The sequence below is a fragment of the Lepidochelys olivacea genome, assembly GCF_965140295.1.
Source record: "Lepidochelys olivacea isolate rLepOli2 genome assembly, chromosome: 8".
Lineage (NCBI taxonomy): Eukaryota > Metazoa > Chordata > Testudines > Cheloniidae > Lepidochelys > Lepidochelys olivacea.
In genome coordinates this window covers 106,918,721-107,039,018 of record NC_140418.1, presented here as the reverse complement: position 1 = coordinate 107,039,018, position 120,298 = coordinate 106,918,721, and the positions used below count along the sequence as shown (strand labels likewise).

General features: G+C 66.3%; 6 protein-coding genes across 10 annotated transcripts; 3 read left to right on the top strand and 3 right to left on the bottom strand.

The window, feature by feature from the left end:
- Positions 1–293: 293 nt before the first annotated feature.
- DPH2 (diphthamide biosynthesis 2) lies at positions 294–10,767 on the bottom strand. The gene is made up of 7 exons (XM_084636894.1): positions 10,712–10,767; positions 7,583–7,752; positions 7,001–7,113; positions 6,036–6,256; positions 3,893–4,534; positions 3,355–3,534; positions 294–2,730 (listed from the first exon to the last, which is right to left on the bottom strand). Exons 2-7 carry the CDS (start codon positions 7,733–7,735, stop codon positions 2,606–2,608), a joined length of 1,434 nt encoding a protein of 477 aa, XP_084493020.1. The 5' UTR covers positions 7,736–7,752; positions 10,712–10,767; the 3' UTR covers positions 294–2,605.
- Positions 10,768–11,024: 257 nt separating this feature from the next.
- ATP6V0B (ATPase H+ transporting V0 subunit b) lies at positions 11,025–24,064 on the top strand. Its single transcript, XM_084636610.1, has 8 exons — positions 11,025–11,168; positions 18,820–18,868; positions 19,700–19,783; positions 20,322–20,399; positions 21,091–21,160; positions 22,115–22,166; positions 23,071–23,261; positions 23,729–24,064. The coding sequence occupies exons 1-8, from the start codon at positions 11,102–11,104 to the stop codon at positions 23,753–23,755; spliced, it is 618 nt and encodes a 205-aa protein (XP_084492736.1). The 5' UTR covers positions 11,025–11,101; the 3' UTR covers positions 23,756–24,064.
- Positions 24,065–28,385: 4,321 nt separating this feature from the next.
- B4GALT2 (beta-1,4-galactosyltransferase 2) lies at positions 28,386–46,497 on the top strand. The gene is made up of 7 exons (XM_084636166.1): positions 28,386–28,606; positions 36,786–37,152; positions 39,511–39,746; positions 40,268–40,458; positions 40,912–41,034; positions 43,728–43,832; positions 44,449–46,497. Exons 2-7 carry the CDS (start codon positions 36,831–36,833, stop codon positions 44,597–44,599), a joined length of 1,128 nt encoding a protein of 375 aa, XP_084492292.1. The 5' UTR covers positions 28,386–28,606; positions 36,786–36,830; the 3' UTR covers positions 44,600–46,497.
- A 1,383-nt stretch (positions 46,498–47,880) lies between these two features.
- Positions 47,881–51,755, bottom strand: LOC311524822 (von Willebrand factor C domain-containing protein 2-like). Its single transcript, XM_084636350.1, has 3 exons — positions 51,374–51,755; positions 48,518–48,647; positions 47,881–48,134 (listed from the first exon to the last, which is right to left on the bottom strand). The coding sequence occupies exons 1-3, from the start codon at positions 51,677–51,679 to the stop codon at positions 47,950–47,952; spliced, it is 621 nt and encodes a 206-aa protein (XP_084492476.1). The 5' UTR covers positions 51,680–51,755; the 3' UTR covers positions 47,881–47,949.
- Positions 51,756–52,702: 947 nt separating this feature from the next.
- On the top strand, positions 52,703–71,491 carry CCDC24 (coiled-coil domain containing 24). Of its 5 annotated transcripts, none has more exons than XM_084637220.1 (9): positions 52,703–52,757; positions 54,953–55,104; positions 56,414–56,598; positions 58,284–58,403; positions 59,226–59,312; positions 61,990–62,044; positions 63,748–63,808; positions 64,128–64,245; positions 71,217–71,491. In XM_084637220.1, the coding sequence occupies exons 2-9, from the start codon at positions 54,967–54,969 to the stop codon at positions 71,305–71,307; spliced, it is 855 nt and encodes a 284-aa protein (XP_084493346.1). In that variant the 5' UTR covers positions 52,703–52,757; positions 54,953–54,966; the 3' UTR covers positions 71,308–71,491. The 5 variants fall into 5 exon arrangements, with proteins under 5 accessions (XP_084493346.1, XP_084493342.1, XP_084493345.1 ...); XM_084637216.1 differs by lacking the exon at positions 71,217–71,491 and adding an exon at positions 64,766–65,522; XM_084637218.1 differs by lacking the exon at positions 71,217–71,491 and adding an exon at positions 64,766–65,522 and having other exon boundaries at positions 52,726–52,762.
- On the bottom strand, positions 66,000–118,462 carry SLC6A9 (solute carrier family 6 member 9). The gene is made up of 14 exons (XM_084637215.1): positions 118,284–118,462; positions 112,881–113,048; positions 84,631–84,787; positions 83,401–83,532; positions 80,964–81,219; positions 80,230–80,362; positions 79,049–79,183; positions 78,449–78,552; positions 75,066–75,303; positions 74,006–74,140; positions 73,459–73,558; positions 72,281–72,381; positions 68,925–69,095; positions 66,000–68,620 (listed from the first exon to the last, which is right to left on the bottom strand). Exons 2-14 carry the CDS (start codon positions 112,926–112,928, stop codon positions 68,423–68,425), a joined length of 1,908 nt encoding a protein of 635 aa, XP_084493341.1. The 5' UTR covers positions 112,929–113,048; positions 118,284–118,462; the 3' UTR covers positions 66,000–68,422.
- Between the last annotated feature and the right edge of the window lie 1,836 nt (positions 118,463–120,298).

Genomic DNA, 120,298 nt, shown 5'->3' with positions numbered 1-120,298 from the left:
AGCGCTTCCCTGACTCCAGCAGCCCACACTTACCCCCCCGCCCACCCTTTGTCCTTGTTCCTGGGGAACCTGCGTCACCGCCTCAGGCCTCTGCTCTACAAAGGGCTGCCTTCCAGAGGGGGCAGGCCCCAGGCGTTAGTTGGTAGGTATCCACCGCCTGGGCAATTGGACTCTATGGAATGGGGGCCAGGCCCAACTAGGCATTAGTCACGCGCTGCAGAGTAAACAATCTCCCCAGCCCTAATTAACCATGCAGCTCCTAGGGGAAACTGAGGCACACACCATAGTCATCCCACAGGAAAAAGCCCCCCCTCACAAAGGGTGAGAGTTCATGTTTGGGTGGCGCAGTCATTCCAGGCAGCACGTTAAACACAAACACGAGGCAGGATTTCCTCACACACCACACAGTCAACCTGTGGAACTGGGTGTTAGGGGACGTTGTGAAGCCACGACTATAACGGGGTTCAAAAAAGAACCAGAGAAATTCATGGAGGACAGGTCCATCGATGGCTGTTAGCCAGGATGGGCAGGGATGGTGTCCCTAGCCTCTGTTTGCCAGGAGCTGGGAATGGGCGACAGATCACTGGGCGATGCCCTGTTCTGTTCATTCCCTCTGGGGCCCTGCCAGTGGCCACTGTTGGCAGACAGGACATGGGGCTGGATGGACCTTTGGTTTGACCCAGTCTGGCCCTTCTTAGGGCCAGCACCCTGGCGCCCCGCCCTGTAATGTGCTGTGCCAGCGGCCGGCAGGGCCCCTCGTGACCAGCGAGTGTGACACACCCAGGCCAGGCCAGGGAACAGCCCCCCAGCAGAGCTGGGGCTGTCAGTGTTGGGGGGACGTGTCCCTGGAGGTTTCATATCATGACATGTGCTTTCCCAAGATTACGCTTTAATTCCTGGTGACCCCAGGGCACTCCTGGAGGGCTGGCCCCCCTCTGCAGCCCCTCTCCCCATGTAAGGGGGCACACGGGTTTCCACCCCAGGCAAGAAGGGGTTAATGGACCACCTGAAGGCCCTGTTGGAGCAGGGGGCAGGCGGCTGGGCAGGGAGGAGGAGAGCGGGCAGTGCGTGTGGGTGGCAGGGGAGGTAGGCCAAGGGCAGGCTGGGGAGGCCGGTCTGCTGGAGAGAAGTGAAGCGTTCAGGTCATTTCCTACATGTTTTGGACAGGGAGGGGCAGAGCTGGGTCACCACGGCAGGGAAACCGAGGCTCAGTGGTTCCACAGACGGCCAGCAACACCTCATCCAGCAGGCCTGGGGGCAGGGATGGAGCCGGGGGGCTGCCAGGCAGGCTGGAGGAGCAGGCGAGCAAGGGGTGGTGCGGTGCTGGGTGGGAGCGTGACAGGGGCAGCCGGGGCCCAGGGCTGGGCGCTGGGGAGACCCGGGCTGTTACTGGTTCTGCCACTCATCCTGTGAACGTGGGCAGGTCATGCCAGGCCTGGACCCCACCCGAGAGGCCCGGCAACGCACCAGATGGAAGCAGGGCCTCCCCCTCACTCGGCTGGTCTGGCCGGTGCTGCTAAACCAGGGCCAAGGCCACACCGGGAGCAAACTGCAGCAGCGGGCTTGTGGCGGGCGTCAGCTCCACTCCCCCGCCCCCTCAGCGCTGGCCTGGCTTTGCCTTCACAAACCTTTAGCCCACAGACTGTGAGGAGCTCAGAGCCACGGGCACAGCCAGGGAGGGCAGGTGGCTGGCAGGAGAGGTGCCCATGCCTGCTCAGGAGCGGGCCTGGGTGTAGCTTCCCCCTGCCCCGGGGCACCCCTGTGGAGGCGGAGAGTGAGGGACACAGCGCTCCCCCTGGTGGGGTAAGGGGCGGAGCTGGGGCACGTAGCAAGGTGCCCCTCTACCCGCGGGCCGCCCGTGAGCCAGGCTGCGGCAGTCAGGACACAAACCGACTGCTAGGGCTACGGCCCAGCACCCCTGCGAGCAGCCAGCAAACACCCTGTGGGGCGCGAACATGCCAGCTGCACCCGGGCTCCCTCAGCCAGAGCAGGGGGGCGGGGAACACACAGGCCCCCCAGGGCACGTCCCGTGGAGCCTCTGGCAGCAGCCCCAGGCCTGTCCCGGCTTGGATGAGCTCCCTGGCGCTGCTGCTCCGGGCCAGGCCTGCCTGGGCGCCACCTCCCGCCTTCAGCCACGGCTGCCTTGGCCTCGCTGTCCTCAGGCTAGCGCTGCCAGGGGAGCCGGGGGGATGCCGAGCTCCTCTACCTGCCCCCCGGCGCTGGGCAGGGGACCCAGGGTCAGGGCGGAGGCCAGGCCTTGCCCCTGGGAGCTGCCAGCTGGGGTAGTGAGGAGGGGAGGTCACTCCCCTGTGCCCTCTGTCCAAGGTGGCCATGGAGGCTCGTGGGGGAGTGGGCCGGGGGTGTCCGCCTGCCCTGCGGAGTCGCACGCCGAACGCCATCGGGTTCTCTAAGGCACAGCTGTATCCAGGCCAGCGTCACCAGCAGCCCCAAGGATCCTGCACTCCCAAGTCTCCAATGCCAGGCCCCAGCGGGAGAGGGCCACTGTTGGCACCGGCCCCAGGACTGAGCTGCAGACAGGCCCAGGGCAGGAGGCTGGAGCCCCACAGGGCCCGTCTCCCAGCAGTGGCGTCCCGCAGGGTCACAGTCACCCACAAGCCTCGTCTTCGTAGGCGATCGCGATCCCCCTCCGGCCCGGCACGGCCTTTGTCACGGGCGTCTGGCCCAGCTGCTGCTCCAAGCCCCGCCAACTGCGCGACTCCAGGAAGGAAGCTGGGAGCACGGGAGGGGGAGAGTGGTTAGTGGGAACCGGGCACAGGCCTGTGGGGGAGCTCCCGGCTGCTCCAGCCTGGGCTTCTCCCAGCAGGGGGCGCTGCAGGGACAGGAGCATTGGCTGGGGTTGGGGGTCCCGGCTATTCCAATCCAAGCAGGGGGCACTGTGGGGAGTGGGGCAGGCTGGGTGGGGTTCCGGATACTCCAGCCCCAGCAGGAGGCGCTGTGGGACGGGGAGGGCTGGCTGGGTCGGGTTCCGGATACCCCAGCAAGGGGCGCTGTGGCAGGCTGGGTGGGGTTCCGGATACTCCAGCCCCAGCAAGGGGCGCTGTGGGATGGGGGGGCAGGCTGGGTCGGGTTCCGGATACCCCAGCAAGGGGTGCTGTGGCAGGCTGGGTGGGGTTCCGGATACTCCAGCCCCAGCAGGAGGCGCTGTGGGACGGGGAGGGCTGGCTGGGTCGGGTTCCGGATACCCCAGCAAGGGGCGCTGTGGCAGGCTGGGTGGGGTTCCGGATACTCCAGCCCCAGCTAGGGGCGCTCTGGGCAGAGGTTTGGCATCACTTTATGGGGTGGAGAGGGTGGACAGGGGAGACACAGGGAGGGCAAATAAAGCGAAGTTCAAACCTGCCGGGCTGATCTCGGCCAGTGCGAGCGCCGGGTTCCTGCAGGCCAGGGCAGAGCTGGAGGATGGGGCCGGGGAGCTGGAGAGCCCAGCCGCGCGCAGCTCCCCAGTGATCAGCGACACGTCGGGAACGTCGCCTTCTCCGGGGACCGTGTCTGGGAAGCCGACATGTGCACAGCCACCTGCCCGGGTGAGAGACATCAGAGAGCAGCCTCTGGGGGCAGCCAGCCCCAAATCCACCCTACCAGGCTGGGGCCCACACCCACAGCTACCCACCCTGGGGTTACCCTGCATCTGGAGCCTCACACGGTCCAGCTCACCCAGTGAGTCAGGGTGGGAGCCGCGTGGCCACATAACGTGAGAACTGGGTATGGCAGGGCTCCCGGCTACTCCAGCCCCGGCCTCTCCCAGCAGGAGGCGCTGTGGGGAGCAGGGCAGAGTGCGGGCTTGGGGGGAGCCCCAGCCCCGGCCAGCAGGGGGCGCTGCAATAGCTCCCGGTGGCTCTGGTGCTGTCCCCTTGGCACGGAGCCGGCCGGGTACCTGGCAGCAGGTCTCTGAAGTCGGTGACGTAGAGGTTGCTCCATTCCCGGGCTGGGTTGCAGGCCAGCTCCAGCTCGTAGGGTGTCACCACGGGCCGGTAGAAGTCCCTGGAGTCCAGCAGGGAGTTCTGGGGACAGGCCACCAGCACGAAGACGTCCACCTCCAGGAAGTTGGCCAGCTTGGCGGGGCTCAGCTTGCCCATGGCCAGGGTGTAGCTGCGCTTGCCGGCCCGGCTCAGGATGCCCCGCAAGTGTTCCAGGATGGAGAGGTAGCCGGCCACGCCCAGCGTGCCCACCAGGATGCCCACCACGCGGGCGTCCCGCGCCCGCTCCACCAGGTAGAGGCGCCTCAGCAGCGCCCGGTTGCCGTCGAGGCTCTCGCGCCGGCCATGGCCCGTGGCCGGGTTGAAGGAGCTGAAGGGGCAGCGGTTCCAGCTCAGCATGAAGTTGGTGAGGGCCAGGCCCTCGGCGCCCACGTAGAACATGGCGTAGTCCTTCAGCCCGCTCTGCGCCTCCACTGCAAAGAGGCGCCCGAACTGCCGCACCAGCCCCGGGCCCTGCGGGCAGTCGGGGGCCTCATCACTCGCCAGGCGGGAGAAGACGACATGGGGGTACTCCGGGCCCAGCAGCTGCTCCAGCTCACCTGGGGGGAAGGGGATGACAGGCTGAGCAGGCCCCACGCAGGCCAGCCCCATGCAGAGAGCCCGCCGGGCAGGGACAGCAGAGGGCTGCCAGGCAGAGGCATCGGTAGGCCTGTGTATGGGGGACCCAGGCCGGGGCAGCAGGGGCCCGTGGAGCTCAGGGGATCGGACAGGCTAGCCAGCCTGGTTTGGTTCCTGCTGCTGCTCTGACCCATCCCCCCCGGCGAGGAGCAGTGTTGCAGCCAGCGCGCGACCCCCCCTGCACGCTGTGACAATGTACCCCAAACTCCCCACAGTGATAGGATGATGATGATGCATCTGGTACAAGATCAGTCATGTGAGGGGTCTCCGGAAAAGTGATGATTTGCTGGATAGGATCACCCGATCCGTGGGCATGTGTCATTTTTGTATCTGGAGTTACAAATATTGACTGGGGAACTGCACTTCAAATGGGCTCACCCTGGGCGACACCCACAGCCAGCCTGTCAGGTACAGCAAAGAAGAAGCTTGACTGTGCCGATGGCCTATCAGCAAAGCCAATGGACCATGGAAAAGCTTGGCCTTCTGGTGAACGTTTCAGCCAGCCAATGAGTAATGGCTGCTATGACCCAGCAAGGACATGTGACCAGACCACGTGACCCTGAACTCCATTTTGGTACCTGTATTTTTCCACAGACTGGGCTGGGAACTTAGCTGGGAACAAAGGGTTCCGGCCAAAGGGAGAGACTATATAAGGTGTGGAGTGAGATCATGATTGGTCTTCACTTCCCCACAACTCAACACTTGGAAGCAGCTTCAAAAGACAAAGGACTTGGAAGGGGGGAGGGGAACCCAGGTTGCCCAGCAATTGCAGTCTGTGCCTTAACAATCTGCAAGCCGGCTTGTCCCATCAGTCAGGGTGAGAAGCAGCTAATTCAAATGCCATCTGTCTAGTATGTCAGGCTTAGTTGCGGTTTTGTTTATTTGCTAGGTAATCTGCTTTGATCTGTTTGCTATCCCTTATAATCACTTACAATCTCTTTCTGCAGTTAATACACTTGTTTTAAGTTTTATCTTAACCAGTGTGACTTTAAGTGAAGCACCTGGAAAATCTCAGCTTGGTTAACACAGGCTTGTTGCGCATCTCTCACCCTCATTGAGGGAACTATATTAACGAGCTTGCCCTGTATAGATCCCTGTGCAGTGCAAGATGCTATAATACTGGGTTTATACTCCAGTAGGGGTGCAAGGAGGGGGAGCTGGGAAATTGGCTGGTGTCTCCTGTTTGTCCTTGAGTGGCTTAGGTAAAGCACTCAGGTAGCTCAGCTGGGTGCGTGGCGCCACCTGCTGTTGTGTTGGGTGCTAACAGGGCCTGGAGAGGTTGGCTGAATCACCAGCACAGCAGCGTGAGAAGGGCCAGCCCAGCTGGGTGATTTAGGGGGCACAGTGGTTCACACGACCCCCAGACCGCACCCCGGGGGTGACAACCCATCACACATGGCCCACCCCGGACGCAGCTCTTACCTAGCGCGTGGGCGTAGACCACGTCACTCAGCACCACCACGTGGCTCTGGCGGTCAGGGTAGAGCTCCCGGAAGGCCCCGGCGCAGCGCTCCGTGTCCAGGGGCTGCTGGCCAAACACGTGCAGCACCAGCAACTTCCTGCAAGGGCTGAGACACGCTGGGCCGTAGTGCACCACGGCCTCTGCCCCCACGTGCTCCGCAGCCACCTCGTCCACACAGCAGCTACCGGGGGAAGGGAAAGCGTCAGCCGGAGACACGGCGACCTCGGGGTCCCGCAGGCAATGCAGCACAGGAGGCTGCTCTCCTCTGCCCCCACCTCCTCCCGCTGGGCCCTGCGCTCCGACACCGGGGTGCCCGGCCGCTCTAGCCACAGTCGCAGCGGGCCCAGCATCGCTTTGGGCAACCTCCCCGGAGCCTGCACTGGCCACAGCGGGAGAGGGGGGGCCCGACAGCCCAGCAGTGAGCAATGCGCCCTGCTCCTCACGGAACCTCCCAGGGGAGGGCAGAGGAGCGGGGATTCACAGGAGCCCCTCAAACCGACGGGGATGGCACGGGCGACCCATCAGTCAAATCAAGCCCAAAGCTGCCATTGCTTACGGGGTGGGGTACAAGTCACGCCCCTCTCCGGAGGGGAGCAGCCAGTTGCTCACTGTAGTGGGACTTGGCACAGAGTGATCAGACGGGCGTGTTGACAGGACCCAGGGGGAGCAGCGAGAACGCCAGAGAGGCCGCAGGACAGGAGGAAAAATTGAGGGGGAGCCCTCTGAGCCCCAAGAGGAGGCAGGGGCCCAATCGGAGGGGGATGGGCCGTGCCACCTGGCAGCCCAAGGCTGGGCGCACAGCGGCTCCTGTCCTGGGGGGCAGCTTCTCACCTCTCACGGATCCAGCATGGGGGAAGGGCTGAGGCTGGAGCCCAACCTGAGCCCAGGTGTGGGGGGCCCCACGCCGCCCCTCCGCGGCACCTACCTGCCGTACGACGTGTCCCCCAGGATGTACATTTTGCTGCCGGTCGCCTCCTCCATCTTGGCTGCGACGGCGACTGAATCTGCCAGGAGCTCGTCGGGGAACTGCAGGGCAACCTGCCGGCAGGGCCAGCGCAGGGAGACGTGGGTACATGCAAGGCCCAGCCCCCCCATATGGAGCCCCTGCCCAGCCACGCTTAGGGCAGCCCCACCAAGCAGAACAGGGATCTCTGCAGCCAGCTGTGGCCCCATCGTGGGCTGCCTGGGTCAGGGAGCCGAAGAGCCATTCAGTTCTCCGTGACACCCCCTCAGCCCCGGGGTGCTGCTGCCCGCTCCACCGGCAGGCCGGGGCGCCAGGACAATCCCCAGCTCCCCAGGGAACCTGCCCCAGCTATCGGGAGAGGCGCAGCCAGGCTGAAGGGCGCGTGCGGCCAATCTCTGTGGGAGGGTCACTGGCAGCGCCAGCCGGTGTGGGCCTGCACCTGGGGGTGGGAGGTGGGTCTGACACCAGCGTGCTACCCAGGGAGCTAAGGGACCACGGACAGGCCTGGGGGGGAGAACGTCCGAGCTCTCGACACCGACTCACCCTGCGAAACCCGCTTGCTGTGACGAAGGCCGCGGCTCGCTCCAGCTCGTAGAACGCATCGAGGGCCTGGGCAGGGGTCCTGCCGCTCGACTCCTTGACAGCCAGGGCCCTCTGGACCACCTCGGCCCCATCGTGACTGAAGAGGGTCGCCATGGTCACCCCAGCATCACCTGCACCCACAGGCCGTGGGGAAGGAAGCTGGAGCATTTATCAGGGTTTGGCCGCGCTCCGGAGGCTGCAGTGGCGTGGCTGTGACGGGTCAGTGCAGCCGTAACAGTGCCGGGGAACCCCCCGGGTCGGTGTAGGTCCCCCGCCTCCCTCCCCCAGCCTAGCGCCGGCCACGGGGGGCTTAGGTCACTTTCCTCACGGCCCCGAGCGACACCGCGCCGAGCGCAGCCTGGCCTCAGTCTCTGTACCTGAGCGGCCGCTCGGCGAGGGTGTCGCCGGGCCCCACCCGGCCCCCGGGAAAGGAGAGGGGCAGGAAAGCACTGGGCAGAGCTCCCCAGCTGGGACCAGCGCACAGGGGCCCCTGCACCGACCTGGCTCCCGAGCCTGGGGCAGGGGACTCAGGGCCTTTCGCCGCTAGGGGGCGCCGACCCCGATCCAGCTCCAGGGGGGCGGTCTGGCTGGCTCGGGGTGGGGGGGTGTTGGAGGGACTGGCTGGCTCAAGGGGGCCAGGTCGGGGGTGGGAGCTGGGGTGGGCTGGCTCGGGGAGCGTCATGGGGGCGGGACTGGGGGGCAGAGTGAGGGGCAGGGGAAGCTGGCGCGGGCTGGCTTGGGGAGAGCCGTGGGGGGAGGGACTGGGGGGCAGAGTGGGGGGCGGGGGGGGAGCTGGGGCGGGCTGGCTCGGGGAGAGCCGTGGGGGGAGGGACTGGGGGGCAGAGTGGGGGGGGGAGCTGGGGCAGGCTGGCTCGGGGAGAGCCGTGGGGGGAGGGACTGGGGGGCAGAGTGTGGGGGGGAGCTGGGGCGGGCTGGCTCGGGGAGAGCCGTGGGGGGAGGGACTGGGGGGCAGAGTGGGGGGCAGGGGAAGCTGGGGAGAGCCGTGGGGGAGGGACTGGGGGGCAGAGTGAGGGGGGGAGCTGGGGCAGGCTGGCTCGGGGAGAGCCGTGGGGGGAGGGACTGGGGGGCAGAGTGGGGGGCAGGGGAAGCTGGGGAGAGCCGTGGGGGGAGGGACTGGGGGGCAGAGTGTGTGGGGGAGCTGGCGCGGGCTGGCTTGGGGAGAGCCGTGGGGGGAGGGACTGGGGGGCAGAGTGGGGGGCGGGGGGGGAGCTGGGGTGGGCTGGCTCAGGGAGAGCCGTGGGGGGAGGGACTGGGGGGGGGGGGAGCTGGGGCAGGCTGGCTCGGGGAGAGCCATGGGGGGAGGGACTGGGGGGCAGAGTGTGGGGGGGAGCTGGGGCGGGCTGGCTCGGGGAGAGCCGTGGGGGGAGGGACTGGGGGGCAGAGTGGGGGGCAGGGGAAGCTGGGGAGAGCCGTGGGGGAGGGACTGGGGGGCAGAGTGAGGGGGGGAGCTGGGGCAGGCTGGCTCGGGGAGAGCCGTGGGGGGAGGGACTGGGGGGCAGAGTGTGGGGGGGAGCTGGCGCGGGCTGGCTCGGGGAGAGCCGTGGGGGGAGGGACTGGGGGGCAGAGTGAGGGGGCAGGGGAAGCTGGGGAGAGCCGTGGGGGCGGGACTGGGGGGCAGAGTGGGGGGCAGGGGGGAGCTGGGGCAGGCTGGCTCGGGGAGAGCCGTGGGGGAGGGCCTGGGGGGGCAGAGTGGGGGCGGGGGGGAGCTGGGGAGAGCCGTGGGGGGAGGGACTGGGGGGCAGAGTGGGGGCGGGGGGGAGCTGGGGAGAGCCGTGGGGGGAGGGACTGGGGGGCAGAGTGGGGGCGGGGGGGAGCTGGGTAGAGCCGTGGGGGGAGGGACTGGGGGGCAGAGTGGGGGGCAGGGGAAGCTGGGGCAGGCTGGCTCGGGGAGAGCCGTGGGGGAGGGCCTGGGGGGCAGAGTGGGGGGCAGGGGAAGCTGGGGAGAGCCGTGGGGGGAGGGACTGGGGGGCAGAGTGTGGGGGGGAGCTGGCGCGGGCTGGCTCGGGGAGAGCCGTGGGGGGAGGGACTGGGGGGCAGAGTGGGGGCGGGGGGGAGCTGGGGAGAGCCGTGGGGGAGGGCCTGGGGGGCAGAGTGGGGGGCAGGGGAAGCTGGGGCAGGCTGGCTCGGGGAGAGCCGTGGGGGAGGGCCTGGGGGGCAGAGTGGGGGGCAGGGGAAGCTGGGGAGAGCCGTGGGGGGAGGGACTGGGGGGCAGAGTGTGGGGGGGAGCTGGCGCGGGCTGGCTCGGGGAGAGCCGTGGGGGGAGGGACTGGGGGGCAGAGTGGGGGCGGGGGGGAGCTGGGGAGAGCCGTGGGGGGAGGGACTGGGGGGCAGAGTGGGGGCGGGGGGGAGCTGGGGAGAGCCGTGGGGGAGGGCCTGGGGGGGCAGAGTGGGGGGCGGGGGGGAGCTGGGGAGAGCCGTGGGGGGAGGGACTGGGGGGCAGAGTGGGGGCGGGGGGGAGCTGGGGAGAGCCGTGGGGGGAGGGACTGGGGGGCAGAGTGGGGGGCAGGGGAAGCTGGGGCAGGCTGGCTCGGGGAGAGCCGTGGGGGAGGGCCTGGGGGGGCAGAGTGGGGGCGGGGGGGAGCTGGGGAGAGCCGTGGGGGGAGGGACTGGGGGGCAGAGTGGGGGCGGGGGGGAGCTGGGGAGAGCCGTGGGGGGAGGGACTGGGGGGCAGAGTGGGGGCGGGGGGGAGCTGGGGAGAGCCGTGGGGGGAGGGACTGGGGGGCAGAGTGGGGGGCAGGGGAAGCTGGGGCAGGCTGGCTCGGGGAGAGCCTGGGGGGCAGAGTGGGGGGCAGGGGAAGCTGGGGAGAGCCGTGGGGGGAGGGACTGGGGGGCAGAGTGGGGGCGGGGGGGAGCTGGGGAGAGCCGTGGGGGAGGGCCTGGGGGGGCGGGGGTCTGGCTGCCGTGGGGGGCGGGACGGGGGGCTGGAGGGGGTTGTGGGGGGCGGGGCTCTGGCTGCCTGGGGGGTCCCAGCGGGCTCCCATAAGGAGCCCGGCGCCCAGGTCTAGCCGTCACTAGGGCCCAGAGTGAACAGCCCCCGTCCCACGCGGGGTCCCAGCCTCCCCCACTCACCGGCCTCCCCGGCAGAAACCACATGGACTCGCCCGGGACTTGCTCCCAGGGCAAGGACAGAGCCAACCAATGACGAGCCGGCGCTGTCCCCGCCCGGAAATCCCGCCCCCAGAGCTCGGAGCCAATCGCAACACGTGTGGGAGAGAGGCTGCGGCCGCAGCCAATGGGAGGAGTCGGCACAGACGTGCGGTGAGGAAGGGGCTGGCGCGGAGCACTCTGGGCTTTGTAGTTTGGCCCCCTGGTACCGCCCGCCCGCCCGGGAGCCAATCGCCAGCCTCGCCTCGGTCACGTGCCGGGGCCCCGGCCCGCCCGGTCACATGGTGTGAGTCAGGTGACCTGCCCCCGTCCCGGCCGGTCCTTCCCCGCAGTCCGCGCTGAGGAGCCGCCGCCATGTCCGGGCCCCTCCTGCTGTACGCGGGCCTCGGCCTCGCCTTCTGGAGCGCGCTGGCCGGCGTGGGTGAGCGGCGGGGGCCGGGGAAGGGGGGTTAGTTGGGGGGCGCGGAGATGGAGGGGGGCTGGGGAAAGGGGGGGTTAGTTGGGGGGCGCGGAGATGGAGGGGGGCTGGGGAAAGGGGGGTTAGTTGGGGGGCTGGGGGAGATGGAGGGGGGCCGGGGAAAGGGGGGGTTAGTTGGGGGGCTGGGGGAGATGGAGGGGGGCCGGGGAAAGGGGGGGTTAGTTGGGGGGCTGGGGGAGATGGAGGGGGGCCGGGGAAAGGGGGGGTTAGTTGGGGGGCTGGGGGAGATGGAGGGGGGCCGGGGAAAGGGGGGGTTAGTTGGGGGGCTGGGGGAGATGGAGGGGGGCCGGGGAAAGGGGGGGTTAGTTGGGGGGCTGGGGGAGATGGAGGGGGGCCGGGGAAAGGGGGGGTTAGTTGGGGGACTGGGGGAGATGGAGGGGGGCTGGGGAAAGGGGGGGTTAGTTGGGGGGCGCGGAGATGGAGGGGGGCTGGGGAAAGGGGGGGTTAGTTGGGGGGCGCGGAGATGGAGGGGGGCTGGGGAAAGGGGGGGTTAGTTGGGGGGCGCGGAGATGGAGGGGGGCTGGGGAAAGGGGGGGTTAGTTGGGTGGCTGGGGGAGATGGAGGGGGGCCGGGGAAAGGGGGGGTTAGTTGGGGGGCTGATGGAGGGGGGCCGGGGGGGTTAGTTGGGGGGCCGGGGAAAGGGGGGGTTAGTTGGGGGGCCGGGGGAGATGGTCAGTTGCGGGAGGCGGAAGGGGTCAGAGTTGGGGGGAAGGGGACGGGCTGGGGGGGCAGTGGCAGGAGTCCCGGTGTGTGAAGTCCCTTCTGTCTGGGCAGGGATCTGCCTCGCACCCCCTGCCCCAGGGCAGCGCCCTCCTGCCTTCGTTGGCACCTGCTGGAGCAGGAGAGTCGGACGGGGCTGGCTCCAGGCAGGAGCTTGGGGCTTCTTGCTCCTGTCGCCCATTTCGCCGAGCCCAGGCCAGTGGCGACCCACAGACCGTGGCAATGGGACGGGGGCCCCTGCCTCTCCTGCTGCGGGGTGCTCCCAGTCTCCTCTTTGATCACAGGCAGCTAAGGTTGGCCGGCTGCCTGGTGGGCTCTGAGTGCTCCTCCTGTCCGGTTTGGCTCTGGCTGTGGTGCGTGGGCTGAGCTGCAGTTTGTACCAGTGTGCTCTGCCCTAGGCTGCGTTCCTTAGCTGGGCATTCGCTTGCAAGTGTCTGCCACAGTGGGGTAGAGCTGTCCGGTTCATAGTGAGTCCAGAGCCCTTATCTGTCCTCTTTGGCAGCCCCTGCAAAGGCCAGGAATGAATGACCCCTGGAGACTGAGCCCCCTTGTGCCCGAGCATGAAAGGACCTGCAGTGTGGGGGGCTCTTCCGGACAGGGTTCAGAGGCATCAGTGGGGGGCTGTGGCAGGTTTGCGTCGCTGCTGTCTGCTGGACAGGTCCTGTGGACAAGCTGGGGGGAGGCTGGACTGGTCCTGTGGACCAGCGAGGGCCCAGTCTCCTTTCGCTGCAAGGATTCTCCTGCTAAGACTTCCCTCGGGTAGGAGTTTCTCTTCCCTGCTGCTCCCGCAGGACTCTTACTCTAATCTGTAGTAGTTCTTGGTCAGCATCCCCCGGGAGTGTCTTCAGCTGGATCTAGATAGTCACTTTTTGGGGGGTATTTCATCCCCTCATGTTGAAGGGGACAGGTCTACCAGGCAGAGCACAGAACTGGGAGCCAGGCCTCCTGGGTTCTATTCCTGGCTCTCTGACCCACCCTGCTTCACCTCTTCCCCGTTGATAAACAGGGGTGACCGGTGGTGTTGTGGGGGCTAGTCTGTGTCTATCAAGTGCCAGGCAAGTTGTCATTTGGCTCCAAAAGGGAGGAGGGGCAGCAGCAGGACTGCAGGAAAGCAAGTAACTGTGGCTTTCCGGATGGAGGAACCCAGCCTCTTCCAGGCTGAGAAGCTGGCTCTCCTTCGTGATTGTCAGGACCATGTTGTTTTGAGTAGGTGCATGAGTTTTTCCAAGCTTTGGCTTGAAGCCGGTGGCGTAACAATTCTCCAGCGCAAAGGAAATGCCCCATGGAAGGGCAGCCCTCCTGGCAGTGGCGTCAAACTGTCTGGTATCCTCGTGGTGACCATGGTTTTGAAGGTCGGAGCGTCCCTGAGGACTAGTCAGGCTGTACTTCGATGGAGTTGCAGGTTAGCGCCTGCTCTCACAGCCGAGTGAGGTGGGCACGAACAGCCTGGCTCCTCTGAGAGACAACTCCAGACTCGGTGCTCAGCTGAAGGGGCAACTGAATAACAAGGTGACTATGCTGCTGGCACGGCCAGGATCTCCCTGGAGGTCCTATGGGCCTGCACCGCTCTAATCCACCCCCTGCTGAAGTGAACACCACATCCAGAGTCGGCTTAATGAGATCCACGAATCAGGCAGCTCTCGGGGACGTGCTGAGTGCAGCATCTGTGACGTGGGCTTGCCGAGCCATCAGGGAATGGTTTCTAGTTGAGGCCAGGCATTGACTGCCCATGTCCGGTGTAATCCTGGCTCCAGTAAAGAGCAGGCAGGGACCGATCTGTGCCTTTGTTTCGTCATTCTTGCGTGGTCAGCAAAGTGCCAGAGAACTACCACCGGGAACGCGCCAGGGCTCGCTGGCAGCACCACTGCAGCCTGCAGTGACCCCCGCCTCTGGCCTCGCACCTGCGCTGTGCGGTCTGGGAGCTGGCACGCAATGGAAACCGTGTCTGTCACCCGGCCTGTTTTGTCAATAAAACCCAGGGCCGAATATGTTCTGAGCCAGTGAGAAGGTGCTGTAGGAACCTGCTTTGGGTTTGGCCCTGTGCTAGTCAGTGGCAGCTGTGACTGGCTGGGCCTGGTGGCAGGACCCCAGTCTGTAGAGCAGGAACTGTAGAACCCAAAACAGTAAACAGCCCCAGTGCAGACAACTCTGCCCTGGCAGAGACAGTCAGGCATCTGGGCACACGCGGGAGTGGGGAGAAGGGAAAGGGGCCTGCAACGCTTCTGCCCATGCTATAGGAGTGGACCCTGCCAGAAACAGCCTCCCTCCCCTGCGGGAGCAGTGCCGTTCCTTGTGCGGGTTGCTCAACTGCCAAGAGTGACTCGTTCCTTCCTCCTTTCGTGGCGGGGCCTTCTGGGAACAGCTTTGCTTCCTCTCTTGTGTTCCTCACCCCGTGGCAACTCCAGCCAGAGCTTGGGGTGTTGATTCACCCTCCCCCAGGTAGTGAGGGGCCCCCGCTTGGCATGTTGCAGTCAGGCTGGCCGTAACTGACCGGTGTGTGGTGATCCCAGTCTTCCAGCTCCTAGCATGGGGAAAACACGAGCCACTGAGGCCCTGGGGCTATTGTTGGGCATGTCTCCAATGGGTCCAGGATAGATCTCGGCAAACTGCCCTGGAGAGGCCTGCACTTTGTCCCAGATCACAGGGTGTGGGGGCAGGAGTGGGCAGGGCCGGGGTGGTGGATCCTGGGCATCGCAGACACCTGTTTCTCAACAGAAGCGAGACCCAGCAGGCTGGAATAATCTCCCAGCAGGCACACGGCTCGTCTGGAGCAGGGCAGGGCTAGATACCTCCCTTGCCCAGCTTCCCTGCCCCAGTCCTTGCTGGCTAAAGGCTGGGAGGCAAGCAGGGTGTAGTGGGTTCTGAGCTGCTTTTAATGCCATTTGAGCACTGTCAGTTGAAGAGCCAGCACGACGTGAGCTGCTAACCCCAGTGATTCACGGGCTAGAGGCTGGGGGTCCCTGGGTGACTGGCTGCATAGCGCTTGCTGTCGTCAGTGGTCAAACGGCGGGGCCGAGCCTGGCTCCCCTGCATGCAGCCAGGACTGGCCCCTCTGCTGGCTGGCTGGAGCATTGAGCAAGCGCCCCAGCCGGCCTGGTGGGTTAACTCTGGACGGGCCCCTCCGGCTAGAGGCTGAGCAACGCGGCTGGCCACGGAAGTGATGAGCCAGTGCAGCCAGCCACCTTCCCTCAGGGCTTGTGGCGCCCGTGGCGAGCCTGTGAATTCTGCGGGGGCTGGCGAAGCCATGGATTCTGGCCTTGGCATACGAGGGAAGGTATTTGAAGCTGTTTTGGAGGTGACTTACCGCTCTCTCTTCCTCCATGTTCCCTTCTGACGCTGCTTTGCTGAAGGTGTGATTGACGTGCTGCATACAGCATGCAGCCATCCAGCCTTCGCGCTGCTGTTGCCGTCTCCGGGGGTTACCCACCCCCTGTATCTGGTGTGATGCCAAGGCTGTAACGTCTGCCTTCCCTTATCTGCTCCTCGGAGCCGGAGCGAGGCTTCCTCTCTGCCTGGGGCGCACCCTGTCCGTTTCTGGGGCTGTATAAACAATGCATGTCTTCTCCATTCTGCAGCTCCATTTTCCAGCTTGCGCTTCCTAGTGCCCCTTGGGAAGCGCGAAGGAGATGTGCCGTTAGTGAGGGGAAACTTCGGACAACCAGTGTCCAAGGCAGTGCTGGGCTGGCCTGCTGGAAAACGTTCTGATTCTGATGTCCCCGCACTGGAGGGGGGGGCTAAGTGCATGTGAATTTCAAACTCTGTAAAGGGGGGAGCTGGACTGGATGGAGCTGGGCACTGCTGCTGGCCCTTAGCTGTGCTCGTTTGAGGCCCAGGTTTTTGGCTGCGACCTGACAGATGAGTTGTTGGCCTTTTCCTCCTGCAGGCAGAAATTGGTTCGGGCTTTAGGCTCCGCACAGCACGCTGCGATTCAGAGCCTCTCCTGCTCCGAGCACTGGTCAAGCTGTCCCCGATTGGGGAGCGTTCGAACCCCCTGGCTGGGTGCTCGTTACTCACCTCTTCAGAGCTACTTGTTTTCACAATGCAGCGTTTGTACCTGTGGGGTGAGGCGGCTCCCTCCCCGCCAGCCATAGAACTCTGCCTAGCTTCAGCTGTCGCATCAAGCTTCTGGCCCCGATGCGGCATCACCTTCTGGTGTCACCGGTGCCTGCCACTGCTCAGAGGGCGCAGAGGGAGATGGACATGGCACTGGGCAGCTCCCTGCTGCAAAGGGGAGACCTGGGGGGCAGTCAGGAAACTGACCCAAGGCTTATTAATTTCACGCTGCTCTTGCTTGGGCAGGCTCTGAGCAGCAGCTGGCCCTGAATCTGAGCGGTGGCTGCTCCCTCTCAGTCTCTCTCGTATCCCCTCTGGCTGGCTGGGGAGTGGGGTGCCTTCAAGTCCTGGTTTGGGGGCTGGGGGAGTTGAACTATTGATTTAGGAAGTTTTACTAGGTTTACGAGTCCCTGCCATGTAACCTCAGAAACAAACCAATCATCGTTACAACAGTGTGCATTTGTTTGAAGAGACTTGTGAAGGATTTAGTCACCAGCTCTGGTGGTGTGAGCGTGTTAGTGAGCTTCGGTGCAATGCCCGGGCCACGTGGTTTCTAGTGATCGCATTAAAGCGGATGCACTGATTGCAAGCGTTTAGCGGGGTAGCAAGCCTTGCGCTGTGTACCCCTCCGTACAGCAGGTTGTGTCCATGGGGAGGGTTTGCTAGGCCTAGTGTGTCTAGCAGGGCTTGTGCACGGCAGCTGCTGTGGGTGCCAGGGAAATAAGGAGATTAATTCTGGGGGAAGAGGCCAGGTGCTGAGGCGTGAGAAATACCTTTACAAGCAAGACTGTCATGGGAAGGAGGGGGATGAGTCCCCTCCACCAGCCACTGACACGGGAGAAATGGCCCCAGGCTAAAGGGGAGGCCAGTTTCAGTTAGACCCCCCCACCCGCCCTTTACGATGGGCACTAGGGCGCTGCTGGGGATGCTCAGGGATATGCTGAGCAGGGCGTGGAGGCCTCTCCTAGCCCACCTGAGCTGGGCTCCTTGCAGCTCTCGATGTCACCGTAATGGGCTGACCAGATGGGCTGCTAGTGAGTGAGACTAACCCCCACCAGAGCGTGGCCTGCTGCCCCAGCACGCAGAGAGCGCAGGAGCACGTCCCCTGCAGCTCCCTCACCAGCCGCCACAGTGCTGGGCCCCCCGCGCTGTTGGAGCAAGCAGAGAGAGGTTTTTCAGGAGTCACAGAAGAGAACAAGCCACGAGGTGGAAGGTCAGGTGATGGGCAGAGCTTCCATGGCTCCTGCAGGGCCCGGATCTCTGCCAGGGTGAGCCCCTGTGTCCCAGGGTAACAGCCCAGGGAGCCCCGCAGGATCGTACCCACCTGTGGACCAGAGGGGCAGGGCTGCAGCACAGCTGTGTGCCTGGCTGGGCGAGGTGACGCTGTGGCCAAGAGCACCAGAGGCGCTGCCCTTGGGCTCCTGGGAGTTGGGTCATCCATGGGTTGGTGCCACACCGCAGGGGACCGTACAGTCCCCAGACAGCTGCATGCCCTAGCGGGAACACAGTCCTCCTAGAATCCGCTCCTGGGTGAGCAGGGGCCCAGGCTGGCTCAGCCGACCCTGGGATGCTCCTCGGTCCTGGGGAGGCCGCTCCGGCTCATTTGTGTGTTTGGGGGCAATGTGCTCTCGTGCAGTGATTCTCAGCCCGCGGGCCACTTGCGGCCCATCCGCTCACCGCTGCAGCCCGTGTGACCCCCTCAGGGCCATACAGGCAGCATATACATTGTGTGGATGGGGCCCACATAACAGAGGGAGCAGCATATGCGGCCCATGATGGTAGATAGGTTGAGAGACAGTGGCCTAGCGGTTAGAGCATGGCTCTGGGAGCCCGGAAGGGCAGAGTTCTAGTCCTGATTGCTGCTCAGCCCCTGCTCCATATCCTGCGGGCCCCTGCCAGCACTCAGCGCATGCCCAGGCTGCTCCTCGGCCATTCCCCCGCAGGGCTGTCAGACCTAGTGCCCCAGGACTGGGCTGAGCTGTGGGGCAGCCCAGACCCATCACTGATTGCTGTGCCCCAGCCGGCTGTAGACTGTCCCTGCCCTGCGGCGCTCCCGGGGCGACTGTCAGTGACTAGTGCTGGCCCTGACTCATGGTGCGGTCGCAGGCTCAGGGTGACGGGGCAGCATGTGAGGATCAGTAGTAAAGGAACTTGGCCTCTGTGCTGTGGAAGGAATGAGCCAGCCTTGCCAAGCGCTCATTCACACTCCCTCAGAGTCAGGGGCCCTCGCTGGCTGGAGGGACAGGGCACTGGGTGAGCTGGACAGACCCCGCTGTGCCCTGAGGGCTCCCTTGCCCGTGCTGGAGGAAGGGGCATGGCGGGCGACCTCTTCTGTGCCTTCAGGGCCAGATTGGCCCCCGTGGTCCCGCTGGAATGGGGCGATGGTCTCTTGCTGACCCTGCTTTGTGGGTGGAGGAGGGGCCAGATACCATGGTGATGTGCACAGTAGCAGCACGCACAGGATCTGTCTCCAGTCAGTGTTGGTGCGACGCCCCCTATGTGTGCGAATGAGATGGTCGTCAGGCTGGACCATGGCTGCTTTCAGCATCTCTGGCGGGAATCGCCGGGACAGCTGCTGTCAGGGGGAAGCCACGGGGAATCCTTCCCACCCTAAGCTCCCCAGAGCAGGGTGTCTGTCTGGAGGGCCATGCCCCAGAACGCTGCCTGGCACAGAGCTTCCTGGTGCCCTTTTGTCCACTGGCAGCCAGGCTGCTCAGTTGGTGTGGGTGGCTCACAGCAGCTGGGCAGGTCAGGGTGGGAGCAGGCAGGCCAGGCTGGGGTTCGGGCCGACTGAAGGTTTCCCTCTTGCTCTTGTTTTCAGGTATCTGCTACACGATATTTGACCTGGGCTTCCGTTTCGATGTGGCCTGGTAAGGTGGCTACACCTGGCTGGGCCAGTGCCCTGCTCACTCCCACCATGCAGTGTCCCATTCCACTGCTAGATCCTGCCACAGGGTGCCGGGCTGCAGCTCCCCTCCTCTCCCCATTGCAGCCAGCAAAGCCTGCACCCTGCCCTCAGTGTCCAGTCACACTCTGCTGCCCCTGCCCTGGCCCTCCCTGTGCCGAGTGCTCTCTGCCAGCTGCCTGTGGTGCTCTTTGCTGGCAGGCACTAGCCAGATTGCCCTGGGCTGGGCTGGCTGATTCCCCCAGCAGCCAGCCCTCCGCCTTCCTCCACCAAGGGCAATGTGAACAGGGCTTTCAGGTGTTCTCCTGCCTGGCCTGGCCTGGCCTGGCCTGCACTGCAGGAGGAGCCTGCCGGGCCACGTCAGGGCTCTGGGGGTGAAGGCTGGGGACAAGGAGTGGCTGGGTCTGCTTGGAGCCCCAGGCAGTGTCGGGCTGGTCTCTTACCGAGCTCATGGCTCTGCCACGTGCTGGGAAAGGACAGGTGGGCCCTGGGGTTCCTTGCTATGTGCTGCAGACCCGAGGCTGGTGACTCCCCTCCCTTTCATTGGGCCACCCACGTGGGCAGCCGTGGGTCTGGGGTGGTCAGGAAAGCCAGTGAAGTGTCTCCGTGTGCTGGCTGTGTGGTGCTGCAGGAGGGGGTGGGGGGGAGCCGCATGGCAGGTAGCCGTCTCTCCTGCTGCCCTCCTCCCGTGGAAGGGAGGCGCTGGGCTGTTGTCCCCTGGCCTGTGGCCCTCGAATGCTGGGGTGGGTGGGGCCGGCCCAGACTCTGCACTAACGAGGTTCCCTTCTGCGTCTAGGTTCTTAACGGAAACCTCCCCATTCATGTGGTCCAACCTGGGCATCGGTCTGGCCATCTCGCTGTCCGTGGTGGGAGCAGCCTGGTGAGTTGGGTCCCATTGTCTGGGACTGCCGGTCCCATGGGGTTTGCTGCTCCCAGAGCCTGTCTGCTGGGCTGGGGGCAGGGGAGACATGCCCTGGGGGTGGGGACTTGCTATCGGGCGATGCCTGAGTCAGCCCCTCGGCAGTGGCCTGGCTCCAACCTCATGGCAGGGCCCCCTCGGGTCTGGGGCAGCGCTCTGACTGGCCTCGTGCTCCTGCTGGTGGCCTGGGAGACATCAGGTGTCTGGCTGGTCTCTGTGGGTTCTGTGCCAGCGAGTCCCGGTCAGGCTGGCGGCTGCCCTGTGTCCCTAGGTGCCGCTGCTTTTCCCAGCCAGTCTCAGCGTGCGCGCCTGTGGTGTGAGCAGGAAGGGCTGGGCATTCAGCTCCCGCTGACCTTGCTGCGAGCTCTTTCCAGTCAGCGCTCGGCTCTGCTCCAGGGAGGCACCATCTCCTCGTTGGCAGCCACTAGCTCTCCGTCCAGGGTCCTGCAGGCAGGTGCTCGCCCCCGGGCTCCCTCACTGACTGGCCTCTCTCTCACAGGGGCATCTACATCACTGGCTCCAGCATCATCGGCGGGGGAGTTAAGGCCCCCAGGATCAAAACCAAGAACCTGGTCAGGTAAGGACAGCTGGTACCCCGTGCTTGATGCTCCGGGACAGATCCTGGCACCTGGGGCGCACAGTGCCCCAGGGGGCTAGTCAGCGGTTCACCTGAGCTGCTCACACTTCCCCAGCACCCGGGCCCCTCTGGGCAGGGCCTTGTGCTGACCCTGCTGGTCTGCGGCTGCATCCGGTGCTGGGATCCCAGCCCTGCTAGTGTTTGGGCCGGATCACTGTGCAGCGGCCGGATCGAACAGCTCCCCTCCCCACAGCCCGCCCCCTTCTCTGGCCCACACGCCCTGGTGTGCGGGGGCAGCGGTCAGTCCCCACCTGAAGGAAATGGCTCCTGCCCAGGCCTTGGGGCTCCGCACCCTTGGACTGGAAATGTGAAACATCCTGAAGCGCATGCTGGGAAAGGCAGTGCTTCCTGTCCCTGGCTGGCTACAGGCCTGTGTGGGGTACAAGGCCCCCACCCGTGTGTCTGCCTGTGGGATGCTTCCCATCTGTGCTGGGGTGGCGAAGGGCCAGCGCTGCCCCCCATGGAGCGTCTCAGCCAGGGGGCCGAGCAGGGGGAGATGCCCTGGGTGGTGTCAGTGTGGGGGCCCTCGCAGGGAGACGACTTGTCTGTCAGCACGACAGGCAGCTGTGGGGGGCAGAGGCTGGGCCGTGGGCCGCTGAGTGCGGGTGCTAACGCTGCCCATCATCCACAGCATCATCTTCTGTGAGGCCGTGGCCATCTACGGGATCATCATGGCGATCGTCATCAGCAACATGGCTGAGGTGTCAGGGCCTGGCTGGGCTGCCTGCCGCCGGAGTGGGGTGGCGGGAGGGTGCAGCCCCTGGAGATCTGCACAGTCTCCCCGACACGTTCTTACGGGGGGAGGAGGGGCATAGCCAAGGCTCAGGGTCTCTTCACTGCTTCCCTCAAATATCGCTGGGCAGAGCAGTAAACCCAGTGCAGGCTCCTGGCGGGGGGAGCCTCTGCCACATGGGGTGTGCCTTGGCTCCCCTGGCCTGTGGTCCTGGCTCTAACTGGCCTGTACCAGCTGCGGCAGTGGGCAGAGCCTGGCGCCCCACCAGGCTCGGTGCTGGCTGCCCACAGGGCGTTTTTTGGCTGGGATAATGGGCGCACGGATCCAGGCTCTGTGAAGCCACTGAGGCACGCAGGAGCTGAGCTGGGCTCCAGGAGGGGAGATGGCAGGGCACTGGTAAAACCCTGTTATTCCAGCCTAACCCGGGCAAGAGGCAGCGCCCGAGCTCACTGCCGGAGCAGACTGGGCCTCTCAGGAAGGGTTGTGGTTCCCTTGTCCAGAGCAGGGCAGGACTCACCCCGGGTCCCACCGTGACTTGAATCAGACCTGGCTGTGAGTCCCAGCCCATCTCCGAGGCAGGGCCATTTCTCCCTAGCCTGCCAGTCACGCTGGGGAGCCGGGGAGAGTTTGTCCAGTGCAGCGCGGGTGGTGCTGCTTGGCCAGGGCAGTGCGACACAGCAGGGTCCTTGCCACCATATGCCCGCTTAGACAGACCCAGACGCTGGTTATGTGGTGGGGGAATCTCCCTCTGCCCCAGCATGTGGCGAGGAGGGGCCTGTGGAGCAGGTAGCTAAGGCCCTGGACTGGGACTCTGGGGGTTTGGGTCCCAGCTCTAGGCAGCCTGTGCCCGTTCCCATGGCAGGGAGCTCTAGCCAGGCTGCTGTACCCCCTACCGCTAACCCTGCTCCATGTCTTCTTCCAGCCTTTCAGCGGCACCACCCCAGAGACCATCGGAGCCAAGAACTACCATGCAGGTAAGCAGCACCCTTCCCCATGCCTGGAGGGGCCTGTGGGGCCAGCGGGCTCTTCCCTGAGTGGAGGGAGGCTCCTGCACCCTGGCCCCATGCCAGTGCCTGTTCTCGCTGCACGCTCCGGCATGCTCTTCCCCTAATGGGTGCACAGTGGTCCTAGTTCGCTCTCCCCAGTGAGGAACGGGGCCCTATGTGCGCAGTGCAGCCCTCCCTGGGGTGTTTGGCGGCAGCCGGACCCCTGCGAGACCAGCTGTGAGCCCTGCCCCTGCAGGTCCAGCTGTTCAGGGTGGTGGCTCGCCTGGCCTAGCATTGGGAGTGGGGGTGTCTGGGCTGGGTGGAACCCAGCCCTTGGGGCCTTTCCTGAGTCTGCCAGCGGAGCGCCCTCTGCTCTCCCAGACTCCATCCTGCTGGGCACCTGCAGCGGGCTCTGGACCTAGGGCGGCTGCCACAGGGCAGGGCAATGTTGCTGCCCCTCAGGTGTGCCTATGTGGCCATATTTGGGGGTCCAGTCTCTGGGGGCATCTACCTTAGTAGCTGGGGGTCTGGGTTCGCTACCTCTGCTTCCCCTGCCCCAAACGCAGGGTATCACCCGCTCTTGGTGCGCGGCGGCTATTTGAGCTCGCCCTGGCGCTGCTGGAGCGGGTCCATGGCCGGCTGAGTGCACAGGGCCCTGCCTGGCAAAGGTACTTCAGGGAAATGGCTGAAATTTGGCAGCCTTGGTTTGTCCTCTTCATGTTCTGCTCTGTCCCCTTAACTCTGCCCATGGCAGCTCCTAACAGTTTCCCAGCCTGGGCCAGTGCCCGGAGCACCCTAGTGGGCTCTCGCAGGAGGAGGCCGAGCCCCTGTGCAAGGCAGGCCCTGGCCTGAGACCTGCCGCGTCTCACTGCTCCATGCCCCACCCCTCCAGGTTACTCCATGTTTGGAGCCGGCCTGACCGTGGGCCTCTCCAACCTGTTCTGCGGGGTGTGCGTGGGCATCGTAGGCAGCGGGGCTGCACTGGCCGACGCCCAGAACCCCAGCCTCTTCGTCAAGATCCTGATCGTGGAGATCTTCGGCAGCGCCATCGGACTCTTCGGGGTCATAGTCGCCATCCTGCAGGTACTGGCTCCTGCCCCGCTGGGCCCATCATGCTCCTGGGGCCTCCAGCCCCACATCTGCCCCAGGCATGGGCTGCCCAGCTCATCAGACAGGCCTAGGTGTCTGCAGGGCTTCAGTGGAGGGCTGCAGCCACTGCTCTCTGGTGAACAGAGAAGTCTACCCAGGGGACACTGGCGGGCGGGGGAAATGATGCAGTGGCTCCATCTGGCCTGGCTGCTGGAACCCATCTTGGCACTGCCAGTCCCCCTGTGTCCCCCCCGCCTCTCCCCCAGCAGTCACAGGGAATGGTTCAACTGGGCGCCGGAATTGGAGCTGATTGTGTACCGGGCTGATTGGGGAGGAGCAGCCTGCAGGTCCTGCAGCTTCAGGCAGGCTGCCTGATCAAGGCAGTTGTGGGGGCACCTGGCAGGGTGTGCTTCTGGGCGGGGCTCGGGGCATGCTCTGACCTGTCTCCTTTCTCTCTGCAGACATCTAAAGTAAAAATGGGGGACTGAGCCCCTGCCCGTTCCGGCCTGGCCCCCTGCGGGCGCGTCTGTACATATTTATTTAATGTTTCTATTTCCTGATCGGGGGCATCGCTTCGCCGCCTCGGGCGCGGGAGCCCAGGTGTATAGAACCGTCCCTGCTGATCCGCTGCCCGCTGGCCCCATGGAGGAAATAATCATCTGTGTGTGAATTCGGCTCCCTCCTGTCGGCCCAGCCAGGTGGGGGGGAGGGGGTTGCTGCCTGAGTGTTCCCGGTGTGTGTAGAAATCAATCGACCAGTGTAAGTCAGTGTCACGTGAAATAAACATGGTTCCTGTCCCCGCCTGCTGCATTCTGTCTGTGCCATGTGCTCCCCTACTGCCCTCAGGGCATGCCGGGGCACTGCCAGCCCTGCCTGGCCACGGACATGGCACTGGTGTTCCCAGAGCCCTCTTCCAGCGGTGGCAGGGCGAGCCCAGGTCTAGCTCAGCGCTGCAGGCAGCTGCCAGCCCTGGTGCTGCCCCCTGCTAGCGCCGGGGAAGGCACGAGAAGAAAATTCTTATGCTGGCATGGACCTGTGCCCAGTGTCCCAATGGGTTGGTGGAAGGGCGGCCTGCCTGAGTGTCCCCATACAGCTGCCTCAGATCACTGCTGCAGCTGAGGGAGGCCCAGGGGTGGGGCTGGCTCAGAGCTGAGGGTTGGGAGTGGGAGTGTCTTGGACTGACATCAGGCTAACTGAGCTATAGCTTGCTGGGTCACCTCGTTCCCCATCTTTCAACAGTGGTGCAACGTTAGCTTTTCCTCAGTGCTGTGGTGGAGCATGTTCAAAATGACGTCATGGATTTAGAGAGCTCCTCGGCCAAGTCTTTTAATAGGTTTGGGTGCAAGTTATCCAGGCCTGTGGATTCCGAAGGTTTCACTTTAATACTTGCTGTCTCACATTCGCCCTAGTCCCTGAGGGACTAGGAAGTGTTTCATTATCACACTCCGCTATGGACATATCATCCTGCATCTTCCCAAATATATAAGAGAAATAGTTGTTGAGTACTTCTGTGATTGACGATTTTAGCATCCTGCTCTAATACTGGCCACGGACCAGTGCTAGGATTTGGCTTGTTCCTGATCTATTGAAGGGATTCCTTCTCGGTCCTTACCCCTCCAGGCCATATTCCTTGCTGATACCTTTAGCTTCCTGAACAACTGTCCGCATTTACTAACGTCCAATTTCTACTCATTGCTACCAACTTCTCATTTTTCCATTTTGGTTTAGGTGTGAGGTGGGGAGAGGTCGGGTAGCAGCTGTCTTCACCTCCCCTCTTTTAACCCAAGAAGGCACCTGTCATGATTGCAGAATTGGTTTCTGGGGGTCGAACGCTGCATCCTTAAGCAGTTCTTTGCCTTCACATGTATTGTTGACATTTGTCCTCCTAGTCACCCACCATTGCTCACGATTCTTTTCAGCCTTGGGGAAACGGGTCCTTTTAAAGCCCAAGTCTGGCTATTACCAGTTGGGACATTGTCATGCTCACAAATAAGCTTAGTTTGTGGTCGCTAGCATCCAGGTGTGACAGGTCCAGTCACAGAGACCCCCTTGGGACTGTCACCCAATGTGCTCTGAGCCCTTTTCCCTGTGGGCTTGGGACTCCAGAACCCTGTCTTGTTAAGCCACTCAGCAGGTTACCTGTCTCCAGCCCCCAGCTCCCAATGGGATCCAAACCCCAAATAAATCCGTTTTCCTCTGTATAAAGCTTATACAGGGTAAACTCATAAATTGTCCGTCCTCTATAACACTGATAGAGATGCACAGCTGTTTGCTCCCCCAGGTATTAATCACTTACTCTGGGTTTAATAATAAACAAAAGTGATTTTATTAAGTATAAAAAGTAGGATTTAAGTGGTTTCAGGTAATAACAGACCGAACAAAGTAAGTTGCCAAGTAAAATAAAACAAAACATGGAAGTCTAAGCCTAATACATTAAGAAACTGAATACAGGTAAATCTCACCCTCCGAGATGCTCCAATAAGTTTCTTTCACAGACTAGACTCCTTCCTAGTCTGGGCCCAATCCCTTCCCCCTGGTACAGTCCTTGTGAGCTCCAGCTCAGGTGGTAACTAGGGGATTTCTCATGAGTGGCAGTCCACTTTGTTCTGTTCCACCCCCTTTTATAGCTTTGGCACAAGGTGGGAATCTCTTGTCTCTCTGGGTTCCCACCCCTCCTTCTGAATGGAAAAGCACTAGGTTTAAGATGTACCAGGTGAGATGGTCACATGTGTTGCGAATTATACCTGATAGGTCATGCACAGTTCGAGTCTAGGCTGCGGCACACAAACAAAGTCCACAACTGCAGAGTTCCCAAAGATACTAAGTTTATTATGCTTGAGCATGGTGCCCCCCTGCTAGTCAGCAGGGGACCCCGAATGCAGGTTATACAGAGATTATATACCTTTTAGCAAAGCATGTTGCCCTCGTGCATCGGAAACCTTAGCCAATAGACAAACGCTTCCCTTATCTACCACCTATCCCTGCTAGGTACATTCCCCGTGCTAAACCATTACTTCAACTACACAACATGGCTCTAAAGCAATGCACCAGTAGCCTTTCTTATCAGGACAGGAGGCTCACATCAAGGCCAGAAGGCAGGGAGTGAGGAACAGACAAAGAACAGAAACCAGGAGTCGAGACAGGCTGGAAACAAGGGGGAGGGTTTTCACAGGAATACAGTATCGAAGGAACACTCCTCCTAGTGCATCATGTGCTTGCTTGTAGACAATGGTGGGCCCCAAACCAAAATGGAGTCATATATGCTAACTTTTCCTTAACACATGTCACTGTAAGACCTCATTCTTCATTACCCACAGGCTGGCCCCCACATCTATAAGAAGGCTTGCAGGTAAATAACCCATCTACAACCAGGTTTCAGAGTAACAGCTGTGTTAGTCTGTATTCGCAAAAAGAAAAGGAGGACTTGGGCACCTTAGAGACTAACCAATTTATTTGAGCTTAAGCTTTCGTGAGCTACAGCTCACTTCATCGGATGCATTCAGTGGAAAAAATACTACAACCAATTGTCCTAGTCCATGGGAGCCATCAAGATTCTAAACCACCATTAATGACTCACACTTTGCATAATTACAGTAGGACCCCAGAGTTATAGTTTATATTTCTAGTTTCAGATACAAGACTGATACATACATACGAATAGGATGACCACATTCAGTAGATTATAAGCTTTGTAATGATACCTTACAAGAGACCTTTTGTGTAAAGCATATTCCAGTTACATTATATTCACACTCTATAAGCATATTTCCATAAACATATGGAGTGCAACCTCACACCAGGCAGCCATAATTTTTTAGAGGGACAAGGTGGGTGTATTAGCCCAACCTCTGGGGGTGAGAGAGATGCTGTCGAGCTTACACAGAACTAGACAGCTTGGTCTAATGCCTGAGTCCCACCTGGCTATAGCAACCCTGCATCCATCAGGTTTTAGGTCAGTGAAGAATTCAGTGGGAACAGTGTGTCTAATACAAACTTGGCTCTTGTTGGTTGCAATACTGTTTGTGTAGAAAGTTCTGTTTTCGACTGGCCCACTGAGCTCTGCAGCTTGTGTCCCACACCCTGAAATCCCCCGTGATCACACGGGGTTTCTTTCTGCACAGCGGGATGTTGGAGGAGCAGCTCCACGTGTTCCCTGTCTGACGGGGGGGCTCTAGCCAAGCCCTCTCGCGTTTTGGGATGTGTGGGAACATTGACCTAGGAGCACCCTGGAGCCTGTCCTGCGGTAGCAGTAATGCCAGAGCAGGGGATGGTGCCTCCAAGGCTGAGGGCCATCTGCCTGCCCGTGACACCCCCAGCCCCCATTCCTAAATGGGGCGCAGCCAGCCTTGAACATTGCAGCCGGGGACTCCCCCCCCCATGTGTAGCACATTTGGTGTCATACACCAGTGTTTCTAATTCCTCTTGTCTATTACCCAGGAGTCTGGTGTTGGTGCCCAGGCCCCCGCCCCCAGGGCACGGCCCTCTGCCCCACAGCCCACTCGCTGGTGCACAGGCCCCCACCCTGCCCCACTCCCACCCAGTGGTGTCACCCCACCTGCTCCCTGGTGCCCCTTCCCTGCACCACCCGCACCCTTGGTGCCCCCTGTCCTGCATCACCGCCACCCAGCGGTGCCCACCTACGCTTGTACCCCTGGTGCCTCCACCCTGCCCCACCCCCACTTGCTGGTGCCCCCTTACGGCCCTGTCCCCGCTCACTGGTGCCCAAGCTCCAGGGCCCTGTCCCCAGACAAGGGGGGGTTCCCGCCAGGAGTCAGCCTTGGGGGTCCCATTGCAGGGGTGGTGCCCGACCCTTCAGGGGCCGAGGGAAGGGGAGGGGATTGGGGGCAGGGATGGGGGTGAGGGGGCAGGGGCGGAGCGAGGGCGTTGCCAGGCCTGAAGGTGGGGCCTATTGGTGGAGGGGGCAGGGCAGGTCCTGGGGGCGCAGCAAGGGTGGGACTAGGGAAAGCGGGGGTGGGGCCTGTCCTGGGGGCGGGGCCTAGGGCAGCGAAGGCGGATCGGGGGCGGGGCCTAGGGCAGTGAAGGCGGATCGGGGGCGGGGCCGGTCCTGGGGGCGGGGCCTAGCGGGTCGGGGGCGGGGCCCAGGGCGGTGGCGCTGCGGTGCGGGAGCGGCCGGGCCTGGTCGCTGCGGAGCGGAGCGGAGCGGGCCGGGAGGCCCCGCAGCCCGCGATGGGCGCCCCGCGGCCCGGAGCGGGCGCTGCCGCTGCAGACGGGGCCGGGCTGCGGGGCTGGCGGGGGAGCCGGAGCCGCCCGCACTGAGCCCGGCCGGGCCGGGGGAGCCGCCGCGTCCCGCAGCCGCCCGGCCCCCGACACCCGGACCGGTGAGTGCGGCCCGCCCCCCCCGGGCCCGAGACCCCCCCCACCTGTCCACCCCCCCCGTCCTCCCATAGTCAGCACCCCCCGGGGGCGGGGCCCCCCGCTCCCGCCGCCTCCCCCCCCCCGTGGGGCGGCCCGTGTCTGCCCGGGGGGGCCGCAGCTCCCGGGGCCGCAGGCGGGGGCAGAGCGAACGGCCCCAGGGCCCCTGTTCGTAACCCGGGGCGGGGGGGTCCCTGCTCAGGCCCCCCCGGGCTAGCACCGCCCCCGGAGCGCCCCCCCCCGCTTAGCTCCTCCTCGCCTTTATCCCCCGCCGTCTCGCCCACCCCACCCAAAATGGCTCCGGCGCGGCGCCCCGGGCCGCCCCCCCAGGAGCGGGGCCCGCGGGCCGGGAGCGGGGCCGGGCCGCCCCCCCAGGAGCGGGGCCCGCGGGCCGGGAGCGGGGCCGGGCCGCCCCCCCAGGAGCGGGGCCCGCGGGCCGGGAGCGGGGCCGGGCCGCCCCCCCAGGAGCGGGGCCCGCGGGCCGGGAGCGTGGCCGGGCCGCCCCCCCCGGGAGCCTGGCGAATGGCGTCGGGGGGCTGGGGCGCGACGCCAGCGGGGAAGGGAGGCGGGTTTGCCGGGTTCCCAGCGGGGCTGTGCCCTGGCGCCTCTTGCTCCTTGTCTCTGGCAGCTGGGTGGGCTCAGCAGAGCGCCCTGGGCAGAGACCCGGGGAGGTGACCGCGGGTGCGAGAGACAAGCCCCCGACAGGCGCCGGTCGAAGCAAAGCGCTGACCCCGGCCGGGTCCTGGGACCCAGCAGCGCTGGCCGCTCTGGGGGCTGCGGGAGACTCGCCTTTCCCCAGCAGCCCTCGTTGCTCTGGGGCCCTGCTCCGGGCACCCGCCAGACCGCCTGCGGAAGCGGGTCGGGCTGCCAGGTCTGGATGGGGCTCCCCGGGGGGAAGCGCGTCCAGCTTTGAGTGGCCTTTGGACGGGGCACCCGCCAGTGCAGGAGTGTCGCTCAAATCAGGTTCTGGGCAATGGGTACATGTGGGCGTACGCACCTGCCATCTGCCCGCACCTGGCGACTCCGGAGCGGGCAGGACGGCCACCCACCCATGCTGCGGGGAGGCTTGGCTTGAATCCTGACCAGCCGGGACCCTGTTTCTTTGCACTCTGCTAGTGTTTTTGCCAGCAGCATTTCTCTCTGGGAGTGGCTGCTGATCCCGGCCTTCACACGGACCGGGGGTATTTGGGCTCCAACAGAGGTATTTGCTGGGCCAAAAGTTTCCCTCATCCAGTCGGGCCGCGGAAGAGGGAACTTCTGCCTTGGGCGACCCATCCTGGCTGGTCAGAATGGCCGGCAGCCCCAAATGAGCTGTTTCTGAGGCCCAGAGACCTGACTGACTATCGCTGTTCTCACGGGCAGTTTGCAAAAAGCCTGAACTGACCCAGTTATTCACAACAAGTAACTGGCCTGGCTCTGCTCAGCTGCCGCAAACTCCATTAATGGCCTATTCAAATCACCCTCAGCCTCCTTCCCCGCTTGCTGGCACACCCTGCCTGGGCCAGGCCTTAGCGGCTCCATTGAGCTACACACTTTAGAAGGGGGGTGTGACGGAGCAGGGAGTGGGGCGGATTGACCTGGGACTGTCGGCATTGGGGATGGGATGGCAGGGGGTGGCTTCACTGGAGGGACGATACCTGAACCAGGAGCGGGGCTGGGGCCAGGTGACGCCTTCTGCCTGGGAAGCTGGACCAAGGCTGGAGGAGGAGTCGGGGAGAGGCTGGGGGAGTCGGCTGGAGGGGGTTTTGAGTTGGGAGTGGATTGGGGAAATGGAGGGAATCCCAAGGGTGGGGTCTAAGCTCCCTGCCCCCAAGAAGGACCTGAATGGGGGGTCCTGGTTGTACCAAACACACTCTGTTTTCGACTGTGTTCCTGTCGTCCATTAAACCTTCCGTTTTGCTGGCTGGCTGAGAGTCATGGGGAATCGCAGGAAGAGGGGGTTGCAGGGCCCGGACTCCTCCACGCTCCATGGCAATGGGAAAGAAATAGAAAATTTCTCAGATGGGCCACCCTTGACCCTGCATTTCCACACCCCGGGGTTCCTAGCATCCCAGCCCCAGCCACTGAATTGCTGCCTTTAAAAAAAAATTAATTTAAATTAAAGAAAGGTAAAATAGGAAGGAAACTGGCTTGTGGATGCTGTGGGGTGGGAGGCAGAGCTGCTCTGCTCCTTAGCAAAGTTCACTTGTGTTTAGACTCATAGATCTCAAAGCCAGAAGGGACCATTGCAATCAGCTGGTCTGACCTCCTGTGTCTCACCGGCCCATAACTCCGGGAGCAGAGCTGTTAACCTGAGTCTGGATGTTTTTCTAATACTTGCCAGTGATGGAGAATCCACCCCCACCCTTGAAGGGTTAATTACCCTCACTCTGAAAAATGGTGTCCTTGGCAGGTTTTCCACCCCTTTCCTCATTCTCGTGGCTCTTCTCTGACCCCTCCCCAATTTATCAACATCCTCCCTGAACTGTGGCCACCAGCCCTGGACACGGGATTCCCGCCGCGATGGCACCAGGGCCCAACACGGTACAAGAACCTCTCTGCTCCTACTCGAGATTCCTCTGTTTATGCACCCCAGGTCCAATTCTCACAGCCTCGCACTGGGTGCTCAGGTTCAGCTGATCTCGCTCCCCACCCCCAAATCATTTTCAGAGTCCCGGCTCCCCGGGATCGAGTCCGCTCTCCTGTAGGTACGGCCGGTGTTCTTTGTTCCTAGGTGTACCCAGCGGACGCCTCAGCCTGCCGGTAAAGAAGGGGTGTTTCTCTCTCGCTCAGTACAGGCTCTGTGTCTTAGGGGCACTTCCTGCTAGCCTGGCTGATTTCCAGCGTGGCCTGATGAGGTCCCTTTCCAGGCAGGCTGAGGCTCCTGTGGGCCCCGGGGACAGGGTGGCCGGGAAGGCGTATGAGAAGGAAGATGTAGTTCCAGACCAACTGCAGAGACATTGCTCCACAGGAAACGCTCCTGGAGCAGCGCAGCCCCAAAGGCACGTGAAAGGGAGTCGGGGCCTGGGCGCTGTGTGGCAAGCTGCCCCCGGGTTCTGTGACCTGCCCGTGCGGCCAGCTGGGGGTCGCAGGGCTGCCCTGTTGAGTTGAACACCGTGGGGTCTGCCAAGGGGACGGTCAGGAGTTGGGGAGACGCAAGCAAGCTGGTGACTCCCCTGCCCAGCTGACTCTGAATAGACTAGCGGGGGCTCTGTGTCCCCCCCCTTCCTTCCTCCTTCCCCCCCACGTGCCACGGGCTCTGTCCCCCCTTCCTTCCTTCCTCCCTCCCCCCCTGCGTGCCACGGGCTCTGTGTCCCCCCTTCCTTCCTTCCTCCTTCCCCCCCTGCGTGCCACGGGCTCTGTGTCCCCCCCTTCCTTCCTCCCTCCCCCCCACGTGCCACGGGCTCTGTCCCCCCTTCCTTCCTCCCCCCACACATGCCATGGGCTCTGTCCCCCCCTTCCTTCCTCCCCCCCCGCGTGCCACAGGCTGTGTCCCCCCCTTCCTTCCTCCCTCCCCCCCACGTGCCACGGGCTCTGTCCCCCCTTCCTTCCTCCCCCCACACATGCCACGGGCTCTGTCCCCCCCTTCCTTCCTCCCTCCCCCCCGCGTGCCACGGGCTCTGTGTCCCCCCCTTCCTTCCTCCCTCCCCCCCGCGTGCCATGGGCTCTGCATCCCCCCTTCCTTCCTCCCCCCCATGTGCCACGGGCTCTGTGTCCCCCCTTCCTTCCTTCCTTCCTCCCCCCCACGTGCCACGGGCTCTGTGTCCCCCCTTCCTTCCTTCCTCCCTCCCCCCCACGTGCCACGGGCTCTGTGTCCCCCCTTCCGTCCTTCCTCCCTCCCCCCCACGTGCCACGGGCTCTGTGTCCCCCTTCCTTCCTTCCTCCCTCCCCCCCACATGCCACGGGCTCTGTCCCCCCTTCCTTCCTTCCTCCCTCCCCGCCACGGGCTCTGTGTCCCCCCCTTCCTTCCTTCCTTCCTCCCTCCCCGCCACGGGCTCTGTGTCCCCCCCTTCCTTCCTCCCTCCCCCCCCCACGTGCCACGGGCTCTGTCCCCCCTTCCTTCCTTCCTTCCTCCCCCCCCGCGTGCCATGGGCTCTGCGTCCCCCCTTCCTTCCTCCCCCCCCATGTGCCACGGGCTCTGTGTCCCCCCCTTCCTTCCTCCCTCCCCCCCACGTGCCACGGGCTCTGTGTCCCCCCTTCCTTCCTTCCTCCCTCCCCCTCGCGTGCCACGGCCTCTGTGTCCCCCCTTCCTTCCTTCCTTCCTTCCTCCCTCCCCCCCCGTGTGCCACGGGCTCTGTGTCCCCCCTTCCTTCCTTCCTCCCCCCTATGTGCCACGGGCTCTGTGTCCCCCCTTCCTTCCTTCCTCCCTCCCCCCCACGTGCCACGGGCTCTGTGTCCCCCCTTCCTTCCTTCCTCCCTCCCCCCCACGTGCCACGGGCTCTGTGTCCCCCCTTCCTTCCTTCCTCCCTCCCCGCCACGGGCTCTGTCCCCCCTTCCTTCCTTCCTTCCTCCCCGCCACGGGCTCTGTGTCCCCCCCTTCCTTCCTCCCTCCCCCCCCCACGTGCCACGGGCTCTGTCCCCCCTTCCTTCCTTCCTTCCTCCCCCCCCGCGTGCCACGGGCTCTGTGTCCCCCCCTTCCTTCCTCCCTCCCCCCCACGTGCCACGGGCTCTGTGTCCCCCCTTCCTTCCTTCCTCCCTCCCCCTCGCGTGCCACGGCCTCTGTGTCCCCCCTTCCTTCCTTCCTTCCTTCCTCCCTCCCTCCCCCCCCGTGTGCCACGGGCTCTGTGTCCCCCCTTCCTTCCTTCCTCCCCCCTATGTGCCACGGGCTCTGTGTCCCCCCTTCCTTCCTTCCTCCCTCCCCCCCACGTGCCACGGGCTCTGTGTCCCCCCTTCCTTCCTTCCTCCCTCCCCCCCACGTGCCACGGGCTCTGTGTCCCCCCTTCCTTCCTTCCTCCCTCCCCGCCACGGGCTCTGTCCCCCCTTCCTTCCTTCCTTCCTCCCCGCCACGGGCTCTGTGTCCCCCCCTTCCTTCCTCCCTCCCCCCCCCACGTGCCACGGGCTCTGTCCCCCGCTTCCTTCCTCCCTCCCCCCCCGCGTGCCATGGGCTCTGCGTCCCCCCTTCCTTCCTTCCTCCCCCCCCATGTGCCACGGGCTCTGTGTCCCCCCCTTCCTTCCTCCCTCCCCCCCACGTGCCACGGGCTCTGTGTCCCCCCTTCCTTCCTTCCTCCCTCCCCCTCGCGTGCCACGGGCTCTGTGTCCCCCCTTCCTTCCTCCCTCCCCCCCCCACGTGCCACGGGCTCTGTCCCCCCCTTCCTTCCTCCCTCCCCCCCCGCGTGCCATGGGCTCTGCGTCCCCCCTTCCTTCCTCCCCCCCCATGTGCCACGGGCTCTGTGTCCCCCCCCTTCCTTCCTCCCTCCCCCCCACGTGCCACGGGCTCTGTGTCCCCCCTTCCTTCCTTCCTCCCTCCCCCTCGCGTGCCACGGCCTCTGTCTCCCCCCTTCCTTCCTTCCTTCCTTCCTCCCCCCCCGTGTGCCACGGGCTCTGTGTCCCCCCTTCCTTCCTTCCTCCCCCCCCATGTGCCACGGGCTCTGTGTCCCCCCCCTTCCTTCCTCCCTCCCCCCCCGCGTGCCACGGGCTCTGTGTCCCCCCCTTCCTTCCTCCCTCCCCCCCACGTGCCACGGGCTCTGTGTCCCCCCTTCCTTCCTTCCTCCCCCCCCGTGTGCCACGGGCTCTGTGTCCCCCCTTCCTTCCTCCCCCCCCGCGTGCCGCGGGCTCTGTGTCCCCCCCTTCCTTCCTTCCTTCCTTCCTTCCTCCCCCCCCACGTGCCGCGGGCTCTGTGTCCCCCCCTTCCTTCCTTCCTTCCTCCCCCCCTACGTGCCGCGGGCTCTGTGTCCCCCCTTCCTTCCTTCCTCCCCCCCCACGTGCCGTGGGCTCTGTGTCCCCCCCTTCCTTCCTTCCTCCCCCCCATGTGCCTTGGGCTCTGTGTCCCCCCCCTTCCTTCCTTCCTCCCCCCCACGTGCCGCGGGCTCTGTGTCCCCCCCTTCCTTCCTCCCTCCCCCCCCACGTGCCACGGGCTCTGTGTCCCCCCCTTCCTTCCTCCCTCCCCCCCGCGTGCCACGGGCTCTGTGTCCCCCCTTCCTTCCTCCTCCCCCACGTGCTGCAGGCTCTGTGCCTCATCTTCCTTCCTCCTGCCCCCCCCATGCCCTGGGCTCTGTGTCCCCCCTTCCTTCCTCCCCACTGCGTGCCATGGGCTCTGTGTCCCCCACTTCCTCTCCCCCTCCCACGCCACAGGCTCTGTGTCCCCCCTTCCTTCCCCCCCCACCCCCCGGTGCTGTGGGCTCTGTTCCTCCCCTCCCCCCACCGTTCGTATTGGTCTCTCTGGGAGAGACGTTCTTTTGGGTGCCAGCCTGTTACCTCTCTTGGGGCCGGGCAGGGTGGGCTGGGGGCACTAGTGGCTGCCCTCAGCCAGGGCTGTGATCTGGAGACCACTGCAGCAGTGCTGGAAGCCGTGTCTGTGCCCGGGGGATGCCAGGGCTCCAGGTGTGACGGGACAGGCATGCGGAGAGGTGCCATCAGGGCGAGCGTGGGCTCTGCCGAGCTCGGCCAGCCAGCCAGGCCGGGGGTGGGCGCGGGGAGGTCTCATACACTAGCTGAGAGAATACGGCTCCTTCCTGATCTTGTGCTTTCAAGTCTGTGACCCTGCGGTGGGGGGTCCTCCCAAGCCTGCCCTGAAGGGCCCAGCCGGCCAGTGGGGCTGTGGGGAATGACGACAGGGAAGCCTTACCTGGAAGAAGACGCTGCCTATGGAGCAGGCCGTGGGGAAAGGCTGCAGTGGCTCCCTGGGTGGAGGGGGGGCTTGGAGGTGGCAGAGACATGTAGGCTGGGAGGGCGAGTGCCAGGGTAGGAAAGGGCTCAGGGAAATGCAGCAAGCTCTGGGGTGGAACAGGCCTGGGCTGCAGATGGGAGGGTCCCTGAGCTGGAACCGAGAGTAAAGGGCGGGCCCAGCCCCTGGGGACGTGGCACCGGCGGGGCAGTGAACAGGAAGACTGCTTGAGCCTGTTCGTGAGAAGAGATTTTCCTGCCCCCAGAAGGGGAAACCCCGAGTGTGACCTAGCTGGAGGCTGTGTCCTGAGGCCGTGGCGGCTCCTGGGGCGAGAGGGGCTGCAGACAAGGGTAGAGGGACAGTGAAGGGGCATCGACCTCACGAGCCAGGCCCCAGCGTGGCCAGGAGGAGGTGCCAGCTGGCGGTGAGTGATGCCCCCATCAGAGCCCAGAGGAGCAGGTTTTCTCCCAGATGGAAGGGGGACGGTGGCTGGCTCCCTGTCTACAGCAAAGTTATGCCAGAGTGCACCCAAAGCCAGTGGGTGCCCCCTTTCCAGCCGCGTGCCGAGGAAGGGGCGACCAGCGGGAGCTCACCCTGCACGTGGGACAGAACAGTGTGTTTGGGAAGCTGAGACGAGCTGGAGTGCAACGGCTGGACGGACGCGAGGGGCCGGAGTGCGTGCGAGCTGAGGAGGAAGGGCTGTTCTGCCAGGGGCCTTGGAGTCTCTGGGGCCTGAGTAGAGGTGCGCCCCAGCTGCTTGCCCGGCCCCTCCTGCTGCTCTGGCAGGCCCTGGCAGATAGCCGGCCACGGCTGGAAGGGGGAGGACCAGTAAGACCCCAGGCTGTAGCTTGCAAAGTTCAGTCCGAGCCCCTCGGAAGCGTGCGACTCCGATTTGCTTGTAGCTGGTTTGTCTTTATCCCTGGTACTTCAATTCCCCTAAAATCCTCAGTGTTCATAAACGGGTTCCCGGCGCGGGGCTGGCTGGGAACGGGCGGGATCGGGAACTTGGGGAGCCGGGCTTTTGTCTTTGCGCGGGAGCAACAAATCTAAGAGTTTTCTGTGCCCCAGGAGAGGGCTGGGCACGTCGAGGCAGACGGCTTGGGCGGGCCTGCAGGGCATTGGGGTCGCTTCGCTGGGGGAGACCAGCATGGGGCTGGGGAGTAACAAGCAGCTGGAGTCGGAGTGGCTGAGCTGGGGCACGCTCGTACGCTGGCTGGATGCGTCCGGATGGGGCACCGGGTTACAGGACACGTGGGGGCCCGACCTCTCCCTGGTCTGGGTGGAGTGCAGGGGCTCCCTGGGGTGCAGGGGCCCTGTCCTGACTGTTGGTGTCCCCTGGGCAGGACCGGTGCCTTGGTGGGAGCCGCCCCGGAGCTCGGCGCACATGCATGCCCGCCAGTGCCCAGAAGATGACCAGGCTGCTCCTGGGGGTGACCCTGGAGAGGATCTGCAAGGCAGTGTTGCTGCTATGCCTGCTGCACTTCGTCATCATCGTGATTCTCTACTTTGACGTCTACGCCCAGCACCTGGACTTCTTCAGCCACTTCAGTGGCAGGAACGTCTCCCGGGCCCAGCCCTCCTCCAGCTCCTCCCGGCCCAACAGCACCGCCCCCAGCTGTGGGCCGGCCGGCGCTGACCCAGCCCCCAGCGCCAACCACTCTGGCACCGAGAAGCCCTTACTGCCCTGCCAGGAGGTGCCGCCTGGCTTAGGTGAGCCGCTGGGGCAAGGGAGCTGGCTGGGCCGGGGTGAGGGGCTGGGCTGGGCTGGAGCAGGGCTGGACTGGGCTGGGGGAGAGTGGGCAGCTGGCTGGGGCGGAGAGGGTGGGGGGCTGGCTGGCTGGGGCAGGGCGGAGCGGGGAGCTGGCTGGGGCGGGGGGCTGGCTGGCCGGGGCAGGGCGAAGGCGGGAGCTGGAAGGGGCGAGGCTGGGGTGGGGGTGGGCTGGCTGGGCCGGGGGAGGGCGGGTTGCGGCAGGGCTGGGTTGGGCGAGGCTGGGCTGGCTGGGGTGGGGCAGGGTGGGGAGCTGGAAGGAGCATGGCTGGGCGGGGCAGGGCTGGGCTGGGTTTGGTTGGGGGAGGGTGGGGAGCTGGGCGGGGCTGCGCTGGCTGGGGTGGGGCACGGCAGGGTTGGGCTGGCTGGGACGGGGCTGGGCTGGGCCAGCTGGGCATGCCCATGTGTGGCCGATGCTGGCCTGGCCCTGTGGGGTTGAGACTGACTCTTCCAGAGCTGCCGGCTGCCTCCTTTCGCTGCCCTGTGGCCGTGAGGGTGGGAGTGTGACGAAGCAGGACTGTTCTTAATGTTTCCTCTGAATAGTGTGGGGGTGCCTCAGTTTCCCCTAGGCAGTTCTTAAGTCTCTAGGTGGTGGGATAAGGGTGTATGATCATTGCAGAGCCCAAGAGGGCAGGTGTGTGCAGGGGTCTGGACACAGACAATGGCTGACACCGTTTCCTGGCACCTTCCCCCCTGCAAGGTGAGAGCTAAAGGGTTGGAGAACAAAGGAACCAGGTGACCTCCTGGCCCCGGAAAGGGACAAAGTCCAGAGGAGGAGGGGCTGGAGGGAGTTTCAGGTGGGGGCTGGCTGAGACATGGAGTGAAGTGCAGACAGGGTTGTCTGGCTCACTGCCCCCCAAAATGGACCCAGCTGAGGGGTCCTGTTCTCTCCACCTGCAAGCTCTGTGTTAGACCATGTTCCTGTCACCTAATAAACCTTCTGTTTTACTGGCTGGCTGAGAGTCACGTCCGACTGCGGAGTTGGGGGGCAGGACCCTCTGGCTTCCCCAGGAGCCCGCCTGAGCGGACTCGCTGTGGGAAGCGCACGGAGGGGCAGAGGAGGCTGAATGCTCCGAGGTCAGACCCAGGAAGGTGGAAGCTGTGTGTCCCAAAGACAGTCTGCTCACAGAAAGGAGACTTTCCCAGAGTCCTGCCTGGCTTCATGGGGAGCAGTTCCAGAGCATTGCCCGGGGACTCGGGGACTCGGTGACAGGGTGACTGCCCTGCATAGCATTGGGAGTGGCCTGCGGGCCGCCTGGGATCTGGCTTCCTAGCCATTCCCAGTCCCTGGCCGTGCCCCCAGCCAGCAGGGGCTCACAGCCGCGGCCCTATGGGCACGTCAGATTCCCCCATGCCCCGCTCCGGGGTCGGCACCATGAGACCAGCCCCTGGGCTGGGCAGGAGGTCGCCTGCCAGGGCCAAGCGGAGCAGGCCTGAAGCCAGCTAGGGTACAGAGCCCTGCCTGTACCATGGCTCCCCCCGCGGTGCCCAGCACTGAGCTCCCTGCCCGGTGTGCCCATCCTGCCACAGGCCCCATCGGGGTGAGGGCACCACCAGGTGCAAGCCTGAGGTGTGTTGTGGGGCTCATTGCCAATGCTCGCTGAGCTGCCAGGGCGCAGTCCCTGGGAGCACCAGCCAGGCTCACTGGCGCATGCTGGAGGCTAACCCTGCTGGCGCGTGGTCAGGCTGGGCCTTTTCCGGCTGGGCCCCGGCTGGCCCCACGTCTCCCCTCGGGGCTCGCCCTGTGAAATAGCCATGGACATGGGGAGCACCGCGGAGGTCGGAGTCCTGGCAGGTGACTGTCTCCTCAGCCCGCACCACTACCTCCGTCCAGCCCCGCTGCACGGCAGGGTCGGGGCAGGTCTGCAAAGGGTTGACGCCAGGTCCCTTCTCCCAGCACCTTGGCACTGACCGCCCGTTAGCGGGGCTGCCAATGGGCTTGTGGGGGGTGGGGCATTGCTGCACTGACTTGGGAGCAGCCCTGCACCCCAGGGTAGGGAGAGGGAGCCTGGCCCGGGGGGGTCCCTGGGCACACCTGATTCACCTGGGCATTGGGGCTGGGGGTTTGCATTCCTGATGCCAGTGGGTTCACCGTTGCCCCGTCGGAAGGGATTGCACCCGATTCCTCGGGCACTGCCAGTCCCGGGTGGGGAGCCCAGGGCGGGGTTGCCGGGGGCTGTGGGTCGGGACTGAGGGCGCTGGCAGAGCTGTCACAGCACCCCCTCTTGCCAGTGCGCCCTGCCTGCTGGTCCAGGGGCTGCGCGCGGGGCCCGGTAACCGGCTCCCCCAATTCCCTGCAGTTGGCCGGCTCCTCATCGAGTTCAGCTCACCCGTGAGCATGGAGCGGGTGCAGCGGGAGAACCCAGACGTGAGGGAGGGTGGCAAGTACGTGCCCCCAGACTGCCAGCCCCGCCAGAAGGTCGCCATCCTCATCCCCTTCCGCCACCGGGAGCATCATCTGCCCTACTGGCTGCATTACCTGCATCCCATCCTGCGCCGGCAGAAGGTTGCCTACGGCATCTACATCATCAACCAGGTGGGGGGCCTGGGGGCAGGGCAACAGCCCCTCCCCCAGACCTCAGGGGCCCGGCTCAGGGTTCTCCCATTCCCAGCGGGAGGCTGAGCCCCGGCAGAACTCACCCCCCGAGGAGGGCCCTGCAGTCTGGCCTGTGCACGACCGTGCCCGTGGTTACGGTGGCTCCAGCCAAGCAGGGCGAGCCGGGGACACGAGGCTGCTGCCCAGAAGAGACTGGGCAGGGCCCGTGGGCTGGGCGGGCGGCAGAGGGCCCTTTCCTATCACTACTCACTCAGCGCCTGCCTCCAGGAAGGGCCCTTCGAGCCCCTCTCCCTGGCGGGACAGCCCAGTGCGGGGGTGCTGGGCTGCTGGGGCCGGCGGGGCGTGCAGGAACGGGGCAGCACAGTGGGGTGCTGGGGGGTGGGGCTGTTCGTACAGCTGGGCGACGTGTCTGAGTGCGTAGGGCAGGAGTGCCGGGGGGGCAGGCGGCTGGCGCTGGCCTGGTAGCCCCCCCTAATGCTTGTCCCCTCACCCCTGCGCAGTACGGCGAGGACACCTTCAACCGGGCCAAGCTGCTCAACGTGGGCTTCCTGGAGGCCCTGAAGGACGAGGACGACTACGACTGCTTCGTCTTCAGCGACGTGGACCTGGTCCCCATGGACGACCGCAACTTGTACCGCTGCTATGAGCAGCCGCGGCACTTCGCCATCGCCATGGACAAGTTCAGCTTCAGGTGAGTGCCGGGGGGGCCGCGGATGGAGCCGGCAGGGGTTGGACCCCAGGCACCTGCCGTGGCGCGAGCCAGCCCTGGCCCCGTGTGCAGGGTCCCGCTCGGCAGGCAAGGAGGTGGCTCTCTGGGAGGGAGGTTAAGTGGGAGGGGTGGCGCATAGCCTGGGACTGCGGGGAGCATGGGGGCAGAGGGGTGGGAGTGGGTGGCGGAGGTGCCGTGCTGGGCATCGCAGAGGGGCAAGGGGTGCCACTTGGCAGAGAAGCGGGCCATGGGGGGAGAGGGAGACGGGGGCTGGTGGGCTGGCAGCAGCTTTCCTTGCAGGCTCTCGGTCTCTGGGAGCCTGGCCCCCTTCCTGAGCCAGAGCAGAGCCCAGACAGCGCCCGGGGGGCAGAGAGCACTGCCCCCGGCTCTCCCTTGGCCTGCCCGCACTGACGCGGCTGCTGCTTGTCCCTGCAGGCTGCCGTACGCTGGCTACTTCGGGGGCGTCTCAGGCCTGAGCAGGTCCCAGTTCCTGAAGATCAACGGCTTCCCCAATGAGTACTGGGGCTGGGGAGGCGAGGATGACGACATCTTTAACCGGTGGGTGACCCCCCCGGTGCTGCGTGCCAGGTCCCTTGGTGAGCTCCCCTCAGTGCCGTTGTGCCAGCCCAGAGCCCAGCCCTCCACTGCGGCTGGAGGGCCAGGAGCCCGACCGTGAGGCCCTGAAACAGACACCTGCCCCTCAAAGCACCTCCCGTGGGTCAGGCTCCCAGGCAGCCCCACCCACGGATGTCACAGGCCCCGGCATGCGGCGCTCTGCCCCCCTGCGGCCGGACTCGGGATGGACACGGCTGGTTGGGGGCGTGTATAGGTCTGGCCAGGAATGCAGCTGCTTTGGATTGGGGCCCCATGGAGCGGGCTGGGCAGGGCGAGGGCTCCTGGGTCCTGCCCGCCATTCGGCTTGCCGCTTGCTGCCTCCCCCGGCAGGGCCTGTGTGCTGCACCTGTGCCAGGCAGCGGGGTGGAGCGCTCAGCTCCGGGGCGCGGAGGGGAGACGCCATCTCTGCAGTCTTGTCCGTCCCACTGCCGGGGAGAGGAGCCAGCCGTGCAGCCAGCCCAGTGTGCCCGGCCCGGCGAGCCCCGCTGAGCTGCCTGGCATTTCACATGTCCTCCGTGGTGCAGCATGGCTGTGTCACGTTGCTGTGCCCTGCCTTACGTTGGGAGGGGCTGGTCAGGCCCAGCTGGGCATGCCCTGTTGGCATCTGTGGTGGGCCCGGTGCAGGATCTGCCCCCGAGCTGCTCTTGCTGCCCTGGTGCTTTCCCGGCTCTTGCGGGACTTGTCGCCTCGGTGGCCACGTAGATGCTGTCGAGGTGGAGATGTGGCTTAGTGCTGCCACAGGGCCAAGCCAACGCGTGGTAGTGGGCCCAAGACACAGCTGGGATGGGGGCACGTGTGGAGAGGGGCTGTGTCAGTGTGTTGCACCAGGCTGGGCATGGAGCAGGGCAGCACCTGGCCTGGGGAGACGGAGAAGCTGCCACTGAGGGATCAGGGAGTGCTTGCAAAGTGGTGGGGGCTGGGTGAGTCTCATTCCCTAGGCAGCAGCTCCCTGCAGTGGCTGGCTCCAGGTGGCTTAGACTCGTGCCTGGAGGCCACTCAGCAGCAGGGTGGGTTAATTGAAATCCTCGGGTTCAGTCGTGGTTTGCATTGGTCCATTTGAGTTCTTTGTCCATTGGTGGGGGACCAGCACCGACTACGTGGCTTTGTAACCCCAGAGAGCCTCCCGCTCAGCCCGGGGCTGCTGTCTGCAGCTGGCCTGGGGCTGATGTTAGCAATTCCCTCGCTTAGCATGCATGTGCGTGTCCCTTGGTCCCCGTGCCCTGGGTTAGAACATGGGGAGGGACATGGCTCTGGTTTGCTCAGTGGTGACGTTTTACTCCTGGCTGGGCTCAAACTGGATTTGGATGGAAATTGGAGGTCAGTTAAAATGCACAAAACCCAAACCTTGAAACCCACCCTGGTGGCTGGAGATCCCAGAAGAAAGAAGCCCTCAGACTGTGTTTGGTATTGACGGAGCTGTGTTAAAGCAATGGCGGGTGGGCTGTAGTTACTGAGTTGAGATTGTTTATGCTTCCCAGGGCCCAGGCCCCAAAGGGATTTAGGAGCCTAAGGATGCAGCTAGGTGGCTAGTGGGACTTTGGAAGCAGGGTTAGGTGAGGTGCCCAACTCCCACGAAATCCAGCTCAGGAGCTCTTGAAATGCCCCCTGGCTTCCTCTTTAGATGCCTGCCCACCTTCGACCATCTGGCCGCAGCCTTTGTGTGGGAGTTGGGAGTTCTCCTCCTCTCCCACCTGGTTTGCAAGGGGAAACCAGCTGACCTGATTCCTCACCTCCTGGTGGGTTCCTCGATCTGGAATGAACTAGTCCAAAGGGAGGGAGGGGTCCGATGCACCTGCCAGACAACCTGGCACCTAAAGGCCTAGTGGCAATGGCTTTTTGGCAGGGATGGCGCTGACCCGGCCAAGCGGGACTGGCAGCGTTGTCTCCGTCGTGGAGGGGGAAGCCCTGGGTCTGGCTAGTTCAGGCAGTTCCTGGTGCAGTTCCGAAGCTGGAGCTGACCTCGGAAGCTGAGAGGTTTCCCCGTTTGTGTAAATTACGTAAGGAGCCGGGCCTTGAACTCCCCAGTGCGCGGAGGGCTCCGTGTGCAGCCACTTTTTAGTATTTATTTCAACGTTAACGGGTCGCGGGGAGCGTTGGCTGCGGCGCGGGCGGGGGGGGGTGGGAGCGTTGGCTGCGGCGCACAGCTTGACTTGATTTCATAGTTCACGTCAGTTAGGATGATCACAAAGAAACGTATTTCAAAGCCCCTGGATTTGCCCTCGCCCCGCTCAGCAGTGCGGTCCTGCTCCAGGGCCCTGGTTGTGACTGCCCCCTGCTGGCATCCCAGTGGTGGTGCAGGTGGGGCCTGTGGGCATGGCGGTCTCCCTGAGCAGCCAGCAGCATCTGGCCTTGCGCTGCCTTGGCCCTGCCCTTGCTCCGCTCCCCAGTCACGCTCGGAGCGGCAGGAGCCCTGGTGCCAGCTGGGCCCCGTGGGAGCGGGCAGTGGGGAGGGGCACAGACCTGGTGGAGGTGCGGAGGGGCTCAGGCCAGTCACTACAGACTCGGGGGGCATAGGGATCCAATCCCTTTGCTGCTTGTAGCGACGGCAGAGGGCCGGGCCCACCGGGGCTGGGGCCAGATCCCAGCTGGCCCAAACTGTGTGCCCCTCTTGCCAGCTCGGCTCACTCTGTCCCCAGGATCTCTCTGAACGGCATGAAGGTGTCGCGCCCCGACGCCCGCATCGGGAGGTACCGCATGATCAAACATGAGCGTGACAAACACAACGAGCCCAACCCACAGAGGTGAGACCCCGGGCCCGGCCTGCCCCGCGCCCCCCAGCTGGTCACCGCCTCCAACGCCCCGGGTGTTGCCTTGGCTCTGTGGCTTGGCACTGCCTGCGGGAAGCCTGCCTAGGAAAGCTCCCCCCACACCATCCAAGAGCCCTCTCCAGGCCGTGGGGTCATTCAGGCCCAGACCCCACCCCGCCCCCAGCTGAGGCTGCTGGAGAGGGACCCGGGGGAGCCGGCTCTGCCTCCAGATGAGCACCTCAGCAGGCAGCAGAGGGTGGGGACAACCGCGGAGTAAACGCTGGGGTGTGGTGCTGGGAGCCAGGATGCCTGGGTTCTCTTCCCTTCTCTGCCACTGACTCACTGTGTGGCCTTGGAGAGGCACCCCCGCCCCTTTCTCTGTGCCTCAGTTTCCCCCACCCCCGGGTGAACCTGCTCCTTTGCACCCCTGGTGCTCTCTGGCTGGGTGAGAGGGAAGCCCTGCTGTGCAGCACTGGGCTCCTCACCCTGGGCTGGCATTGCCAGGCAGGGACCACAGCCCCAGTGGCCACCCAGGCCTGTGCCCTCTGGCGCTACTGCTGGCCAGGGGAGAGCTCAGCGTGCCGCTCACACCTCTCCGCGCCTCTGGCAGGTTCACCAAGATCCAGAACACCAAGGTGACGATGAAGCGGGACGGCATCAGTTCCCTGCAGTACCGGCTGGTGGAGGTGACGCGCCGGCCCATGTACACGAACATCACGGTGGACATCGGCAAGCCGCCCCCACGCCCAGCCCGGGGCTAGCACCTTCCCCCAGCCCACGGGAGCTGGCCGTGCCCTGGCAGGGGAGGCTCTGTGCCCTGGGCTGGCTGGATGCGGAGCCGCCTTGCCCTGGCCCAGGGGTGCGGATCGAACCAGGACGTGTTCGGCCCACTCTGTCTGCCTTCCGGGTGTGGCTGCGTGCCAGAATCCCCCCTCACAGCGCGGTGGTTAGCCCTGCCCCGCGGGCCGGGGACAATGCAGCAGCCCCCCACTATCCAAAACGGCCCCAGCCAGGGGCTTGTGCGAGCTTCAGGCTCTGGCTAACAAACCCCAGCCCTTGACGAGGAGATCCAAGCACTGAACTCCGTCTGCAGCTTCCTCGGGACAGGGCGTGCTCTGCGTTGTGGTCCTGGCCGGGCGTGCCACCCGCAGGGTCCATCGCTGCCCCAACCGGCTCAGTCTGGGCCGGCGGCAGAAGGGGCTCTGTGCCTTGCGTGTTCAGCTCTAGCTGGGCCAGGGCTCGTTTCTGTGGGTGCTCGCAGGGCTCCTGGGGGGCAGTGTGACTGGGAGAGGGGCCAGTGCCCTCCGCCTGGCCCCGTCAGGCTCCCTGCCACCTGCTCCCCCTCCTGCCCTGCCCTGTGGATGCCTTGCTCCCAGCAGGGCACAGGGCTCTGAGCACAGACGCAGCCCCTCTCGCTGTCTTCTTCAGCTGTGTCAGCTAGTGCTTAGAGCCCAGGCCAGGACACCTGGGTCCTAATCTCAGCTCTGCCCCAGGGGCAGGCCTTGGGCAAGTTTTGTGCCTCAGTTTCCCCCATACCAGGGGCTCATGGGCTGGCTCCTCCCGCACGCTGTGGCTGTACTGTATCCCTGAGAGGCTTCAAAGGGACTATTCCCATCCTGGCCCTGCCGCTGGGCTACGCTGAGGGTGTCACAAAGCAGGGGAGCCCTTGTCTGCCCCTCTCACTCCCTACAACCCCACTGTGCGGATGCTCCACTTAGCGGGGGAAGGCGTCTCACAGCCTGGGGAGGTGGGTCATACCCAAAGGGCTGCTTCTGGAAGGAAGGTTGGCGGCTCTGGATATCCCCAGCTGTGGGCGGGGGCGCAATGCAAGCCTGGACCCAGCCCCTCGCCCGCTGTCCCCGGGTGCTTCCTGCCAGGCAGCCCTGCGCCTCCCCCACCCGCCGACTCTAGCTGTGCCTGGTGCTGCACCCACCCAAGGGCCCTTTTCCAACACAGAACATTGCAGCCCAGCTCTTCTCTAGGGCCGGGCCCTCAGCACGGGGCGGACACAATCTCCAGAACTAGTTCGCCTGGTGCCCTAGGAAGGGGAGGGCTCCTTGGTGGGGATGGGCACTGCTGGCCCTGGGGGGCAGGAGCAGGTGGCGGGGCAGAGCCCTGGGGGTCCCGCTCTCTCTCTCCAGCCCAGGGCCATTGCACTGGCATGGAGCTCTACGTCTAGTTTAACCTGTCCACCCCCCCCAGACATGGCCCCATCCCTCGCTGCCTGTCCTGCCTGGGCCCCAAGCCCAATGCGTGCGAGAACACTGCCAGGGGCAAGGAACCAGCACCACCTTGACTGCCAGGAAGTGGGGGGCACAGCATCCTGCCACTCCCCCTGTATTGCTGCCCCCCAAGCCCTGCCACATACCACTGCTCCCCCCCACATTCTGAGCCCCAGAGTCATGGCCTGGTCCCAGCCCTATCCTGGAGGGATGAGAGAGAAGCAACCCGTGCCTGGGTGGGGCGACTGCCCCTGCCCCCAGCGGTGGTGATCCCTCCGCACGCTGGGGGGCAGGGAAGGCAGCGGGCAGCACGCCCAGGCCAGGGGCACAGCTGCCTTCTGTCCGTTTGAATGTTTGACCGGTTTTGAGCGTATCCTGAATGCAGCCTTTGGTCCCAGCGACCAGACTTTTGTATTTAATAAAGTTTCAAAAATTCAGAGACTGTAATGTGGAGTCAGGGAAAGGGGACAGAGGCTAGGCCCTGGGCAGAGTAATTATGGTCTGTTCTCCCCCCCCCCCCCAACCTGGGCCCCCTTTGTGTTGGTTAAAGCCAGGGTGGTGGGGCCAACCCTGCAGCCCCCCCCCCCCCAGCTGCACTCTGGGCTGGGGGACCCTAGCAACTTTCAAATCTGACGGTGGGGCAGGGCCATCTTCTCCCCCAGGTCTGTGAGCCAGCCAAGCCCCCCCAACTCCTCAGGCCCGGGGTGGGGGCAGGTCCTGGCAAGAAGAAGCCAGAGGGAGTCGAACCAGAAAGTAGCTTTGTTGCCAGGGGCTCAGGGCTGTCCATGCTGGAGCCGCTCGGACCCCAGGCGGGGGCTGGGTTTCAGTGTCTTCCCAGCAAGGCTGAGGGGGGGAGCTGCACGGCAGAGGGGCGTGGGGGACTCTGGGGTGCCCCCTAAGCACCCTGCTGGTGTGGGCATCCCAGGCCCCACAGGGGCACGGCTCAGGGAGAGGCTGGGAGCCCACCCTGCGGGGTCCGTGGCAGGGATGGGTGGGTTCGCTGCCCCTCGGCTCCCAGCCACAAGGCTGGGGGGGTGGGGGGGGACTCCAGAGGGAGCCTGGCCAGGGCTGAGGGGGCAGGTGATGGAGCTGGGCTGGGGAGGGGGCCCGTGGTGCAGCCTAGCGGGGGGAAGCTGGTGTTAGGGAAGAGCCATGGGGCTGGGAAAGGGTTGGGGTGGGGCCCATGGTCCAGAGGAGCCTAGTGGCATAGCTGGGAAGGGGTCAGTGGTGCAGCTGAGGGTGCTCCGCGACCCAAGGGGAAGGTGGGGGAGGGGTGGCTGTGATTGGGCCAGGTTGAAGAGGGGCTCTGCAGCCCAGCAGGATGTGGAGGGAGGGGGCTCTGCAGCCCAGTGGGACATGGGGGAGGGGGTGTTACGGGGGGGGAAGGGGGCTCTGCGGCCCAGTGGGAGGAAGGGGAGGGGGCTCTGGGGCCCAGCGGAAGGGGAGGGGAGGGGTGTTGCGGGGGGGGCCTCTGGGGCCCAGCGGGAGGAAGGGGAGGGGTGTTGCGGGGGGAGGGGGCTCTGCAGCCCAGCGGGAGGAAGGGGAGGGGTGTTGCGGGGGGAGGGGGCTCTGGGGCCCAGCGGAAGGGGAGGGGAGGGGTGTTGCGGGGGGAGGGGGCTCTGCGGCCCAGCAGGAGGAAGGGGAGGGGTGTTGCGGGGGGAGGGGGCTCTGGGGCCCAGCGGGAGTGGGGGGAGGGGTGTTGCGGGGGAGGGGGCCCAGCGGGAGTGGGGGGGAGGGGGCTCTGGGGCCCAGCGGGAGTGGGGGGGAGGGGTGTTGCGGGGGAGGGGGCTCTGGGGCCCAGCGGGAGTGGGGGGGAGGGGTGTTGCGGGGGGAGGGGGCTCTGGGGCCCAGCGGGAGTGGGGGGCTCTGCGGCCCAGCGGGGGGCGTGCTCAGGAGTTGTGCCGGTCCAGCGGGGGGCAGTTGCGAAGCCGCTCGCACTGGGCCACCCGGTTGCCCTCCCAGTAGCCCGCGTCCTGGCCGTCGTGGCAGCGGCACTGGGTGCAGGGCTCCACCCAGACGGCCTCTCCGGCGGGGATGACGCGCGTCCGGCTCCTGTCCGCGTAGCAGTTGGGACCTGGGGGGTGGGGGGCTCCGGTCAGCAGCGGGCGTGGCCGGGTGGCTCCTGGTCCTGCCAGGCCGCCTGCCACGGGAGACTCCAGCCCGGCCCCCCCAGCCGGGCAGAGCCTGGTGCCCCCATGGGCCCAGAGCAGGGCCCTGTCCAGCCCCACCCCACCCAGGGCCATTCCCCAAACTTCAGGCTTTGCCTTCCCCTCCCCATTACCTGGCCTCCCCTCTCATTCTCCGCCCCACAGCTGAGCACCTCTCCCCCCCCCCAGCCCAGATCCCCACAACAGCTGCCCCTCTCACTGCCTCTGGGGGTTCTGAAAATGGCCCCGCCCCAGGGCCACCACACCCCCTGTGCTTTCAGCCTTCCCCCAAGCCCTTCCCCATGCTCACCGTCCTGGCATGTGGGGCAGCACCGGCCCTTCTCGTAGACGGCGTTGACGCAGGGCGGGGGGGCGCAGTCGGCCACCAGGCAGCGAGCGATGCCGTCCGGGTCACAGGTGCATTGCTCACACTCCGAGGGCTGGGGGACAACGGGCCGTGGGTCAGAGGTGAGCTGGCCCCAGGGGAGCATCCTCCCCACTCCCTCGCTGGGGGTACAGGGCTGCCCCCCCCGGGCTCGGCTCCCAACACCCTCAGTGCCCCTCTTGGCCCCACTCTGAAATCCACCAGCTCTGTTCCCAGCTGGGTGGCCCAGCCGAGTGGGCACAAACCCACATGCACTCTGGGACCCCTGATCCCGCCCATGCCATTGCTCGAGCAGCAGTCGTCGGGCACCTGTCCTAGCCGCCAGGCCCAGTGCCAGGCTCTGCACCCTGGGGGGGGCACCCTGTGACAAAGTGGGACTGTTCTTAATGGTTCCTCTGAATAGTGTGGGTGTGCCTCAGTTTCCCCTAGGCAGTTCTTAAGTATCTAGGGGGTGGGGTAAGGGTGTATGATCATTGCAGAGCCCTAGAGGGCAGGGGTCTGGACACAGAGAATGGCTGAAACCCTGTTTCCTGGCAACTGATGGCCTGGGCCCTTCCCCCCTGCGAGGTGAGAGCTAAAGGGTCGGAGAACAAAGGAATCCGGTGACCTCCTGGCCCAGGAAAGGGACAAAGCCCAGAGAAGGAGGGGCTGGAGGGAGTTTCAGTTTGGGGCGGGCTGGAGACACGGAGTGAAGGGCAGACAGGTTTGTCTGGCTCACTGCCCCCCAAAATGGACCCAGCTGAGGGGTCCTGTTCTCTGCACCTGCAAGCTCTGTGTTAGACCATGTTCCTGTCACCTAATAAACCTTCTGTTTTACGGGCTGGCTGAGAGTCACGTCTGACTGCGGAGTTGTGGGGCAGGACCCTCTGGCTTCCCCAGGACCCCACCTGGGCGGACTCGCTGTGGGAAGCGCACGGAGGGGCAGAGGATGCTGAATGCTCTAAGGTCAGACCCAGGAAGGGGGAAGCCGGGTGAGCTGTGTGTCCTGCAGACAGGCTGCTCCCCGAGAGGAGACTTCCCCAGAGTCCTGCCTGGCTTCATGGGGAGCAGTTCCAGAGCATCGCCCGGGGACTCCGTGACACCCCCCCCCCCCATGAAGCGATCCCACAAGGGGAGGTGGGAGCCCAAGATGGGAAACACGCCATGAGCCAGCCAGTTCCTCTGCCCTGGGGCTGACTGGGAACCGGTGCCTCCTCCAGGGGAAGTCTCTGTACCCCATTCTCCATGCCCACGAGCCCCCGGCATCCGGGCTTTGGGAAGCCCCCGCTGGCAGCACCCCGGCTTGGCCGGCTCCAGCGCACCTGTTGTCAGAGCCCGGCGTGCCCAGAACTGAGCTGCGCCAACTCCTAGGCTAGGCTGTTTTGGACGTGCCCCTTCGCACATTTGGCTGGCAGAGGAAACGTGGCAGCAGAAGGGGCCATGCCCCGGGGGCACACTGAAGCTCGAGGAGATGGGCACTGGCCATAGGAGCCCAGGGATGCCCGGGCGCCAACCCCTCCCTGGCTCTAGGTTCCCACTCGGCAGGAGCAGGCCAGCGGGGTCGTGCCTCCCCGTGCTCCTGACAGGCCAGAGCAGGGCTGGGCCCCTGGCCAGGCCCCACCAGTGCCCCAGGGACGGGGATCGGACTGACTCCGCTCTGCTAGAATCCCCTGCAGAGTCACGTCCGTGCCGCGCCGCCAGTCCCGGCGCTTATCCCCGTCGGCTCCGGGATGGGGACACGGGCACAGACAGCTGGACCCACCTCCCCGGCACCACCCACCAGACCCCCCAACCCGCGAGCCTGGAACAGAGCCCAGAGGACTCCTGGTGCTCAGCTGGACCCACCAGTCCTCCCTCTGGCGCTGCCCCTGGAGACAGAACTGGCCCTCGGGGCCTTTTAACCAGCCCCTTGGCAGTGGCACGAGCCTCTAGACCCTGGCCCGTGACTGCAGCAAATCCTCCAGCCCAGTGCCCGTCCCTGCCCCCTCCGGGCAAGGGGCCTATGTCCAACCGAACGCCCAGCCCCACCCTGGTGCCCGGCACCCACCCACTGCGACTCAACACTGGCCAGCCCTGCACCCAGCCCCATCTGGGCCCCCACCGCTCAGTGCTCACCCCCCCCGCCCAGCCCCGCCCCCCAGCTCAGTGCCCACTCCCTGACCAACCCCATCCCGGGCCCCCCCCGCCCAGTGCCCACTCCCTGGTGCCCAGCCTGCCCCCTCGCTCAGTGCCCACCTCTGACAAGCCCCATCCCGGCCCCCACTGCTCAGTGCCCACCCCCCCGACCAGCCCCGCCCCCCCGCCCAGTGCCCACTCCCTGACCAACCCCATCCCGGCCCCCCCCGCCCAGTGCCCACTCCCTGGTGCCCAGCCTGCCCCCTCGCTCAGTGCCCACCTCTGACAAGCCCCATCCCAGCCCCCACTGCTCAGTGCCCACCCCCCTGCGCCCAGCCCCGCCGCTCAGTGCCCACCTCCCAGTGCGCCCCCCCGACCAGCCCCCACCGCTCAACGCCCACCCCCCAGTGCTCAGACCCGCCCCACCGCTCAGTGCCCACCCCCCGGTGCGCCCCCCGACCAGCCCCCACCGCTCAACGCCCACCCCCCAATGCCCAGACCAGCCCCCACCGCTCAGTGCCCACCCCCCGGTGCGCCCCCCCGACCAGCCCCCACCGCTCAGTGCCCACCCCCCGGTGCGCCCCCCCGACCAGCCCCCACCGCTCAGTGCCCACTCCCCAACCAACCCCATCCCGCTCCATGCCCCCCCGGCGCCCAGCCCCGCCGAGTGCCCGGCCCGGGGCGCACCTGGAAGCGCTGGCCCAGCCCGTAGACGCGGCCGCGGTGCTCGCAGCCGACGCGCTCGCAGCGGGGGCAGCAGGCGGCCGGGTAGCGGCTCACGTGGATGCAGGCGGGCGGCAGGGCCGGGCAGGGGGCGCGGGCGCAGGCGGGACCCCGGGCCGTGCACTCGCAGCGGCTGCAGGGCTCGCCCGGCGGCACGAACCGCCCGCCCGCCGAGTAGCGCCGCCCGCCCGCCTCGCAGAGCCCCGCCGGGCCCGCCGCCGCCTCGCCCGGCAGCGCCGCCGCCAGCAGCAGCAGCAGCAGGGGCCGCATGGCTCCGGGGGCCGGTCCGCCGCGCAGCGCCCGCGGTCCGCGCTGCGAGTCCCGCCGGCCGGGCGAGCCCCCTGCCGCGCCCCCCGCACCGCCAAGCCGGCCCCCCAGCTCCGCCCCCGCGCCGGCCCCCCAGCTCCGCCCCCGCGCCAGCCCCCCAGCTCCGACCCCCGCACCGCCAAGCCGGCCCCCCAGCTCCGCCCCCCGCGCCCCCGAGCCGGCCCCCCAGCTCCGCCCCCCGAGCCAGCCCCCCAGCTCCGCCCCCCGCACCGCCAAGCCGGCCCCCCAGCTCCGCCCCCGCGCCCCCGCGCCGGCCCCCCAGCTCCGCCCCCGCGCCGGCCCCCCAGCTCCGCCCCCCGCACCGCCAAGCCGGCCCCCCAGCTCCGCTCCCGCGCCCCCGCGCCAGCCCCCCAGCTCCGCCCCCCGCACCGCCAAGCCGGCCCCCCAGCTCCGCCCCCGCGCCCCCGAGCCGGCCCCCCAGCTCCGCCCCCCGCGCCAGCCCCCCAGCTCCGCCCCCCGCACCGCCAAGCCGGCCCCCCAGCTCCGCCCCCCGCGCCCCCGAGCCGGCCCCCCAGCTCCGCCCCCTGTGCCCCCCGCGCCGGCCCCCCAGCTCCGCCCGCTGCCCCGCCCCCCGAGCCAGCCCCCCCAGCTCCGCCCCCGCGGCCCCGAGCCGGCCCCCCCAGCTCCGCCCCCGCGCCCCCGAGCCGGCCCCCCCAGCTCCGCCCCCCGCGCCCCCGAGCCGGCCCCCCCAGCTCCGCCCCCCGCGCCCCCGAACCTGCCCCCCCAGCTCCGCCCGCTGCCCCGCCCCCTGTGCCCCCGAGCCAGCCCCCCCAGCTCCGCCCCCTGTGCCCTCCGCGCCAGCCCCCAGCTCCGGCCCCTGTGCCCCGCTGCGAGTCCCGCCTCCTCGGGGTGGGGGGGGGGCACCGGCACCTTTTGGTCGCTTCCCCTTTAAGGGGCCCAGCGGGCGGGAGGAGGCGGGGCGTCACTATGGAGACGGGGAGTTTATCCTGGTAACGGGGGGGCGGGGCGAGGAGCGTCGGGCTGGAAGGGGCGGAGCCACCCCCCGCCTGGGGCTGTGCGGGTTCGGTGGGGCAGGGCCTGGGGGGGCTCCATGGGGCGCGGGGTAGACGAATAGATGGGGCAGGGGTAGATGGGATCTGGGGATAGAGGGATGTGTGTGGCAGTGGGGCGGTAGACCCGTAGTGTGGGGGGCAGACAGGGGGTGGGGCTGTGGGGCAGCAGACGGGGTGTGGGGCTGTGGGGGGCAGTGGGGGTGGGGCAGTGGGGCAGCAGACGGGGTGTGGGGGGCAGAGGGGGGTGGGGCAGTGGGGCAGCAGATGGGGTGTGGGGGGCAGAGGGGGTGGGGCAGTGGGGCAGCAGACAGGGTGTGGGGGGCAGTGAGGCAGCAGACAGGGTGTGGGGGGCAGAGGGGGGTGGGGCAGTGAGGCAGCAGACAGGGTGTGGGGGCAGAAGGGGTGGGGCAGTGGGGCAGCGGACGGGGTGTGGGGGGCAGAGGGGGGTGGGGCAGTGGGTAGCAGACAGGGGGTGGGGCAGGGAGGCAGCAGACAGGGTGTGGGGGGCAGAGGGGGGTGGGGCAGGGAGGCAGCAGACAGGGTGTGGGGGGCAGAGGGGGGTGGGGCAGTGGGGGGCAGAGGGGGGTGGGGCAGTGAGGCAGCAGACGGGGTGGGGGGCAGAGGGGGTGGGGCAGTGGGGCAGCAGAGGGGGTGTGGGGGGCAGTGGGGCAGCAGACGGGGTGTGGGGGGCAGAGGGGGGTGGGGCAGTGGGGCAGCAGAGGGGGTGTGGGGGGCAGTGGGGCAGCAGACGGGGTGTGGGGGGCAGAGGGGGTGGGGCAGTGGGGCAGCAGACAGGGTGTGGGGGGCAGTGAGGCAGCAGACAGGGTGTGGGGGGCAGAGGGGGGTGGGGCAGTGAGGCAGCAGACTGGGGGTGGGGGGCAGAGGGGGGTGGGGCAGTGAGGCAGCAGACGGGGTGGGGGCAGAGGGGGGTGGGGCAGTGAGGCAGCAGACGGGGTGGGGGGCAGAGGGGGTGGGGCAGTGGGGCAGCAGACAGGGGGTGGGGGGCAGAGGGGGGTGGGGCAGTGGGGCAGCAGACGGGGGGTGGGGGGCAGAGGGGGTGGGGTAGTGGGGCAGCAGACGGGGGGTGGGGGGCAGAGGGGGTGGGGCAGTGAGGCAGCAGACGGGGTGTGGGGGGCAGAGGGGGTGGGGCAGTGGGGCAGCAGACAGGGGGTGGGGGGCAGAGGGGGTGGGGCAGTGGGGCAGCAGACAGGGGGTGGGGGGCAGAGGGGGGTGGGGCAGTGGGGCAGCAGACGGGGTGTGGGGGGCAGAGGGGGGTGGGGCAGTGGGGCAGCAGACGGGGTGTGGGGGGCAGAGGGGGGTGGGGCAGTGGGGCAGCAGACGGGGGGTGGGGGGCAGAGGGGGTGGGGCAGTGGGGCAGCAGACGGGGGGTGGGGGGCCGGGCAGTGGGGAGCAGACGGGGTGTGGGGGGCAGAGGGGGTGGGGCAGTGGGGCAGCGGACGGGGGGTGGGGGGCAGAGGGGGTGGGGCAGTGGGGCAGCGGACGGGGGGTGGGGGGCAGAGGGGGGTGGGGCAGGGGGGCAGCAGACGGGGGGTGGGGGGCAGAGGGGGTGGGGCAGTGGGGCAGCAGACGGGGGTGGGGGGCAGGGCAGTGGGGCAGCAGACGGGGTGTGGGGGGCAGAGGGGGTGGGGCAGTGGGGCAGCGGATGGGGTGTGGGGGGCAGAGGGGGTGGGGCAGTGGGGCAGCGGATGGGGGGTGGGGGGCAGAGGGGGGTGGGGCAGGGGGGCAGCGGACGGGGGGTGGGGGGCAGAGGGGGGTGGGGCAGGGGGGCAGCGGACGGGGGTGGGGCAGGGGGCAGCGGGGGGTGGGACGGGGGGTGGGGGGCAGAGGGGCGGGGGCAGAGGGGGGTGGGGCAGGGGGGCAGCGGACGGGGGGTGGGGCAGTGGGGCAGCGGACGGGGGGTGGGGGGCAGAGGGGGGTGGGGCAGTGGGGCAGCGGACGGGGGGTGGGGGGCAGAGGGGGTGGGGCAGTAGGGCAGCGGACGGGGGGTGGGGGGCAGAGGGGGGTGGGGCAGTGGGGCAGCGGACGGGGGGTGGGGGGCAGAGGGGGGTGGGGCAGTGGGGCAGCGGACGGGGTGGGGGCTGCGGGAGATGTCGGGGGATAGGGGCAGGGTGTGGGGCTCAGCCTAAGATTAGGGGCCTGCCTGCGCTGAGCCAGCCTGACCCCCCCTCTCTCTGCCCCCCAGGGGGCGCTGCCCCCATGCTCTCTGCCCCCTTGCAGCCGCTGCCCTCGCTCTGGAGGCTGCTGGAGGAGCAGGTGATGCCCAGCGAGAAGCCCGAGGTGAAGAGCGTCCTAGGGGTGGACGTGGTGGAGCGCAGCTTGGAGCTGCACGCAGAGGTGAGCCCCCCTGCCAGCCCTGGGTCCGGCCCCAAGCCCAGGGAGCTGCCCCCGTCCCGCAGGAGCAGTTCATTTCCCCTGGGGTTTAGCCGCCTGCACCCAGCCCAGTGCCCCTTCTGGCTGGGTGCAGGCAGCTCCCCTGCTTGGTGGGGAGGGTTCCCAGTGGGGCAAGGGGGCCTTGTGGGGCGAGGCAGGATCCTGGCACTGAACGAGCCGGGCTGGGATATCAGGGACGGGGCCGGAGGGCGACCCTGCCAGGTGGGGTGGGAGTAGGGCGTGCCCATCGGAGAGCCAGGCCCCTGCTCTCCTGCAGCCTTCCTTCACGAGAGCTGCTCACAGCCTCTGCAGATGTGGGTCCCCCTCCCCGATCCCCTGCAGTGGGGCCCCATCCCATGCCAAGGGCTGGGCTCAGCTGTTCCCTGGCGAGCTGTGGGGGGCTGGGCGGGGGTGGGGGGGACAGACAGTCCTTTTCCCAGTGGGAGAAGCATCATTCTTTGGCACTGTGGATGGTGCCACCCTGGCCACGGGACCCTCCTGCGTCGAGAGTCCAGCCCCACACAGAAACGCCCGCACCCAGGGAACGTGGGGTGTTGGATGGGGGCGTTGTAGCCACTGGGCAGCCTTAACTCTGTGTTCCAACCCCCCGGCCACACACCCAAGGCCCCTGCCCTCCGGCGCTTGCCAGCCCAGGCTGGGCCCCTGGGTGAAGGGCTTCCATGTAATCCTCGCCCCCCACGGGGGGGGTGTGTCTTCTTCACCCTCCTTCAGGCCCGTCTCTGTTGTCAGCTGCTGGGCCTGCCCTGCGATGCCCTCGGGGCAGTGGCCAGAGCTGCAGCCCGGCTCCTTTCACATGCTTCCCTGCAGGCCCATAAACAGCCCTTCCCGACCAGCCCGTTGTCCCCTGCCCCTCACCCTGCCCCCCGTGACCAGCACGCATTTCTCCATGGCAGTGGCCTCAGAACTGGGGGCAGCAGCTTCAGGCCTTTTTGGGAGCCCAAAAGCTGCTGGCTGCGGGCCTGTGCCCTCTGCCCCGGCTGTGGGGTCATGGTGCCCTGGGCCGGATGGTGCTGCGGGCTCCTGCCTGGGGACTGGATGGCGGGGGTGCTGCCTGTGTGTGTGGGATGCACGTGGGAGGGGTGTCCTCATCCCTGCTGCAGGAAGGGGCCCGTGGGGGCCTCCCTGCCCCTCTCCCTCCATGCAGTCCCACTTGAGCCGTGGGTGGGGCCAGACCCGGTGCGGTGCCATGGGGCTGAGGTGGGGCTCGGGGCTGCGTTCCCAGGTAACGCCTCTCCTGCCCCATGCTGTCTAGGTGGAGACCCTGATGGAGCTGTGGCGGGAGGAGCGCTCGGCCTGCGCTGGGCTGGATCAGTGCCCCCCACAGGGGGCTGGGGGCTGGGCTCTCCTGACAGCCCCCACCCACCTCAAGGAGCTGTTGAGACGGGAGCTCCGGATGCTGCTGCTCAGTCTCCAGCAGAAGGCGTCCCAGGAGGGCAGGTACCAGGGCTGGGCGGCGTCCTGGGCACTGAGCCCCCCATGGCCCTGTCATGGACCCCCAGGACCGTGCCCCTCCCCCTGCTTGGGAGCCGCCTTCAGTGCACCAGACCCCCATGGGGCCCCTCTCTGCCTCCAGGGCCGGCACCACTGCCTCCGAGACAGCTCTGGGCACCCTCCTGCTCCGTCCAGCGCGTCCACCGAGACACCCCCGGGGGAGCCTGGTGCCCGGGGCAGGGACACACGCACCCCCTGCCTGCAGTGAGGCTCCCGCAGCGGGGCCGAGCCAGGGGGGTTTATTGGTCAGCCGGATGCAGCATGGGCCTCCCTGCTCAGCCCGAGCCCATGGCTTGGCCTGTGTCGGTCTGACCCCGAGGAGCCCCCGACTTCTTCCTGCAGCCTCCCCTGCCAGTCCTTTGTTCTGGGCTCAGCTTCCCTGCGGAGAGGTGGGCAATCCAGCTCCCTTGGGCCCCTCCACCAGTCCTTTTCCATGGCCCATCCTGGCTCAAACAGCTGCGCCATCCTTATCTCCGTCTCCCAGCCTGCCTGTCCCCCTCCCCACCCCGGTAACACTGACAATAGAGGGGAAACTGAGGCACACAGACGCTTCGTGAAAATAGGACAGAAAATTCCCCCTTTGTCAGACTCCTCCGGGGGGGGAGTTGTCTCTGCTCGGTACCCACCAATGGAGCCCCGTCTCCTCACTCCAGCCTCCCCAGGGCCCCCAGCCCTTCCTGATCGCTACCCCACTGCAGGAGTGCTGTGTGTGGGGAGCTATCCCACCCTGAGACCTGCATGCCCCAGTCGGCATGGGGGGCCCTGTGGGATGGGGGTTACCCTGGCGCTGCCCCCACTGTGCTGCAGGGCTCGGTGCTCTGCATGGTGCTGCTGGAAGGGCCCTGCTGGGGGTGGGGAGCCGAGGACCCACAAGCAGCCAGCCCCAGCTGGAATTCCTGGCTGCCTGGCAGTGCCGGGGGGTGCAGGGGCACTGGGCCTGTCTGCCTGGCTGCGCTCGCGGCTGGCTGAGCCCTTCTCCCTGCCCGGGGGCTGGGATTGCAGAACCGCTGACGCAGCAGCCGCCCGGCTTAGCCCCTTCTCTGGGCCAGCTTAGCCTCCAGAAGCACTTCAAAGGGCTCGGGGAGCCGGCATTAGCCAGCTGCAGCACCTGGGGCGGAGCAGTCCCCCGGCAGCGCGCTGGAGACGCTGCTTGGGCCAGGCGCGAGGGGCCACGTGCGGGGCACCTGCAGCTGGAGGGGGCCGGGGCAGAGTAGGGAGGTGCCCTGGGATGTGCTGGGCACTGAGGACTCCACCAGGCAGCAGGGCGCCGGGTCCTGTCCATTGCCGCTGACTCCCTGTGCCTCTCCCCCGACTCTGCCAGTGCCCCTCGATCCCGATAGCCCCAGGCTGGCACCGTGCCTGTCTGTCGGCATGAGCAGCGCTGGGTGCTCTGTGCTGGGCCATGTCTGGCCGGAGCCTGGGCTCCCTGCTTGGGGGGCATCCCTCATTCCAGCCCTTCATGCCCACCTGGGCCTGCTTCTTGGGGTGCCTACAGCCCCCCAGCCCATGAGCTGCCCAGCCTGGCCCAGCCATGGCTACTGAGCCCCTCCAGCTGGTGACCCTCCCCAGCCCAGCCCCCCAGGGCCCAACCCAGGTCAGGGGGCTCACACCACGTCTCCTCCTCGCCACAGGGACGCAGCTGGGGCCATCGCCAAGTACAGCCCCCATGTGGTCAGCTTCGCCCTGGGGCCACACGCTGGAGGGGAGTGTGCAGCACAGGACAGGTCCCTGTCTGGGGGCACCAGCACGAGGTGGGTCTGTGCCCGGGCACGGCGAGTGCTGCTCCTGCCCCTCAGCTGGACAGATGGTCTACCTAGCTGGCCCCCATCCCCTGGTGTCTGGGCCCCAGTCACCCTCCGCCCTGGGAGCAGGGCTGGGCTCATCTCCACTGGACAGATGGCCACCCACGAACTGACCTCCCACTGGGCAGCCCTCCCTCCTGTGGGTCAGCAGCAGGGCGCTCCTGGGGCATGGGGGGGGTGGCCGGAGGGCGGGGGGTGCAGTCAGTGTGGGGCCAGCCCTGTGTATGCCAGATCCTGGCTACTGCATTGGAGCGCTCCTGGAGCTGGGCACCGTGAGGGTGCCACCCGCCCGAGTGCTCCGCCCCAGTCATCCCCACTGTCTGGTAACTCTGGAACCTAATGATGACAGGATACTGCCAACTGGCTGTTTCCGAACCCCCAGCTCCTGGTGCTCTGGTTAAGGTGGGAACGTGTACACATCTCGGACCCCAAACTGCCCCTGACACTTCCCCAAGGACTCAAAGTCCTGCTATCCCCTTCCCACCCTCCCGCCCCTCCCTACCAGCGACTCTGCCACCCAGCTCTGCACCAGGGCTGAACCACTCGCTCACCAGCGGCCTCTCTGGGGGGTTCCTGGGGGCTGGCTGTGGGGCCCAGCCCGGGGCCCAGGTCTGTGAGCGCGTGGAATGCCCCCGCCCCAGTCGGGGGGGACGAGCCAGAGCTGCCAGCCCTTCCCTCACTGGAGGTGCTGCTCCCTACACCCCTAATGGTTCTGGGAAAGGGGCCCCCCGCCATAGTCCCCTGGCAAACCCTGTCTGTCCTCTGCCCCAGCCCAGACCCCGGCCTCGTCCACCACCTGGAGCCCCTCAAGGACAAGCTGAGCGTCTCCCGCATCCACCAGGCGCAGACCCATCTCCGGTAGGTGAGCCGGGGCTGGCAGAGACCGTTCGCCCCACCCCAACCCAGAGCCGCCTTCGGGGAGCCGGGGAGAGGCCCAGCGGCTGGGCCTGGGAGCAGAGGGGGACTGGAGTGAGTGCCTGAGCGGGGCACAGGGAATGGAGGGGTGGGCTGGAGCAAGGGGCCATGCCAGGGCTCAGAGTGATGCCCCCAGTGCTGCAGCTCTGCCCTTCCAGCCCAGCGCTGCTGTGGGCTCACTCTGGGCTTTGCTCCCAGAAAGCCTCCCAGCCTTGCCCCCATCGCTGCGCCCTGCCCTGCAGCAGGCTCCTGGCAAGAGCCAAGTGCTAACGCCTCCCTTTGGGTGCTCGCCCCAGCTGAGGGTTGGGACTGAGGGGCACTGCAGAGCTGTGGGGGGGGGAGCCCAGGGCTGGGATAACAGGGGCTGCGGGTCGGGAGTGAGGGGCACCGGCAGAGCTGGGGTGAGTCTGGCCCCCCGCTGGGTAATGGGTTGTTTCCCTGGCGGCGTTGGCAAGTCAATATCTCGACCCTGCCCGGGGAGCAGCCCCTTGTGTGGGAGGTGCCGGAGGTGGGACTGTGGCAGGGGAATATCAGCGCCTGAGGGGGGTGTAACGAGGCTGGTTCTGGTGGGACCCAACCGAGAGGCGCCAATTCAGGACCAATTGCTTCGAGCAGGGCAGTTACAGCCCCAGGCTGGGGTTTTTCCACCTCTAAGGCAAACCAAACCAGCCAGACAGAGAGGACTTTGGTGTTACCCCACTGGCTAACCATAAGTCACACAAGCAATTCCCTTAGACACTCCTGTTTCCCAGGATCCCCACCCGTGCCCCTCGTTATGGGGATGAATGGCTATGAAAACCAATACCCCAATAAAAGAAAAAAAGGTTCCCTCAATCCCAAAGGACCAAGCCCCAGACCCAGGTCAATATACAAATCAGATCTTACTCACAAATCACGCTGTTGCCAATCCTTTAGAATCTAAAGGGTTATTCATTAAAGGAAAAAGAGAGAGACGAGAGCTAGAATGGGTTCAATGGAATCAGTGACATCCAGGAATGGCCAAGTTCTTGGTTCAGGCTTGCAGCAGTGATGGAGTAAACTGCAGGTTCAAATCCTGTCTCTGGAGAACATCCCCAGCTGGGATGGGTCATTCAGTCCTTGGGTCAAAGCTTCCATGTAGCAAAGTCCCTCCAGAGGTCAAAAGCAGGATTGAAGACCAGATGGAGGAGCTTTTTATAGTCTCTTGCCATGTGGTCTCTTTGTTTGTCCCAAGGACAAGCTGCCCATCCCATGGCCTGGAAACACCTCAGAGTTCTGTCCATGGGCAGGTCCCTGCACACCTGGCTGAGTCCCAAGGTGTGTCTGCCTTCTCTCACTGGGTCAGTTGTGTCGCTGAGGGTCCTTAATGGGCCATCCAGCAGGCTAGGCAGAGCTGACACCCACTTGTCTGGGGTGTCCCCCAGAAGCAGAGCAGAAGTTTGAAATACAGACAGTATAGAGCCAATACTTATAACTTTAACTACAAAAATGATACACACATATAGACACCATAATCCTAACCAGCCAACAAGAACCTTGTCTTAGACACCTTATTAGACCCCCTATATACAAGATTGGTGCCACTACAGGACCTTGGTTGCAACAATGATCTATACGGTCCCAGATTATGTCAATAACGTGACAGGGGGGCCATGCCCCAGCATCCCCCGGCCTCCTTCCCTGGCAGGGCTGGTGCTGTCTCCCATGTGCAGAGCCTGGCAGCCGGGACTGGGTCCGTGGCTTGGAGAGACAAAGGGCGGATTGTGGGGAATGAGGAACCAACGGGGCCAGAGGGGAAGCAGGTGGTCCTGTGGTCTTTCTGGGCTGCCCTGCCCCCTCGCTGCCTGGCCCCTTTGTGCTGCCAGCTGGGGGGCAGCCAGGCCTCCTGGAGGGGAGGGGCACTTGGGGGCCAGTGGCCGTTCCACCCCTGCAGGGCCCAGGGACAACCTCCTGCCTGGTGATGTGCGCAGGGGGTGTCTCTCTGCTCCCCGGCAGCCTGGGGTGGGGCGGTACCCCCTGCTGATCCTGCCATCCCAGGGTCCTCGGTGGGATGGGCTGTGCACAGAGAGGGGAGAGGACCCCTCACCACCCTGCTGCACTGCTCCTGGCCTGGGCCTAGGACTGGGGGGGTCCAGCGTGGGCTGGGGTGTCAGGCTCCATTCCTGGCTCTGCCACTGGCTCCCTAGGGTGCGTTCCTTCCCTGCTCTGTGCCTGTCCCAAGGGTCAGGGGTCGTGATGGCTCCCAGCCCCAGGACAGAGAGGCCTCTCCCATGTGGGCACCAGGGGTTACCTGTACCCAGCCTCCATGCGAACCCCTTCCGCCCAGCCCCTCCTCCAGACATGGGTTCCCATCCCAGGAGGTTGGTCCTCTCTCCGCTCTTGTGACCCTTCCCAGGCACCCTGCCCAGCCACACAGCTCCAGGGCTGGGGGGTCTCTGGGAGGCGGGTTAAACCTGGCATCTGGTGAGACAAGGTCCCACTGCCATGTGCTGTGAGGGGGCATGTGCCCAAGTGCCAGGGGTTGTGCCCAGGGGCCCCAGGGCATGGCAGGAAATGTTTAAAGCAGACGCTGACCCTTGTCCCGGCCCCCCTCATTCCCATGCATCTGGAGCCCACCTAACCCACCTGTCTCTTCTGCCAGGGCCCTGCTGGAGGAGGAGTGCCGTGCCCTGGAGAGACACATCTGCCACCTCCGGGTAGGACCCCTGGGATGGTGGGATCAGCAGGGGGCACTGGCCCCTGTCACGGAGTCCCCGGGCGATGCTCTGGAACTGCTCCCCATGAAGCCAGGCAGGACTCTGGGGAAGTCTCCTCTCTGGGAGCAGCCTGTCTGCAGGACACACAGCTCACCCGGCTTCCCCCTTCCTGGGTCTGACCTTGGAGCATTCAGCATCCTCTGCCCCCCCATGTGCTTCCCACAGCGAGTCCGCCCAGGCGGGGTCCTGGGGGGGCCAGAGGGTCCTGCCCCACAACTCCGCAGTCAGACGTGACTCTCAGCCAGCCAGTAACACAGAAGGTTTATTAGGCGACAGGAACATGGTCTAAAACAGAGCTTGCAGGTGCGGAGAACAGGACCCCTCAGCTGGGTCCATTTTGGGGGGCAGTGAGCCAGACAACCCTGTCTGCACTTCACTCCATGTCCCCAGCCAGCCCCAAACTGAAACTCCCTCCAGCCCCCCCTCCTCTGGGCTTTGTCCCTTTCCGGGGCCAGGAGGTCACCGGATTCCTTTGTTCTCCGACCCTTTAGCTCTCACCTTGCAGGGGGGAAGGGCCCAGGCCATCCGTTGCCAGGAAAAGGGGGTCGGCCATTCTCTGTGTCCAGACCCCTGCCCACACCTGCCCTCTAGGGCTCTGCAACGATCATACACCCTTATCCCACCCCCTAGATACTTAAGAACTGCATAGGGAAACTGAGGCACCCCCACACTATTCAGAGGAAACATTAAGAACAGTCCCACTTTGTCACACCACCCCCTAGATACTTAAGAACTGCCTAGGGGAAACTGAGGCACCCTCACAATATTCAGAGGAAACATTAATAATTAATGTTTAATAATTAATGCTCTTCGTCACAGCCCTGCCCTGGGCTGTGTGGGAGCAGAGAGACACACCCTGAGCCACCCTGCGCACCTCACCAGGTGGGAGGCTGCCCCTGGTCACGCCAGGCCATGGCCCCCACCGGGGCAGCCTGCTGGGCCGTGCAGGGATGGACTTGCCCTGCCCCACAACAGCCACCCTCACCCTGGTCCCTAGGACGTGTGTGCAGGGGAAGGGCTGCTGGCAGGAGTGCTGGGAGTTGGGCCTGGGAGCCAGGACTCCTGGGTTTGATCCCTGACTCTGGGAGAGGAGTGGGGTCTAGTGGGTTAGAGCAGGGGAGGGCTGGGAGCCAGGACTCCTGGGTTCTGTCCCCAGCTCTGAGAGTGGGGTCTAGTGGATTACAGCGGGGGAGGGCTGGGAGGCAGGACTCCTGGGTTCTATCCCCAGCTCTGGGAGGGGAGCGGGGTCTAGTGGGGTAGAGCAGGGGGCTGGGAGCCAGGACTCCTGGGTTCTCTGGCACTGTGCTGGGGAGGGGTTTGTGGCTGAGTGAAATGGTAGCGCCCTCTGCTGGGGGCCGGCGGCTTGGCCACGGCATGGTTGTGCTCTGGGTTTCCCAGTCCAGCGTGTGCTGGTGAAATATTTCACCGGGCCTCTTCTGGGCAGTGCCATGGTGATGGTCCAGGGCCAGCCCCCCGCGGGACTGCTCCGGTCCCCTGGAGGCGATCGGTGCAGGGCTGGCTGTTGCAGACACTCCTGGTGGGGGGGCTTGCCCTGCTCTGAGAGACCCTACAATAACATTCCCCTCCCACACTCTGGGGGCAGTGGGGCAGGCAGTGCTCTGACTCTCCCCCCCTCTCCCCAGCGCTGCCTGGAGGAGGAACACCGAGCCGCTGCGGGGCCAGCGCAGGAGCCAACGATGGCTGGTAAGGGACCTGCCCGACCTCTCCCCGGGGAGCACAAAGCCAGTGTCCCGGCCCAGCCTCCTTGCCCCAGTCGGGGTGCAGCGCCGTGTCCCCATCACGGAGATGCAGCTGGCTCTGGGGAGGGTTGCAGGGTGTTTAACAGCCACACAGGGACAATACCCGTCGTGCAGGGCAGCCAGGAGCTGGCTGAGCCAGTGGCACCGAGGGAGGCGAGCTCACTCAGCACCACCGCAGGCCCCATTCTGCACCCCCTGGGCAGTGCTTGGGGCAGGCCAGCGAGGGGCGCTCTGCCTCTCACCAGCACTTCCCTTCTGTGCAGAGCTGCAGGAGCAGAGACGAGCCATGGAGCGGGACCTGCAGCTGGGCCAGCTGGACCCCAGGCCTGGCCTCTCCCAGGAGGTCCAGTGCCCTGAGCCTGTGGCCCCCCGACAGCCCAGGTAACCCCCTTTGAATAAATTGCCCAGGGGGACCCCTGCGTACCAGCAAATACAAGCACCTCAGGCAGGGCTGTGTGTGGGGAGGAGAGGGGCCCCAGGGATGGGATGGGGTGGGCTGTGGGTCAGATTGAGGGGCACTGGCAAGGCTACAGGGACCCCAGCGGGCAGCGGGTTGGAGTAAGGGGCACTGGCAGGGCTGCAAGCTGGGACCCCAGGGGGGGCTGGCTGGGGCCCTGGGGGGCAGCAGGTTGTAGTGAGGGGCACTGGCAGGGCTGCAGGGGGCAGGCTGGGACCCCCGGGGGTGGCAGGTCACATAGGCCATGCTGGTTGTAGGGGGCCCCATTGCGGGATTATTGCAGGGCCTCAGGCTATCACTGCAGGCTGGGGCGGTGGGTTCGGGGTCGGTCCTGGCTGAACCCTGCCCCCTGGACGTGAGCCTGTCTCCGGATGTGGGGCGGGGCGGGGCAGTGCTCTGTCCCGGCGGGTCTCTGCTGACGGCACTGTCTCCCTGGCTCTGCAGGTGTCCCGTGGGCCTGGGGAGCCCGGCACCAGCCAGCGTGTCCCCCCGCCTGGCACCAGCCACTCCGTCCCCGTCGGGCCGCCGAGAACCAGCCCCGCCAGCCCCAGGCACTGTGCTGGGCCGAGTGCCCCTCGACGGGTGCAGCTGCTCTCTGGGCAGCCTGGCTAGGGGGCTCCACGGAGGGGCTGCGACCCCTGGCTGGGCCTCTGGGCACCAGGACCTGGCTGCACCATCACCCCCAGGAGCTCGGGTTCCCCCTGCAAGCCCAGCCTGCAGCCACCTGGCCCCCCTGCCAGCAGGGCCCAGCCTGGCCTTCCTCCCATCGCCACCCGCAGAGCAGCGCCCGCCCCTGCGCCCCCTCTCCGGCCGCCACCTGAGGCCGCTGGGATGCCAGGGGCCAAGCTAGCGCAGGGAGCCTCTCTGGGGTATGGGGCAGGGAGCCTGGGGCAGCCTGGCATGGGCAGGAGGTCGTGCCCCATCTCCCCCCCAGCTCCAGCGCCGCTTCCTGCCCCGCTGGGTCCCTCTGTCCCCGGCTCGGCCTTGCTCTGCCCTGGAGGCCCCCAACCCGCAGGGGCATTGTCGTCTCCCCCAGCCCGGGATCAGCCCCCTCCGCGTCTTGGGGGGCAGCTCCTGAGCTGAGCCCTGAGCCTGGCCTGCAACGCCCCCTCCTGGCTGCCCCCTGCCATGGTGCGCGGGGAGCCGTGCAGCGTGCACTGGCCTAGGGGTCGGGTGGGGGAGGGGCGCAGGTACCATGTGCCCAGGGGGTGGGGGGCAGTGGGGGAAGGGAAGCTGCCTGGGGCCTGGGCACTTCTCAGTGCTCCTGCCTCTGGGGGGGATGGGCCCTTGGAGCCAGAGGCAGGTGCTGGGGTCTGGCACCGTGCCCTCTCTGCGGGGCCCCCTGCCCTCACCCACCCTGGGCAGGACCCACACAGCTGCCCCGTGGGGCTCGGAGCTCTGCGCAGCTGTGGGGGGGAGCTGGGACCTGCTGTGGGCATGCCGGGTGCCTCTGCCCAGCGCCAGCAGGTAGCAAGGCCAGGCGAGGGGGGCAGGGCCTGGGCCCCTCCGTGCAGTCTGGCGGCTGGGAATGGGACCCGCCGATCTCCTGGCTGCACCGGGCCACAGCATCTGGGCCATGCCTGGGCGGGCAGTGCCGTAGGGATGGGGTACCAGGGTCGCTCACGCGTGCCTTCCTCCCCCCCCCCCCGGCCAAAGAAAGGCAGCCGGCAGGCAGACGCAGGAATATAAATTTCATTAAAATCTATCAGACTTTAAAACTCTACACGGGGCATCACTGGCGTGGGCGGCGCAGCCCAGGCCCCAGCACCGTATTGCTAACGATTAGACGGGAAGAGGAGCGTGGGCATCATGGGCACACGGGGCAGGGCACAGGATCCATGCAGGAAGTAGTGCAGCTCCGCGTTGGCTGGGGGGGGGGCAAGGCGGGTGGGGGGTGGGGAGAGGTGCCCACAGGGTGCCGCAGCCCCCCACCCAGCGTGGGCACCTTCCCCAGCCGCTGCCTGGGTAGCAGAAGTGGGGCCGGCTCCGCTGCCCGTGGTCCCTGTCCCCGGGGTGTGGGTAAGTCCCACCAAACTCACTTCACTGGTGGCCTGAGCAGCCCCAGGGCACCGCCTGCCACCTGCCCCGCCCATGAGGCTCGGCTTTGTTCGGTGCCCGGGCATGGTGGTGGCGAGGGCTCCCGGCTGGAGGGGGAGCGCACAAAGGAGTGTGCCTGCCCCCCTGCTTGGGCCAGGCCCAAAGCTGGGGGTGGGGGAAGGCCCAGCTGCTCCCCGGCCCCTGACACACACGGAGCCATGGCTGGACACCCCCACTCACCATGTGGGCTGGGGGCCGGTCCCCCTCACGCCCGGCTGGAGAGCGGGTACAGGGACCCAGGGCCTGTCTGAGCCAGCCCAACCCAATGCCATGGGCACCCTCCTGTGGGGGGGCTGTGGGCAGTGATCTGGGGAGCAACCCCATTGCAGTGAGGGGCTGTATGCAGCCCCTCCCCCCTTAACACTCATCTGACGCAGAGGAAAGTGCCTATTGGGGGAAGCCCCCCTACGTAGTGCTTCTGGCCCCAGGGGCCTCCTGTGCATCTCCTTAGCAGCAGGCTGGGGCAATGCCCCGTCCCCTGGCTGGCTGCCCCTCACCACCATGGGGGCTGTGGGGCCCAGGGTGAATCCAGCTGGGTCAAGCAAACCCCTTCGCAGTGGGGTCTGGAACCGGCCCCCCCCTGGCCCATAAAGTGCTTCCCCTCCCCAGGGCAGAGCCATGAGGGTGCAGGGCCACCCTGCAGCCCCATGCTCAGCCGCACCAGCAGGGAGCAGACAAGGCCATGGGTCCTGCTCGTTCGGTGAAGGGGGAGCCCCCAGGGCAGGGCTGAGCCCATGTAGAGGACCCCCCCCACCCCGCCATGCCAGCACAGCCTAACCCTTGCAGCCTGCTGCGGCTGGTGCAGCCACTGGGCTGGACCCAGCCCAACTGCAGCCCCTCATGGGACACAGCACGGGGGTGGCGGGGGGGGACCTGGCCGGGGCTGGCCCTGCACCCCCCAGGCAATGGGCATGAGAGCACTGTGGGGGGGGGGTATGGGCGTGTGTGCATGCATATGCCTGGGCCGTGCATGTGTGTCGGCACGTGTGCTGTGCGTGTCTGGGCCGTGCATGTCGGCACGTGCCGTGCGTGTGTGCGCTGGGCTTTTGTGTGTGCGGCGAGTGTGCTCTTTGCCGTGCGTGTCTGCACGTGGGCCGTGCATGGGCCGGGGGGGCAGGGCATGTGGGCACGCATGCTAGCAAAGGGCCCCGCCCCCGCCCTGCATCTCCATCCCTCTCCAAGTGCCCCTCCCTTGGCGCCAGCTGGGGGGGCTCCCGGGGAGATGGTGCTACACTACGGCTTGGGCCATGCCTGGGGCACAGGTAGGAGTCCTGCCAGGTGGGTTGAATCCTGCCTGCCCCAGACACAACCCTGGCCTCAGCACTGCCCCCCGCCAGTCTCAGCCAGACACCATCTCCCTCCACGGTAACAGCAGCCCCCACCCCGCTTCGGCCCAGCCAGGAGGGGAGGGCCTGGAAGGCAGAGCAAAGGGCTGGGCTAGCCTGACCCAGCTGCTGCCTGCCTGCCACCCCCGCACCTCCACCCCATTGACTCTCTGCTCCCCTCCCCTTCGCTCCCCCTACGCAGCGGGGCGCGGCTCCTCCTGGCCCTGGCAGCCGCTCTCCTAGGCCCCCTCCTCCCAGAGCCCCAGCTGCGCGGCCTGCGTGGTCCGTGGCCCCTGTGCCGCTTTGGGCCACGTAGCAGCTGGGAGCCCCCATCTCACAGGGCACGGCCCCCAGCCCAGACGCTTGGGCCCCGGCTTCCCCGTCCCCCAGTCACACACTGGGCAGGGGCTGAGCCGCCCCTGGGCTCAGGCTTGCTCCCCCGGTCCGCACGCCCGCCACGGCTCCTTGGGCCCTTGCCAAGCTCCCCTGCTGCCGGCGGTGCGCTGGGCCCGGCTGCGGGGCCCTTACTGTAAACACGAGGGGTGACACACACCGTGGGGAGGGGCGGGGGGTGGGGACGCACACACGGGGAGCCCCTGGCGGTGCCCGGGGCAGCCTGGGCTCCCCCAGCAGTGCGTCACCGAGCAGGGCGGGTCGGGGAGCATGGGCTGGTGCCGGGTCACAGTCTGGAGTCCTGGCTGTGGGCTGAGCCGTTGCTGCCCTGCACCGGGAGGGCGACGTCCTCACTCCGTGGCTTCTCGGGGTTCAGCGGCTGCACATCCAGGCAGGCGCCGGGGGTGGGGGCGTAGCGCCCTGCCCGGTGCTCAGCCAGCGCTGGGCCCCAGTCCTGGCTGGGCTTGGTGGCGTTTTTCAAACGCTAGAGAGAGGGAGAAGGGGCGTTAGCTTGGCCACGTGGGCACCGGCCCTGTGCCCGTAGGGCCCCAGCCCAGAGCCTCGATTGCCCGCCTCCACCTCAGACCCCTCCGTGACCCCCAAGTGGGGCAACAGCCAGACATTCAGCCAGGCCCGAGGGGCTGGCAGGGACCCCCAGCCACCTCCAGGGCAGGAATCTCCAAGCCAACCCACTAGACCCCACTGCCTCCTAGAGAGAACCCAGGAGTCCTGGCCAGGTCACCGGCGCCCGCCCCACAGTAGCAGCCGGGTCTGGATCTCCCCCGCACCTGGAGCAGCGTGTTGCCGTCAGCACGGCAGAGCTTGTAGACGGCGTAGAGCGGGATGCAGAGCACGGAGGACAGCGCCATGAGGAACCCGATGCTGACGGCCCAGGTGGGGTAGACATAGGTGTTGTAGGCAATGGGTCGGTACTGGATCACCGTGAACACCAGGATGAACTGGGGGGCACAGAAGGGGGAGTGCGGGCTCAGCCATGAACCCCAGGCCTGCCCGTGGCCCCTGCACCGGGGTGAAGGGCAGAGCAGGTCCCTGTGTCCCACAGGCCCCACACCGACCAGCCCCACATCCCTGCCAGCCCATCACCCTTGCCCCATCACTGCCATCCCCACCAGCCTCCCATCACCACCCCCATGCGGCCTGGCAAGGCAAGTGATTTCTCCTGGCAAAGAGTCACTCCGGGTACCCTGCACCCACCCATCACGGTGTCGCGGTGATCAAGCAGCGGCTTTGCACCCAGCCCAGCCCGGGTTTCCAGCCTGGCACGGAGCAAGCGACCCCATGAGAGGCTCTGACGAGGGGCCTTCCGGGCTGAGCTGGCGTGAGTGAGATGCCACGGCCGGGACAGCAGGAGAGCTGAGCGAAGGGCACATGCTGGCACCCGTGACAGAGGCAAAGCCCTGCACGGTGGGGGTCCACGTTTCCTGATAGCTGCATGGCTGCGGCCTCTTTAGCGCCCTGCAGGTGCTCAGGGAACCTGCCTGGGGACCTGCCGGGGCCGGGGGAGGGACGCCTATCCTGCAGCCCCAGCCTCAGAGCTGGCGGGGTGGGGAGAGACACCCCCCCCACCCAAGTGCTGCTGTGGGGAGAGAGAACTGGGGGGGGGGAGTCCTCTCTCCCCAACATAGCCCCAGAGCACCCTCCTGCACCCCAAACCCCTCATCCCCGGCCCCACTCTAGAGCCCATACCCCCAGCTGGAGCCCTCACCCCCCCACACCCCAACTCTCTGCCCCAGACCTGAGCCCCCTCCCACACTCAGCCCCACCCTGCCCCATGAATTTTGTTCTGTGCACCAATATGGAGGTGATGGGTCACACAGGGTCATGTCACACATCACCTCCATATTGGTGCACTTAATAAAATTAATTCCACACATGGCTGGGAAAATGAGAGGGACACTGGTGGGGGTCCCGTGAAAAGGGGATCCTGGCTCGCTGCACTGGCCAAGCACTGAAACACCCTCTGAGCTGGGCTGGAACATGCTAATGAGGCCACATCTACGTGATGAGCGTGCCAGGGCCCAGCGCCGCTTGCTCTGGCGACGGCAGGGTCCCCAGTGCTGTGAAGCCCCCCGAGAAGGAGAAGCTGGGCTGGCAGAATTCCCCATCGGCCTCGCTGCATCTAGGGGGGTGAAGACAACCAAACTGTTGCAGAGGGTGCAAACTACTCCCCTGTGGGGCGAGGTTGCCAGGCCGGGGTCGGTACCAGGGGAGCCCAGGATCCGGAGCGGCTCTGCGCTGTGGGTCGTCCCTAGCCCGGCATTTCCAATCCTTTCCCTTGCGTCTGGTCTTTCTCCATTTCTCCTGCTCGGGTACCTGCTCGGCCGTTGGGCCTCGCTGGGACACAGTGCTGCGGCCATGTGGGCAGCAGATGGGTGCACCGGCTGGTGTCCAGAAGACAAGGCACTGGGTGGTTGAGGGGCGAGTGGGGCCCCCAGAGCCCGGAGTGGAGCACCTGTGCTGCCAGCAGAGTGGGGCAGGTGTCCCCAGGCCTGCCCCCCAGACCCTCCCAGCCACTGCCATGCCCCCCCCATATCAGCCCCATCCCGAGCCATAAACTCCCTCCCAACCTGCCACCCCTCAAGCCGAGCACCCAGGGATCGCCATGGGTCCAGCTCTGACAGTGGCCACGGCTGGGTGCAGCCAAGGGAGGGTGTGACGTTAGGAGTGTAATACAATATCTCATTGAAAGGTGACACAGGTCCAGAAAGAGTTAATTACCTCCCAGCCTGACCTGACCCAGGGCCCAACTTTAAACACTTGATAGGAAGAGATGGAAATGAACAGGGCCCTGAAATGCAAGTCTGCACTGTTAGAGAGAAGGGGAGATGTTTGCTCAGGTCTTGTGAGGTCAGCAAACAAGTCTTGTCTATGGCTTTGATTCAAAGATCAAAAAGGGAATATTAACATTTAGGAAGACACTTGAGTGACATAGTATTGTTGTCTCTATGTCTCTTTGAAGGTTGGGGTAACCTGTATCTGAACTGTTCAATGGATAAATTGCCCTGTGCTAATTGCCACAATGTTTGGGAGAAAGAAAGTTAAGTTTCTTGTTTTCTCAGGCCAAAAGACTGCTGGAAATGTATAAAAACCTTGGGACACGATCCTTCCTCATCTCAGATCTGCTTTGGGTTTCAAGAAGGGAAACCCTGAGCCATAAGGATTGAGATCCCCCGTCACTGACTGGAGTCACCCTGAATATGGACACTGGACTATAACCTGTGGACTATTTCTAAAAGGACTTTTGGCCACTATAAACTCACCATCTCTGCTATGTACCTGGACCTCAAGAATTGAATTCAAGTCTGTCAACCAACTCTCTCTCTTTTCTTTTTAAATAATTTTTCATTTAGTTAATAAGAATTGACTGTAAGTGTGTATTTGGGGTAAGATCGAAGTTATTTGACCTGGATCTGGGGCTTGGTCCTTTGGGGTCAGGAGAACCTTTTCTAATACAGAGGCTGGTTTGGGCTGGCTGGGTAACTCTAAGGAGTGGATTTTCCACCAGCATTTGGGGTCTGTCTGCCCCGGTCTGTTTGCCGTGCACCCTGATTGAGTGACCTCAGCTGGCTCCCATGGGCAGCATCGTCACAGAGGGGCAGAGCCCAGCAGAGCAAGGTGGGGATGAGCTACCCCTGGGCAGGTCTCACCCCGAGGCAGGAGTTTTTGGACTGTTCGCTGTCACAGGGACGCCTACCCCTGCTGTGAGATGAGCTGGGATTTGCACCTGCCCCCGTAAGAGCAGGCTTGTGTGCTGGCACAGGCTGGCAACCCCTCCCCCCCATGGGCTGGCACACCCCTGCTCTGCCCCCCACCTCTCCACGGGCTGGCACACCCCTGCTCTGCCCCCCACCCCTCCACGGGCTGACATATCCCTGTCCCTGTCCAGGCTGGCACACCCCTACCCTGCCCTCACACCCCCGTTGGCTGGCACACCCCTCTCCCCAGGCTGGCATCCCCCATGGGCTGGCAACCCCCTGCCTTTCCCTCACCCCTCTATGGGCTGGCACAGATCTCCACACCCCCCTCCCCACGGTCTGTCACATCCCTTGCCCAGCCCTCCCACCCCCCCATGGGCTGGCCCCCCCCCGCCCCAACCCTGCCACAGGAGGGGCGCAGCACTTACGAAGATGATGGCGGGCGAGAAGAACCTCCAGCAGATTTGGAAGAAGAGAGGAGGCGGGAAGCCCAGCATCATCTCGATGTCCTTGAAGTAGTTCCGGTGTCCTGGTGGGAGCAGACAGGGACACTCACTAGGAGAACAGCGCCTGGGGGTTTGGGGGCAGGCGATGCCGCCTGAATGCACACGCACTCCCTGGGAAACCTGGATCTGGGTTGGAACCACCGCGCACAGTGCTCAATTTGTGCCAGGGCCTGGCAGGTCAGAGCCCCGGCACCTCCGGGCCTGGCACTTCAGAGCCCCGGCACCTCCGGGCCTGGCAGGTCAGAGCCCCGGCACCGCTGGGCCTGGCAGGTCAGAGCCCCGGCACCTCCAGGCCTGGCACTTCACAACCCCGGCACCGCTGGGCCTGGCAGGTCAGAGCCCCGGCACCTCCGGGCCTGGCAGGTCAGAGCCCCGGCACCGCTGGGCCTGGCAGGTCAGAGCCCCGGCCCGCTGGGCCTGGCAGGTCAGAGCCCCGGCACCGCTGGGCCTGGCAGTTCACAACCCCAGCACCGCTGGGCCTGGCAGGTCAGAGCCCCGGCACTGCTGGGCCTGGCAGTTCACAGCCCCGGCACTGCTGGGCCTGGCAGGTCAGAGCCCCGGCACCGCTGGGCCTGGCAGTTCACAACCCCGGCACCGCTGGGCCTGGCAGGTCAGAGCCCCGGCACCGCTGGGCCTGGCAGGTCAGAGCCCCGGCACCGCTGGGCTTGCTGCAGCAGTTATGAATATAAAACAATTGCTTGAGCCCTGGCACCTCTTCCATAATAAATGAAATACTGCCGGCACCCCCTGCCCATCGCCAGCACCCCCAGTTCGGGAGCTCAGCCCTGCACCCCACAGAGCAACACAGAGAGGCAGGGGCCAGTGGGAACAGAACCCAGGAGTCCTGGCTCCCTCCCCCCCGCCATTAGACTCCATTCCCTGCCCAGGGCTGGGGATGGAACCCAGGAGTCCTGCTCCTGTCTGGCACTGCCCTGAGAGCTGCTCTTTGGGCATGCGGCCCAGCCAATCAGAACGTGGCCTATTCCTGATGACTCTGGTGTCTGTGACAGCTGGGCTCCCATTGGCTGCTGACAGGCCAGGTGCCCCACCTGTGACCGTGGGGGCCACCGTTGCCGTGGCGCCAGCAGGTGGGGACCTACCGTAGATGTACATGATGGAGACGCACATGATGCAGGAGATGATGACCAGGGAGAAGCTGGCGGCGTAATTGTCCATCAGCAGGAGCCAGTATATCCCAGCCTGGAGAGAGCGGGGGTCAGAGTCAGATAGTCTGGGGACCGCCTTCCTCACCTGATGGGGACCAGCTGGAGCGGAGCCAGCCTGCACACCCTGAGCCTGGCAGGAGCCCGGCGCACATCACCAACACCCCAAGTTCTGCTCGCTGCTTTCCATCAGCCAGGCTCGTCTGGCCCACTGCTTCAGTTCAGGCCTCAGGCCAGGCCCATGTCTCCGGCTCGCTCTCCCCCACACTGCCCAGCAGGGTCCATAACGCGCCCACGCGGGGCCCACGGGTGGGGAGCAGACAGACCAAGGGGGCAGGAAGGAAGGGGGCTGGGGGAAGAGCCCCTGGGGCACTGGAGGGACAGTGGGGGGGAGGGGGCGGGTCAAAGGGGGCTCAGCAGGGCGAGCCCCCACAGGGCATTGGCGGGTGCCCTGGTGCCCATGCAGGGAGCCCCGCGCCCGTACCTGGGTGGTGAGTGGGACGCCCAGCAGGAAGCCCACCACGGCCATGCCCAGCGTCACAAACATCTTCCTGCGGATGATCCAGTCGTTCCCCACCTCGTCCACAATGGCCGTCACCAGCGTCTCCAGCAGGCAGAACTGGGCAGGGAGCCAGGGTCAGCCAGTGCCTGGCCTGGGCATGGTGCCCCCGGCTCCTCAGGCTGCCCCCAGCCCCCCCCCCGGCTGCCCCCCAGCCCCTCATGCTGCCCCCCAGTCCCCCCAGCTGCCCCCAACTCCCCCGGCTCCTCACGCTGCCCCCCAGCCCCCTCCGGCTGCCCCCAACTCCCCCAGCTCCTCACACTGCCCCCAGCCCCCCGGCTGCCCCCCAACTCCCCCGGCTCCTCACGCTGCCCCCCAGCCCCCTCCGGCTGCCCCCCAACTCCCCCGGCTCTTCAGGCTGCCCCCCAGCCCCTCCAGCTGTCCAGGCTGCCCCCAGCGCCCTCAGCTGCCCCCCCAGTCGTCCCCCCCGCTGCCCCCAACCCCCTGTGCCCTTCCCTTCCCCCTGTGGCCCCTCCTCTCACCCCCGCTGCCCTTTCCATCCCCCAGGACCCCTCCCTGCACCCCCCTCTGCCCTCCCCACCCCCTGCGGCCACTCCCCTCCCCCCTCTGCCCTCCCCACCCCCTTGTGCCCCTTCCCCGCACCCCCTCTGCCCTTTCCATCCCCCTGGGGCCTCATCCTGCACCTCTCTCTGCCCTTTCCACCCCCTTAGAGCCTCTCCCCACACCCCCTCTGCCCTTCCCACCCTCCTGGGGCCTCTCCCCACACCCCCTCTGCCCTTCCCACCCCCTGCGGCCTCTTCCCTCCCCCCTCTGCCCTTCCCACCCTCCTGGGGCCTCTCCTCACACCCCCTCCCCGCCCTCCCCACCCCCTGCGGCCTCTTCCCTCCCCCCTCTGCCCTTCCCACCCCCCTGGGGCCCCCCCCGCCCTCCCCACCCCCTGCGGCCTCTTCGCTCCCCCCTCTGCCCTCCCCACCCCTCTGGCGCCCCTCCCCTCCCCTCCCCCCTCTGCCCCAGGCCCTGGTACCTGCGTGCCCAGCCCCAGCAGGATGAGCATGAAGAAGAAGAGGATGGACCAGAGGGGCGAGATGGGCAGCAGCGTCAGGGCCTCGGGGTAGGCCACGAAGGCCAGGCCAGGCCCATGGTCGGCCACCTGGGAGACGTCCACGCCCAGGTGCTGGGCCATGAAGCCCAGGATGGAGAAGATGACGAAGCCGGCGTAGACGCTGGTGGCGCAGTTGGTGATGCTGATGATGATGCTGTCCCTGCAGGGAGGGCGGGTCAGAGAGCCGGGGGGCTCGGTGCACCGGGGGACGGGGACCTGACCTGGCCGGCTGGGGATGGCTGGGTGCAGTCAGGACGGGGGCTCAGCGCAGACAGAGCAGGGGGAGTGAGAAGGGGTAGGGGGGCTCTGGCCACCGGGGTTGGGGAGAGAATTCACCTGGCAGAGGGTGGGGTCGGGGAGGGGGGGTGTGGCCTGGGGGGAACACAGCCAGGCAGAGGGAAGTGGGGGGTGCAGTGGGACCGCGGAGGTGGGAGTTGGGGGCATGGCCCAGCAGCGGGGTGAGAGTTACGGGGGCATGGCCTGGCAGGGTGGGAGTCGGGGGGGCATGGCCCAGGCAGGGGGTGGGAGTCAGGGGGAGTGGCCCAGCAGGGGGGTGGGAGTCGGGGGGTGTGGCGGAACAGGGAATGGGAGTCAAGGGGTGTGACCCAGCAGGGAGGTGGGAGTCAGGGGGCATGGCCCAGCAGGCATGGGAGTCGGGGGATGTGGCCCAGCAGGAGTGGGAGTCGGGGGGCGTGGCCCAGCAGGGGGGTGGGAGTCAGGGGGTGTGGCCCAGCAGGGAGGTGGGAGTCGGGGGGTGTGGCCCAGCAGGGGGGTGGGAGTCGGGGGGTGTGGCCCAGCAGGGGGGTGGGAGTCAGAGGGCGTGGCCCAGCAGGGGGGTGGGAGTCGGGGGGCGTGGCCCAGCAGGGGGTGGGAGTCAGGGGGAGTGGCCCAGCAGGGGGGTGGGAGTCGGGGGGAGTGGCGGAACAGGGAATGGGAGTCAAGGGGTGTGACCCAGCAGGGAGGTGGGAGTCAGGGGGCATGGCCCAGCAGGCATGGGAGTCGGGGGGCGTGGCCCAGCAGGGGGGTGGGAGTCGGGGGGTGTGGCCCAGCAGGGAGGTGGGAGTCAGAGGGCATGGCCCAGCAGGGGGGTGGGAGTCGGGGGGTGTGGCCCAGCAGGTGGGTGGGAGTCGGGGGGTGTGGCCCAGCAGGGGGGTGGGAGTCGGGGGGGGGTGTCCCAGCAGGGAGGTGGGAGTCGCATGATGTGGCTCAGCAGGGGGGTGGGAGTCGGGCGGTGTGGCTCAGCAGGGGGGTGGTAGTCGGGCGGTGTGGCCCAGTAGGGGGGGTGGGAGTTGGGGGGCATGGCCCATCAGGAGTGGGAGTCGGGGGGTGTGACCCAGCAGGGGCGTGGGAGTCAAGGGGCGTGGCCCAGCAGGGGGGGTGGGAGTCAGGGGGTGTGTCCCAGCAGGGGGGTGGGAGTCAGGGGGTGTGTCCCAGCAGGGGGGTGGGAGTCAGGCAGCGTGGCCCAGCAGGGGGTGGGAGTCGGGCAGCGTGGCCCAGCAGGGGGGTGGGAGTCGGGCAGCGTGGCTCAGCAGGGGGGTGGGAGTCGGGCGGCATGGCTCAGCAGGGGGTGGGAGTCGGGCAGCGTGGCCCAGCAGGGGGTGGGAGTCGGGCGGCGTGGCTCAGCAGGGGGGTGGGAGTCGGGCGGCGTGGCCCAGCAGGGGGTGGGAGTCGGGCGGCGTGGCCCAGCAGGGCGTGGGAGTCGGGCGGCGTGGCCCAGCAGGGCGTGGGAGTCGGGCGGCGTGGCTCAGCAGGGGGGTGGGAGTCGGGCGGCGTGGCCCAGCAGGGCGGTGGGAGTCGGGCAGCGTGGCCCAGCAGGGGGTGGGAGTCGGGCAGCGTGGCCCAGCAGGGGGTGGGAGTCGGGCAGCGTGGCCCAGCAGGGGGGTGGGAGTCGGGCAGCGTGGCTCAGCAGGGGGGTGGGAGTCGGGGGGCGTGGCCCAGCAGGGGGGTGGGAGTCGGGGGGTGTGGCCCAGCAGGTGGGTGGGAGTCGGGGGGGGGGGTGTCCCAGCAGGGAGGTGGGAGTCGCATGATGTGGCTCAGCAGGGGGGTGGGAGTCGGGCGGTGTGGCTCAGCAGGGGGGTGGTAGTCGGGCGGTGTGGCCCAGTAGGGGGGGTGGGAGTTGGGGGGCATGGCCCATCAGGAGTGGGAGTCGGGGGGTGTGACCCAGCAGGGGCGTGGGAGTCAAGGGGCGTGGCCCAGCAGGGGGGTGGGAGTCGGGCGGCGTGGCTCAGCAGGGGGTGGGAGTCGGGCGGCGTGGCCCAGCAGGGGGGTGGGAGTCGGGCAGCGTGGCCCAGCAGCGGCTGGGAGTTGGGGGCGTGGCCCAGCAGGGGGGTGGGAGTCGGGCAGCGTGGCTCAGCAGGGGGGTGGGAGTCGGGCGGCGTGGCCCAGCAGGGGGTGGGAGTCGGGCGGCGTGGCCCAGCAGGGGGTGGGAGTCGGGCGGCGTGGCCCAGCAGGGGGTGGGAGTCGGGCGGCGTGGCTCAGCAGGGGGGTGGGAGTCGGGCGGCGTGGCCCAGCAGGGGGTGGGAGTCGGGCGGCGTGGCCCAGCAGGGGGTGGGAGTCGGGCGGCGTGGCCCAGCAGGGGCTGGGAGTCGGGCGGCGTGGCCCAGCAGGGGCTGGGAGTCGGGCGGCGTGGCCCAGCAGGGGCTGGGAGTCGGGCGGCGTGGCCCAGCAGGGGCTGGGAGTCGGGCGGCATGGCCCAGCAGGGGGTGGGAGTCGGGCAGCGTGGCTCAGCAGGGGGTGGGAGTCGGGCAGCGTGGCTCAGCAGGGGGGTGGGAGTCGGGCAGCGTGGCCCAGCAGGGGGTGGGAGTCGGGCGGCGTGGCCCAGCAGGGGGTGGGAGTCGGGCGGCGTGGCTCAGCAGGGGGGTGGGAGTCGGGCGGCGTGGCCCAGCAGGGGCTGGGAGTCGGGCGGCGTGGCCCAGCAGGGGGTGGGAGTCGGGCGGCGTGGCCCAGCAGGGGCTGGGAGTCGGGCGGCGTGGCCCAGCAGGGGGGTGGGAGTCGGGCGGCGTGGCCCAGCAGGGGGTGGGAGTCGGGCGGCGTGGCCCAGCAGGGGGTGGGAGTCGGGCGGCGTGGCCCAGCAGGGGGGTGGGAGTCGGGCAGCGTGGCTCAGCAGGGGGTGGGAGTCGGGCAGCGTGGCTCAGCAGGGGGGTGGGAGTCGGGCAGCGTGGCCCAGCAGGGGGTGGGAGTCGGGCGGCGTGGCTCAGCAGGGGGGTGGGAGTCGGGCGGCGTGGCCCAGCAGGGGGTGGGAGTCGGGCAGCGTGGCCCAGCAGGGGCTGGGAGTAGGGGGCGTGGCCTGGGCAGGCGTGGCTCACCTGTAGCAGTTGTTGTGGAACTTGTTGTAGGATGCCATGGTGATGAGCCCCCCCCAGGCGCAGCCCAGAGAGTAGAAGATCTGGGAGGCAGCGTCTCCCCAGACCTGGCAGACACAGAGATGTTACCACTGGCAGAGAGGGCACCGGGCTTTCCCCTACACAATGCCATGGGGCAGGAGCCCAGCCCCGGGTCACCCTCACATCACACAGCCAGTGTTGGTAGCCGGAGATGGCCCAGGGCTGAATAGTGGGGGGCTGCGGGTCGGGACCGAGGGGCGCTGGCAGCGCTGTGGGCCAGGGGCTGGGCTAGCAGGGGGCCTGGCTTCAGCCTGGGGTCAGGCCCATGTGGGACCCAATGCTGCCTCCTCACGGCTCCTGTGTGGCCAAGAGTCTTTCCCTTCCCCTCCCGTCTGTCTTTGGGGCAGGGCGGGGGACCTGGTGACCACACTGGGGGCCAGGAGCCCGGGTGAGGCGTTCCTGTGGTGTTCACAGCCGGGCCTGAGCAAGGGAAGGATCCTGTGCCCCAGGGAGGGGCAGGACCCCCTGCCCAGTGGGGACTGACACCGCACTGGGTGCTGGAAGGGCAGAGCTCAGACCCACCTTGGCATCCAGGATCTTGTCCCACTGGGGCGTCAGGTAGTACATGATCCCGGTGACGGCGCCCTCCAGGGTGATGCCGCGCACAAAGAGGATGGTGAGCACCACGTAGGGGAAGGTGGCTGTGAAGTACACCACCTGGACGGACGGACAGACAGCCGCGGCTCAGCCACGGCCCCCCACCCCTGTCCAGCCCAGCCAGGGAGCGAGGAGGGGCCCCCCATGGGCACCTGTGTCGGGGGGCTTGCTGCACAGAGCTGCACTGCGGAACGGGGGGGCTGGAGCCTGGAGGCGGTGGGGCCGCGGGGCTTGCCCTGGAGGAAGGGGGCAGGGACCCTTGGGGGGCCAGTGCACTGATGGTTCCTCCAAGGGTAGGGCTTAAATTCTCATTGAGTATTTCCTGGAGTCCCCCACCCCCACCCCTCAACATGCCATAAAAATTCTGGGCCCAGTGGGTGGGGCTCCGGGTCCGGGCTTCGGCCGCTGGGCTGGGCGGGGTGTGTGGGAGCTTGGGGCTTCAGCCCTGCAGGGCAGTGGGACTCTGGGCTTTAGCCATGGGGATGGGGGGCAGGGGGGTGCTGGGGCTAGTGGCTTCTGCCCCACGGGTAAGAAAATATTTCCTGGAGCTCTGCCCCACACAGCTCCGGCTGGACTGAAGCCCTCTCCAAGGGACAGTTGAAAAGCTGGGGTGTAGCACAGAGCCTGTGGGTCTGGGACCAGGCACAAGGGAAGAGGAGACAAACATGGGGAGGGGAGGAGCCAGGCACAGGGAGGGGAGGAGCTATGGAGGGGGAGGAGCTAGGCTTAGGGAGGGGAGGAGCTATGGAGGGGGAGGGGCCAGGCTCAGGTAGGGGAGGAGCTATGGAGAGGGGAGGAGCCAGGCACAGGGAGGGGAGGAGCTATGGAGAGGGAGGAGCCAGGCTCAAGGAGGGGAGGAGCTATGGAGGGGGTGGAGCCAGGCTCAGGGATGGGAGGAGCTACGGAGGGGAAGGAGCCAGGCTCAGGGAGGGGCTATAGAGGGGGAGGAGCCAGGCTCAGGGAGGGGAGGAGCTATGGAGGGGGAGGAGCCAGGCTCAGGGGGGAGGAGCTATGGAGGGGGAGGAGCCAGGCCCAGGGAGGGGAGGAGCTATGGAGGGGGCGGAGCCAGGCCCAGGGAGGGGAGGGGGAGGACAGACTCTACTTGCTTTTCCTGATGACTTGACGCCCTTGAAGAGGCAGAGGAAGACGATGACCCAGGAGATGCCCAGGCAGCCCAGCAGGGGGAGCCGCACCTCGCCCAGGTTCCCGATGTCGTCCGAGAGCTTCAGCACGTACCGCCTGCGCCACGGGGACACAGCGCGTGAGAGGCCAGCTGCAGCCGTCTGCCAGCCCCCCGCCCCGGAGCCCCACCCCTCTGCCCCGGAGCCCCGCCCCCCGCCCCGGAGCCCCGCCCCTCTGCCCCGGAGCCCCGCCCCCCGCCCCGGAGCCCCGCCCCTCTGCCCCGGAGCCCCCCGCCTCTGCCCCGGAGCCCCACCCCCCGCCCCGGAGCCCCCCCCTCTGCCCCGGAGCCCCACCCCACTGCCACGGAGCCCCACCCCTTTACCCCAGAGCCCCACGCCTCTTCCCCGGAGTCCCACCTGTTTGCCCCAGAGCCCCACCCCTGTGCCCCAGAGCCCCACCCCTCTGCCCTGGAGCCCCCACTCTGTTCCAAAGCCCCGCCCCTCTTCCCTGGAGCCCCACCCTGGACCTCTGCTCTGGCCACAGCAGCCCTGCCCCTCCCCCAGAGCCCTCAGCCCTCTGCAATGGGGAGTGCAATCCCCTCTGCCCTAGGCCGTCAGGAGACCCTGACCCCCGTCCCCACTGCCAGCGAGGCCCGGGTTTCCCCTGTGCCTGGCAAGGCCAGGCTGGGCTCTGCTTCAGGGCCCCGTGGGGCTGGCACCTCCAGAACTCCTCGCTGGGGCTGGTGCGCTTGAGCGTGTGGTTGAGGAGCTGGGTGAGGTTGAGGGGGGGCGCGGCGGAACCATTGGCGGCGTCCAGCACCCCGGAGCAGTCGGGCGTGTTCCAGGGGTTGGTGCAGTAGGTCCAGGGCAGCACCCGCGTCATGGAGGAGAAGAAGTAGTAGAAGGCGAGGCAGATCACCACGTTGTAGTAGATGCCAATGTACGTGGAGACCACCATCATCCCATAGCCCACGCCTGGGGGGACAGGCAGCACGTGAGGGGAGGGGCAGACCTGGGGGGACGAGCATGTACGTGCAAGTGCGGAACAGGAGTGAGGGCAGGGTGAGTGTGCAAAACGAGTGGGGTTGTACCAGAGCAAGTATGTGTGTGTACGAGTAAGTGTGCAACAATTGTGTTCACATATAAGTGTGTATTAATGTGTGCAACAAGTGTGTGTCTGTGTGACGAAGTGGGACTGTTCTTAATGTTTCCTCTGAATAGTGTGGGGGTGCCTCAGTTTCCCCTAGGCAGTTCTTAAGTATCTAGGGGGTGGGGTAAGGGTGTATGATCATTGCAGAGCCCTAGAGGGCAGGTGTGTGCAGGGGCCTGGACACAGAGAATGGCCGACACCCTGTTTCCTGGCCACTGATGGCCTGGGCCCTTCCCCCCTGCAAGGTGAGAGCTGAAGGGTTGGAGAACAAAGGAATCGGGTGACCTCCTGGCCCGGGAAAGGGACAAAGCCCAGAGGAGGAGGGGCTGGAGGGAGTTTCAGTTTGGGGCTGGCTGCGGACATGGAGTGAAGGGCAGACGTGGTTGTCTGGCTCACTGCCCCCCAAAATGGACCCGGCTGAGGGGTCCCGTTCTCTGCACCTGCAAGCTCTGTTTTAGACCATGTTCCTGTCGTCTAATAAACCTTCTGTTTTACTGGCTGGCTGAGAGTCAGGTCTGACTGTGGAGTTGTGGGGCAGGACCCTCTGGCTCCCCCAGGACCCCGCCTGGGCGGACTCGCTGTGGGAAGCGCACGGAGGGGTAGAGGAGGCTGAATGCTTCGAGGTCAGACCCAGGAAGGGGGAAGCCGGGTGAGCTGTGTGTCCTGCAGACAGGCTGCTCCCGAAGAGGAGACTTCCCCAGAGTCCTGCCTGGCTTCGTAGGGAGCAGTCCCAGAGCATCGCCCGGGGACTCCGTGACACATGCAAACACGTGTGTGCATGTGCATGAGTGTGTCAGAGCACGTGTGAACATACAGGTGAGTATGCAATGAGGCTGTTCAGAGATGAGTGTGTTAGTGTACAGCAGTGAATGGGTGAGTGTGTGCATGTGAATGGACAAGCTGGGTGTGTTTACAGGGTCAAGGGTGTAAGAAAGTGTACACATGAGCATGCAATAAGAGTGTATGCACAGGTGAGTGTGCAGGTTGAGTGTACAGGAGCAAGCGTGCCAAAGTGTGTGCAGCCTGTGGGCGTGTTGGTGCATGAGAGGCAGCACACGTGCACATGTTGATGGTGTAGGAGAGCATGGAGGAGTGTGAATGGGTGTGTGCAAACCTGAGTGTGTGCTCCCAAGAGCGTCTGAGGGCAGGTGCGTGAGCATGAGGAGGGCTGGGCATGAGTGTGCACACAGCCAGGCATAAGTGTGCATGGGGGGCATGAACGTGCGCAGGGCCGGGTGTGTGCATGTGCTGGGGTGGGCGTGAGTGTGCACAGGGCCAGGGGTGAGTGTGCACTGGGGGGCATGAGTGTGCACAGGGTGAGCATGAGCGTGCACAGGGTGGTTGAGAGTATGCACTGGGCAGGGCATTAGTGTGCACTGGGCAGGGCATGAGCATGTGCAGGACCGGGCATGAGTGTGTGCAGGGTGGTTGTGAGCATGCACAGGGCAGGCATGAGCGTGCTCAGGGTGAGCATGCAGAGGTCAGGTGTGAGCAGGCATAAGTGTGCACAGGTTAGGTGTAAGCATGGGCAGGGTGGGCATGAGCGTGCACAGGGCTGGGCATAAGCGTGTTCAGGGTGGGCATGAGTGCACTGGGGTGTACAAAGGGCAGGCATGAGTGTTCACTGGGTGGGCATAAGTATGCACAGTCTGGGCATGAGAGTGCACTGAGTGGATGTGAGCATCCACAGTCTGGGTGTGAGTGTGCACAGGGCAGGTGCGCGCGTGCACAGGGCAGGCATGAGCGTGCACAGTCTCGGCGTGAGCATGCTCAGTCTGGGTGCAAGCGTGCACAGAGCAGGCGTGAGCATGCCCAGGGTGGGCATGAGCGTGCCCAGGGTGTGGGTGAGTGTGCACAGGGCAGGTGTGAGCATGCAGAGTCTGGGCGTGAGAGTGCGCTGGGTGGACGTGAGTGTGCAAGGGCAGGTGTGAGCAGGCAGAGTCTGGGCGTGAGTGTGCGCTGGGCGGGTGTAAGCGTGCACAGGGCAGGCGTGAGCGCCCTCTCACCTTTGAACATGGGGCTGATCCTCCAGACGCCCAGGCAGCCCTGGCTGGCGAACTGGCCGAAGGAGAGCTCCATGAAGAAGAGGGGGATGCCGCAGAAAACCAGCATGATGAAGTAGGGGAACATGAAGGCTCCTGGCGGGAGACGCAGAGAGGTGAGGGTGGGGCAGGGCCAGGGCGGGCTGGGGCCCGTTGCCCTCTGGCCCTGAGAGCCAGCCCTGGGCTGCAATACCAGCCCCCCTGCTGACCCCGCCTGCTCCCTGCAGCCCAGCGCCCCCCTGCTGACCCCTGCCCACGCCCCGTAGCCCAGCACCCCCCCGCAGCCCAGCGCCCCCTTGCTGACCCCGCCTGCTCCCTGTAGCCCAGCGTCCCTCGCAGCCCAGTGCCCCCTGCTGACCCCACCCTGCTCTCCATAGCCCAGTGCCCCCCTGCTGACCCCTCCCACAGCCCAGCACCCCCCACAGCCCAGCGGCCCCTGCTGACCCCACCCTGCTCCCTGAAGCCCAGCGCCCCCCGTAGCCCAGTGCCCCCCTGCTGACCCCACCCTGCTCCCCGCAGCCCAGCACCCCACGTAGCCCAGCTCCCCCCTGCTGACCCCGCCCGCTCCCTGCAGCCCAGCGCCCCCCTGCTGACCCCGCCTGCTCCCTGCAGCCCAGCGCCTCCTGCTGACCCCACCCTGCTCCCTGCAGCCCAGCGCCTCCTGCTGACCCCACCCTGCTCCCTGCAGCCCAGCACCCCCCTGCTGACCCCTCCCGCAGCCCAGCACCCCCCGCAGCCCAGTGTCCCCTGCTGACCCCACCCTGCTCCCCGCAGCCCAGTGTCCCCTGCTGACCCCGCCCGCTCCCTGCAGCCCAGCGCCCCCCTGCTGACCCCGCCTGCTCCCTGCAGCCCAGCGCGTCCTGCTGACCCCACCCTGCTCCCTGCAGCCCAGCGCCCCCCTGCTGACCCCTCCCGCAGCCCAGCACCCCCCGCAGCCCAGTGTCCCCTGCTGACCCCACCCTGCTCCCCGCAGCCCAGTGTCCCCTGCTGACCCCGCCCGCTCCCTGCAGCCCAGCGCCCCCCTGCTGACCCCCCCCCGCAGCCCAGCACCCCCCGCAGCCCAGTGCCCCCTGCTGACCCCACCCTGCTCCCTCAGCCCAGTGTCCCCTGCTGATCCCACCCTGCTCCCCGCAGCCCAGCGCCCCCCTGCTGACCCCTCCCACTCCTGCTGCCAGGCCGCACAGGGGCACGCACCTCCCCCATTGCGGTAGCAGAGGTAGGGGAAGCGCCACACGTTGCCCAGCCCCACGGCGTAGCCCACACTCGTCAGCACAAACTCAATCTGGTTGGTCCAGTTGCCCCGTTTCACGTTCTCGTCTCTCTTGGTCACCTCCCCAGGGACGGCGCCATTCTGCGGAGAGAGGGGGCAGGTGCCATTAGCAATGGGGTGCCCCCCAGGGCCCTGCCCAGCTGGAAGCAGCCCCCCCGTGGGAGAAAATGGGGGAGGGGAGATACTGCGCTACACAGCCAGCTTCCCCCCTATCCCGGCCCCCGTGGCTGCTCCAATCCTCCTCCCTGGATGCGGGGGCCCCCAGCCCTGCAGGGATGGGGGAGGACCCCGGCCCCTGTAGGGAGGAGGAGGGGGACCCCGGCTCTGCAGAGAGGGGGCAGGGGAGGGGGACTCCAGCCCCTGCAGGGGGAGGAGGCAGTGGGTCCCCAGCTGTGCCCCCTGCCCCCCGCCCCTGCTGCAGGGAAGCTGGAGTCTGCGACTCATACAAAGCAGGGCTGAGCCGAGGAAGCACAAAGCCGCCTCTGTTCCCACGGTCCCCCCGCCCCCTGGCCCAGCCTGCGGGGCCGCGCTGGGCAGCCGGAGCCTCCGGCACGGTGAGCTTAGAGCCGCGGGGGGAGGGGATTGACCCCCCAGGTCCCCCCACATCCACAGGTGGGTGGCAAAGTGACACCCCCAAGGGTGGGGACAGCAGCGGTGCCAGAAAGCTGGCACTGGGGGGCTGGGGGCCAGGACTCCTGGGTTCCCACCCCAGCTCGGGGAGCAGGGGCTCTCAGCTTTGCCAAGCTCCTGTACCCCTTGCAGGGGCTGAGGTGTGTGGTGCCCCCCAAGTTACACCTCACTTAAAAACCCTTGATCCAGACTCAGACACGAAACTACAGACGTGCCCCAGCTGCTGGTACTGGACCATTTCCTCCGTTCTCCTGGTACCGAATCAGGAGAAATCGATGGGCTGGAATACAACACTGGCCTTGTGTGTCAGTGTGTAGCACACCCAGCACTAGGCACAGCTCCCTGACTGAGCAACCGGAGCTTGTACTGACTCGGCCGGTGCTTCTCATTGGCCCAGGCAAATCCCTTTCCCCCAGCAGAGCTCGGGGCCCCCCGGGGTACATGCATCCCTGGCTGAGACCCACTGCGCCATGGGAAAGTGTCTCCCCCATCTTCTGGTGCTGGGAGGACAAGAGCCCCGACCTCCCTTCTCCGGCCCGGTCAGCAGGGCCGTGGGTCTCAACCTGGGGTACCCCTGGGGCACGCAGAGGTCCTGCAGGGGGCATGTCAACTCATCTAGGTCAGTGTTTCTCACGCTGGGGTTGTGACCCCCAGGGGGGTTATAGGGCAGGTTTAGGGGGCTGGCATTAAGGGGCAAGTGCACGGGGCCCCACAGGGGTGGGACGAAGTGGGACTGTTCTTAATGTTTCCTCTGAACAGTGTGGGGGTGCCTCAGTTTCCCCTGTGCAGTTCTTAAGTATCTAGGTGGTGGGGTAAGGGTGTATGATCCTTGCAGAGCCCTAGAGGGCAGGTGTGTGCAGGGGTCTGGACACAGACAATGGCCGACACCCTGTTTCCTGGCCACGGATGGTCTGGGCCCTTCCCCCCTGCAAGGTGAGAGCTAAAGGGTTGGAGAACAAAAGAATCAGGTGCCCTCCTGGCCCGGGAAAGGGGAAAGCCCAGAGGAGGAGGGGCTGGAGGGGGAGGCAGTTTGGGGCTGGCTGCGGACATGGAGTGAAGGGCAGACGTGGTTGTCTGGCTCACTGCCCCCCAAAATGGACCCGGCTGAGGGGTCCTGTTCTCTGCACCTGCAAGCTCTGTGTTAGAGCATGTTCCTGTCGTCTAATAAACCTTCTGTTTTACTGGCTGGCTGAGAGTCAGGTCTGACTGCGGAGTTGGGGGGCAGGACCCTCTGGCTTCCCCAGGACCCCGCGTGGGTGGACTCGCTGTGGGAAGCGCATGGAGGGGCAGAGGAGGCTGAATGCTCCAAGGTCAGACCCAGGAAGGTGGAAGCCGTGTGAACTTCTTGCCCTGGAGACAGTCTGCTCCCCGAGAGAGAAGAGTCCTGCCTGGCTTCGTAGGGAGCAGTTCCAGAGTATCGCCCAGGGACTCCGTGACAACTGGTGGGAGCGGTGGGATGTACTGCACCCCGCGGATGGCGCTTTCTGCAGTAAGTGACGGAGGAGCAGTAACACGAAGGGGGATTGCCGAGGACCAGGCCTGCTGAAGGCTCAGAGAGGAGCGGTTTCGGGGGGCGGTTAACCCCTGGGAGTGTGTGACCAGCGAGAAGGACTGTGCAGTAATGGGATCCCCCTGGGGACTGCGATGAGCAGTCCTAGGGGCGGAGGAGCCTGCGGCTTGGCCCTGGGAGAGAGAAGGACTTTTGCAGTAACAGGGGCCCCCTGGGGATCGCAGCGAGCAGTCCAAGGGGCGGAGGAGTCTGCAGCTCGACCCTGGCAAAGAGGTGGTGACCTCGAGAAGGGCTGGCACACGAGGGGTTCTCCCTGGAAACCGTGGGGAGCTGAGAGCACACAGGCCTGTGAGTCCACAACAACTTGGGAAGAGCGGAGTTATGGCCTGTCACCGTCTCCTGAAGAAGGACACTGTAACCCGGTGCAGAAAGAGAGGGTCGCGTGTTGGAAAGTTCACCAAAGCAGAGTTCATCGTGCAGCTGGAGGAGGATGACCGCTCTAAGGAGCAGATTCCTGACCCCAAATGGGGCAATAGCAGGATCTGGGAGCAGCTGGAGTGGTAGCCAGGCATCCCCAAGACTCCTGTCCCCGACCAGACGGGGGTCTTCACGATCGGGTTCCCCATCGGGCGGTCGGAGACGGACGGGATTGGAGCTGAGTCCGAGAGAGCAAGAGGACTGTGAGAGACAGCGCGAGCCCGAGAAAGAGCTGCAGAAGCGGCATGAACTGGCGGTGGGGGAGTGGAGAGGCATAGGGGACCTCCCGGGGTGAGTGGGGATAGACCCCCGGGAGCCAGTTCTGCAGGGAACCTCAAGACTAAATTGCTGCCCCTGGTTAAGGAGGTGGGGGATGTGGATGCCACCTCACTGCCTTTGAGCAGGCCGGCGATTTGAACCAGGGGGACCCTGCGGAAAAGCCCTGGTGTCTAGCTCCCTTGCTGGGTCCCAAGGCCATAAACTCCGTCAGCCAGATGGGTGGGGAGGTGGACAGGCTCCCACTCCTGGTCCCAACCTATATGTCTGTGGAGTTTCCTGGGCTCAGGCCCCTTGGACCCCCAGTGGGAGTAGAAGGTGATGGTCAATGGGGAGACATTCCTGGGGTTTCAGAGTAGCAGCCGTGTTAGTCTGTATTCGCAAAAAGAAAAGGAGGACTTGTGGCACCTTAGAGACTAACCAATGTATTTGAGCATAAGCTTTCGTGAGCTACAGCTCACTTCATCGGATGCATTCAGTGGAAAATACAGTGAGGAGATTTATATACATAGAGAACATGAAACAATGGGTGTGACCATACACACTGTAACCAGAGTGATCACGTAAGGTGAGCTATTACCAGCAGGAGAGCAGGGGCGGGGACCTTTTGTCATGATAATCAAGGGGGGCCATTTCCAGCAGTTGACAAGAAAGTCTGAGGAACAGCGGGGGTGGGGGGGGTTGGGGGGAAGGGGGATGTGGAATAAACATGGGGAAATAGTTTTACTTTGTTGTAATGACCCATCCACTCCCAGTCTTTATCCAAGCCTAATGTAATGGTGTCCAGTTTGCAAATTAATTCCAATTCAGCAGTCTCTCGTTGGAGTCTGTTTTTGAAGTTTTGTTGTTGAAGAATTGCCACTTTTAGGTCTATAATCGAGTGACCAGAGAGATTGAAGTGACTGGTTTTTGAATGTTATAATTCTTGACATCTGATTTGTGTCCATTTATTCTTTTACGTAGAGACTGTCCAGTTTGACCAATGTACATGGCAGAGGGGCATTGCTGGCACATGATGGCATAGATCACATTGGTAGAATTATAACATTCAAAACCAGTCGGAGAACACGTCAATCTCTCTGGTCACTCGATAGGTGCAGGCTCAGATGGAGGAAGGCAGATGGCTCAGCAGCAGGGCGCTGGGACAGTGTGTGTCCAGGGCTGATTTGGGAGCAAGTCACTTCTAAAGGAGGTGAAACGTGGGGTCCGCAAGACAAGCCAGCTCCCTGCCAGGGGTCCCAGTCTGGGCAGACTGAGAGGCGCTGCCATACAGCCTGTGTTAGCCTGCGGAACTGGCTGCCACAGGGAGTCGTCGAGGTCACAGGCTCGACTCAGAGAGGGATGAGGTGTGTGTCGGCCCAGAGTCATCACAGTTCACGCTCGCGCAGAGCATGGGGGGGGGGGCGGACCCCCTCTCCAGGACAGGGTCCTGAAGCCGACCTCTGACCATGAGGGTCAGGGTGGGCCCTGGGTGGGGGATCGTCCCCCATCTGCTGCTGTGGGGTTCCTGCTCCCCCATCCACACACGGTGCTGGGCACTGCCGGCGCTGGGACAAGGGGCTGGATGGGCCAAGGGGAAGCGTGCGTGGTGAGCCCTGCACCCCGATGCTCGGAGCCCACGGGGACAGGGCTGCAGATGTCCTGATGAGACGGGGGGCAGTAGCAAGGTTGTGCAGGCACCCAGCCCACCCTGCTGGGAGAGGGGGGGAATCGGGAGGGGCACCTGGGTTCTAGGTCACCCCAGGCACCACCAGAGGGGAGACCAGACCGGCTCCTGGGGGGTGACAAAATCCTTGGGGGAGCTCTAGGCCCCCCTGCAAGCCCCATCCCCTGCTGTGAGAGAAGTCCCTGGCACCCCTGCCCAGAGAATGCACAGCGGAGATTACGGGGTCCGGGGCTGCTCTCAGTTACGCCTGCGCCCAGCTTTGCACCCCCCAGCAGGGGCCCTGGGCCCTGTCCCATGGCACCGAGAGCTCAGTGGCAGGGCGGGAGCTGGGTGCCCGATGCCAGGTGGGCACTTCCAGCACATCCCAGAATGAGCTCATTCTCTGGGGGCAAGAATGGCGCTTTGTCCCGGGCCTAAGGCCCCCTCCTGCTGCGGGGCGGCTGGTGTCGGCGCTGTGTTGGGCTCACAATGCAGCCTCACACCAGGGCCCAACAAAGGAGCGGCTGCGGCTGGCAGCAGCCTGGGGGGCCCAGCACCCTGCAAGCGAGGGGCACACAGCATGGACTGTGGCCTTGCCCTTGGCCAGGCTGGCACTTTGCACAAGGGCCCCCCGGGAGCCCAGCCCCCCGGTGCCCTCACTCACCATGGCTGGGCCTGCTTCGGTTTTGCCTCGTGTGCCCTGGCCCAGGCCGAACTGATTCGCCTTCACGGGCGCGAGAAAGCCCCTGCCCTCCCCAGGGTTGTTGGGAGTGGAGCCCCCAGCTCCGGTGAACCCCCTCTGCTCACTGTCTGCGCCCCTGTGTCCTGCATACATGCTCCCCCTCCAGAGACACAGCACCCCCGCGCCTGTCTCCTGCCCCCCGCCTGCCCCTGGACTTGCCCCTGCGGAGCAGCGCCCGCTCTGAGCGGCCCCCAGCCCAGCCACCGCCACGGAGCCCAGCCAGGTACAGGGAGGGGCCCCCCTCCTGCCACAGCTCCCACCTGGTGAGCTCCCAGGCTGGGCCTGGCAGTGACCCCGGGCCAGCACCCCGATGTCCGGCTGGGCAGGGAGACGGCACCCCAGGGCTTTAGGGGATCTGTGTCTCCTTGCCCCTGGGGGCACCAGGTGAGCTCTCAGCCCTGCACTGGGAGCTGAGGGGAGGCCGGCCGTTCGCCCCGCAGCACGTGTGGCCTCCGATCGCTAACAGCTGCTGCGAGCGCCCTGCCAATGCAGCCGTGGCTTCGGATCTGCCTCAGGCGCAGGGGCACCGGACCGTATTATTCCATTAGCAGCCGGGCGGCTGCAGCCACTTATCCGGCACGGCTCGGCCAAGCCAGCATCTGCTGAGAGCCGCCCAGCCCCACCACCGCTGCCCCCCAGCCGAGACCCAGCCTGGGCAGGGGGACGGGCGGGATGTCCTACTCCCAGAGAGAAGCCAAAGCCCCATTGAGCCAGTGGGCATCCTGGCCCCAGGGCTGTGAATGGGGGTCCCCCAGCTCACAGGGCATGGGAGGGGGCGCATCGGGGCTCTCTTCTCCCAGCCTGCCCCATTCCCGGTGGGCCCCCAGTCCCTGCCCTGCCACATGCCACATGGGCACTCAGAGCCCAGCAGATCTCGAGTGGGGCACTTGGCCCTCCCTGCTGCGCACCAGGGCCCAGGGCGGCTCTCCAGCCCCACACACTGCAGGAGGCTGCCAGCCCATGCCTCGCCCTGCCACTCCCAGAGCCTTCGATGCTGACCCATGGCGGGTGCAATGGGGGCTGTGTGGGAGCCTGGCCTAGGGGGGCAGGAAGTGACCCCAACCCCCATCCCGGCAAGCTTGAGACACGAGGCTGGCCCTGCATGTGACCGGGCCACACAGCTGCTTGCCCCATTTGCGGGGTTACATGCCTGGCTGCCCAGCCTGCGTGGGGGGCACGAGGTGCACAACTGCATAGGGATTTCAGCATGGAGCTGTGAGCTGAGAGCAGCGCCCGGCTCGTCTCTGGAGCGCCCGGCTCGTCTCTGCAGCGCCCGGCTCGTCTCTGGAGCGCCCGGCTGAGGGAACAGCTGCCCACATCTCCCGCAGCCCCCGCAGTCCTCTTCTATCCTGTAGGCCTTTACCTCTGCCCTCTGGGCCTGCCTGGGCCCCTCTTGCCCCCCACAGGCAGGGAGCCAGGGGCTGGCACGTGCGGCAAGCAGGTCTCCCTGGGTGCTGCCAGCCTCTCTGCGAGACGGGGTGTGCCGGCCCTGACCCCTTTGCCGGGGGAAGAGGAATGGGGAGGGGGGGAGACTGTGCAGCCCACATGCGCAGGCTAATTGCCTGATTGACTTGCAGAGCAGTGGAAGAACTGCTAACGAGGCTGGCTGCTGTTCAGCCTAATCAGCAGCAGCGTCCCTGGGCCAGGGGCTGGGCGCTGCCCTCGCGAGTGAAGCCACGAGGAGTCAGGTTCAGACCCAGGCGATGACCCTGGGGGCAGCCGTGCCAGGGGAGTGCCCGGTGCCTGGCATGGGGGCCCTGGCTCCATGGGCAGCCCCTTGCAGCACTAAGGGGGGCAAGGGGGCAAAGCAGCCTGTCGGGCCAGGCCCAGCGCCCCGGCCCCTGCCACGAGGCCCTATCTGCCCCCCTGCCCTGGCAGACAGGGCCCTCAAGCTCTGCTCCCGGGGGAGGGGCCCAGAGCCCAAGTCCTACTCACCCCACGACCTCACGGGGCGCAATGTTGCCACAGTCATGCCCAGCCAATGAGACGCGGCGGGACGCCAGGGCCGTGCCCTTGGCCCTCACCCCACCTTGGCCCTGCCTTGGCCTGGGACAGGCACCTGGGACCCCTGCCTGGGCCCCCTGGGAAGAGCCCTGCCCCGGGAGAGACGCGCCAGCCCCTGCCGTGAGCCCAGCCGCGGGCAGTCCCAGTGCGCGGCCAGGCCTGTTGGACAGGAGCACCTGCGCGCCAGGGAGCACGGCAGCCCATCCCGGCGCAGGCCCGAGCTGTCGGCACCCACTGCCCCGTGCCCCACACTGCTTGGATCCCGCACGCCCCCGGCCCCCCGGCGGCTGCCTCCCCAGCTCGGTCCGCGTCGCTCCCACAGCCAGCCATGGACAGGCCCCCGCCTGCCTCCCCCCGCAGCCTGCAGGACACACGCGCCCCTGCCCCTGCCCACCTCAGCCCTGAAGCAAACGCAGCCACAACACAGGCCCCACTGGGAACCCGGCAACCAGCGTAACCAGAGCCACGGCCCCCCGTGGTCCCTGGCACCAGCCCGGCTCGAAGGTGGCTCTGCTCTGAGGCCCGACGCACAGGGGGCCTCGCTCACAGCCAGGCCCCGTGGACTGAGTCCGGCTGACGGCAGTGGGTGCGCACACGCTTACACATGCTTACACACATGCATGCTTACACGCACACACACACTTACACATGCTTACACACACACATGCATGCTTGCACGCACGCACTTACACACATGATTACACATGCATGCTTACACGCACGCACACACGCTTACACACATGCATGCTTACATGCACGCACACATTTACACACACACTTGCACACACACACTTACACACACGGTTACACACATGCATGCTTACACGCACACACACTTACACACACACTTACACACATGCATGCGCACATGCACATGCACACTTACACACACACTTACACACATGCATGCTTACGCACACACACTTACACACATGCTTACACACATGCATGCTTACATGCACGCACTTACACACACTTGCATGCACTTACACACACGCTTACACACACACACTTACACACGCATGCTTACACACACACTTACACACACACTTACACACGCATGCATGCTTACACACACGCACACTTACACACACGCTTACACACATGCATGCTTACACGCACACACACTTACACGCACACTTACACGCACACTTACACACATGCATGTTTACACGCACACACTTACACACACACACGCTTACACGCACACCCCAGCACTGGTGCAGGTACACACACGCACCGGAGCCAGCTTATCCCAGCCCTTTGCCCTCCCTGGTGCCGGAGCCTCACCCTTCACACCGACGCCGGTGGGGTGGGCCAGGGCCAGGCGCTCGCTCCCGCAGGCCCCGGCGGGAAGGGACTTGCCCGACATCACACATGGGCTAGGCGAGAACCCAGGCGTCCTGGCTCCTTCCCCTGCCTTCGCCAAACACCCCTCCCCCCAGGCTGGCCCAGTGAGCAGCACGTGAGGGCAGCCAGGGGGGCATCACGCCCCAACGTGCTCCCAGGCCCGTTACAGTCCGCAGCTCATAGTCTCAAAGGGCAGAAGGGGCCATCGTGATCCGGTCTGACCCGTACATGGCCCAGCCCCTCACCCCCCTTCCTGTAACAGACCCCAACCTCTGGCTGAGTCGCTGACGCCCTCGAGTCATGGGATAGACGTCACAGTACAGAGCATCTGCCATGTACGCTCCTTCAAACCAGCGAGTGCCCTGTGCCCCGTGCTGCAGGGGAAGGCGAAACGCCCTCACGGTCTCTGCCAGTCTGACTCCGGGGAAATTCCTTCCCCACCCCAAACCTGGTGACCCGTTAGACCCTGAGCATGGCAAGACCCCCGCAGCAAGACACGCGGGCGAGAATTCTCTGCAGTGACTCAGAGCCCTCCCCACCTAGAGCCCCATCCCCGCCCGCCGGGGATGGCCCCACAGATGGGGGAGGGTGTGCTGGAGCACACACAGCCCTGGTCTGGCCCCAGGCCGGGCAGGCAACAGCACTCAGCCTGCCTGGTTCGGATCCTGCCACAGCAGCCTGCCCTAGGCAGCCCAGCCTGGCCGTGCGCCCCATCTCCCGGGACTGGGGTCTGGGCAGACGGGGGAATTAGCCGAGGGTCCGACTCCCTGCAGGGAGCTCCAGGCGCTGTCCCACCTCCCAGCGTCTGGGGTCACAAGCGTTTCCGGGGCCAGACTGATCCCTGACCTGACCCCAGCCCCCGCAGGGTCACTAGGCCAGACTGCCCCGAGTCACAACCGCGCCTCAGTCGGGAGTCACCCCCGGCGGTGCAGGGGGAGGAGCGGGTCACCAGGCCCAGGCTCTGGACCAGCTGCCCCCTCTCTGTGCCGGGGCCCGGCTGTGAGCCTCACTGGGGGCAGCAGCCAGGCCAGGGCGCCCTGGGCACCGAGAACCACCCCCCCCACATCATCAGCCTCTGGCACCAACCTCACAGCTGGTTCCCGTGGGGAGGGCTGTGAGGTCACAGGCAGAGAGCTGGGGGGGCACATGAGGTATAACCAGACGCTAACTAAATGTTTCTAAATAGCCAGTTCCCAGCCCTTCCCCCAGCAGCTCCTCCCCAGGGACACCCCCCAGCGCGGCTTGGGGGAGGGGACGCTACACCGAGGGGGCCTTCCTGGGCCAGCCTGCCATCCTCTGGGTCCCAACCCTGCCCCGGGACAGGGAGCCCCACTGCAGCGCAGGCTCCGGGGAGGGGGTGCTGGGCTGACAGTCCAGCCACGGGGCGGGGGGCTGTTCGGCCCACGTGTCCTCCTCCCTTGGCAGCTCCTGGAGCCCGCTGGTGGGGGGCACTGCCTGCCCCGGGCCCATCTTCTCCTGCTCCTCTAGCTGCACGAGGACAGGGGCGCTCCGGGGTTGGCTGCAGGGGACGGCTCCTGCCAGCCTGCACCTCCTACGGCAGCTCGGGGCCCGGGCCGGCACTGGGCCCCTTTCTGCCCGCCACCCCGGTGCCACGCGAACCCGGCCACGGATCCCCTGCTGCAGACTGGGAGCAGGCTGGGCTCCACCCCAGCAGCGGGAGCGACTGTCTGTGTCACAGGCCACCCGAGAGGGGCAGATGAACACAGCAAATGTGTGTGTGTGTGTAACTGTGTGTGTAACTCTGCATCTGTGTGTAACTCTGCATCTGTGTGCAACTCTGTGTGTGTAACTCCCCTCCCCCAGATCTGCCGGTGCCCCTCACTCCTGACCCACAGCCCCTGCTATCCCAGCCCTGGGCTCCCCACACAAGGGCCTTTCTACATGGAGATATCTGAACCGATGCAAACCCCGGTGTGGATGTGCTGACTCCACCAAGACATGGCTCTGCCAGCCCCGGAGATGCAAAGACCCTGCAGCCAGATTGCGCCATGTCCCAACCGCCCGGCCAGTTTGGGGAAAGCTCAGCTTCCCTTCGGGGCCCTGGGCTTCCGTCCTCTCCACGTCCCCAGCGAGAAGCTGAGGCCATTCACATGGGAAGGACCCTGCCCAGATACCTCAGCCCTACTGCTCCCCTTGGATTGGCTTTAACTTCCTAAGCAGATACACGGCTGTTAAAGGGTTGCTGCGTTCCAGCCCAGAGCTGGCTGCAGCTCAGTGATGGGAGAGCGCAGAAGCCGACCACGCTGGGGCCAGGAGGGAGCGAGGGCCCAGGTGACAGAGCCACAGACTTTCAAGCAGGTCATTCCCCTTCCTCCCTGTCACAGAGTCCCCGGGTGATGCTCTGGAACTGCTCCCCATGAAGCCAGGCAGGAGTATCCTTTCTGTGAGCAGACTGTCTGCAGGACACACAGCTCACCCCGCTTCCCCCTTCCTGGGTCTGACCTCGGAGCATTCAGCCTCCTCTGCCCCTCTGTGTGCTTCCCCCAGCGAGTCCGCTCAGGCGGGGCTCCTGGGGAAGCCAGAGGGTCCTGCCCCCCAACTCCGCAGTCAGACGTGACTCTCAGCCAGCCAGTAAAACAGAGGTTTATTAGATGACGGGAACATGGTCTAAAACAGAGCTTGTAGGTGCAGAGAACCGGACCTCTCAGCTGGGTCCATCTTGGGGGGCAGTGAGCCAGACAAACCTGTCTGCCCTTCACTCCGTGTCTCCAGCCCGCCCCAAACTGAAACTCCCTCCAGCCCCTCCTCCTCTGGGCTTTGTCCCTTTCCCGGGCCAGGAGGTCACCTGAGTCCTTTGTTCTCCAACCCCTTTAGCTCTCACCTCCCAGGGGGGAAGGGCCCAGGCCATCAGTGGCCAGGAAACAGGGTGTCGGCCATTCTCTGTGTCCAGACCCCTGCACACACCTGCCCTCTAGGGCTCTGCAATGATCATACACCCTTATTCCCACCACCTAGATACTTAAGAACTGCACAGGAGAAACTGAGGCACCCCCACACTATTCAGAGGAAACATTAAGAACAGTCCCACTTCGTCACATCCCCCAAAATCCCCAGCTGGAGGCTCTGCTCCTGCCTGGTGTTTCCACCCCTTGCTCCTGGATAGTGCAACCTGGGGCCAGGCGCTGCCTTCAAGGCCTGTCTTTGTCTGCTCTGCTGAAGGGAAACTGTGGCACAGAGTGGGACCGAGTCGCTGCAGCCAATGGCAGGCAAAGGCAAGGAGCTTGGTCCCCGGGCAGGGCAGCACCTGTTCAAAGCCCTTGTCTGCCACGGAACGGGTCAGGGCTGCTCTGCCCCTGTGGGCACAGGATGGCACCGCAGGACTAGGGGACTGCAGCAGCTGGGCCGGGTCAGACACACTGGGCACCAGGGGGCACCAACTTAATTACACCCTCAAGCGAAGAGCGCCTCCCCACGCCCAGCCCTCCCCCCCACGTCCAGCTCTCCAGCCTATAACCCGGGCACCAGCAACTCAGACCCACCCTGGCCTCCTCCAGGCCAAGCTGGGCCTGAATCTCCCTGATTCTCTCTGCAGGACACCTGGAAGATGCGGCCTTTGCTGCTGGTTCAAAACCTCAGCCAGGCTGGTCTCCCGGCTTCCCTTGGGCCTGTTACTGCGGGCAGGACAAACGCAGCCCTGCCCCGCTCAGCTCCCTTCGGAGCCCTGCTGCAAGGCTCCCGCTCCTCGCCCGGCCCTTTGCCCACATCCCTTCTCTCTGCACCCCCCCGCGGCCTGCCCCTTCTCTGCTGCAGCAAAGGGAACCTGCTCAGCCGTCTGCACGGCCTTACCCAGCACCTGCCAGTCTGAGGGGTCGGCTCCCGCCAGCCCCTGCGCCCACGTGTTGGATGTTCAAACCAGCCCCTCTGTGCTCCCGCCCCCCCTGCCCGCACTGCAGGGAGCAGCTCCCCAGACACGCCAGCTTCTCAGCCTCCTTCCGAGCCCTCCTGAGAACCCTCCTCTGCCTTCGTGCCTGCGGACACAGCCGGGGTGGGTCACTGGCACTGAGACCTGCCTCTCCTGCTGCCCAGCATCGCCTGTCTCCTTGTCTCCCCCGTCTGCACCCAGCTGTTGTTTCTTATCTTATGCTTGGATTGTCAGCTCCCCGGGGCAGTGGGAGTCTGTTTGCACAGCACCTAGCGCAGCGGGACCTGCTCCCGATTGGGGTCTCCTCTCACTCGCCTGGGACCGTCAGGGGGTGGGGGGTGCAAACACCCTGGCTTTGAATAAGGGGATGCCAGCCCTGCCCGCAGGTAACGACGGGGGTGGGCTCACCTGAACTTCACCGACAACTTCAAGCCTCGCCCACAGGTGCTGTCACTAGGCTCCAGGGTTAACGGCACAGTGAGGGTAGCACACCAGGCTGGGCACAAACCAGAGCTGAAATCCTGCATGAGCTGAGGGGCCCCACAACACAATGACCCCCCATGCACACCCCCATGCCCACAGCCCCAGCCCCACCAGTTCCACAAAGCCCAGTCAAAGCTGGGTGTGATGGGGGGCTGGGTGTGATGGGGGAGGGGGCTGGGTGTGACGGGGGCTGGGTGTGAGGAGGGCCGGGTGTGACAGGGGAGGGGGCCATTCACATGGCTGCCCTGCCCCACGCAGCCGTGCTGGGATCTAGTTGATGCTCTGGTCCCAGAGAGGTGGGTGAGAGAAGCCGGGGAAGGCAGCTCCCCCCGGCCAGCCCAGGGGCCCGCATGGCCCGGAGCCGGCCCCAGCTGGGCACAGGGGGGTGGCTCTTGGCTTGGGGAGGGCTGGTGTCCCTATGAAGCCAGCTGACGGGGACATGTCATTCTGAACCCTGTCCCCTGAGACACCCCCAGCACATCCAGCCCACCCAAACCCCGCAGCCGGGGCAGGGCTGAGGGGTTCATCCCCACACGCGACCCCAGGCCCGTCCCTTGCTGCCAGCCGGGCAGAGACAATGCCATTCTTCAGCCTGGCCCCGTCTCCCTGGTGCGGGCACAAAGGGGCTGTGAGGGAGAGCGTGGTTCCCAGCCAGGCAGCTCCCTTCACCTGGGCCCCGTCCCCCCACCCAGCTCCCCACTGACCTGCTCAGTGGGGCAGGGACGGGCCTGGCCGCCGGCGCCCGCCATCCTGGGGGAGACCCTTGGAGCCGCTATTCTTCTGCAACCTCATTCACACCCCTGGGCTCAGCGTGGCCAGCGGCCCCGGCCCCTCCCCTGCGTGCTCCTCGCTCGCTCGGGGACTTGGCATTACTTTCGGCTCAGCTCCTCCGGTGCGGCGCTGTCCCCCACCCGGCTCTGCTCTCTCGCTAGCAGAACAGCTCGCCCCCCAGCAAGGGGGCTGGCAGTGCCCAGGGCTCCCCCGACCCCCCCCAGATCCTGCGGGCACGAGCCTCTGGCTCAGGGCCATGGCACAACTGCGCAGCCCGCTCCCCGAAGCAGCCGCTCGCTGGCCGGGGCCGTGAGGGTCGCCGGGGTAGCGGCCCGAGCTCAGGACAGGGCTCCAGCCCCTGAGCCAAGAGCAGGCAGAGAGGCCAGCACCCAGTGGGGGGCTGCACCCCAGGGACTGGGAGATGGGGGGGCCTGGAGCGTCACTCACAGGCTCCGAGCGCCAGGCGGGTGCAGGCTATGGGGCTTGATGTGACCCTGCCCCACCAGACCCCACGCAGCACTGGGGAGCCAGAACAGCTCCTTGGCCCCCCCGTGGGCCCGATCCTGCTCTCTGGTACGCCCGCAGGCTGAGATCAGGATCAGGCCCCACCACTCCTATCACCAGTGACTCCAGCCTGTCAGTGGCCTTGGGCCAAGTCACCTGGCCGAGAGGACTCCCGAAGAGAGATGCCACCAACCCCATGCAACGCACCTCACCATGCCTCAGTTTCCCCATTTCCCCTACCCTCTGGGGAAGAGGATTTACTGGTCCTTGCTGGTGACAGACTTAGGGACAGGGACAGAGAGGGCTCCTTGGGGGTCAGGATTGAGGGGCACAGGCAGAGCTGTGGGAGGGGGGAGTCCAGGGCTGGCTTCGTAGGGGGTCTGTGGGGCAGGATTGAGGGGGCCCAGCAGAGCCGAGGGGCAGGTCTAGGGCAGCGGGGGGCTGCGGGTTGGGAGTGAGGGGCCCTGGCAGAGCTGGGGGGCAGGTCTAGGGCAGCGGGGGGCTGCAGGTCAGGAGTGAGGGGCCCCAGCTGGGGGCAGGGCGAGCTTGACTCGCCCTTTCTCTCCCAGCCCCCCAGGATCGTGGCCTAGCCCCGAGGGACTCACAGCCCAGGGGTGCCCCCTGCTGACAGCTCTTGCCTCAGCGTTTGGGGGCCCTTTGCTAAATCGGGGTGAGCGGCGCAGGGGCCCGGCAGCCCGTTGGGCTCCCCCAGGACGGCACCGTGGGAGCTGGGCTCCAGGAGGGATTCAGCCTGCACGGGCCAGAGACCCTTCTGCCCCCTGACAAGCCCCAGAGACCTGCCCCACCCCGCTGGGCTCTGCTCCAGGGCACTGCTCTGCCAGTGGGGCAGCACCTGACAAACCGCCCCAGTGCCAGGCTGGGTGCCCGCTCCCCTGAGACCAGAGCTGCCAGCTGGGGGTGCCCCCCCTTCCCGGCTGTGCAGCCAGCGCAGTTTGGCCTTAACGAAGCCTCATTAGTGGGACCCAGCTGCTGGCAGCCCCTCCCCGCTGCATTGGCAGAGCTCCTTCCCCTCCCCCCCAGCCCATAGCATCTACCTGGGGGCAGTGCAGGGTGCTGGGGGCTGCTGGCCATCCCACCTGTGCCCGCGAGAGGAGCCAGCATTGGGGTGACCCTGTCTCCAAGCCGGCGTCCAGCTCCCTCTCCCCCCAGAGAGATGGACCTTACCAGTGCCCCCACACCCTGCCACAGGGATCCAGGGACCCCACCAGAGAAGGGCAGGCTGAGACCTTGCTGGAGACCTGCCTGCCCCAGTGCTCAGGGCCTGGCCCTGCCTGGGGCTTCTGGGCCCCACCCTGCCGGGAACAGTCCCAGGGCTCATCCCATCCCTGCCAGCTACCCCTCGCTGAGAGCCCTGCGGCGCATCCGCCTTGCTTTGCCCCTCTGGTGCCTGCCCCGCCCCTCCGCCCCCCGCCAGCTGCTGGCCACGGAAAGGGGGCTCGGTCGGTGCCGTGAGGATCCCAAAGCTAGGAGAGAGCCTCGGACTCACTATGGGGTCATTGCTCCTGGCATCCCACCCGTCTGCCCCATCTCCACCCAGCTCCCCGCACCACGATTCCCCCTTCTCCCTGTGGCATGGCATCGGCCTGGGGAACTCCCCGCCACAGGCAGGCGAGGGCGACGGCAGGGAATGGAGAATTAGCTTAGACCAAGACATCAGAGATCGGCACCAGGGCTGCAGGCACTGGGCTACTGTTGCCTGCCCCTGAGCCGCCAACCGCCCTGCCCCCAGCCCGCTCCCCCCCTCCTGCCGGCCCTCTCGCATGGGGCCTTCTGGCCCAGCCTGTCCCCAAGGCACTGCCAACGCCCCTAGGGCTGAGGCTGACGCTGCTCAGGTCACCCTGGCCTGGCTCCATGGGGCAGCCCCTGGCCCGGGTCCCATGTCCGTGTCCTGGCCCAGCCAGCTCATCCACAGACCCCAGCACGCCTCCCCCGGCTGCCTGCACACCATGTGCACAGATTCCTGCTGCTATTTAAATCCCCTGCCCTCGCCTGCCCTGGCCTTGGCCCACCTGTTCTGGGGCGTCCTGCCTGGCAGCGCCGCTGGGGGCCGGAGCTGGGGGCAGGGGCAGGAGCACACCCCAGGGTGACGGCTGGCGCTGGGCCTGCAGGTGTGGTGCAGACCGGCGGGGGGGGGGGAGCTGCCAACTACATGCGGGGGGGGCGAGCAGCTAGAATGAGTCCGTGACACCCTCTGACATGTGCACACGCACTGGGCATGTATGCACACCAGGTGACTTGGGGACTGAGCCCCTCTTAGCCTGTGGGGCCGTGGGGTGTGACGCCCCCCAGGGTGGAGGGACTCTGGGCTCCTGGGCACACAGGGACTGCCAGGTGGGCTCAGCCCTGAGGCTCCTCCAGCTCCGTGTCCCAGTAGTACCAGTGCCTGGGAGGAGGCGTGGTGGGAGGATGGGTGGCGGGGGGAGGCGTGGTGGTGGGAGGTGTGGTGGGGGGAGGCGTGGCGGGAGGAGGCGTGGTGGGAGGATGGGGTGGCGGGGGAGGTGTGGTGGGGGGAGGCGTGGCAGGAGGAGGCGTGGCGGGAGGATGGGGCAGCGGGGGGAGGCGCGGCGGGAGGATGGGGTGGCGAGAGGATGGGGTGGCGGGGGGAGGCGTGGTGGGGGAGGCGTGGCGGGAGGAGGCGTGGTGGGAGGATGGGGTGGCGAGAGGATGGGGTGGCGGGGGGAGGCGTGGTGGGGGGAGGTGTGGTGGGGGAGGCGTGGCGGGAGGAGGCGTGGTGGGAGGATGGGGTGGCGGGGGAGGTGTGGTGGGGGGAGGCGTGGCAGGAGGAGGCGTGGCGGGAGAATGGGGCAGCGGGGGGAGGCGCGGCGGGAGGATGGCGTGGCGGGAGGCGGCATGGCTCAGTGGAATGCCGGGCCTAGCACTCAGCATGACCACCTCTGAGCCCCCAGGGTGCGAGCGGCTCCTCACCACATTAATGAAGACGTGGCTCATTAGCCCAGAAAGCTGGTTCCATGCCTGCCCCTCTGGGACCCAGCCTCCCTGGGGAGGGAGCAGCTGCCATGTGCCCATCGGCCTGGGTGCTTACATTGGCATCCACCAGCGCAGAGCCGGAGTGCCCCTTCCCAGGCCCCGGGGAGAAGAGCAGCTGGTCGGACCGTAGGGCAAAGCAGGCTAGCTGGAGAGAGACTGGGACAGGGGCGATTTAGCGGGCAGCCTGCACCCAGTGCCACACAGGGAGCCAGCGTCGAGGGGGCCCAGGGCTGCACCATGGCTCAGCCCAGCTGGCTGGTCGCGTTCCTTGAACGTCTCCTCCCCCTGCGGTGGGCACCAGGGCCAGGGGCAGAGACTGGGGCGTGCTGTCCCCCCAAAACTGGATACGTCGTAGAGGTGACGCTTGGGGGCACCCAGATTTCTCCCGTCTGGGGGGCGATTGGTGATGCCAGGTGCTCTGTGCATCCGGGCCAGTTTCCCCACACGGGACGCCTGGGGGAAGGCGGCTCCTGCACCTCCCAGCACGGCTCCACCTGGGGCCGTTTCAGTTTTACTAGCCCATAAAATGAGAGACTTGCCCCAAACCCGGGTCTGGACGGGCCCAGGTGCGGATGGGTGCCGGTGGCCTCGGGTGGCAGCGGGGCACGGGCTGGGACAAGCCAGGGCAGGGACGGAGGGAGGGGGAGGTGCTGAGGCAGATGGGGAGGGGCAGGCGTCAGCGAGGGACTGGGGTGGCGAGGGCAGCGCGTGTGTCTCTAGGCCCCGGAGCCGGGCTCAGGGCAGGAAGGCGCTCGGGTCGGGCTGGTTTCTATGCTCTTGTTGAGCTGTAAGGGGCCACTGCTAAACATGGCGAATAACGAAGTTAAAACAAAAAATGAGGCTGATTAAATAAGGAGCGTGACCTGACCTGTACCGGTGATTTCACGTGCCCGGTGGTAAAGGGCCACTAATCGTCGGTGACTCAGAGCTAGACCGAGACCTGTTATTAACAGGATTGAGCCAAACTCTGCCCCTGGCCAGGGCGGGGGTGGCTGGGGGCCCGTGCAGCGAGGGCGGAGGGAGGAGAGGGAAGGGGCTGGAGGTGGGGGTAGGGGCAGGATGAGCAGGTCAGAGGGGGTGGGGGGCTGCAGAAAGGGCAGCCTGAGGGTCCTGATCTTGGCACACAGGGAGCGAGAGGGCTGGCGCTGGGGCGCTGGGTGAGGAAGGAGATCTGGGCAGGCCGGGCCCAGGATGTGCCAGCCACTGGTGCCCAAAGGACTCTGAGGACATACTGGGGCCACCGGCCTATGCACTCAGCCAGCCCCGCCCGGGGGGCAGTGCAGCCGATGGGTCCCAGGGCTGGGGGCCATGGGTGTGCGGGAAGGCCTGGGGGGAAGGGAGGCTCCGGCACTGCCCAGAGAGGAGCTGCCCGGTGCCCAGGGCAGATGGGCTCAGACGTCTTGCCGAGGATGTACCTGGGCATTGCTCCCCCGCACACACACTGGGGGCTCGGAGCGTCTCTCTAGGCTCTCGCCCCTCACCCCCTGGTGCCTGCGGGCAGCCTGGTGGGTCTGCGGGGCCTGGCTCCGCGGCTGCCCCGTGGAGAACTGGGCCTGCCGAGGCCGGTACCACCCCGCACGGTTGGGCGATGGCGTCCCTAGCGAGCTGCGGCCCCCAGCTGCTCCCCCCCCCAGGGGCTCTGTGGGGAACAGGAGCCCAGCACCGGCTGTTCAGTCTCTTCTGACATCGTCAGGCCCCATTTGCGACCCACACCTGTCTCCATGGCAATGCCTGGCGAGGTCACCGCCCATCAGCCCGGCCATCTGGCTCTCAGGCGGGCTCCCCTCGGCGGTGTGGGAAGCCAGCGCTCCCCTACGGCCCGGGCACCCTGGGCTCATGCGGGGGGCCGGGGCCGTCTCCCCTCCAGCCCTTCACCCAGCTGCCCCAGCCGCGGTGCGGTTCTGCCAGCGCCCTGGCATGGACCAGCCCTGCCCAGCCTGCCCCACAGGGGGCTCGCGCCTGGGTCCCTCTCTTCCCCATGAGACGTCCCTGCCCTGGCCGCCCGGCTTGCTGGCGCTGACATGCCCCCCCACTTAGCTCGGAGCACCCCAGCTGTTCCCGGGCAGGCGGGAGCCAGCCAAGCTCCCTTTTGGGAGAACACGTCCAAGGTGCCCAGCGAGGCGTGAATGACAGACCGCGGAGGGGGGCTGGGCTTTCTGGAGACCATCTGGGGTCCGGGGAGTGGGTGGAGGAGGCCACACGACCACACGTCACAGCACACGTGTATGGGCACGGGCCAGCGCCGGGCTGTCACGCGCAAGGACACGTGGGCGCCAGCTCGCCAGGCAGCATGCGCCTCCGGGTCGGCCCCGGCCTGCCCCCACTCGCCAGCTCTGGCAAAGCCAGAGAGACGCCAGCAGCATGGGGCTGCGGGGGGCGAGGAAATGCCCAGGGGACGGGGAGGTGGGTGACCCGAAATGCTAATTGTAAAGCTGCCCCATGTGGGCCGTCACCACCTGCATCCGAGCCACGGCGCTGGCCCAGACCCGGTGCTCACTCCCTCCCGTGCTCCCATCAGATGCCTGAGGAATTACACAAACAGCCGCCAGGCATGTTCCCCTCTTGCCCCCGCGCTGGGTGTGGCTGGGTCCCCTGCAGCCCTGTGCGGTCACACAGCTACGGTGGTTGTTCTGGCCCCAAACCACAGACCGGGGGGAACGACAGTCCCCACTACCCAGACCCTAGAAATCAGTGGGGCAGCCTCAGCTGGACGCCACCTGGAGCACCAGCCACCCCACCCCGTCAGGAGCCAGAGGGGGTCAGAGACGAGCAACGGGAACAAGCAGGGGCCCTCAGAGAGGAGACGGCATCCAAGTCTGTAAAATACTGACTGGGCCAGAGACAGGGTTTGGGCCCGGCTGCTCCCCCGTCTCCCAGCTACGGCCCCTCCTTTGCAGGGTTCACTGATTGTCACCCAGGGTTCACCGATTGGACCCCTCCAGCCCAGTCCGATAATCCAGGCTCTGTTGTTAGCTACCGTTGCGTTAACAAGGAGCTAATCCAAGTGTAAATCCAGGCTGTCTCAGCGTAAGGCAATGGCGTGGAAGATACGTGTGTGTGTGAGTGTGCACCGGGAGCCCAGTCCAGGAAATAAGCCACAGCCGTCACCTGCTTTTGCTTTCAGTACTCTTATGTCCTCCTTCGTTGCTTTTTTCTGCCTCCCATCCCCTAATATCGATGTTGATATTTACCCACAAACCTACAGGGTTACCTTTGTGTGCTGATTTTCACCCAGTTATTATCCTAAACCCTGATCCATCCCCAGGAAGTTTTAAACAAAACACCAACGGAAAACAAAGGGCTTTGCTCCCAGCACGAGACTCAGAGGCCATTTAATTAAATGGAAAGGGGGGAACTCAAAGGCCATCACAATCAGCCGGTGGAACTCCCTGCCACAGGAAGTCGAGGCCAAGACCTTTGTGAGGTTCAAAGAGGGACTGGATGTTTGCGCGGGTGACAAGACACTCCAGAGATCTTGATAAAGATGCCGGCGGGGAGAGTGAAAACAGTGGCGGAGACCAGAACGAGACCTCCCATGGGGTGGGTCAGCCCCCATCTGCTCTGGCACCAACCTCTGCAGCAGCCGGGCTGGTGGAGACAGCGCGGGGGCTAAGCGCGCCTGGTGACTGCTGTGTTCGCGGGCTAAGGCTGGGGCCACATGCACAGCACTGGCCAGGACCTCCCTGCCGCTCACCTGCCCGGACCATGGGCACCTCCTGCCGAAGGTCTCTCCCCCTCCCCTGGTTGGGGTATCCACACAGGGCTCCCCCGCTCTGCCTTTTTCCTGGGGGTCTCTCCTCCAGCACTGGGGATCCCGGCTTCCCTGCCTCTCCCCCTCCCCCCAGAAGTCTCTGGTCCCCCATTCATTCATGCCCTTTCCTTGCTCCCCCTCGAGGTCTCTGGCCCAGCCCCCCATGTTGCTGGGGAGGGGGGTGTCTGTGCGCTCCCTTCCTTTCCTCCCTAGGGGCATTAGTTCTCCCCCAGTCCCTCATTGCTGAGAGGGGGGTTTCAGGCCGCATTGGCTGCCCTCTGCCCTACAGCGCCCCTGGGAGTGGGGTGTCCGAGGGGCCAAGGGCAGGCAGTGCCCAATGGGGAGGAGCGACGGACAGCCCCTCTTCCCATCTCTCTGGCCTGGTGGCTCGGGACTGGGCCAGACCTGGGGGAGCACAGACTGCTCCCCACACTGCCTGGGGGCTCTCCCGGGTGTCTCCCCTGGACCAGCCACGAGATCCCAGCTTCCCCAGCGGGGCAGAGTCCCGCCAACCCCCACTCCCCCGCCCCATGCCACTGGCCCTCACCCACCAGTGCTTCAGCCTGCGGGATCACCCCCTCCCAGCACTGCCCGCCCCCTCTGCCGTCCCCCAGCCACAGCAGGCCCTGGCCGGAGGGGTGCCAGGGGCTATGCCTGCTGCCCCCCTTGAGCCTGCCCCAGGGACTGGATGTGGGGGATCCCGTGGGACCCACTGCTGCCTTGGGATCCCCACAGAAGAGCAGCGCTGCCAAGCCCCCTCCAGCTGGACAGCCGCAGCTGCCTCCACTCCCATCCATGGGGCTGCCCCCTGGCAACACCTACCCCAGCCTCGGCCCTGGCCACATGGTGCCGCGTGGAGCTCACAGCAGCGGCCTGGAGGTTGGCGCCAGGTGCCACGGGCCAGGGCAGCCCGTGGAGGGCTCCAGCCCTGGGGGAGGCCCGGGGCAGCGTGCCAGGTGCAGGCAGAAGGCTCTGGGGGTGCCACGGGGCAGCCCCTCCCCAGCTGGGGTGGAGGATCGGGCCGTAGACCCCCTGGCTTCGTGACACCAGCGGTCACGCTCCTGGGGGCACCAGTGGGCCCCGAGGGTGGGTGCAGAGTGGGGGCCTGGGCAGGCCCAGCTGCTGGTGCAGAGGGGCACCGCTGGGCACCGTGGGCCCCGGGGCCAGGCACAGCCAGCCCTGAGCTGACTCTTCCATTCAACGGGCGCGGACTCCATTTTCCCGGGGCGCTCAGGCAGAAAATCCCCCAGTGCCCCCCGCCCGGGCGGCCCCTTGCTACGCTGGGCCGCGCGCTCCAGCCAAGTGTGGCCCCTTGGCGCCCCCTCGCTCCCCCAGGCCAGAGCTCCCCCCAACACTGGGGTGGGCCCTGCCCCTGATGAGACAGCAGCCCGCTCCCCCGCTGATCTGCCCGTGCTGGGAGTGTGGCCCAAGGAGCTCCCTCCTGCAGTGGGGTACCAGCACCCGGGCCTGCGCTGCCCGGACTCTCGCTGGGCACAGGGGCAGCGGGCTGCCGTCCTCAGGCCCCTCTGCAGCCCCTGCCCCTGAGAGCCAACGGGACTCAAGAAGAGCCCACCAGCTGGGCACGGGGCATGCGCAGGGTACTCTCCTGGCCTTCGGGCACTGCCAGCCCTGCCTCCTCCCGCCCTGGCATCAGCACGGCTCCCCAGCCTCACCCCTCCAGAGCCCCAGGGGGCACAGGATCGGGCCCATCCTCCTCGCCTCCCTCTCTGGGGTGGGGGTGAGTTTGCCCCCTGAGCGCTGAACGCCCCCACGCAGAGCCAGGGGGAGAAGTCTGGCTACGGCAGCTCCCGGGGCTGGCACAATATTTGCACACTTCAGCCCTGCTCTGTTGGAGCCCCTCAACCCCGACCTGCAGCCCCTGGCTCTCCCTGGTGCCGTGTGGGCAGCCGGGCGCCGGGCAGGGCAGAGACGTGGCGCTGGGGCAGCCAGTGCAATGGGGTGCACAGTTAATGCCCCACAGAGGCATGGGGCAGTGCCCCCACCCAGAGCTCTGGGCAGCACAGACTTGGAGGCCATGAGCCGGGGCCCCAGGCTCAGCCCTCGAGCCTGGGACCAGTGTGACTGGCCCCGGGCAGGCAGATCCCCACACGGCAGCCGCTCCCGGAAAGGCCTTGGGGGTGCTAGCAGGGCCAGACACCCCAGGCTGGCACCGGGCCCCCGCCAGGGTCAGAGGCTGCCCTGGTGAGCGCTGGGCCCTGCCTGCAGTCACAGCACCGGCGGGGGAGGGTTGGGGGGGGACGCACCTGCTGGCAGGATTAGGGGGCAGGGCTGGGCCACGGGTGCAGCTGGGTTTACGATGCTATTTCTATGGCCTTGGAGGCTATCCAAGGGGATTAGCTCCCTTCCTTATGGCCCCGAGAGCTCAGCAGCCACCGCCTCCGGCCCAGGGCAGGGCACCACAGGGAGCCCCTCCTGCTGGCCCCCCAGGACCCCCATTCCCCGCGTGCTGCTGGGAGCTGAGCTGCGAGCAGTCACCCAGGGGGGTCCTGACCTACCCCATCCCAAACAGGGCTGTGGGCTGCCACCTCTCAGCCCTGACAGCTCCCGCCTTGCCCCCCGCACCGCTGGCTTGCCCCCCCGGGACCCTCTCTACCTCAGCCCTGCTTGGGGGCCGGGGCACCCCTCCCCGACAGGGAGAAAAGGTCACAAGCCCAATACCAAGAAGGAAGGGGGCTGGGTGGGAAGCCCAGGGCTGGGATAGAGGGCGCTGCGGGTCAGGATTGAGGGGCATCAGCAGAGCTGGGGGGGGCCAGCCAGGTGACTTCCAGTCCCTCCTCCCCTCACTGACATCCTGCCTTCCCGAACTGAGCTGGGCTTTGGGTATTTTCCAGGAAGTTGTTAAAGATTCACCCGGAGAGGATCTGGGACCTCACGCCTGCCTGGCTCCCTGCCAGCCCCCCATCCCCCATGTATCGGTGCCAGGGCTTCCCTGCACAGGCGTTTGTGCCAGCCCCCCCCCCGCACACTCAGGGGTCACTGCTGGGCTCCCCCCAGCTCAGGGAATTGCAAAGCAGTGTCTGGGGTGCTGGGAGGGAGTTGTGCCAGGGCAAAGGGGAGCAGGGAAGCGCGTGAGTGCACGGGGGTCTGTGCGTGAGCGCACGGGGGCAGCGCATGAATGCACAGGCACATGAGCGTGAGCAGCTGTGTGCACGAGGGCAGCCTATGCCCCACTGCACTGGGGCGGGGGGGCTGGAGAGGCCAGCCAGCGTCAGAGCCTGGTGACCTGTGGGGTTGGCAGTGCTAGCAGGCCAGCCTCCCCCTGGTGCCCCGCAGGGCAAGGGACTGGAGGCGGGCACCGGTAGGCACGGCGTGTGCGTCGGGGGCTCCTATACTGCATGAAATATATGCCCACCTGAGGCCCAGTGCCTGTTGACAGCGAGCCCGGAGCTGAACCCAGGGCCACAGCGGCCGCCCCTGCCAAACGGGCAACATAGCAGCAGACTTCCTCACCATGCCACGTGCTGCCAGCCACAGGTGTGTGTGCAAGAGCGGGTGTGCGTGCCCAGAGCCGAGAGGTGTCAAAGGGGGGTACCCGTCCTGTGCAACTCAGCCCCCGTGCCACCCCTGGGGCCCAGGCCTCCCATTGCAGTAGGCACAGGGTGAGATTCCCGCCCGCTCTGGGCAGGGAACATGAGGGCGAGCCGGCTAAGATCAGGGGGTTTATACCACTGCCCATCACCACAGCCTCTGGGCCCCTCCACCTCAACCAACAGCAATGGCCATGGGGTCTCTGGCTCCTCAGCCTGCCAGGGGGAGATCTCGGCTTGAGGGTGGGGTATTCAGCTGGGCGTGAGCTGGTCACCCAGGGGCAGGCTGTTACAAGCGGCAAGGCTATGGGGCCCTGCTGCCCGGCCAAATCTGCTCCTCCCAAAGCCACCGGGGAAACAGCCTGGCCCCACAATCGCCAGGCGTGTCCCTCCCCGACGCCCATCAGCCCCGGCCCGGCTGCCGCAGAACCCTGCCCGAGACGCTGCAGCGTACTCCACCCCCAGAAGGTCTCCTGGTCTCCGCCAGCGAGAGGTTGGGTTTGTCCCTGACTACGGACAGCTTCGCGCTCGCCACGATAACGCCCAACACTCCAATAGCCACCGGAACAACCCAGCTCTCGCTTGGCCCCAGAGGCCCCCGTGCCAGGAGTCTCTCCGGCTAATCACACCCCGCCTGGTGCCTTTCCCCCTCTCTGTCTCGCTGCACGCCCCGCCCCCGGGGGACGCAGAGACATGGCCCCACGTGCTGGAGCAACCTGCCCCGGGGCAGAAATGGAGCCCGGAGCCGAGCCCAGCCCCAGCGTGAGCACCCTTCCCCCACCCACGCAGGGGGGAGCTCACACAAACACTCCTCTGAACGGGTGTGTGCAGAGCGCACGCGCGTGTGCACAGGCAGGATTGTGCGTGCGTAGGAGCACCACACACACTCGCTGGCATACACCAGTCCCTCCCCACCAGCTCTCATGCTTCCCAGGAAAGTCCTGGCTCTGTTCCCTTTGGCTGGGGCGCAGGGCTATTTTGGGAGGCCCCCGGGAGTGGGAGGGACCAGCCCCCGATTCCTCCTGGGATCTTTATTCCCATCTGCTGGGGAAAATAAAACTACAGCCAAGCCCAGGTGCAGGGAGGGGCCGGGCCGCCTGGACCTGCCGGGACCTGCACCTTCCCCAGAACCCAGTGATGCTGCTTTGGGTACCGGTGACATTATCGCCTGTTGCCAGGGGAACAGGAGGGCTGGGCAGGTGAGGGCAGGCGAGGCAGATGGCAGGCTCTGGGACAAGCCCAGGCTCAGTCGCCGACAGGGAGAGGGAGGCCCCCGGGCGCTGCTCCCTGCACTGCAGGAGACTCTCCCCTGCTGGGAGCAGTACGGGGTCCTGAGACGCTGCGGTGCGTCCAGCGGGGGCCGTGGCACACGCGGGGCAGGTCACCAGCTGGGCGCAGCCCACACACTCTGCTTGGCCCAGAGCCGCGAGGGCCACAGCGCCCCAAGAGGCCTCTGCTGAGAGGGGACTCCTGGCCCCCCGCTCGGGTGGCCGCTGGCAGCGAGCGACAGGGGAGGGGGCAGGGTCAGCGGCTCCCAGGAGAAGAGGTTGAGATGGGGGAGGCTCCGGGGCAGGCATCACATCTCCTGCCACGTCCCCAGCCCGCGTGGGGGGGGGGATGTGGGGAGGCAGAGCCAGGCTCTCCTCCTGCCCCGCAATAGGGGGATCCCGCCCCGGCCTGCCTGGGGGGACCCCGAGCCCTGGGAGGCTGCACTGCACCCCCCCACACAGGAACCCCTGGGGACAACTCTGCAGCGCCCTGGACTAGAGACATCCTCTCCCCTTCCCCACCCCTCACTGCAGATCTGCCCAGCCCCACGCCACACCCCAGGGCAGGGCGGGGCTCTCCGAGCCTTTTGCCCCCACTCAGCCCCCTTTCTGCACCCTGCCACGGCAGCACACGAGAGGGGCAAGGGAAGGTGCCCGTGGGCCCCAGACACCCCCGGTACTGTCTAGGCTCAGGGTCAGCGCCCCTTTGTGAGTGGGGGGGCCACAGCCGAGCACAATGGAGACGACGACGGGGGAGGGGACTCCACTCTGCGTCCGGAGGAGCCCGGGGCACGGGTGACAAGGGAGAAGCAGAGTGCCTGGGAAGGCGATACCACGGACACCACGCCAACAGGCCCCCCAGAGGTCACAGGAGTGGGTCCTCGTGGTCAGAGCACAGTCCTGTGAGCCGATCGGCCCCTGGGTCCAGGGGCACCGTGGGAGCCGATGGGAACGGCAGCAGCTCCTGCTCCCTGTGCACGGGGCCGGGCACGGGAGCCTGTGGGGCCAGCCCACCGGTGAGTGTGCACAGACCTCACGCGAGCGGACGTGCGAGGCCGGGAACCCTCGCTCCGGAACGCGGCTCCTCGCGCAGCCCAGGGCAATCCCTGTCGTACGAGCACCACGCGACTCGGACTCCCTTGCGGGGGGGCTCTCGCCACGAAGGGTTAACAGGGCACACACTCACCCCCCCAGTGCATGCTGGGAGATGGAGTCCCTATGGGCCACCCCTCGGGCTCACAGCAACTGCTGCCAGGGGCCCTGCCAGAGACAGCCCCAGGGGGACCAGCTGGGACCATCCAGCTCGTGCTTCCCAGGGGAAACCGAGGCACAGAAAGGGACGGAGCCTTCACAATGAGTCAGTAGGGAACCCAGGAGTCCTGGCTCCCGGTCCAGCGCCCTCACCACTGAGTAAGAGGTGTTGTTCTGGGGATGGCTGTGCTCAGCCCTGGCACTTCCAGGGCAGCCCCCGCCCTCCCCTGCCAGCCAAGCCCATGATGCAGCCTCCCCACCCCTCCAGAGACAGCCATGGGCTTGTGCACAAGACTTCCCGCTCCACGCCCCCAGCCGGAACTGGAGAGGGGGGCACAGCGACCGGGAGGGAGGGGGGCACAGCGACCGGGAGGGAGGGGGGCACAGCCCCCCATCAGCACACTCGATGCATTCCAAGGGGAGCCAGCAGCGCCGAGATCTAAATCGCACTCTGCAAGCTGGAGTCAGCCCAGTTCCTGCCCGGATCCCGCGCCTGGCGCCCCCCCCCCGCCCCCCCCCGGAACAACGGGGATGGGCAGTGCCAGAGCCACCACACGGAGAGTCCAGCAGGGCGCCGTGGGGCAGAGCCCAGCCCTTGCACTGGCACCAACTGGGGCATGGGGTGGAGCTGCCGATCCCCCCACAGCTGCCCAGACAGCAAATGGAAAGCAGGGGCCTCCGGAAATGCCATGGACAGACCCCGGGACAGAGCAACTGCAATGCCAGCCATTCCCCCAGCCCCTCCAGGCCAGCCTGCCAGACAGATGGGGAAACTGAGGCACGGGTCGGTGGTGGAACGCAACAAATCAGGATAGGACCAGGAAGAGGACCCAGGAGTCCTGACCACCAGGCTCCTGCTCCAGCCTCTCCCTCGTGACAGCCTGGCCCAGAACAGTCAGCTCTCATGCTCCAGGGAGTCAGGTGGCATCGCTCCCGCAACCCTCCTGCAGTAATGCACAGCTGGCCTTCCCAGCTTCTCCCAGAGACTTAGCCTGCCAGCCACTGACCCACAGGGTGCCTGGCACCATCCAACCCCCAGCAAAGCCCAGGCAATGGGACCCCCAGCACTCACCAGTAACCCCCCGCTGCATTTATCCACCATGGCTGGGGGTTCGGGCATGTTCTGCGCAGCCCGCCACGGGGGCTCCTGCCTGCCCACTCTCCGTCTCGCTGGCTGCACCCGGCTGGCACGGAGACGTCGGCACCGAGCTGTTCAGTCCACAGATAGCGCAGGAGAGAGCTGGGGAGAAACAAGACGGGAGTGACTTGCGGTCACGGGGGAGCAGAGCCGGTCGGGAAGCATCCCTGCCCCCACCCTCATTGGGAAGCACTCCCACCCCTACCCTCCTGGGGGGGGCACTCTCTTCCTGCACCCTCCCGGGGGGGCACCCCATCCTGCACCTCCAAAATCTGGATTCATTCCTAGATCAGGGCCCATTCCTCTAGTCAGGCTGGTCTCTGGGGGGCCACTTCTTGCCATCAGAGAATCAACCGTCTTGCAGCTATGCTTAGGAGAAGGCCCAGGGCTGCGCTAGCAGGGGACTGCGGGTTGGGACCCAGGGGCACGGACAGAGTTTGGGGGGCAAGGCTGGGCTAGCAGGGGGCTGCGGGTTGGGACCCAGGGGCACGGGCAGAGTTTGGGAGGAAGGGCTGGGCTAGCAGGGGGCTGCGGGTCGGGACCCAGGTCACGGGCAGAGTTTGGGGGGCAGGGCTGGGTTAGCAGGGGCTGCGGGTCGGGACCCAGGGGCACGGGCAGAGTTTGGGGGGCAAGGCTGGGCTAGCAGGGGGCTGCGGGTTGGGATCCAGGGGCACGGGCAGAGTTTGGGGGGCAGGGCTGGGCTAGCAGGGGGCTGCGGGTCGGGACCCAGGGGCACGGGCAGAGTTTGGGGGGCAGGGCTGGGCTAGCAGGGGCTGCGGTTCGGGACCCAGGGGCACGGGGAGAGTTGGAGGGGGGGAGCTTGCCCAATGCTCACCCCACACAAAGACTGAGGTGAAGATGGCACGTGGCTGTGCCTGGTGCTGCCGGGGGCAGAGGGACTCGGCCGGAGCAGGGCCGGCCTGGAGCTCAACTGCCGTGGAGGGCACAGATGGGAGGCGATTTCCTTCTGCCCCGCTGCCCCCTGCATGCTACTGCCTGGGTCGGAGCTGGCAGCCGCTGCCAGGGACCAGCTGCTGCCAGACCTGGGGGGATGCTGCCACCCCCCATTCCTCAGCGGGCCGCGCGCTCGGGCTGCCCTGCTCACAGTCTGAGCCGCTGCTCGGGCCCTGACCAAGCCCTGCCTTGCTGTCACCGCGCCTTGCCCCCAGTTCGCCGGGCTGCCAGGAGCCCTCTGGCCAGGGCCCAGACTCAGCACCACCTGCAGGGGCAGGGCCACCTCAACAGTGCCCCGCACTCCCCTGCCCCTTGTCCTGCACCCCAGCATGGCTCCAGCCCCCGCCGGAGGGCGAGTTAGGGCCAGGGGAGGTGCCGGGGGAGTGGGGCCACCCCCTGGCAGGGCCTGGAGCAGGCTGGGGTGGGGGCGTTGGCCTGCAGGGAGGAGGTGGGGCTGGAGCAGGGTGCAGGGCCCCCGGAGCCAGGCCAGCTGGGCTGCAGCAGGACCTGAGCGGGGGAGATAAGGAGCAGGAGGCACCGCCCAGGGCCAATGGCTCCTGGACCAACCCCCAGCCCCTGCCTCCTACCCAGGAGCTCTGAGGGTGCAGGGAGGGGGTCCCGGGCAGGGGCCCAGCGGGGGCACAAACCCAGGCACAGCCCCCAGCCCTGCCGGCCTGGTCAGGGCACCGGCTGCTTGGAGCAGGTGCATTACCGGAGCATTACAGAGCAGGCAGGGTGGGGGGGTTACTCAACCCCTCCCTGGTGCTGAGCCCAGCCCAACGCCCTGGGCCATGCTCCCAACTCCTTTCTTCCCTCCAGGAGGCCCCAGCCCACCCTCCCCCATGGCTAGCAGGGCCCAGCTGCTGCTGAGCTCCGGGGTCGGCAGGGATCTGGCTCCGTGTCGCCCCCCTGTCCTCCCCGCCCCCCTGTAAGGATGCTAGAAAACCTCTCCCAGCATCTCGCTGCACCAGCAGTCACCGGGCCCTCAGTGCGGCGCTATTCAGAGAGGGGCTTCCGGGCGAGACGGGAACCGACAGCCTGCCTGGCACACAGGACACTAGCCACCCCAAGCTACCTTCCCTCCTGCTGCCCTGGATCTGCACCGTGGCCACCGCAGCCTGCCTCTCTGCCCCTCCTCTCCCCACAGGAGCCTCCTTCCCCTGCCTCTCCTAACCTCTGGTCTGGTCAAAGAGCTACTGCCCCCCACCCCAGAGGTGGCTGCATTTCAGTGGTGAGCGAAGGGTACAGTCCCAGCTACCAATCCTCCGGGATGGAAAATGCCACCACCAAGCTTGGGCTCTGGCAATTTGCATGTAGGCAAATCAGGTTTCTGCTGTCTCTCTCCCACCCCAGGCCCAGCCCTGCTCACTCCCATGAGGGGAGGGACATAAATCAGAGCCACTGGCCCTGCTCCAAGCACTGGTGAAGACCCAGTTCTAGATCAGAATCCAAGTCAGAAAGGCCCAGAGCGCAAGGGCGGAAGGAACCACGCCGACGATTGTCCCACCCGACACCCTGTCTAGCACGGCCCAGAGAACGTCACCCAGGTACCCTGTACTGAGCCCGAGAATGTGTGTCTGGCAGCAGGGCTGGATCTGAGAGCAGCACTGCCCAGGGCCCATTCACCACCCATGCCACACACGTGTGCCTGGCTTCTCATTGTCATTTGTCCGGCCACTGGTTCTCATTCTCTGGTAGGTACTGGCCAGGGGGCGTAGGGCATTGTACAGAGATGCAGGGGGCTGAGACAGAAGGGGAGAGGTAGCATCCCTTTAAGAGTTAAAGGGGCTCTCTCATCTCCTCCGGAACTAGATCCCGGGGCGGTTGGCAGCGGTGCCATCCCTTTCAGAGGGGACTGGGCTCTGGCACGGCGTCCTGCCTCTCCAAGACCTGCTGGACTACACTGTTCCTTTCAGAGGATCAGGCCCAGACAACTGCCCTTTCAAGAACGAGCTCAGGGGTGCATGGCCCCTTTAAGGGCTGGCGCGGGCTGCGTCACCCACAGATGCCTGACCATGGACCTGGCTCACCGGGGCCTGACACCCAAGTGCTCCTGTGACTTCAAAGTGGCCAGCAATGGAGAATGCATCCGACCCTCAGTGGGGGTATGGCTCCCGCTTGGGGCTGGACTCCGACCACAGGCGAGGGGGGAGAACATCCCAGAGAGTGGCAGGAGAACTGTGTCTTTCAGGGAGCCAGAGGCCTTCCTGATGCATGAGAGCTGATGCCCCTTCCTGCAGCTCACACAGCTACCCCACTGGTCACACGCTCAGCCAGCCCCCTATAAACGTAGCCTCAGGTCCGGATTCTGCAGCCTCTGGGGCAGGGAGCGCTGTGGGTCACATGGCGCATTGTGAATTGTTTCCTTTTTGAGCGTCTGTCAAGCCCGCCGCACTGCAGGGTCTGGGAATCAGACGAACCGGACCTGCCCACTCCTCTGGCGCTGGCCTTCTGTCTGCCACGGGACATGGCACCCCCAGGCCCTGCCCTCCCTCCCAACCCCCCCAGGCCCTTGGCACTGACCTTTCCAGGTGCTAGCACTAATCACCACCCAGCGCCCACGAGCTCCAAGCCCGTCCCGTCTGGAAGCTCCAGCCTCACTGAGCCCAGCTCAAGTGCTCTGCCCACTCCCACTCCCACACAGGGCGATGGGCATGACTGACCAGATCCACGGCCTGGCACCCCCCGCCAGCGCCACCCCATCACGGCCCGTCCTCCCCCCGTCAGCGGCTGCAGGCTGAGGCCAGACGGACTGGCAATAAGGTGCGCATGTTTCACGGCCAGAGTAATTATCTGTTGGAACAATTTCCCCAGGGTCGGGTGGATTCTCCAGGGCTGGCAACCTAAACCAAAGTTGGCTGTTTGTCTAACAGGAGTGACCGGGGGCAGGGCTCTGGTCTGGGCTGTACAGGGGGTCAGACCAGGTCACAACGGCCCCAGCCCCACACCAGCTCTGGGATGCCGCCCCCCAGCCCGTGGAGTCAGGGGCTCTCATGGCTCCTCTTGCTGCCCGGGGTTAGGAACCCCCGCGCCCCCCACACCCAGTAGGGTCTTAATCCAACATAACACTTTGCCCTGACTCTGAGAGGCAACTGACTGCAGGGGAGAGCCCCCCCACATCCCTATAGGGGGGCCAGTGGCCCCCCAGGAAGGAGAGCCCCTCAGGTCCCTATGGGGGGGCCAGTGGCTCTCAGGGAGGAGAGCCCCTCAGGTCCCTATGGGGGGGCCAGTGGCCCCAAGGGAGGAGAGCCCCTCAGGTCCCTATGGGGGGGCCAGTGGCCCCAAGGGAGGAGAGCCCCTCAGGTCCCTATGGGGGGGCCAGTGGCCCCAAGGGAGGAGAGCCCCCGGTGGCCCCAGCTGAGCCCAAATCCATCCCCAGTAGAGGCTCCGGCTCCTTTAAGCAGCGGGATGGGGGGGGGGGTTACATCAGCTGCCACATGGTTACTCCTCGGCCCTGCCCCTCCACATGCCGGGTGGAAAATTACTGAGATGGGGACCCCCTGCCCCGCCCCCCTCGGGGTCCCCCTGCCCCCCGGCCCCGGCTATGACCGACCCCGGCCCCCCGGGTCTCCAGCGGGCGGAGCACGGGCCCCGTGGGAACAGCGGGGGCTACCCAGGCTAGCTCCGGCCCCCGCCGGCCTGGGGCGACCCGAGGCGGGAAGATGCGGGTCGGGCTCGCCGAGCCTCAGAGCAACTAACGTAACCAAGGAGCGGAGCTACCCTGGGCCCATGGGGAGGCGAGGGGGCCCCATGACCCAGCCCCCCCCGGGCACCGCCCCCTCCCCATGAACCACCCCCCCTCCCCTGGGCACCGCCCCCAGGGCATCCCCCTTCCTTGGGCACCGCCCCCACCCCATGTACTGCCTTGGGCATCGCGCCCCCCCGGCACCGCCTCCCAGCGGTGCTGGAACAATTTTGACGGGGGGGGGCTGCTGACGGGAACCATGGAAACCATGGATTCCCTGTTTGTTGTTACTACTCCAAGCCAGGGGTGCGGCAGCCCCCCTAGTCCCAGCGCCACTGCCCCCCCGCCCCCCCAGCTCCTGCCCCCCCCGGACACCGCCCCCCCAGCGCCTGACATACCCCCCCCATGTACCGACCCCCGGGCAGCGCCCCTCACTGACCCCTCCCCGCCCCCCAGCGCTCTGAGCCCCCCGGAGCCAGCTCCGCCCGGTCTCCCGGACCGGCAACAACCAGCGCACGGGGGGCAAAGCGCCGCCTCCGGCGCCCCCCAGCCCGACCCCCGCCGGCCCCCAGGCTCTGCGCCCCCCGGCCCCCCGCCCCCCCCAGCTGGTTCTGCGCCCCCTCACTGGCTCTGCGCCCCTCGCCCTCCAGTGACTCTGCGCCCCCCGGTGCCCCCTGGCTCCGCACCCCGCCCCTTACCCCCTCCATGCCGCCCGGGGCCGGCTCCCAGCCCGGCCAGGTGGATCCCCGCGGGGACGTTGCGTCAGCCCAGGGCAGCCCGGATCCAGCCCGCGGGCCCCGCTGCTCCTTCCCCGCCCGGGCTCCGCTGGGGACGCGGCGGCTGCTTCGCGGGGCTTCTGCTGCCGAGTTGCGGGAAAGTTTGGGAGGCTGGGGGGCAAAACCAGGCAAGCCCCGCCCCGCCCGCCGGCCCCGCCCCCCGCCGGCCGGCTCCAGCCCCGAGGCCCCCCGCGCCGCGGCCCCGCGCCCTCCTGGGGCTGGGGGGAGTGTGCTCCGCGTTCCTTCAGTGCGCGTGTAAACACAGCCTGGTGTCAGCCGGGGGCGGGGAGCTGGGCCCGCCACGGGCACGCAGAGCCATGGACACGGCCACACACACCCCGCCCTGGAGACACACACACACACAGAGCCATGGACATAGCTAGACACACACACACACCGCCCTGGAGAGACACACACACAGATACACCCTGCCAGGGAGAGACACACACACACCCCGCCCTGGAGACACACACCCCGCCCTGGAGACACACACACACACAGAGCCATGGACATAGCTAGACACACACACACCCCGCCCTGGAGACACACACCCACACAGATACACACAGAGCCATGGAGAGACACACACCCCCTGGAGACACACTCAGAGCCCTGCACGCAGATCTAGACACACACACACACACACAGATACACACAGAGCCATGGAGAGACACACACCCCGCCTTGGAGACACACACACACACAGAGCCATGGACATAGCTAGACACACACACACACCGCCCTGGAGAGACACACACACAGATACACCCTGCCAGGGAGAGACACACACACCCCCCGCCCTGGAGACACACACACACACAGAGCCATGGACATAGCTAGACACACACACACCGCCCTGGAGAGACACACACACACACACAGATACACACAGAGCCATGGAGAGACACACACCCCCTGGAGACACACACACACACAGAGCCATGGACATAGCTAGACACACACACACCGCCCTGGAGACACACACACACACAGATACACACCCCGCCCTGGAGAGACACACACCCCCTGGAGACACACTCAGAGCCCTGCACGCAGATCTAGACACACACACGCACCAGCCTGGAGACACACGGCTACACACCGCCACGGGGACACACAGAGCCCTGGGCACGGATAGCTGCACCCCCGCCGCCTGGGGACAATCACACACACGCACCGCCGTGGAGACAGGAGGGGACACCCCCCGGGCGCGCACGCAGCACCATGGACAGACCCCGAGCCCTGCGCACAGGCTCCGCCAGGGCCGAGCCCGGGGCTCTGGAACCCGCTGATCCGGGCTCGCCGGGCCCTGCTCGGCTCCGCTCGGCCCGAGCTCAGGAGCCGGGGAGCGCGCCCCGAGCCTGGCGAGCCCGGGGGCCGCAGACGCGCGCTGGGCCGGGCTCGGGGCAGGCGGAGCTGCGCGCCGCTTTCCCAGCCGGGAGCTGGAAGCGCTCGGCGGCAGGAGGGGCCCCCTCGCCCTCCCTCCCAAATCCGGACCAGATGTTTCCAGCGAAGCGCAGGAGGCAGGGACGCAGATGGGGCTGCAGGGCCCCCAGCCCCCGGCCCCGGGCCGGGCCAATTCCCCCTGCCGCGCTCCGAGTGAATTCGGCCGGAGAATTTGCTAACTCCGCTTTTTCGCTGCCTGCCCTCCCCTGAGCCCCGGCCCCCCGTGTAAACACCTGCGTCACGCGCGCTCTGCCCTCCGCCGAACGGGGCAGGGCACAGCTGGGCGCCTCCGAGTCACCATCGGCTTCGCTTTCATGCCGTGCCTTCCCTGCCAAGCGCCGCGGAAACGTGTCTTTGGACGGCCCGTCTCTCCTGCCCCCTGCCAGGGCCATGCAGCCACCTCTGGCGTGGAGCCAGCCGCCGCACAGCTGCTGGGGCAGCAAGCCAAGCCCAGTGCCGCAGGAGGGGCAGGGGGCGGTCGGGAGGCCGGG

Bases quoted from the DNA above. Each gene is read 5' to 3' on its own strand.
- DPH2 (XM_084636894.1), bottom strand. From the start codon at position 7,735: ATGGCGACCCTCTTCAGTCACGATGGGGCCGAGGTGGTCCAGAGGGCC. The intron at 6,257-7,000 runs GTAGGTGCCGCG...TTCCCCCGGTAG, and splicing joins GGGGACACGTCGTACGGCAG to CTGCTGTGTGGACGAGGTGG. The intron at 4,535-6,035 runs GTAAGAGCTGCG...CCTTCCCCCCAG, and splicing joins GGTCTACGCCCACGCGCTAG to GTGAGCTGGAGCAGCTGCTG.
- ATP6V0B (XM_084636610.1), top strand. From the start codon at position 11,102: ATGTCCGGGCCCCTCCTGCTGTACGCGGGCCTCGGCCTCGCCTTCTGG. The intron at 19,784-20,321 runs GTGAGTTGGGTC...TCTCTCTCACAG, and splicing joins TCCGTGGTGGGAGCAGCCTG to GGGCATCTACATCACTGGCT. The intron at 21,161-22,114 runs GTGTCAGGGCCT...GTCTTCTTCCAG, and splicing joins TCATCAGCAACATGGCTGAG to CCTTTCAGCGGCACCACCCC.
- B4GALT2 (XM_084636166.1), top strand. From the start codon at position 36,831: ATGCCCGCCAGTGCCCAGAAGATGACCAGGCTGCTCCTGGGGGTGACC. The intron at 37,153-39,510 runs GTGAGCCGCTGG...AATTCCCTGCAG, and splicing joins GGAGGTGCCGCCTGGCTTAG to TTGGCCGGCTCCTCATCGAG. The intron at 39,747-40,267 runs GTGGGGGGCCTG...ACCCCTGCGCAG, and splicing joins GCATCTACATCATCAACCAG to TACGGCGAGGACACCTTCAA.
- LOC311524822 (XM_084636350.1), bottom strand. From the start codon at position 51,679: ATGCGGCCCCTGCTGCTGCTGCTGCTGGCGGCGGCGCTGCCGGGCGAG. The intron at 48,648-51,373 runs GTGCGCCCCGGG...GTTGTCCCCCAG, and splicing joins GGCTGGGCCAGCGCTTCCAG to CCCTCGGAGTGTGAGCAATG. The intron at 48,135-48,517 runs GTGAGCATGGGG...CCCACCCCCCAG, and splicing joins CTGCCCCACATGCCAGGACG to GTCCCAACTGCTACGCGGAC.
- CCDC24 (XM_084637216.1), top strand. From the start codon at position 54,967: ATGCTCTCTGCCCCCTTGCAGCCGCTGCCCTCGCTCTGGAGGCTGCTG. The intron at 58,404-59,225 runs GTGGGTCTGTGC...CCTCTGCCCCAG, and splicing joins TCTGGGGGCACCAGCACGAG to CCCAGACCCCGGCCTCGTCC. The intron at 62,045-63,747 runs GTAGGACCCCTG...CCCTCTCCCCAG, and splicing joins GACACATCTGCCACCTCCGG to CGCTGCCTGGAGGAGGAACA.
- SLC6A9 (XM_084637215.1), bottom strand. From the start codon at position 112,928: ATGCCCGAACCCCCAGCCATGGTGGATAAATGCAGCGGGGGGTTACTG. The intron at 80,363-80,963 runs GTGCCAGCCCCA...CCCGTGGCGCAG, and splicing joins CCCAGCGAGGAGTTCTGGAG to GCGGTACGTGCTGAAGCTCT. The intron at 68,621-68,924 runs GTGCGGGGGAGA...CCCTCTCTCTAG, and splicing joins ACGGCAACACGCTGCTCCAG to CGTTTGAAAAACGCCACCAA.